Source organism: Miscanthus floridulus, chromosome 1 (assembly GCF_019320115.1).
Source record: "Miscanthus floridulus cultivar M001 chromosome 1, ASM1932011v1, whole genome shotgun sequence".
NCBI lineage: Eukaryota > Viridiplantae > Streptophyta > Magnoliopsida > Poales > Poaceae > Miscanthus > Miscanthus floridulus.
This window is the reverse complement of record NC_089580.1, coordinates 18,685,683-18,829,861: the sequence shown is the minus strand read 5'-3', so window position 1 is coordinate 18,829,861 and position 144,179 is coordinate 18,685,683. Positions and strand designations below refer to the sequence as shown.

Genomic DNA, 144,179 nt, shown 5'->3' with positions numbered 1-144,179 from the left:
AGATTTAAACCATAATGGACAAAAAATGGAGATCAAAACTTTATTCATCATAAAGTGAAGAGTACATATCTGGGGCTTTTTAAGGATAGAAACATATGAGGTGCTCAATGTGCCAAAAGTTGGGAACATCAATTCCATCTAACTCACATAGGCGATAAGACCCTGGTCGGGTGGCCTCTTTGACGATGTAAGGCCCTTCCCAAGGGGAGGAGAGCTTGTGCATCCCTTTGGTTTTTTGTTTTATGCAGAGAACAAGGTCGTCGACAGCAAATGAACGACCTTTGATGTTACAGTTGTAGTACCTCTGCAAGCCTTCTAGATATTTGGCTATGTAGACACAGGTGATTAGGCGTTCTTCCTTAGCCCCACCGATGTCCTCTGTCTGAACAGCTGCGGCCTACTCTTCATCATAATTTTCCATCCTAGGTGCTCGAAAGGCAATATCTGCTGGTAGTATGGCTTCTGAGCCGTAGACCAAGAAGTATGGAGACACACCAGTGCTGTGACTAGCTTGAGTACGTAGTCCCTAGACTACAGCTGGTAGCTCCTTGAGCCATCTGCCCGGGTGCTTTTCTTCTTTCTGATATAGTCTCTTTTTGAGGGCATCAAGGATCATGCTGTTCGCCTGTTTGACCGGGCCATTGGCTGTAGGATGGGCAACGGAGACGTATTTGATGGAGATGCAACGGTCTTTGTAGAAGTCCCAAAAGTGATGGCCAGTAAATGTAGTTCCGAGGTCGGTGATGATGCTGTTCGGGAGACCAAATCTGTGAATGATGTCTTTGAAAAGCTCGACTGCTTTCTTTGCAGTAGTCGAGATGAGCGGTTTATACTCCATCCACTTGGAGAATTTATCAATGGTGACGTATACGTACTGGAAGCCACCTAGCGCTAGCTTAAAAGGGCCAATCATGTCTAGTCCCTAGCATGCAAACGGCCAGGAAGATGGAATAGTCTGCAGTTCTTGTGCCGGCACGTGTATTTGCTTGACAAAAAATTGGCATCCTTCACAACGTCAGACGAGGTCTTCTACATCGGAGATGGCCATGGGCTAGTAAAAACTATCTCAAAAAGCTTTGCTGACCAGTGTTCTCGAAGCCGCGTGGTTGCCACAGGAACCAGAGTGAATTTCAAGAAGTAAGTTCACTCCGTCTTCTTGGATGATGCATTTTTGTAGAATCCCTTCCTTGGCACTTATCCTCATCAAGTTGACGTCCACCAGCACATAATGTTTGCTTCGACAGATTAGTCATTCGGTTTTAGTCTTATTGGTGGGTACTTCGGCGCTGGTAAGGTACTTGATGAATTGTTCCCTCCAATCGGCGGCCGGCGAAGGTACCACCAGTACCAACTGCTCGGCGGGGGGAACTTCCTGAACTTCCTTATCTTCTTTAATGGATGGCGCTAGGAGATCTTGAATGAAGACCCTTGGCAAAATTGTGGCGTGAGAAGAGCCCAACTTGGATAAATGGTCGGCGAGCTGATTCTGGTCGCGTACCACATGGTGGTACTCGATGCCGTAGAATTTTCCTTCAAGCTTCCTGATTTCGGCGCAATATGCATCCATCTTCTCGCTGGAGCAAGACCAATCTTTGTTAAGCTGGTTGATGACTAGCTTAGAGTCCCCATATACAGTGAGGCATTTGACACCGAGCTCAATGGCTATACGGAGTCCGTGGAGACATGCTTCATATTCGGCAGCATTGTTGGAGACCGAAAAGTGTAACCGAAGAACATATCGGAGCTTATCCTTGGTCGGCGTAATGAACAGAATGCCTGCACTAGCACCATTGATGTTAAGGGCACCATCGAAGTACATCACCTAGTGCTCAGGGCAGGTGGCGGTGATGGGCTCTTGGATCTTGGTCCACTCAGCGATGAAATTAGCAAGCGCTTGACACTTGATCATAGGCCTGCTTCTGAATTCAATGGAGTAAGTGCCGAGCTCGACACCCCACTTGATGATATGGCTGTTGGCCTCTTTGTTATAGAGGATGTCCCCCAGAGGGAACTCGGTGACCACGGCGATCTTGTAATACTCAAAGTAGTGACGGAGCTTACGCGACATGATCAGGACAGCGTACAACTATTTCTAGACCTGAGGATAACGAGTCTTGGGCTCATTAAGAACCTCGTTGATGAAATATACTAGACGTTGCACCTAATAGGCGTGCCCAGCCTCCTCACGTTTGACCACAATTGCTGTGCTGATGACGCAAGAAATAGCGGCGATATAGATCAGGAGAGTTTCATCTAGCCGTGGTGCCGTCATGATCGGAGGCTTTGTAAGAAACAACTTAAGCTACTCAAAAGCTATGTCTGCCTCTTTTGATCAGAAAAAGCGCTCGAAGGCCTTGAGGAGTTTGAAGAAAGGTAGCCCTTTTTCGCCGAGGCGCAATATGAAGCGGCTTAAGGCAGCCACGCAACCTATAAGCATCTGTATATCCTTGATGCATGTTGGTTGTTTCATGTTGGAGATGGCAGAGACCTTATCAGGATTGGGTTCGATGCCACGAGCGCTGATGATGTAGCCCAACAGTATACCGGATGTAACTCCAAAGATGCACTTTGAAGGGTTCAACTTCCATCGGTACTTTTTTAGGTTGGCAAACGTTTCTTCATGGTCGGCAATAAGATTATCGATGGTTCTAGACTTGATGACCACATCGTCGATGTAAGCTTCAATGTTGTGGCTGATCTGTTGATTGAGGCACATCTGGATGGCTCTTTGATAGGTCGCCTCGGTGTTCTTGAGTCCGAAGGACATGGTGGTGTAGTAGTATGCACCGAAGGGCGTGATGAATGACGTCTTGATCTAGTCTTCTTCCTTGAGGGAGATCTGGTGATTACCGGAGTAACAGTCAAGGAAGGAGAGCAGTTCGTAGCCGACGGTAGAGTCTACAACCTCGTCTATCCAAGGCAAACCAAAGGGGTCCTTAGGGCAGTGTTTGTTAAGATCTATGTAATCAATGCACATTCTCTATTCTTTATTCTTTTTTCAAATGAGAACAAGGTTTGCTAACCACTCAGGATGATACACTTCTTTTATAAATCCGGCGGCTAAGAGCCATTTTATTTCTACTCTAATAGCCTCCTTCTTGTCTAGTGCGAGTCGGCAGAGTTTCTGCTTGATCGATTTGGCGGTCATTGAGACATTCAAGGAGTGCTCGATCTTCTCCCATGGTACCTTGGCATGTCTGTAGGTTTCCAAGCAAACACATCGGCATTGGCACGTAGGAAGGAGACAAGCACGCTTTCCTATTTGGGGTCAAGGTGAGCCCTAATCTTCACGGTCATGGAGGGGTCATCGAGGCCGAGGCTAACCTCTTTTATATCCTTGGACTTGGCAGAGGCATAGGGAGGCTCCAGCTCTGGGATCTCCATGTCGTCGGCGGGCAATGTCTTGGCTTTAGTGGCCACACTGGCCATCTAGATGGAGAGGTCGGTGGCTTCGGCGAGAGCGAGACTCTCTGTCTCGTAGGCATAGGCGATGGAGAGGTTGGCCCACAAGGCCAAAACTCCTATAGGTGAAGGCATCTTCAGCACCAGATACACGTAGTGCGGTACAACCATGAACTTGGCCAGAGCTAGCCGACCAAGTATGGCGTGGTAGGTGGTGTTAAAGTCGGCGACGTAGAAGTTGATGTGTTCGACGCGGTAGTTGCTTGCCGTGCTAAACTGCACTAGTAGGGTAATTTCTCCAAGCAGTTTAGAGGCCCTACCAGGTACCACACCCCAAAAGGAGGAGTCAGAGGGTGTGAGATCTGATAACCCAAGGCCCAGCTCCCTTAGGGCTCCAGCGAAGAGGAGATTCAAAGTGCTCCCACTGTCGACGAGCACCTTTCTAAAAAGCACCTTCTGGATGGTTGCGTCGAGGTGATGGGGACCTTGGACCATGGGCGATAACTGGGGTTGGCGGTGGCGTCTTTCGTAGTGACGGAGAGCACCCACCATACGGTGAGCTTCCGTTCTCTTCTGCTTTTAGTGGAGGCAAGGCCCCCAAAGACGGTGGCGACCACCTTGTCGTGGTCCTAGAAGGCATTGTCATTGCCCCCAGGTGGTCGGCGACCTCCGGCTCCATCATTGGCGTCGTCGTCTAGCTTTTTGTCCTAGAACTCCTTAGCCAAACTGAGGCAGTTCTTCATCTTGTGCTTAGCGTTCTTATGGAGAGGGCACAGGCCGTCGACGATCTTCTTATACTATTCATCATAGTTACGCTTGGCGCGAGGTTCATTGATGGCAGTGACGATGTGGTCTGGTTGACGGCGGCAATTTTGGCCTAACTTGGGTCCTTCTGTTCGATCACAGCAGCTGTCATGATGGTAACTACGGTCGTCGAAGCGGTGGTCGCTGTGGCATCGGTCGTCGGGGCGGTCGTTGTAGCGACGAGGTGGGCGATGAGTGCCCACATCCTTGTTGAAGCGCACCTCAGCTTCCTCGGCGTCGACATACTAGTTGGCAGTAGTGATCATCTCGCCAATGCTTGTGGGCGGCTTGCGGTTGAACTTGGAGCGAAGTTCGCAATGGTGGAGTCCTCGGATGAAGGCGGTGATGACCTCAGCTTCTGTGATGTTGAGAATAGAATTCCTCATCTCAGAAAAGCGTCGAATGTAGCTATGGAGGAGCTCGGATGGCTTCTGGTTGATGCGGTTGACATCATGCTTGGTGTTCGGCCGAGTACACGTAGCCATATAATTGTCAGTGAAGACTTTTTTAGCTCTTTCTAGGATCCGATGGAGTTCGAGGCAAGGCTAGTAAACTAGCTCATGGCGTGTGGCGTGAGCATGACAGGGAGATAGTTCGCCATGACATTAGTGTCTCCTCCAGCGGCGCGGACAGTGGTGGCATAAGCCTGTAACCACTGTGTTGGATTCATCCTCCCCTCGTAGGGCTCGATCCCAGTCATTTTGAAACCATGGGGCCACTGAAGTGTTCGGAGCACCCTTGTAAATGCCGAGGGCCCCTCGGAGTTGTCGGTGCCATCATCTATAGCGTTGCCACCGGTGATTGGCTTGAGGGCTGAGTCCGAGTTGCCGTACTCTTGCTCGTACTCCTAGCGGTAGCGTACTTTGTCCTCATGGCGACCAAAATGGTGTTCGTCGATATGTTGTTGTGTATCTCAGAGATTGTTGAGGTGCACCCGGACGTCCTAGTCGTGTTGGCGGTGATGTTCGGTGTGGTTGCCCCTAGCTCTGCCCTGGAGGGGTTGCCTATCGTCACGGTGCTGGTCAGTGAAGCGACTTTGGTGGCGATCGGTTCTTGTGGTGACTGATCGGTGAATCGAAGTAGTGGAGTATGAAGGTCTCTGATCCTATCAAATCTCATTGACCTGGCAGTGCGCCGTTTTAAGCATGGCGGCGACCTTGGCGAGCTTGGGCGTCTGTGGGAGGCAAGCGAGCTCATTGGCACTTGGAGTCTTGAAGACATCGTGGCCATCAACGTGGAGAAACTCTTCATCAAGGTTGTGCTAGAGTGGCCCTCCTTGCGAGTCGAGCTGCTGCTCGGCCATCGCGAGGGCATTCTTGTTTGCTCGGTGTTCTGCATGGTTGATGTTTCAGTTCTCACGAGCAACACGTTCCTCCTCGGTCTCACCATTCTGAGGGGGGCTATCAATGCTGACGTTGAAGATCGCACTACCCCAGAAAGAAGGGAGAGGAAGTTGCTCGGTGAAGGTTTCAGCAAGGGTCTCCATAGAGCCTTTGGACTTGGAGTCTAGATTCTCCTCTAGGATGGTCTGGAGGGATGCTCTAGAGCATCGACTGATGTGGAGCATGTTGACGATCGATAGAGGCTGGTCGGCGAGAGGAAGGATGTCTCCCACCTGGTCGGTGAATTTGCCCCCCATGGCATCTTGGTAGGTGGTAGCGATGTTGGTGAGCCCAAAGGGCAGAGCCGCAACTCCTAGAGTTCTCCGAGCAACCTTCGATAGATTTGGATCGGAGGGTGATCAGCGCTGAACTAAAGTGTCCAGAGGCGATTCGATGATGGAGAGGCAATCGGCGAGCTTCAGACCAACCCAACCGATGGACTCGATCAGATCATCATTGTTGATTCGCCTCCTCTGGTAGCGAGGAAGTGGGTGGCGAGTCACCGATGAAGGCGACCTCATGGGTGGTTCCGAGATCAGATATGTAGTTGCAAGTGCGGGGATGATCGGCATAGAATTGACCTACATTGGCTCGAGGAGCTCTCTGACTCCGTTAGCGTTGATGGTCCAGGAGATCGATCCGACCGTGAATATCTGGTCAGGCTACGGTAGGAATGAAGATTCTACGGAAAAAGCCATCTTGTTCGACAATGAGATAGCACACAAACCCCTACCTAGCGCACCAACTGTCGATAGAATATCGTCGGCAGTCCTCCGAGGGGTATCCCATGAAGGTAGATTGATCGGCAGAGGAGCGTGAGATCAAGAATAAGAAGGCAATAGAGACACACAAGTTAGATAGGTTCAGGTCATCAATATGACGTAATACCCTACTCCTATGGTCTGTTGGTTTGTATTAGCTATCGTATGATATTGCCTGAGTTTGGAGGGGGTCCCTGCCCACCTTATATAGTCCGAGGAGTAGGGTTATAAATCAGTTAAATATGAGAGATAACCGGAAAGTAATAATTGATTATAGGAATCTTAGGATCATACATATCCTAACAGATCTCATAGTATCTTTAGGATATCCTCCAGATGTCTTACAGAAGGCACCAAGTAGAGTCATACCCCGCAAGGCTTCATCTTGTGGGCTAGACCGCCCCTGAGGGTGTAGCCCATGTGGTCTGCCATGGGTATCCGGGGTCATACCCCCCCACAGGCGCATTTCACTGCTCCCCTTGATGGTTCAGCCAGGATCCATGTCGCCTGCTTTCATCACAGCTCAGTGGATGTCATCATCATGCCGGTCCCGATGTCGGTTGCTGACGACGCTGCGAGTGTCCTAGTGCAGACCGGGCTACTGTGTACTAGTGGTCGGTGCAGAGCAGGCATCAGGTCAGATCGAGGCGTGGCTACTTGAAAGGTCCTAATATGGCTAGAGGGGAGTGAATAGCCTATTTAAAAATCCACAAATCAACTAGAGCAATTTGATTAGTATGACAAATAGTGAAATGCAAACTTGCTCTAGCTCTACAAGGGTTGCAAGCCACCTATCCAACAATTCTAGTTGCAATGATTACTAGGCATACAACTTGCAATGTTACCACTCACTAAGAGCTCTCAATCTTGCTACTCCAAAGAGCTCCACTAGATAAACTTAAAATAACAAAGCAAGCTCTCAATTCTAATTACACTAAAGACCTTGCCACAACTAGTTTGCAAGAATATAAATGAGTGAGTAGGGTGATTATACCGCTGTGTAGAGGAGTGAACCAATCATAAGGTGAATATTAAATCAATCACCGGGAGAATACCAAATGGCAAGAGACAACTAATTTTCTCCCGAGGTTCACGTGCTTGCCAACATGCTACGTCCTTGTTGTGTCGACCAACACTTGGTGGTTCGGCGGCTAAGAGGTGTTGCACAAACCTTGTCCACACAATTTGGACATCGCAAGAACCTACCCACAAGTGAGGTAACTCAATGATATGAGCAATCCACTAGAGTTACCTTTTGGTGCTCCGTTGGGGAAGGTACAAATCCCCTCACAATCACCGAAGATGGCCACAAACAATCACCGACTCGTGCCAATCATCCTCCGCTGCACCAAGCCATCTAGGTGGTGGCAACCACCAAGAGCAACAAGTGAATCCCACAGCAAAACATGAACACCAAGTGCCTCTAGATGCAATCACTCAAGTAATACACTTGGATTCTCTCCCAATCTCACAATGATGATGAAACAATGATGGAGATGAGTGAGAGGGCTTTGGCTAAGCTCACAAGATTGCTATGTCAATGCAAATGGCTAAGAGAGTGAGCTTGAGCCGGCCATGGGGCTTAAATAAAAGCCTCCATGAAATAGAACCGTTGTACCCCTTCACTGGGCACAACATGGGGTGACCGGACGTTCCGGTCAGTTCGACCGGATGTAGGACCCCAGCATCTGGTTGCCCAATGCTCGCCATGTGTCATCGGCTTCAAACATCGATCGCCTAATCTCAACGGTCAAGTGATGACAAGACACGTCAGTTAGAAAGTGACCAGACATAGGACCCCAGCGTCTGTTCATTTCTAGTAAGGTTCCAAACGTGAAATTTCACGACCGGACGCGTCCGGTCATGCTTGACCGGACTCACCCAGCGTCTGGTCACTCCATGTTTCCTCTGTGTGCCTCACATCAGTATACGTCAGCAATGACTAGATGCACCCTACCAGCGTCTGGTCAGTTTACAGGCCAGCGTCCGATCATAAGACCAAGACCGTGTGCTTACTGCTGTCACTGACCGGACTCTGAACCCAGCGTCCGGTCACTGCACCACCAGTGTCCGGTCACTCAGTGAACCCCTATCTTTTCTATATAGGGCGCCGGTGGCACCGTCGGACTATCCGCACTCTACGGGTGGACACTCCACCAGTGAAGTTTCTAACCCTTGCTCAAATGTGCCAACCACCAAGTGTATCACCTTGTGCACATGTGTTAGCATATTTTCACAAGCATTTTCAAGGGTGTTAGCACTCCACTAGATCCTAAATGCATATGCAATGAGTTAGAGCATCTAGTGGCACCTTGATAACCTCATTTCAATACAAGTTTCACCGCTCTTAATAGTATGGCTATCTAACCTAAATGTGATCACACTCGCTAAGTGTCTTGATCACTGAAACAAAATGGTTCCTACTATTTATACCTTTGCCTTGAGCCTTTTGTTTTTCTCTTTCTTCTTTTCAAGTTTAAGCATTTGATCATCACCATGCCATCACCATCATCATGATCTTCGCCATTTCTTCATCACTTGGAGTAGTGCTACCTATCTCATAATCACTTTGATAAACTAGGTTAGCACTTAGGGTTTCATCAATTAACCAAAACCAAACTAGAGCTTTCAATCTCCCCCTTTTTGGTAATTGATGACAACCCTTACATAAAGATATGAATTGAGATTTAATTGAATCCACGTTGCTTGCCCAAGCATATTTACCATGTGTAAAAGAATATGGACAAGTTTCATGAACTCCAAATGGTAGCAATTGCTCCCCCTACATATGTGCTAAGAGTTTGGATTGTAGCTTGCACATATGCTTAGATAGGAAATATAGGAGACACTTTCTAGGTATGATGCTAAGGTATAAGAGATGGACCTTTGAAGCATGATACCAATTAGAGTGCACCAATATACCATCCTTAGCACCATTAGTAACTATATATACATAAAAACTAGAATACCCCTATGAGATCAACATTACAAGCAAGGGTCTAGTTTCCATAAAATAAACATAAGTCTAGTTACTTTAGCCTATGCATGCTAGTTTTTCATTTCACCATTCAAGCATATAACTAGCATACACCACACAAGCATGGATATTGAAACTTAGAACTTGTGCTATGCAAGCAAATATATGAAATGCACATCAAAATGCAACATACAAGTTTATGAGCTTGCTCTCCCTGCTTGTGTGCATTTTTTATTTTCCCCTTACAATGTCATTTTATTTGTTTGCTTCTCCTATCTTACTATCTTTGTGCATTTCTCTCCTCCTTGTCAACAATTAGCACAAAACGTGAGCTCAAATTATAGATAGGTTGGGGTGAAACCATGTGAAATGAGGATCATTTTCCCAATTTTGTCCAATCTAGATTACTTGCAAAATATATTTAACTCGGTTTGATCCAAGGACAAGCTTCTTCACACCTCCAAATAAGGGTTATCTTGTACCATGTTGAGTTAAACACTTGTAGCTTATTTTCTAGATCAAACACTAGGTTTACAAGCCCACAAACATGTCATATGCTACCACTAGATCATTTCAAACATACAAGCAATAGTGGTACCATACAAGCATCAAATTCATTTGATTTTAATAAATGATCCTAGGACATGATAGGAATGACTAGATGCACTAAACAAGTCCTTTCTACTGTCACTGATCGTGTCCTCTCTCCCTTCACCTCTCTCCCCTCGCCGCAACCTGGCCTACAAATACCACCCCAACTGAGCAACCACACCATACATGCTTGCAACAAAGCTTGTGTTGTGGAACAACAGCAGCCCAGACATCACACTCGCTAAGTGTCTTGATCACCAAAACAAAATGGCTCCTACCATTTATACATTTGCCTTGAGCCTTTTGTTTTTCTCTTTCTCCTTTTCAAGTTCAAGCATTTGATCATCACCATGCCATCACCATCGTCATGATCTTTGCCATTTCTTCATCACTTGGAGTAGTGCTACCTATCTCATAATCACTTTGATAAACTAGGTTAGCACTTAGAGTTTCATTAATTAAGCAAAACCAAACTAGAGCTTTCACTGCTGCCTCTCGAGCCGCACCTGGCGGCTATAGCGGCGAGCGGATGGAGCAATCCGTTTGGCGCGTCCTTGCTCCCCTGGTGGGGAGAGAGGGCGTGTGTCAGAGTCACGATGCGGAGCTTTCCGCTTGTTGAACGGCAGCGGCTTCTACTAGAACCCGGAGGTTCCGGTAGACCGCCCGCTTCTGGGGATCTACGGGCTCGGGAACGCCGTGTAGAAGCATTGCTACAGCAATGATGTTCTGGCTACCCCAAGTGAACTGTGGGAGATCATTCCCCTCGTTTATGATGTCGTGTTGGACCTGGCGGGCGCGACCCTGAGCGCCGCCCATCAGGTTATGCGCATGGGGCGCAACGTGCTGCACCGAGCTTGCCGGCACATGCGGTGGCTGGTTATGCCGTCGTTGTCGTAGTTTCTCGGCATACCCTTGCACAAACACAAGGGCCCCTGCACATGGGTCTAGAGGGGTGTGAGTTTGTGTAGACTCTTCAACGACCGGTGGTTGTCCCAGAGCGTCCGCCATAGCGCACTCCCAGGACGAACGATTGCTAGGTGCCATGTCGCCGATGCTGGAGCCGTCGCTCTCACCCTCATCACCCGAGAGTTCGTGGAAAGTGGTAGAAGCATAGCTCACCATTCCCACGAATTTGGATGTGAGGGGGGATGGCGACAGCGTCCCTCGGAGCCCCCGAGCACACACGTCTGTGGGGGACACAAGGCTGTAGGGGAACCGATCGTACAGTGTCTATAATGCGGTAAATATGGTTCCTCTAGATAATCAGCGGGAGATAGTAAATAGAGAGTAAATTACAGTATGCATATTACTCACAGTGGGGTTTTAGCAGAGAGTTTGCTCGGAATGAAGTGCAGATGCCTCGTTGTTGAAGTCGTCGTGCATCCTAGAACCGATGGAGGGCTCCCCTCCGATGGGCGCCGGGACGAGTGCCTCATCGCAGAGGTGTAGTACACCGAGCCGGTCGGCGACGAAGTCCAGGCTTCCAAAGAGGAAGGCCTAGTACGCTCAGGGATGGATGGAACCCACATCCCGATAGGTGGGAGTGCAGGAAACTTTAGTGAGCGAAAGCGAATCGTATTGCCCGAGCCCGCCATGGCAAAGGTGGCAGAAAAGTGGGCCATCCGATGACCAAAAAATGTTGAACGTACAGCGTCTTCCCCACGGACGGCGCCAACTATCGGTGCAGAAAGTGACCAACACATAAATATTTGTAGTTTTGTTATACGTTGTGATCGGAGGTGGCCTAGCACTCAATGCCATAGGGTTTATACTAGTTCAGGCAACGTGCCCTACATCCAGTTTGAGTTGGTCGGTGACTTTATTCCTGAGCCTAGGTGCTTGAAGTTTGCAGTGGGGTTAGAAATGAGAAGGAGAAAGATGGGGGATACAAGAGGTCCGGACGGACTCTGGTCGGAAGGACCGAGAGCGACAGGAGCTCCGCTATGAGCTAAGTGTTTAAGTGTATGCTTGAGGTTCAAACCTGGTGGTTCTGTGGTTGTGAACTAGTGAACTTGATCGATCTAATGAATCTGGAATCACTTGAATATTGGGAGAGAGCGCATCCCCCTTTATAGATGAAGGGGATGGCCTTACAAGTGAGGAAGAGAGAGTATGTATGCTTCTAAGCCTTGCTGCCCACGCCGTCGGGTACAGGATGATGGTAGGCGCCCATAATACTGTCGAATGTCAGATACACGTGGGAGGTGGTGTTGTCTTCTTCGGGCATGGAAGACATCGGTGCCTGCCACACTATTGATACCTGAGGTAGGCAAGGGGTTTTTACCATGTTCATCTGGTACGGTAAAAGTCGGCGCCCACAACACTGTCGATGCCTAGAGGCATGTGGGGGCCTTACTGTATGGGAGTTAATGGCGCCCACAATACTATAGAGGAAAATATTGGCGCCTACAACACTATTCGTGTCAGGGAGGTTGTAAAATACAGTTTCTGCAGGTGTATAGGGTACGGTCCCTGGTATCGTGGTTTGACTTGTGCGCTCTGCCTTGCTTTTTCCGTTCGTTCCCCAGTCCTTTTCGAGCGGGTGTCCCCAGTCGGTTCTGATCGCGCCAGTCGAAGATGAGCAGTGAGCAGGGTTTTAGCGTCCCCCGATCGGAGACATGGGGTCAGAGTCGGAAGTAGTGTTTTGGCCAGGCCTTCCGGTCGGAGAGGCCATCCGGAGGCGGGCTAGAGACCGAAGTGAGCCCTCCGGTTGGAGAGGTGGCAAGGAGTCAGAAAACGGGCATCGCTCCTCCTCGGTCAGACCTTCCGGTCGGTGATTGGATCGCCCTTCTGGCCTGCTGTTTAGATACTTGGGCCAGCCCATGAGTTGCGTGCTGTCTGCTTGGGCCGAGTCTTTGTTTGGGAAGCCGGTCCGCGAGGGACCCCGGGTTTATGAACCCAACACATTTTATCACAAATATAGACACCAATAGTAGTTGGATGGTACATGTTTGTGAAGTATCCATCTCTTGAATTACGAAAAATACCCAAAGTACTCCCGATACATGCTTCCAAATTACCTATATCTACCATTATGAAAAAGACTTGCATAAATTACGCTAAATGCATCCTTCTAAATTACGGAGCCACCCATTCCATTATAGGAAAATGATCAGAGAATCCCAAAGAGCCACTTGTAAATTATCACATCCACCATTATGAAAAACTGTCCCAAACTATCAAATGCATCTTCTTATAAATTATCCAATATACCGTTCTAAAAATATTTAAAATATTGCTAATATATTGCATCATTGTATATATTTTTTTACCTAAGCATAGTTTTAGTCTTTCTCGCTGAATTATGTGGTGGACTTTGGATACCATACCATATATGGCCACATATAGCAACGAATACTGTGAATACAACGAATACACAAGTAAAATAACTTTTTGAGACCATGTTCAGTAGAGCTATACTCCATCCGTCCCAAAATATGTGCACATCTAGCACTTCAAGAAATTAAATATTCTTAAGTTTGACTAGATTTTTAGGAAATAATATTAACATTTATATCTTTAAATAGGTTTACTATGAAAATATATGATGTGATTCATCTAAAGATGTTTGTTTGGAGTCATAAATATTAATACTTTTTTGTATATATTTGGTCAAATTTAGAATTTGTTGACTCCATGAAATGTGAGATGTATATTTATTTTGGGACGGAGGGAGTATCGGCCTGTTCGCTTGTTGGTTTCAGCCAGCCCAAACCAGCCAGCCAACAGTGTTTTCCTCTCACAATAAACCAGCACCAGCCAGCCCAAACCAGCCCAGAAACCAACCAGCGAACATGCCGTATATTGTAAGGAAATGTGATCAATATATGTATACATTATATTGTAGGCATTTCACAAAATTCTATATTTCTTGTATTTCTAAAAAAATATTTTTACCTCATACATGCATATTAGTTTATGGACTAGTAAACACTACTAAAAAATGTCATCACCGACGGTTTGTATCGACGGTGAAAACAATTTTCACCGCCGGTTTTTCTCCCAATTATGACTAGCCCGACAGTGAAACTTATCACCGTCAGTTCTGTACAGACCGGTGGTGAAATTATCGATGGTGAAGACAGTTTATGTGGTAGTGAAACAAAGTCAAGCGCATATAAAAGTTTGATGGCTTGCTATCATGCTTGCAGCTATGATGTTCATGCTCACCTCTGTTCTTACTAAACACAATCACCACAAGCAATGCTTGCACAATCCATATGGACCATTTTATTCGTATGCTTAAGGAAAAAAGCCATTTTATCCGTATGATTGGTTAAGTATAACTATATATCTATCAATCCATGATAGCCTCAGCAACAGTATGTTATGCATCCCGACTAAACTATGACACCATGACCGGGCAAGAAATGCCAAAGCAATATTCGTCCTGTTCGCTTGACTTATAAGTCGTACTTTTTCAACCAACGAACAATATTTTTCTCTCATAACAAATCAGCCAACAGTACTTTCAGCCATGACTTATCAGAAAAACGAATAGGACAATTATTTATTAACTTGCAAAAAGGCAGACGGAAAACAGAGCATGGTGGATGCAAAGTAGTGGAAGACCATGGGGCCCTCGCCTTTGTCCCTGAACGGCCAATACCCTCTCCTCTCTCCCCTCACCGCAGCCCGGCCTACAAATACCACCCCAGCTGAGCAACCACATCATACATGCTTGCAACAAAGCTTGTGTTGTGCAACAACAGCAGCCCAGACATCTACTAGCTCCAGAGTCAGGACTACTAGCCCAAGACCACACAAGTTCCAACACAAAGTGCTTCCAAATTCCGAGCTTCTCCTTGCGGCGCAGCAGTGTGCATGCTCTGCCCGCTTCTCTGATCTTAAGGTAAGAAGCCTGACACGCTGGTTAAGTCAGTCGGTTACTCAAGACTCTTTGCAACAAGCGCGACTGCCAGTCATCTATCTGTTGCTCACGTCTCTTTACGATCGTGCCTCTTCACAGGGAGCAAGCGCGACTGCCACTTCACATCTTTCTCCAGGCGGCGAAGATGTCGGTGGCGGTGTGCCGTGGCCCAGCTGTTCCGGCCTTCGAGGCGCCCTGCTGGCTGCGCCCTGTCGAGCCGTACAAGCAGCCGGAGGTCGTCGTCGACGACCGGCCTGCGCAGGTGGACATATGGAACGCCATCCAGGCCGACGTCGACAAGGTGGCGCCCGCCGGAGCTAAGAAGGCGTCCAAGCCGTACGTGCACCCGCTCGTGCGCCGGTCGTCGAGCCTGATGAGCCAGAAGAGCCTCGAGGTCTGCACGGAGAGCCTCGGCAACGAGACCGGCTCTGGCGACTTCACGTCGTCCCTGGACATGGCCAGCCTATTCGACTCGCCGCTGCCGGCGGCGGCGGCTGCCGCAGCGCCGGAGGAGTCCTTCTGGCAGCACGACGCGGCTCGCTGCTGCGAGGAGGAGCAGTGGGAAAGCAAGGATCTCGCGGCGGTGAACTACCACTGCTCGGCCGGGACGCGGTCACCGCGCCGCTCGTTCCCGCCGCCGCTGCCGTCCATGTCGCGCAGCGACGGGCCGTGCCTGCAGATGCGCGCGCGCCGACAGGACGGGCGCCTCGTGGTCGAGGCCGTGGCGGTGAGGCCGCGCGGGTACCTCCACGCGAAGCGCCAGGGCGGACGCCTCCGCCTCTCCTTCGTCGAGTGCTCTGCTCGCGACCAGAGCGCGGCGAGCAAGATCACCGAGGCCGCAGCAGAGGCGCCGTACTTCCGCACCGTGGAGCCCAGGAGCGTGCAGGAGGAAGAGGCGGCCGTGGAAATGGAGGAGGACGACGAGGTGATGGAGGAGGAGGAGGAGGTGGAGGTGGTGGACAGGGGCACCGTCGTCGAGGTCAAGGTGAGCACGCAGCCGCAGACGCACACCGCGGCCAAGGTGCACCGCTCGACGCTCGTGATCAACAAGTTCGTCGGCAGCACGCCGGTGTCCGCTGACCAACCCCGGTGCCACACCGACGACACGACACAGCACGAGGCGGACACCTGCGACGAGACGGCGACGGCACAGTCACCACGCCCGACCCTGCGCCGGGTGCCGTCGTCCACGACGACGCTGGCGGCCGCGGTCGCCGTGGCCTGGACGGGGACCCACGTCGACGTCCCGCCGGCTCCGGAGGACGACGACGAGTGCGGCGGGCTGCACCTTTCCGGCGCCTCCGCCGCGGCCGAGACCAAGCAGCTCCTGCTGTCGTTCACGTCGCGGAGGGGGGACAAGCAGGACCTGCTGCAGAGCGTGCGGCGGTGCAGGCAGCTGCGGCAGAAGAAGCTCTTCATCCTGGAGCCCTACTGCATTGCCACCTCCTGAACAACAAAACCATCCATCACAGTCACAGCCACACTTGCAGCGATGAATGCAACAGTTCGGTCGCGCGCGTCGCCATTGCTAGCCTTAAATTAATCACTAGCAAATCAAGCACGGTCCTGATTAGCCGATTATTATAATAACCCTTGTCCGTCGTCCGTCGTCGTCACACACACAGTGGCTGCTGCATGCTGAGCGTTGTTACTTTTTTTTTTGGCGACACATCTTTCCCATGTGTTGCTTGGTGTGTTTCACTTTTTGACTGCGCGTGCATCGGCTAGCAGTCGCCGTTTGGTCCCTTGCAGTGCAGTGGCCTCGTGCGTGCTGTAGTTGTTGTTGCTCTAGTAGTTTGTCCCCCCTGTATTTGTAGTGTGATTTGAGTAAGTAATTTATCAATGATTTAACAGATTTGCTGTTGTGAATCTACAATCTACTTATTTGGATGAGGCGTCCATCAGAGAGCTTGCCATTTTCAGACTCATGGCGACGGCGCCTTCGATTTCTACTGGTTTCCACCGAATCTTTGTGGACTTGTGGTGACGATAGGTTCCTGCATTACGCCTACTCTACTACTTGTGTTATATCGTGGAGAAGATTTTGGAGAAGACGTACGTGCGTACCGAACAATTGTCGAAATGGGAAAAGGATGGGGATAAAAGGTAGTGCCAGTGCCACTATAGAGTATATAGGGTGTCTTGCTGCTTTGGGTAACCCTAGATCGATCACGGAGAGTGGATAGAAGATATACGTGACGTTAAGTTGCTCTATTCATCATACCAAAACGCACCGCGCTTCTTTGGTGAGATAATGGAAGCTGGCATGCATGTAGCAACACTAGAAGGAGCGGCCGACCAATTTCTTACACGAGCGGCAATATGTTCTCACACACATAAAAAAAATCCAAACTGAATTACGCAAACATTCCAGTTTCTTTTTAGGGCAAGACTCAACGACTAGTGTTTAAGCACGCCGAACAACTTTATTCTACAAGCAATCATCGCCCTATTCCATTCAATCAACATTCAATTATATATGGGTTGAAGTGGTTGTATTTTACCTACATTGGCCCGGTAAAGGGCCTAAGAATTTGCCCTAAAAAATTAAGGGTTGGGTAAATAAAGGGTCAAGTTGAGTTTTGTATAGCTTTGTGGGCTAAAATAAAAATTAAGGACAATAATCTAAAAAAAAATTAAGGACCAAGTTGGATATGTGAAAGGGTATTAAGGAATAATCATCATAGCCATTACCACATCTAATCCAATAGGCCGTGTACCGGTATCACGAGTACCCTCATCAACAAGGCAAAATCACTGAAGATCGCTAAGCCTTGGCTCGACTCGGATCAGCCGGGCATGGGCACGGGCTCTGGCACTACACCCACTGAGTTCACTCACGTGTGGTGCCTAAAAGGGAACCAACGCTTCAGGAAATTAGGCATATGTCAGGGCTAGAGAGAAATTTAGTTTTGCTTGATAGAGATTGTGGTGATAAAAATAGAAGGGTGCATAGCTACAAGTGGAGCCATGAAGTCTTTAGTTGCAAGGATACCCGTCTCTCTCTCTCTCTCTCTCTCTCTCTCTCTCTCTCTCTCTCTCCTCTCTCTCTCTCTCTCTCTCTCTCTCTCTCTCTCGCAATGGATCTATGATGAGACTCGGCGGGAAGCTCTCATGAGCGGCGATGGCAACAATTCAAATAAGGTGTACATGGAGGTGTTTGCGCATGGACGGCCTCAAGGTGGCATGCATATTCGCCACAAGTGGAGTTTGTTATATGAGTTGAATATGTATATGTTTTGGTTGCATTTGGACTAAGATAGAGTTGAGTCGGACTCTATATCCTAGAGATCATAAATATGAGGCGTTTCCTGTTGTAACCATGAGACAACTTGATAGTGGATTTGAGTGGCAGTGTAGTCGAACAACCGGAGCTTGTGTAGCTCTTGTTTATAAAACTACCAGGTAGCTCTTGTTTATGGGCAGGAGTGCCCATGATCATGTCCTGAGAACGTAGGTAGATGGTTGTACCTCGTTAAAAACATCATGTATCGGTATTATTCCTGTTCATGTATATATTTTTTCTATGGCGTTTATACTTCTACAGTCTTCAGTTAGTAGATCTATTAGAATCGAAATCTAATGGGCTGTAGATATTCATTACGAGCCTTCCTAGACATTAGGACGTGGAAGATTTCTAGAAATTTTGTACGTAGAGTTTTCGTTAAAGATATTTTAGAGTTTGAATAAATATATAGTATTATCAAAATATATTTTATGGAGAATTCAATAAAACTAGGTTGGTATTCTAGATGTTGATGTAACATTTTTTATATAAATTTGGTTATTGCAAAAAAAATTATAACAAAGCTAAATTGAAATACAAAAGACAAACTGTCGGGTTCATAAACCCAGGGTCCCCGATGGGACCGCTTCCCAGCAAAAACTCGGCCCAGCAGACAGCATTACAAACAATGTGTGACTCGTGGGCCGGCCCAGATACCTAACGACAAGCCGGAAGGGCGATCCAGTCTCCGACCGGAAGGCCTGGCCAAAGAGGGGACAACACCCGCTTCCGACTCCGACCCGCTTTTCCGACCGGGAATACACCGAACCTCTGCCTACAGCTCTTCTCCGACCGGTGTGGTCGGAGCCGACTGGGAACGACCGACCAGGGATGCCCGCTCAGTGAGGATCCAAAAATCAGGCGGAGCAGATAAGGCAAGACGCTCAAGTCAAACCGCAATACCGAGGACAGTACCCTACACACCTGCAGGACAGTACTGCCAGGCAATGCCGGAAGGGTGCTTTCCAACCTTTCAGATATGTCAGAACACGAAAAGTATTGTGGGCATCGACATTTGTCCTACAGTATGGTAGGCGCTGATATTTGCCATACCAGAAGAACACGATGGAGCATACCACATGCATCTGGGCGTCAACAGTATTGTGGGCGCTGATAAACTGTCTTGTACCCGACGGCGTGGGCAACAAGATTAGGAAACACACACACACTCTTTCTCCTAAACTTGTAAGAATCTATAAAAGGGGATGTGCTCTCTCCTAAAAAAGATGGTCATTCTGACTCTCAGTCTGCTAAGCTTTAGACATTTTGAGCAATCGAACAGCTCCACGGCTCTAGAACTCTAAAGCTACATAGAGCATATGTTCCAATACTTAGCGCACATAGGAGCTGTCGTCACTCTTGGCCCTTCAGTCCAGAGTCCGACCGGACCTCTAACACCCACATCTTATTCACACTCGTTTGTAACCCCACAACAAACTTCGAGCACCTGGGCTCAGGAATAAAGTCGCCGACCGACTGGACACGTTGCCTGAACCAGTATAAACCCTGTGTCATTGAGTGCTAGGTCACATCCGATCACAACGTATGACAAAACTACAAATAATTACTTGTTGGTCACTTTTCGCACCGACACAAACTGAGTATATCGTTCGTCGTATGCCATCTTGAGTTCATACCTTTTATAAAAAATTGTTGGTCATATATTAATAAAGAAGATACAACATATACAACAACCCAATCACAACAACAAAACTCCCACAGGAAGGTAAACCATGGCTAGACAACTACTCCACAACAACGCACGGCAGGCAAAACCATGACAACACCAGCAAACAAAACCCCAGCCTACACGCCACAACAATAGGAATCCTCAATCCATACTAGGCAGCAGGCTTATCAAAAGGCGCCTCAGTTTGTGCCCTTGTGATAGTTGGAAGAATAACAAGGTTGTTAAAAAAAGAAGGAATCCTTGTCGACCAGCGGAAATGGAGCTCACGTACTGATTCGAGGGGATCGGGCGAGGCCAAGGAACCAGCTCACCCTGGTTGATCAAATGACTGAAGATCTCGTCTCCACGTCACTTGTTTTGTGTACTCCCGCTTGCTGTCACGGCAACTTGCAGGGACTGTACTGCAGGGCTTCAGCTAGGCTCTGCATGCAAAAATGATTGGGCACCGGCTGGCCGCCGCCGCCGCCGCCTCCAACCGCCAGCCGTTTTGAGAGGTCAATGATGCGCCGCTGGCTAGGTGCCCTGCATGCATGGCTGTATTGGAACGCAAAATACAACGAGCAAATTGCACTGAACGATCGGATATGGTTTCACCGACACCAAGAAAATCTGATCACGTCTGTTCAAATATCCTGAGTCACCCATGAGCACTTTTTTTTTGGGAAGGGAACTGAGCACTCTTTTTTTTTTTCCCTCCCGCCTTCTGATCGGCGGGCGGTCCAGTCCTCCTAGTAGGTCTCATAGGTCGGCAACGCTACCAGCAGAGCCGCAGCACTCTTCTCGTCTTGGGAATGCGCCGCCGTGTCTGAATGCTGAACCAGCAGCCTAGCGCTCCTTTGCCATATCAAAATAGCAAGGCGAAGGGGTTTTCTCGTGATCTCTGCCTTCACATCACATCTGCGTCTTCGTCTACAAGGCTTTCATTTCATCTGAAAAATGGGGAGAAATGCATGGTTCCTGACGAAGCATGATCGTGCATTATTCCTCTTCTCCAGTTCTCCTCCAAGGTTCAATCGATCGGCACAGGGATAAAGGACGGCATGAATGAAAAAGGTATATAAAGGAATAGGAGGTACCAACAGATGGTACGCGCGGGGAGATTTTGCATAGGTGGCTATTGCAGCTCGAACTGATGCTCATCCAGCCGAGAAGATTTTGTTCGTGGTCGACGAGGACACGGACGTACTGCTGCACCTGTCGCAATGGCATGCATTTTGCCAGACCACCGCACCACTAGGCACTAGGGACACATTTTTTCTGCTGGTAGTAAACCTGCAGTTAGAAATTCAAAATGCAGAGGTTTTAATTCATAAGTGATTTTAAAATGGAACCGCCATTGGTACGGAACTTTCCAATGCCGAGATATGATAATCTATCGAAAGCGAATTCAGTCATTTGGGCTGCTCTATATACAATTGCCGACCACTTATGACACTAATGGAGCGCGCTGATGGTCCAAAGACAGGTAGCAATCATGAGCTGACCAAACGTATAGTAGGCTAAATTCCTCGTGTTAGTGCTCAATATTTAGCCCAAAAGGACGAACCCTCTCATCATCATGAGGTCAAACTTAGTTCTCCATGCATGAGTGCATGACACTATATATGATTATATATTTCTCTGTCATTCAGTGGAGGTGTTTGGTTCTTTTACCTATGCCTGTAGACACTATTAGACGGAGTAGTAATCTGTGTATAGATAACTCGCAAGATCCCCCCCCCCCCCCCACCCCCCCCCCCCCCCCCCCGACCAAGGGACTCCACTCTGTCTCCCCTTTCTTTTTTATAGGGCAAGCCTAAACATTGTGCCCATAAAAAAGTAACAGCATGCAGCAGGGGCAGCACACAAGAAGAAAAATAACGAAAGTCATGGAGAGATGTTTCTTTTTTCAAAAGTCAACTGCATAAACAAGTGACCGAAGGGATGCGTGCGTGGCCAATGGGCACAATTGCGTAGGAATTACGGTAACGCCTCTTATCGGCTCACTTAGCAAGAGAATTTCTTCCCTAATGCAGTGTAAAAACAAAGATAAACAATATGCTGGGTTCATGATGATGTTGTCATGTTGACCTACCCATATTGGAAAGTAGTATAAATGTATTATACGGGTGAATGACGTAGGATACTTCAAGGGGGACCTTGCAAGTCGATCCAACTAGTATGCACGTATTAACAAATTTTAGTAACGCATTGAAAGACTAGCCCACTGGATACATTAATTATTTGATTTCTAATATATACGTACTATTACTATTTAGGGCCTCTTTAGATCTATTAGCAACTACTCCCTCCGTACTAAAAAAACAAAGTTGTTTTAGACAGCGACACGGTCTCTAAAGTATTACTTTGACTCCTTATTTTTTATAAAAATATTTATCAAAAATTGATATATGTATATTTTTATGAAAGTATTTTTCAAGACAAATCTATTTATATGGTTTTCATATTTCTAAACTTAACAACTTAAAAGCTATTCATGATTTATATTTCCAATGTTTGACCCAAGCCTTGTCCAAAACGACTTTATTTTTTAGTACGGAGGGAGTAATAGGTAGCTAGCTAATACTATTATTAGTTGCTACTATTTGCTACTTTGATTCAACTAGTAAAATAGTTGTTAGTTGAGTATTCGGCTAACAATGAGCTAAACTATTAGCTACACATGTTTGGATCCAAGGAACTAACGGAAACGCTTAGACGTGGGCGTCCATTCGGTCAGACGTGGCATCCCACTCCGCTTCACCCGCCTCTCTCATAAAAAACATAATTCCCGACTCCGTCTCGCGTCGTCTTGGCTTCACCGCACCGTGCAGCCGTCCGCCTGCCCCACTCCACCGCGCGCCTCTATCTCAGGCCACGGTCCATTCTGGCGCGCCGCCGCCATCCCCCGCAGCACCCGCCCCTATACCCCTCGACGCCTCCCCCGCACAGAGGAGGAATCCTCCGCAAGGTACATTGTCAGCCGCCCCACCGACTACAGCTGCTGCTGGACCCTATCGCCGACGCCTCACCCTCCACCTCCAAGCTCCTTGCGCGTGCTCAGCGACTATAGCGGTGCCTCCGTCCCCGCCACGCCATGCCGTGCCCCATCCTCCGCTGTGCCCAGGCCAGGCGCAAGGAGAGGGGGCGTCGCTGGCCGGGCCCAGGCTAGGCGCAGGTGCAGCTGGCCGTTGCCAGGCCGCGCCGTCGTCCTCTGCCGCCGGTGGCTAGAACCGGCCATTCCCCGCTCTGCTCTGCTCGCACGGAAGAAAGGTGAAGAACACATGTTGCTAGCGTACATGTCAAGTGTTTCAGAGGTGTCGGGTTCATAAACCTGAGGTCCCTCATGGACCTGCTTCTCAGCAAAAGCACAACCCAGCAGATGACGTTGCGAACGACATGCAACTTCTGGACTAGCCCAAAAACCTAACGACAGGCCAGGAGGGCGATCTAGTCTCCGACCAGAAGGCTTGGCCAAAGAAGAACAACGCTTGCTTCCGACTCCGGCCCGCGTCTCCGACTGGAAGGCCTGACCAAAGAGGAACGACGCTCGCTTCCGTCGCTTTTGACTCCGGTCTGCCTCTCCGACCGGAAGGCCTGGCCAAGAAGGACTGACGCTTGCCTCAAACTCTGGCCCGCCTCTCCGACTGGAAGGCCTAGCCAAAGAGGACCGGTGCTCGCCTCCGACTCTGACCCGCCTCTCCGACCGGAAGGCCTGACCGAGAAGAGAGGACGCTCGCCTCCGACTCTGACTCGCCTCTCTGACCAGAAGGCCTAGCCGAGAAGAGAGGACGCTCGCCTCTAACTCTGACTCGCTTCTGTGATCGGGAGTACATCGAACCTCTGCTTACAGCTCTTCTCCGACCGGGAGGCCGGAGCCAACTGGGGAACGACCGACCGGGGACACCCGCTTGGTGAGACCTAGGAAACGGATAGAGCAAGTAAGGCAGGGTGCTGCAGTCAACCTCAATATCAATTGCCGTACCCTGCACACCTATAGGATAGTACTGTCAGGTCGTGTCAGGAGGATGCTCCGCAACCTTCCAGACATGTCAGAACATGAACAATATTATGGGCGCCGACATTTAGCCTACAGTATGGTAGGCGCCGACATCTGCCATACCAGAAGAAGACGATGGAACCTACCATATGCATCTGAACATCAATAGTGTTATGGGCACCGACAAACCGCCTTGTACTCGATAGCATGGGCAACAAGACTAGGCAGCACACATGCACTCTTTCTCTCACACTCTCTCTTGTAAAACAATCCCCTTTATCTATAAAAGGGGCTGTGCTCACTCCAAAAAGGGGACGATCGATTCACGAATGATTTGAATAACCTACGATTCGAACGATTCCAACAGAGCATGCGCTCAAATACTTAGCGCACGTCGGAGCTCCTGTCACTCTCGGCCCTTTGGTCTAGAGTACAATCAGACCTCTTGCACCCCCATCTTACTCCTTCTCGTTTGTAACCCCACAACAAACTTCGAGCACCTAGGCTCGGGAATAAAGTCACCGACCGACTCAAACTGGACGTAGGGCACATTGCCTGAACCAGTATAAATCCTGTGTCATTGAGTGTTAGGCCACATCCGATCACAACGTACAACAAAACTATAAATATTTATGTGTTGGTCACTTTTCGCACCAACTGTTGGTGCCGTCCGTGGGGAAGACGTCGTACGTTCACGCTTTTGGCCATCGGATGGCCCACCTTTTCGCCATCTTTGGCATGGCGGGCTCAAGTGATATGACTCGCTTCAGCTCGCTGGAGTTTCCCGCGCTCCCACCTGTTGAGATGTGGGTTCCTCCCATCTTCGAGCCATCTCAGGCCTTCCTCTTCGGAAGCCTAGACTTCATCACCGACCAACTCGGCGTGCTTCAACTTCGTGAGAAGGCACTTGTTTCGGCGCCCGTCGGAGGGGTGTCCTCCGTCGGCTCTGGGACTTCCGGCGACCACAATGTTGAGATGCCTGCGCTTTGCTCTGAGCCTACGCTGGGCTCAAACCCCACGGTGAGTAATGTACATACTGTTCTTTACTCGCTTTTTTATATCTTCCGCCGACTCTCCGAAGGGACACTGCTGTCCCTACCACGACCACCATACGACTGGTTCCCCTATGGCCTCGTGTCCCCCATGAACACGCATGCATGGGGGCTACGAAAGACGTTGGCGCCACCCCCTCTCACATCCAAATTTGTGGGGATGGCGGGCTACGCTCCCGCCTCCTTTCACGACCTCATGGATGACGATGTTGACAGCGACGGCTCCAGTATCGGTGACATCATGGCACCTAGCCACCCTCTGTCCTGGGAGTATGCTATGGCGGATGCTCCAGGACAGCCACCGGTGGTGGCGGAGTCTCTACAGACCCACACCCCTCCGGAACCTCATGCGGAGGCCCTCGCATGTGCGTAGGAGCACAGCGAGGAGCTACGACAAAGGCGGCAGAACCAGCCGCCATCTGTGCTGGCGCGCTCGGCGCAACACGCTGCGCCCCATGCGCGTAACTCGGTGAGCGACGCCTGGGGTCGCACCCGCTAGGTTCGGCGCAACATCATCGACAGGGGGAACAATCCCCCATAGTTTGCTCGGGCTGGCCAGAACATCGCCGTGGCAGCGATGCTTCTACATGACCTTCCTGAGCCTGTCGACCCACAGGAGCAGGCGGTCCACTGGAACCTCCGGGCGCTGGTGGAGACCGCCGCCATCTAGCAAGCGGAGAGCTCCGTGTCGCGACATTGACTCACGGCCTCTCTCCCCACTAGGGGAGTGGGGATGCATCAGACGAATCACTTCATTTGCTCATCGCTATAGCCACCGGGCGTGGAACAAGAGGCTGTAGCTGCGCCACGACCTTATCTGGTGTCCGCTCCACATGATCCGTCTGTGCACGAATGCATTGGGCCAAACTGAGATGCTCACAGCGTCATCAGCTGCCGACATCAGGCCCAACATGATAATGATGTCCATCAGGCAACAGTAAGAGCATCAAGCATGGGCTCTGGCCAGACCATCGAGGGGATCGATGAGACGCACCCCAGGCATGGTTGCTGACCCGACGATTGGAGTCCTAGCCCAGATGGCCCGGGACCATGGGCCTTTGGCTGATGCATCCAGAGAGCGCCGTTCCCACCGTGCTTCCGATCGCCTACCAACATCGCCAAGTATACCAGGGAGACGAACCCCGGTATATGGCTCAAAGACTTCCGACTTGCCTGCCGAGCCGAAGGAGTGGATGGTGACCGCTTCATCATTCAGTACCTCCCCATCTGCGTGGGGGAACATGTTCAAGCATGGCTCAAATTCCTCCCGCATGACAGCATCCGCGACTGGGTGGACCTCAAGAGGATCTTCGTCGGGAATTTCTAGGGGACGTATGTCTACCCTAGGAATTCCTAGGACCTCAAGAGTTGCCAACAAGAGACCAACGAGTCTCTACATGATTACATCCGTAGGTTCTCAAAACGATGCAACTCTCTTCTTGATGTCGTCAATGTGGATGTCATCAGCGCATTCCTCTCTAGGACAACTTGCGAGTCCCTAATCCGCAAGCTTGGCTGCCTGAAGCCCCGTACCACCCATGACCTGCTCGACGTCGCCACGAACCACGCCTCAGATGAGGAGACGGTCGGAGCAGTCTTCAATGAAGGTCGGGACAAGGACAAGGCCAAGCGTGAGGACCAAGACGAGGGCTCTCCCACGCAGAGGGGCAACAAGAACAAGAAGGATCGGCACCGATCGACCAACTCCGCGTTGGTCGCCGTAGCTGATCACGTAGGCAAGCAGCCCCATCAGGGCCTGCCTGACCACTTCGACAAGCTCATGGATAGTCCATGCACCAATCACGCCTACCCCATCAAGCACCTCTACAAGGACTACGAGCTCCTCAAACGCTTCCTATGATAGGCCAGCGGATCAAAAGAAGGAAAAGGCAAGGAGGCAGCAACCAAGAAAGGAGGCATAGCGGGCAAGGATGGGGACAACTTTCCTGACCCCGAGAATGCATCATGATCTTTGGGGGATCCGATGCCATCTACTCCATGCGCCAGCACAAAGTACGCTATAGGGAGGCATGCATCGCCGAAACGGCCGTCCCCTCCTTCCTTCATTGGTCGAAATCTTCAATTGCTTTTGATCAGAGGGACCATCCTTCCCACGTCGCTAGACTAGGTCGCTACCCGCTCATCGTCGACCCCATCATCCATAAGAAGCGCCTCACTAAGGTGCTGATGGATGGAGGTAGTGGCCTCAACATTCTCTATGTCAACACCCTCGACGCCATGCACATCCCCTGGTCGAAGCTCCGCTCGGCGAGCTCTCCCTTCCATGATGTAATCCCATGAGCGCAGGCATACCCGCTTAGGAAAATTGACCTGCCCATCATGTTTGGCGATCGAGCCAACTTCTGCTTGGGGGTGCTTACCTTCAAGGCGGTGGACTTCCTGGGGTCTTACCATGCCATCTTAGGGTAGCCATGCTACGCCAAGTTCATGGTGGTCCCCAACTACACCTACCTAAAGCTGAAGATACCGGGACCAAACGACATCATCACTGTGGGTAGCACCTTCTTGCATGCCTACACGTGTGATCGTGAGCATTATGAGCTCACCACTATCGTCATCAACTCATCCGAGCTCCCGCGGCTCGGGGAGTTGTCGACCCCAGCAGTCCTGAACTGCAACAAGCCAACCTCCTTGACTGCCTTCTACCCACCTGAGGAAACTAAGGCGGTAGGGATCGACCCCACTAACCCTACCAAGATGGTGCGGATCAGGACCCAGCTCCTGGCCAAATAGGAAAGCGAGCTCGCTCCCTTTCTACGCGCCAATCGCGATGTCTTCGCATGGAAACCTTTCGACATGCCAGGCATACCGTGGGAGGTCACCGAGCACGCACTACACCTCGTCCTGGGCTCAAAGCCCACCGAGCAATGCCTACGTTGCTTTGACGATGAGAGGCGTAGGGCCATAGACGAGAAGGTCGCCAAACTCTTGGCAACCAGATTCATCAAAGAGGTATACCACTCCGACTGGCTCGCCAATCCTGTTCTTGTTAAAAAGAAGATCGGAAAATGGAGAATGTGTGTTAATTATACTGGCCTCAACAAGGCATGTCCAAAGGACTATTCTCCTTTACCACGCATAGACCAGATAGTCGACTCTATCTCAGGATGTGAAATCCTCTCCTTTTTGGATGCCTACTCAGGCTATCACCAGATCATGATGAAAGAGTCCGACCAGCTTGTGACTTCGTTCATCACTCCGTATAGCTCTTACTGTTACATAACCATGCCTTTCGGTCTGAAGAACGCTGGCGCCAGCTATCAACGGTACATGCAGCAATGCTTCACTGATCAAATCGACCTGCTCGACCGGCCTGACCAAGTCGAGCGGCCAAAACCAACAATCGCCATCTATGTTGATGACATAGTGGTCAAAACGGCTCAAGCTTGCGACTTGATTGCAAACTTGGCCGTGACATTCGTGAACCTCCGAAGGTTCAACATCAAATTCAATCCCAAAAAATATGTTTTTGGGGTTCCAAAAGGGAAGATGCTTGGATACATCATGTCCGAATGCGGCATCGAGGCCAACCCCAAAAAAATCATGGCCATCTCCAATGTGGGCCCTATACGCAACGACAAGGGCGTACGAGGCTCACCGGCTGTTTGGCCGCCCTGAGTCGATTCATCTCCCGGTTCGGCGAGCGGGGGATGCCTATCTACAAGCTTCTCAAAAAACAAACGCTTTTGTCTAGACTTCGGAAGCACAATAGGCTTTGGAGAGCCTCAAAGCGTCACTAATGTCAGCCCCAATCCTCGTCGCTCCTGAACGGGGAGAACCCCTCCTCCTCTATGTCGCAGCAAGCAACCACGTGGTGAGCGCCGCCCAGTCGTCGAAAGGGAGGTGCTGAGACACCACCTTAAGGTCCAATGACCCGTATACTTTGTCGGGGAGGTACTCACTGACCCCAAGGTACGATACCCCTAGGTGCAAAAACTCCTATACACCACGCTGATGGCGACCTAGAAGCTCCTGCACTACTTCACCGACCATGAAGTCTTAGTCGCCACTTCATACCCGCTCAGAGACATCATCCGCAACCGTGACGCCGCGGGATGAATCTCCAAGTGGGCACTCGAGCTAATGGGCCATGACATCAGGTATATCCCCCCTACCGCTATCAAGTCTTAGGCTCTCATGGACTTTGTCGCTGAATGGACGGAGGTCCAGCTCTCGACCCCAGACGTCACCCACGAGTACTGGATGATGTACTTCGACAGGTCCATAATGGCGCCTGGCTCAGGGGCTAGAGTGGTTATGATCTCTCCGGATGGGAGTAGGATCTGCTACGCCATCCGCCTCCACATTTTGGCCTCAAACAACACCGTGGAATACGAGGCCCTCATCAATGGACTGCGCATCGCCATCGAGCTCGGCGCTACGTGACTCTATGTTTGCGGTGACTCGGAGCTGGTCATCGACCAGGTCATGAAGGAGTCCTCTTGCAAAAGCCCCCTCATGATAGCATATTGCTAGGAGGTGCGCAAGCTCGAGGACAAATTCCAGGGGATCGAGCTACACCATGTCGCCCGAAAGGACAACGACGCCGTCGATTTTCTCGCAAAATTGGCTGCCAGGCGGGTTCCGTCTCCGGACAGGGTCTTCATCAATGACCTTCACGAACTGTCTGCCCACATCCTAGAAGGTTCGATCCAGACACACCCCAATGCCGACCCGGCGCTCGGGGGCTCCAACCCTAGTGCCTTCGTGACGACATCACCTGCCGACGTCGCTATGTTGGCACTTGATCAAGCCGACTGGTGAGTGCCATTACTCGCCTACCTCCACGAGGAGGTTCTCCCACCTGAGACGACTGAAACATGATGGATCGCTCGACGCGCCAAGACATTCGTCACGTTCGGTAACGAACTTTACAAACGAAGTCCATTAGAAGTACTCATGAAGTGCGTCCCTACCAACCAAGGCAAGGAGCTCCTCCTCGAGGTCCATTCTAGAATCTGCAGACACCACGTGGCCCTGAGGTCGCTGGTCGGAAAAGCCTTTTGCCAAGGTTTTTATTGGCCCACCGTGCTATGAAATGTAGAGGAGGTCATCCGCAGGTGTGAGAGATGCCAGTTCTACGCTCGACAAATACACGTGATTCAAACGATATTCAAGCGTATATAGTGGCATATTTTAAGTATACAAAGGAACGTTGCGGCATAGTTCCAAATAGTTGAATAGTAGAGGTGGATGTCAGGATGTGCCAATTATAAGGGTATAGATCAAATTAACCCAAACAAATTAAAGCTAGATATATATAATTTATGGAAATTGAGAGCGTGGTGCATCACGACATGGAAAAGAACCTAATACTTTCCCTCTCCTTGGCTAAAGTCACTTTAGGTTTTACCGTTAGTATACTCAGCTCATTGCATCTTATAATCCCAAGTCGACTGAAAAACTAATCAATACCGACCAAAATATGGAAAAAAGTTCACCTATGTGTAACCTAACAATGGCAGCGTTGGCTACTCTCCGGCCTTCCGTTGAAAATAAAATTCCCACCTGATGAAACTAAAGAAATAAATCACTCATTCAGTCCGGCCGAATAATGTTCAGAAAACGAACCTGCTGTCTGCGACGAAAAGAAAATGCTGCCCCTCTCCCAAGATAGACTGAAAAAAATAGGGTTAGCATCCATTAACCACACGATCGACTGATGTCACAATGCATCGTTCGTCCTTGCAGGCAGTGGATCGGATGTTTGATCGGCACACACTCGGGGTCGGGGGCTTCGTTCTAATTCCCCTCGAGATGCGATCTTATCTCCATCCGCCGCAGCAAACATTCCCCCTTTCACCTTTCTCCAGCTTCACCCTTTCAGCGGGACATAAAACTATTGCGCCCTCACAACATCGCATATCGCATGGCTCACGTTAAGCACCGGTCGGGGGAAGCAGACATACTGGCCAACACCTCGCATCGTCGTCAAATTCCACTGCCGCCCTGTATAAGAAAAGCAGTGGGCAGTGGCCCCTCGCTCCTTCCACTTACATGCGAGCATGCCTGTACTGCATGTGAAATGGACGCTGCAGCTGCGAATGTAAGACGCGAGAGAGACAGCTAGTGGCGCCGGGGGTTCTTGGTATCGCCTAAAGCATGCATGTGCTCAGAGACAGGCCAGGAAAAGCGTCTCATCCTGCGTGCCTAATTCCTGTCCACTGTCCCGCATAGGTGCGCTGATTTTGCCCGGAGTTAATCCTATGAATCGCTGAATGGTGACGGCCTCGTTTAGTCCAGTCTGCCATGGAATTTGTGCTGAATGCGCCCGTGATTTCGACCGCGTGAAGAAGACAGTAGCCTTTGTCGCCGCACACAACGTCCTTTTCAGAATATGTGTGTTTTTCTTTCGCATCTCATCATTGGCAGTTAACCTTGAGAAGGCCACACAGTACGGATCATTGCCAAGAACAATCTACTATGTGGCCAGAACGAAACCCAGGAGATCGAGGGCCCTTTTTTATTCCCCGGCGGCCGCTGCGCCGGCCCCGTTGGCAGATAGGATCGCCAGGTTATGTGGTGATGAAGGAGCGCGAGTAAAAAAGGCGAGACCGACCTGCGAGCGGCAATTGGAGCTCGGCCATATATGCATGCATATGCGCGGTTCCCCTTCCCCATCATCCAACCATCCATGCATGCAACGTTAACCTTTTGTGCCGAGGACGAACTACATATGGGTGGCTGCAGTGTGCAAACGGGGAATAATAACCGAACAAGAACTGTTACAGGCACTGATATGATGTCCATGCGGTCCGAGCAACTGAGCACCGAAGAGCTAGGGCCTAGGGGGATTCTGACCGGCCGGTTCAGAGAAAGTTTCTCACTGGAACTGAAATGTAAGTAAGAATCTCTAGTAGCAATGTTAACGTTAACCCGCCACCGGTGTGACGGAATCTGTCTTGGCATATGACAATGACCTTTATTTGGAGTTGGAGCAAACAGATTCTAGGAGCCAGCCCGGAAAGAAAACTGTGGCATAGATAAGCCTCACTCCCTAGTCCCTAGTGACAGCGAAGTTCACTGAAGAGGTCAACATCATCGGACCATGCGGCCCAGGGGCCTAAATTAAAAAGGAAATTCGGCCTTTCGCGGACGGAACGAGATCCTCTGTAGTCGCTCCCACAGACGGCGCCATGCAGTCACCAAATCTCAACCGCTCGTTGTGGATCCAACAGCTACGGGCTCCAACCAAGCTTTCATGGCACGCTTCGTCGGTTGCGCTGGGCCTCGGCCCAACAACTGCATCACGCTGCTCGGGTTTTTGGCACTACACCAAGCGTTTTTGGGGCGAGGCTGCGGTAGCAGGCGCGCTCTCCATATTTTGGCGCGAGGCTGCGGCAGTAGGCAGGTGTGTCGCTCTTCATTCTAATTTGTTCCTGTGTGCTCAAATTGCAAAATGCACTGCTGCTTTCTCTTCTCACCAATCTTACCCAGATTGCAAGGGTTAGGTCCTAATTTGGTTGCTTTTGTTCTATACCAAAATAAAATCTGCATATTTTAGATGGAAGATTGAACGAGACATCAACTTGCCCATATTGAAATCAAATCTGCATATTTGACATGGAAGAAAAAATGTTTGTAATGCCAGGGAGCGTCGACATCTCACCAGCGAGCACGGCCTGAGCACGCCTGCGGCAGACGACGAGCAGCAGCCGCGCATGTGACGGCCTAGACTGGAGCGCACCTGATGTGCCGGCTACGAGCTGTAGCCACCGGGAGGGCCACGCCTATGTGCCGCGACGAGGGGGGAGGTGGATGGTGCAGGTCGGACCACCGTGGCGGCGAGGACGGAGGCGGAGTACATATGCGACGACGGGGATGACGGCACAAGGGAAAAGAGACGGTCGTTGCTGTTTATGAGCGCTGTGGGCTGGAATGGGCCGCTCAAACTGGCCTGCTACGCGACTTTGGTGAGGCTGCCGTTGGATTCGCAACTAGCGGTTGGGATCTGGTGACTGCATAGCGCCGTCGGTGGGAGCGATTGCAGAGGATTTCGTTCCTTCGCGGACACCATGCGCGCGCGCGCGCTTTGTTATGCTCGCGGGCCTCGCGCACGCGTTTCGCGCGGCCGAAATCGATGGCCCGCTCTGGCTCACGCGAGGGCAGATCGAAGGAACGGCCGTGTTCCACGAGAAAAAGTCACACGAAGCCCGCGTCCTGCGGGCCCAGCGAAGCAAGGCGCACCTGGCGTCGTGGCGAGACGCGGGGACGGTTTTTCAGGGAGCCCCTGTGGCCCGTCGTCAAGATCTAGCCTGCTTGCTCGGGCCACCGGTGCTCGTAAGCCGGTCACCCGCCACCGGGCCTTGCTCCGTTAATGTAAAACGAAGAGCACAGAACTGGCTTTCAGCCCAGTGTCCATTTAAGTTCATCCTCGACATTTTTTTTTAGACAACGGAAGAAAGGTCTGATTTCAGCGATCCACGGTAATTGCAAAATCGGCTCCTGATTTTCACATAGCCGTAACAAGGTGCTAAATACTGCTCCCTCCATTCTAAATTATAACTAGTTTTGGCTTTTCTAAGTACACAATTTTTACAATGCACCTACTTCCAAAGTTCTCAACTATGATACAGAAAAAAAACAATTATAAACATGACTCTTAGCACATATGAGCATAGGTTGTTTGTTATTGCAGAATAATGGATTGAATAGATATTGACAAGAGTCCAAGCACTCCTCTCAATCGGAATCCTCCGCCTAAATGAAAATAGTCACAATGGCATATGCATCAGTAATTAATTTTTGTCATGTCTAATAAAGGAATAATTTTTGCATATCAATACAACACTCAAGATTGCACTCAATATGCATTTTGATGCAAGGTATAGAATACAAGGTATTAGTATCAAAGGGTCGAAACAAAAGCATTATGTTTTCTAGTCGCTATACAAGACATCAGGAAGATCATCTATGCATGGATAAAATGAACAAATAGAAGTGATATTTGCAACTCATATGGGTTCTTTCCTTATTCGTGGATTGGACGATTTTTAGCAACGCTTCTAATTAAGTTGGTGTTATGAAATAGAACTCACTGGCCCATTGACGTCACCTATTTTTTAAAGACTTCGGATCTTTTTGTGTGGTCATGATGCTTTCTAGGTTAGTTTGCATGTAAAAATATTATGAAAAAATAACTCTAAAAACATACTGTCGTGGGTTCTTAACCATGATGAGTAATTAGTGGTCCGATCGATGGGTCGATGTATGGGACTTCGGTGGTTTAACACTCAACACAAAAGATTTATCCTGGTTCGGGCCACTAATTAAGCCCTACATCCAGCAGTGAGTTCTTCGTGTTACAATGATCAAACGAGTTCTTACAACGAAATAGGAGAGAGAGAGAGAGAGAGAGAGAGAGAGAGAGAGAGAGAGTGAGAGAGAGAGAGTAGGAGGTGCTAACTAGTTCTGATCTAGGGTTTGTTCATGGGTTGGAGCGAAGTAGATCTACTCTCCGTCCATCCTCTCCTTCTTCAGGAGCCTCTGCTCCCCTTATATCTCAGGGGGTGAGAGGAATACACGGAGCAGTGTTGTTGGTGGATTCCTTGGTGGGCCCTCTAGAATATCGTATTCCTCATCTTCAAGTCCTCGGAGGTGTCCGACGCCATCTCCTTCTTCATAGTTGTGGCCGACAATGCGAGAACCGTCTCTGATGTCGACTGCCAAAGCTTGGAGTTTGTCGTCAGAGCATACAAATGCCGATGTGTCTCTCCTGGATCCTCCCTCTCCGTGCCGTCCATTGTATGCCAGTGAGGGAGAAGCTACTCTCAAGAGAGACTAACGGGCCGGGGAGGGGGGGTCCAAATGCTCCCATCTCTCGCTTGATGTCGAGATGGAACATGTCCCCTTGTCGTGTTGCGTACCCCGCGTGTGACTCTAGACTGGGATCAGAACGGCCGACATCACCTTGTGGCGTGTGAAGGGACAGAGCTCCGGCATGGCCTAGTGTGCCGCGCTCTGCTCCGAGACCCCCACGTCGTTATGGGTGGAAGATTGGTTGGGGCGATGGAGCGCGGATCCATGGCTCCTGGCCTGCCTTGGTCGGTTGAGGCCATCAGTGCCGAGGCCTAGGTCGCTCGAGAGTTCTCAGGCTCCTGAGAGAGGGGATTGATTGTTAGCCAGCTTAAGGCGTTCTTCCTAGGCAACGTCTTGAGCCTAACAAGCCTTTAATTTTCTGTTATCCAGCATGGGCATGCAAGCGCACACGTTGGGTGTAGCCCCATCTCCTGACCAATTAAGAGAACTGATAAGGGGTTAATCATATTATTATGACACTAATATGGGGTTTAGGTAACCCTATTGTTAGATACTCAAAAGGAGCCCCTGCGGTGAAGCCCAGCTACCAGTGAAGAAGAGGCTGCTATTCTGTTGTACAATGTGACCCAAGCTGTGGTCCATCGTCCTATCCTGCTCACCACACCACTAAAGTGAGTTTGGCCCTGCGCACGTGGAGCGCCAAGTCCGTGGGGAGCATATGTTCGCAGCTCATCATGGCTTGGCTAATTGTTGGCCAACTGGACATCGCTCGAGAAGCCAAAATGCTATCGGACGATGAGATAGCACTACGCAGGGAGCTCAAGCACACCATCCTTGGCCTTGTGTCGCTGTCCAGGACGATTGAACGGCAGAGATCCTGCATCGGCTACCTATGTGAAGGGGACGCCAACACCAAATTTTTTCACCTGCAAGCGTGCCATCGGAAAAGAAAAAGCTACATCCCAACTTTTGAGATCCTGGGCACCTATTTCACACACGCAGGAACATCAATTTGGCGCAAATCGGCATGCCACAGCTTGACCTCAGTGAGCTCGCCTACAAGTTTACTGAAGATGAGGTCTGGGCCATCATCAGAGAGATCCCAAATGACTGAGCTCCGGGGCCCGATGGTTTTACCGCAAGGGTTCTACAAGGCAGTTTGGGCCATCATAAAGGCAGATGTCGTCGTAGTGTTTAACTCCTTCTGGGCGCTCGACCGAAGAAACTTTCACTTGCTCAACACATCCAACATGGTACTACTTTGCAAGACCGCCACGCCGTCGCGCTTGAAGGATTACCACCCTATTAGCTTGATGCACAGCATCGGGAAGCTTGTCGCCAAGGCACTGGCTGTTCGCCTGGCGCCGCACCTATCTACCTTGATCAAGCACAACCAAAGCGCCTTCATCTGGGGAAGATCCATTCACGACAACTTCATGGTAGTTCAGCTCGCCTATCGCTGGCTTTATAGCCGTCGCTGCCCTACCATCCTGATGAAGATCGATATCGCCAAGGCATTTGATTCTGTCTCTTGGGAATTCCACATCTAGCTCCTCACGTTCATCGACTTTCTAGCGAGGTGGACCGAATGGATCGCCATACTCCTCTCCACGGCCACTACGAGAGTTGCGGTGAACGAGAGGCCGGGCAGGAAAATTTGCCACATGCATGGTCTTCGGCAGGGCGACCCACTCTCCCCCATGCTGTTCATCATCGTCATGGAGGTGCTCAACAACACGATCTCGGCCACGGATAGGCATGGCGTGCTCTTGCCCCTACCATCGCCAAGGATCAGGGACTGTGCCTCCTTGTTTGCAGATGATCTAGTCATCTCTCTCTCACCCATGGCTAGCGACTTGAGGTGCATACAGGCCATCCTTGATCTTTTCGCTGATGCCTTAGGGCTTGTCACGAACATGGACAAGTGCTCAATCTCGCCTATCCGCTGCTCCGAGGAAGAAGTGATCGTCGTCCTGGAAGCTTTCCTAGGACAGCTTGCACCCTTTCCATGCAAGTACCTAGGAATCCCGCTTACCTTGCTGAAGCCTCGTCGAGCCGATGAGCAACCATTGATTGACAAAGTGGCAGCCAGGATCCCCACTTGGAAGGCGAGACTTCTCAACGACACGGGACGAGCAACACTGACCAAGGTCACCCTTTCTGCCATGCCCGTTCATGTGTCCATCGCCTCTAGTCTCTCCGCCTGGGCACTGAGGTAGCTCGACAAGCGGTGCCACGTGTTTCTTTGGGCTGGAATGGAGGCCGTTGCTGGGGGGGAAGTGCATGCTCACTTGGCGGACTGTGAAACTCACGGGCTTCGCCCTACGTCTGCGTTGGGAGTGGCAGCGTCGCATCTGACCTGATCCAGGATGGTGCAACCTTCCTCGAAGGAAGGAACGCGAGGTCCAGTGCATGTTCCAATCATCCGTCACGGTCGCCATTGGTGACGGGCAGTTGGCTCGATTCTAGACCGACTCATGGCTTTCGGACAGGCCGATCTGTCGCTTTGCTCCGCACCTCTTCACTGCCATCGGTAGGCGTCGCCGTCAGAAGTCAGTGCGTGATGCTATCACCAATAGATGCCGGGTCCGTGACATCCAAGGGGCACCTACCGCCGAGGTTCTCTGTGACTACGTCGTCATATGGGAGAAGGTTGCCGGGGTGGTTCTTGACGACCTTACTAGTGACAGGTTCATCTGGCATTGGACTGCTGACGGGTCGTACTCCGCCTCCTCTGCCTACAGAGCCTTCTTCATCGGCATGACATCCCTTAGAGGTGCAAAGGAGCTATGGAAGGCTTGGGCTCCGCCCAAGTGCAAGTTCTTCTTTTGGTTGCTGTTGCACGATCGTCTTTGGACAGCGGCAAGAAGGAAGCGGCGAGGGTTATAGGACGACGATGTGTGCGCTCTCTACGACCAGGAGCAGGAAACGGCGTAGCACCTTGCGGGAGGCCGTGTCTTCGCTACAGAAGTGTGGTACAGGGTGCTTGCTCCCATCGGTCTAGATCATCTCACGCCGTAGCCTGGGATATCCTTTCTTGATTGGTGGCTGCTGAGCCGTCCACAGCTAGGGTCGGCGCGTCACAAATGTTTTGACTCTCTCATCATCCTTGGATCATGGTGTCTATGGAAGGAGCGAAACCGGAGGATCTTTTATGGTGTCGTTCGGACCGCCGTCGCGGTCGCTGTTTCTGTGGTGGACGAAGCGGATCGGTGGTCTCAAGCGGGGTTTGGACACCTCGCTGAGCTTTGGGCGGCCCGCTAACCGCGGTTGATCTTCGTCACTCTTTTTGTTGTAAAATCTTGTCATGTAATATCGGTCTAGCTGCGCCGCTTCTTGTTGCTCGGTTAATTCTGTTTGGCCATAGTATGCCACTTGCGTCCTAGGCCAACCGGCGTTTACCTATGTAATAACTTCTTTTCCTACTTAATAATATACATACCAAGCATGGTCACGAAAAAAGTAGTTTCGCATGAAAGCAACAAAGGCTTTTACTCGATCGGCTCCATCAATTCTTATGCCTGCCATCATCTTGTATGTCGTCCAAACTAAGTTTTTTTTGCAAGTTTATTGCTACTCGATCAGTATTTGTCAAGGACAGCAAGAAAACATCTAAAGAATTGGAGTGGAACAAGTAAAACCATATCCCTAGGGTAACTGTGTTCTTATACTTGTAACTACTCGTATGCATGCATGCAAGCCCATGAAAACAAAGACAAAGATGCTGTGCTCTAAAGCGTTTGCTCAGATCCCCATCAGTGTCTGACCATTATTAGCAGGCGGCCAGGGCAGCGCGCACGCAGCTGGCTGCTGGCCTGGCCTGCAGCAGCAGATATTTGCCACCATGATGTGCAGCGTGCTTGCGCTTGTGGCAAGCATGGAGAGCCGCTGGCTAGGCGAGAGGCCAAGGAGAGAGAGAGAGATGAGCCCAATTTTTTACAATTTGATGATTAAAAAAAAGTTTACGTTCGGCCTTTTGGGAGACGTAAATTCATCTTTGGACTCTGGGGTCGGTGCCAGGACTTATGGCTTCGAGGTAACACGTCGCGGCGCCACAGATCTTGGCTTCGAGGTGTCTGGCCGTGCACAACAGGGCATCCTAGGTACGTTGACATGGTCGGTACCTCGGAGCCACAGATCTTGGCTCCGAGCTCGGTGTCGTGGATCTTGGCTTCGAGCTCGGTGTCATGGATCCTGACGCTGAGCATGGATTCAAAACCCACGACCAAGTTTCCCTTGCCGAGGCTGCTTTCATTTCTTTCTCCTCTCTCTCGTGTTCTTCGTCTCCCTAACCCGCCCAATCTCTTGAATTAACGAATTTGACCTTGGATACTTGGATTTGATCCATACATCTTCGCGAGTAAGGTATCCTCTCTCCCCTTATCATTTTTACGCATTTATTTAGTATATATTACGTCTATTTTGCAACCCTAGATACGTTATTACCTAATGTTTGAAGTGATTTTTTATTTTTTTTGTATTATGTAACGGTAGGATGCAAAAGCATGGTAAAGCTAGTAAGCCAATGTAATCTTCTATCATCGTGTTATATTATGTTTTCATTTATTTGCAACAAATGGAAAAACCCTAGGTTTAGGGTTTAATGCTCATTGCTTTTGGTTCTTAGAACAAATTTGGTTCAATTGTAGTTTTGGCCGGATGACCGGAAATGCCTTCGACCCATTACCTCTGCCTAGTGGTGTTCCAGTGCCCATATGCTGGTACGGTGATCCTTGCAAGGTAGCCAAGTCCGATGAAGAGGACACATATAGATAGAGGTATTAGATGTGTGCCAATTTTGCATTTGAACCCACACTTCGTCAGCGCCGCATTAATAAGATGGTGAGAAATTGATGTTGTGTAATAATTATTTTGTGTCAAATGAAGTCTTGCATGATTTATTTGTTTTGTAACAATTGCATTTGTTGCAGACACCTCCACCGCTCTATGATTTTGAGCAGTGGATCGACACTGAGATCAAGCCGGAAGACAAGGAGTGAATGCAGAAACTATTACGGTGGGAGGCAGAGGACAAGGAGATGATAGAGAAGAGACGCAGAGAGAATGCTCTAGAAAAGGAGCACAAGGAAGAGAAGGAAAGGAGGCGTGTTGCTACGTACAGGGAGAAGAGGGGGAGGAAGCTTGAGCGTGCACTCTGACCTCCGAGCGAAGACAGCGATAGAGGAGAATCCGGATGCCCAGAGGAAGAGAAATTGGCCTCGTTGCACTCAGCAATCTTTATGAGTTGCTAGTTTTATGGTTTATTCATGAACAATATTGTCTAATCTTGGACTTTGCATTATGTTGTCATGTAATGCAGTTTTAGTATGGACATACCTAGGGCATGTTCTGTGTTATTTAGTTTGTCGTCATGAACTTCAAATGTTGCTATGTTGATTAATGTGCTCTATTATTAGACCTTTTATAGTGTTGTTAGTTTCATTATTTGTTGTCATAATATTAAATTTATTATTTTATAGGTAGTAAAACGAGCTCACGTAGTGCAAATAAAACGCAACGAAGTAGTGGATTACCTAATTCAATACACACAACACATGGAATGGCATGTGATAACATGTACCAAACTTGGGTATAGAGGTCCTGGACTAAACCTAACATACCTTAGGTAATTAAAGCAAACAACAAGCACATAAAATGACATGTGAGAACATGTGCCAAATAAGGGTACATAGTTCCTTCAACTAACCCTAACATGCCTTAGGTGATTAAACAAAAAAAAACAAACACATGAATGTGCCCCGTTAAAAAGATTGGTTTGTCCTAATAGTGTGGTCACATAGCAAATTGTGTTGCACCTTCTCTATAGTATCCTCTCATTGTTGGTGGTGGTGGCGGTAGGGGTGGCGGTGCAGACCCCTTGTTCTTATGATTAGGGCAGGTGCAATATAGATCATTACAGAGTACCTCCTGTGAATCGGCACTATTATTGTTGTCGTCCTATTCGTCGTCCTTGCAACACGTCTCCTTTCCTCCCCTTCCTCGTGCTTCTTTTTTAGAGCCTCCTCTCTATGTCTCTTCTCCATCATCTCTTTGTCCTCTGCCTCTCACCGTAACAGTTCTGCGTCCACTCCTTGTCTTCTGGCTTGATCTCAGTGTCGATCCACTGCTCAAAATCATAGAGCGGTGGAGGGGTCTGCAACAAATGTAATTATTACAAAATAAATAAATCATGCAAGACTTTATTTGACATAAAATTATTATTAGACAACATCAATTTCTCACCATCTTGTTAATACGGTGCTAACGAAGTGTAGGCTCAAACGTAAAATTGACACACATCCAATACTTCTGTCTATACGTGTCCTCTTCATCGAACTTGGCTACCTTACAAGGATCACCGCACCAGCACATGGGCGCTAAAACCCCACTAGGCAGAGACAAATGGGTTGAAGGCATTTTTGGTCATCCATCCATAACTACAATTGAACCAAATTTGTTCTAAGAACCAAAAGCAATGAACATTAAACCCTAAACATAGGGTTTTTCTATTTGTTGCACATAAATGAAAATATAATATAACACGATGATAAGATATTACCTTGGCTTACCAGCTTTACCACGCTTTGGCATCCTACCTTTATATAATACAAAAAATAAAAAATCACTTCAAACATTAGGTAATAACATATCTAGGGTTGCAAAATAGACGTAATATATATCAAATCAATGCGTAAAAAATGATAAGGGGAGAGAGGATACCTTGCTCGTGAAGATGTATGGATCAAATCCAAGTATCCAAGGTTAAATTCGTCGATTCAAGAGATTGAGCAGGTTAGGAAGAGGAAGAACCCGAGAGAGAGGAGGAAAAAATGAAAGCAGCCTCGGCAAGGGAAACTTGGCCGTGGGTTTTGAATCCATGCTCGGCGCCAGGATTTATGACCCCAGCTCGGAGCCAAGATCTTGGGCTCTGAGGTACCAGCCACGTTAACGCCACATAGAATACCTTATTGTGCATAGCCAAGCACCTCGGAGCTAAGATCTGTGACACCGAGACATGTTACATCAGAACTATGAGTCCTGACGTCGATCCCTAGAGTTTAAAGATGAGTTTACGTCTCCTGAGGTGCTAAACGTAATATTTTTTTTAAAAAAACAAATTGCAAAAATTTGGGGGGGATGAGCCGTAACGTGGTTCGGTCAAACAGTAGGGCAAGTGATGAGGGCGTACAGAGGGTAGGTAGCAGCGGGGAGACCATGACAGCACCAGCGAGAAATAATTGTCGCTTCGGGGTTCCTACAGCAACACGAGTGAAGGACTGAAGGTGAGAGGAAGAGTCGTCGGAGAGGAGAGATAAGGCCAGCAGGGCCGTGGCTCGCGGGCGGTCGTGCATGCTCTGCAGTCTACTCCCTCCGCGTGTCCAGGTTCGAAGTGCGTTTTTTTTCTTGACGGAGAAAACAGCAGCAGCTACCTAGGCATAGCAGCAGTACTAGCAGGAGTAGGCTTTGTAGGTGGGCCCTGCTGCGCTCGCTGCGCACCCACCACCACTGCACCACGCCAGCGTTGTTTCTTTTTCTCTCTAAACTTTAGTCCCCTTATGTCGGATGTTTAACAAGTATATAGAATATTAAATATAGACTAAAAACAAAATTAAATGCATAGATTATAATTAATTTTGCGAGACGAATTTTTAAAGTCTAACTAGTTCATGATTTGATAATGTGGTGCTACAGTAAACACGTGTAATGATGGATTAATTAGGCTTAATAAATTGGTCTCGCGGATTACTAAAGACTTGTGTAATTTGTTTTATTATTACTATCAAACACTCTTAGAGGGTGTTTGGATCCAGCTACTAAAATTCAGGAGTTGTGTCGGGAGAATGTTGCATGTGATGTTCGGATACTAATAAAAAACAAATTACATAATCCGTCAGTACTCCACGAGACGAATTTTTTAAGCCTAATTAATCCGTCACTAGCATAGGTTTACTGTAGCAAAACATTATCAAACCATGGACTAATTAAGCTTAAAAGATTCGTCTCCCAAATTAGTCGTAAACTATATAATTAATTTTATAATTACTTTATATTTAATACTTTATGTGTCTATATATCTGACGAGACAACGACTAAAATTTAAATTTAAAAAGGGGCAAACACCCCCTTATACGACATCTTGTGATTCTCGATATAACGTCCTAAACTTTAGGGCCGAATCGTTGGCTGATAGCCATGTGCTCGTGGTACGTACTACCAAACTCAGATCAGTCGCTGCTCACCTATAGCGACAAGTGAAAGCGGAACAGGCGCACACGGGCAGGCGCAGGCGCAGCCGGGCAGGCGCGGGGAAGGCGGCTACTGTTGCCATGCGCCGTGCCAGTTGCAGTTGCAGGCTCCGTCGTCGTTGATGCTTGATGGAACTATCCATGACTATTTACCGCAGCCGCAGCGCGTGCTAGCATCATCTGGCCCAGAATCTGTTGCTGCCAGGACTGTAGGGGCTCGGTAAACTGGTAAACAGAGGCACAGATAAAGTGATACTATTATATGAGTCGACGATCCCATGAAATCATACATACTGTTTCCCCCGTCTAGCGCATGCACCTCTATCTATTCTATTCTTAGAGCTTACTGTATTTTACAGCCTCAGGACCGAATTTCACGGAAGCTTCACCTACATACTGTACATCACACAACCGATCAATTGCCGCGTGAATGAATATATATAATCAGGAAAAGATAAAGGTTTCCACGTGTTCCAATGGGCCATGCATCAAGCTTTTTACCAGCAAGCATATATGCAGCCAATGCAGGCGAGCAAGGGCATCATCGTCATGGATCAATAATTTCCATACAAATATCTGTTGGGGATGGAGTCGGACTGTGTGTCTACAGAAGTACCCTCACTGTCCTTTCATGAGAGTCGTTTTGGCAGAGATGAAATGAACGGGGACAGAGAGAGGGCGTAGGTACTCCCTCCCTCTCTAAATATATGTTATTTCCGTTTACTGAGAAACAATCTTAACTAAATATATATTAAAAATATTAATATTTATGATACATAATTAATATTATTCATAGATGTTTGAATCTAGTTTTTTAATAAATTTATTTAAAGATAAAAATATTATATATATTTTTTATAAATTAAGTTAAAGTTATCAACCCGTAAATTGTAGCGATAAATATTTAGGGTGAGAGGGAGTACACTGCACATGAACGTGGACACTGCCACAGCGACACACAAAGCGGGACAGAGTATGTGTGAGTGAGGCGGTGTCACAAGCACGGTGTCATCACTGTCAATGGCTGCTTTAAGCTACAGTTATGCCAGTGTCCGTTTCCCTCTGGCATCCCGAAACGTGTGCCCCCAATAACGGCATGCATTTGAGACCAGAGGCAAATTCCACTTTGGTGGCAAAAAGGGTCTGCCTGTGCCTGTGGCTGCTGGCCCCCTCACCTCACTCGCACTAGCATGCCGGCCGCGCGCACCACCATTCGATCACGATCACGCACGCAGTCTTTCCCAAGAAATGGATCAGACGAGACGATCGACCGGTGCGAATTGCGGCAAGCCACTTGCTTATTGAAAGAAAAACACACATTGTCCGTCCAATCAGCTCACAGGCAGAGTGTGCTGGACCAATGCAAATCGATCGAAATGCATGCCGCGCTGCCACTTGCTTGTATCCCAATATTTCCAAACTTCTGTAGTTCTTGATCACGAATCTAGGCATGATTTGTTTCATCAGGAGAAAAGCATGTTCTATCCACATTAAAAGTTGGTCTCACCGCACTTATGTCGTCAACAGCAGTCCATATATGTCGGGATCGTACACATGCAGTAGGGCATCTGCACCACTTGTGCGTATATACTCCTGTGCTGTTGGAAAATATTGTCACCATGAATACGAAAAAGGACTTGACTTAACTGTGCTGTCACCCTCCCCCATATAGGAGTACTCAATAAAGTCTATGCTATTTTTTTCTTGACGAGACAAAGCTTATTCAGCTAATCATGTAGATTTTGGGCCTCATCTCGCACTTACAACAAGTTTCTAAATGTCCACCTCAGAGTACATATAGGGAACTTATGTGACACCGTATGACAGGCACAAGCTTGAGGCCACCGGTGCACACGCCTTACTCTTTTCTTTTTTTTTTCGCCCTATGAAGCTAGTTAATTGCATGATCCTCTCTTTTTTTCTTTGTATACATTCTCTCGTATTCCCTTCAAAGTTCGTGTTGTTTAACCATAAAAAGCTCCGAACAGGTCATATTCATGTGTATCCTGAAATCCCTGTGGGATGCACACCACATATCAATGTATCATTCCATGGATTTCTCAGATTCCTTTCTAATTGAATTTATATGGTTTTTTTTTTGCCAGAGATTCTTGATCTTGATCCAAATCCATTTCTCTCACTTGGAAGCAAGGAAGAGCAAGGCCTAAGCATGATCTTGGTGGCCCAAGGGTCACCCAAATCTCATAGTTTAGTTGCCATATGATCCAAGTCCATCAAATATATTTATTTTTCTCAAAATTGATCCAATCCCTAGTCACTAGTATCATCTCTTAATTAAAGGCTCAATCACTAGCTTGCACAACACCAACACCTCACCCAAGCACTCCTAGATGATGACTACACCTGCCTAGGAAACACCCCCTACGAACACTAAGAACACGTGAACTGCATAGGTTCGGCAGATGTCCTCGCAGACTGTCCGGTAGGTCAACGGACCCACTGCGGGAACACTTAGGAAAACAACTAAGTTAGTGCACGCGCAGACTGTTCTATTGAACCTCTGACGCTCCCGCTGACCGTTTAGGGGAACACTAGAACATTCCGCGAAATCACCCGGCCCCAACTCAAAAAACACCACCCTCAGGTTTACACCCACGAACCGTCCACCAGAGCGCCGGACCGTCCAAAAATATTCATGAATATTTTATTTCTGTAAACCCTTAACCCTAGAACCCTGTAACACCCCGGGTGTTTAAATACTAAAACCTGACATATCATCATACGCATTGCAAAGCATTTGGCATTTGGTGAAAACTTTGAGATGCATACACTAAAACAAGTTTACATTTGTGTTATGAGTGTTGAATTGAATTATTTGAATCAAGTTAAAATTTGGTTTGGATTTGAATTTTCGTGAAAACCCTGATTTTCAGTATTTAAATCCTACCCTGAAAACTCATTTCAAAATCTAAGCATATTTTGGGGTTGAGCCCAAAAGCAAAAGTGTAGAGCTTGACAAGTTATACAAAGTTTGTTTTTGGAGTTTTCAAAGTTGTTATGAAAAATTTGGAGTAATTCAAAAAGGCGTAATTCGTTAAATTTCCCCTATTCGAATTCAAAAGTTCATTTCAAAATCTAGACCGAATTTGGGGTTGGTTATAAAAGAAAAGTTGTAGAACTTTTGATTTTGAACAACTTTTATTTTTGGAGATTTTTGAGTTGTTATACAAATTTGGAAATAATTTGGATTTTAAACTGGATGACAATTCTGTAATTTCGATGAACAGTGTTCACCGCTCTTGCTACATTGCCGGCGATCCTTCGGCTTGCTTCCAGTCGCGCGCGTGGCCGTCTGGGCATCGCGCTGGCGAGGGAAATGGCTTCACCGTGGCTTCCTTACGCTTCCTAGCCATCCTTTATAACCTGAGCCATCGTCGTCATTGCCATTTCCTTCTCCTCTGTTTTCCCATCGCTTGGCTCATCTCCGGTGAGCTCGCACTGTCGTGGTAGCGTCTTCACCGTCGTGGCATAGCACTAGATAACTTTGCCTACTCCTTGTGCACCTAGCCAGCTAGCTCTGGCCGATTGATTTCGCCGTGAGTTCACCGTTCGTCGCTTTCTTCCTCACGGCCGGCCACCTCACCCGAGATTATGTTTCTCCACGGCCAGCATCCTCCGGTGAGCCGTTGTCCGTGATCTGTGTGCCTACGGCTTCGTCTCGATGCTGTGGTGCTTAATCCTTTGTTGCTTGCTCGTTTTGATCACTGCAGTCACCGGTTCTCCCTCACCGACGATCTTTGCTCCGCCGTGATCACCGTGGTCGTCGTCACGTCTCTCCGTTGCTTCTCCGACCTCGCTCCTTGCTTCAACGCGTTCGGGGTGAGCTACTGGTGCTTCCTAGAACCTTTGTTTAAGCTCTACTGGTTTCACGTCGCCGGCGTAGCGCTGCCGTGCCACCGCGTCCACCATGGCCGGCGTCAGCCTTGAATCGTGCCATGATTGAGTTAGCTAGTGTCTCCAATCGATGCGCCATGTTGTTGTGAGTGTTTTGGTACCTTGGACGTCGCCGTTGGACTCACCGTCGGCGAGTTAGCGCCGGTCAGCGCCGTCGCCGTCGCGGTCAAAGCTGGAGGTTGGGGATGACAGGTGGGACCCGGGTGTCAGCGGCTATGTAGTTCAAAAATGGATTTTTCTATTTTCAGCATTGAATAAATAGTATCTATTTTTGTTATTTTTGTGTAGATTTATTTAGAGCTCCAAAAATTATAAAAATTTTTGTGTGACCTCTCTGTGATGTATATTATTTAAGAAAAATATGAAATAATGTTTTTCAGTACTTTTTGAATGTGATGAAAATTTCTCAATTTATTAATAAATGGATTTCCATGATTTTTCTAGGCTTATTTATTTGTCCAAAAATTATGAAAATTGTTTTGCCACTTAGTTATCATGTGATGAACATTTACAAAAAAATTTAGGTCAATTGGAGCAAGTTGATTTATTTCATAATTCTTTATTAATTAATTAATTCATAAAAGCAAATAGTAACCTTTAGTGATTTAGGTTTTGTTTGAATTTTTGATTGAGTAATATCCTTGGGTCATTAATTGATAATGATCCTTGGCAATTGATTTAGGAGTTGCAAAAAAGGATTAATTAGTTTGACTTACAACTGTACCGCGAAGGAAAGTTGTATTCGAATTGTTAATTTTTGCATCCATCATCGAGTATCATGTTTCGTATTCTGCATCATGTTAAACATGGTATTGCTACTACGTGTAGTGAACGAAGGTGAACATGTGATAGTTAACCAAGTTGCTGAGGAAGTTAGTCCGTCTGTTGAGGTCGGATCGAATACTTGTGGAACGTCGTTGGAACCGAACTTTTCCGTCAACGAAGGCAAGCCCCGGATGCATACAACCCTACCTTGCGTTTTACAAATTAATTTCGCTTTTGCTCTTCTATACTGCATTAAGTGATTAGGAGTCAAGTGGAAACCTAATTAGTGCATTACCAACCTTGCTTTTCCATATCTACTTTGATTACCTGTTTTATTCGTAAATGACTAGTTATGCTTAGTCATGCTTAGTCGGGTGATTATCTGTCACCTGCGAGTTTTAAATGGATCTTTGGTTACTTATGTTATCATGAAATATGAGAATATGAAGTAATAAATCAAGACCGGGCAGACTCGATGTATGGGAGCCACAAGACATGGAGGTCTTGTGAGCGGATTCTTTCCGCCTGTGTCGATTAAGACACGTCCATTGTTGAATTGCATGAGGTGAGAATTTATAGTACTAACCACATACTCCGGTAAGCCTTAACTTGGCAATTCTAGTACGAGAATGACTACTCGCGCACTGGAAGTGGAGAGATGACGGGAATAGCGTGTACCCATGTGGCCATGGGCTGGATTGGTGGAGTACTGTGTTCTCGGGTGGCGCGGACCCATTCTTGTTTAGAGGATCTGAGGGTAGGTTGGTATATGTAGGTCAGGGACCTGCATATGTCATGTGGTCTGGAATCCCCAGCTGGGTTTATAATCGGTTCGAATCGTCGTTGCTCCTCGGTTATGGAGACTCAACTCACTGTTCATCATCGTAGTATTAATAACTGGAACTTGAGAAAGGTTTGCGAAAGAGATTGATATGAAGTTCATGACCTCATTACCGATCATGGTAGATTCATATGTGGCACTTATAAAGTTTTACCTTTGAAGTAAAGAATTTTGTTAAAGAGCTTTTACGTAAAAGAACTTTGATTATTGTTAAAGCCATACCTTGAATCCCATGAGCCGGCATTCCTGAGTTCTATCAGTTTTATTTCGGTTAAGTCTTGTTGAGTACTTTTGTACTCAGGGTTCGTTGACCCCTTGTTGCAGGTGAGGCTCATGAGCAGATCTATTTTGGATCGTGCTGCATGACGATTGTTCCTTGTGATGACGATGAGAAGTAAATGTGTGGCCCTTGGGCAGGGCAGTTTCATTATGTGTTTTGTATTATATTAGAATGCCACTCCACTATTTCATTTTGTAATAATCATCAAACTTAGTTATGAGGTTTGAAACTACTGTTTTGTAAATTATGTTATTGTAAGTCTTCTGCTGTTTTTACTCTGGTGTAGATATTTGAATAAATGTTGTAATACTGCAATGACTCTATAACATGATCCTGCTCAGAAATCATGGATGATTCGGGGTTCCCCAAGGACACCCAACAGTCTTCTTAAGTTACTGGAAACATATGCACAGATGTCAAAGGTCGTTGAACAGTGACAGGTGCATGTGGGCCCTATAATTTAGGAGGTTCTGCCACAAACCTAATCACCATATCCCATGTTTAGATAAATATTAGTACACCACAAATACACCATTTGCTCCATCCAAAATGCTCTTCATCTTGAATGAAAAGTCTATATATGTCTTTTATCTCGCAAAATCCATCAACTCCTTTCGAGCAATCTCAACTCCAACTCCTCTGATGTCCTCTTGCAGGTTAACCTAGGTTGTGAGGTACGCGTATGAGTCATCATGGTCATCCTTGATCATTGGGACTTCATGACAGGCAGTCATCAATACTAATTGTCGGTGTTTTAGACCGGTGGGCCCTCAACCAACTAGTGAAAATGTACTGCGTGCCCCTAATCCTAGATGGTGATGCAAAGAGACACAAGGTTTAGACTGGTTTAGGCAATAGGTGCCCTACGTCCAGTCTGAGAGATCGATCTTGTATTCCTTGCACCAAGGTGCTTGTAGTAGGGGGTTACAAACAGGGCGAGAGAGGGAATTAGTCCCAGGTCTCTATGTGGAGCAATGTGACTTGCTTGAGATGTTGATCTCAGGCCATGGGGAAGCGTATGTGTTACAGAGTGTCGCTTGCGCGTGAGTGAGTTCCTCTTCCTACGCGTGTTCGTCTATCTCGTGAGCTCGGGTCTCTCTCCCAGAAATGGCCCTGATCCCTCCCTTTTATAGTTGAAGGGGACAGGGGTGATACATGTGTTAGCTACGTGGCATCGTGTAAACAGAGGTGGCATGTTCGAGCCCTGTAGCCTATTACTGTGGCGGCATGGTCGATGGAGTGGTCCGGCCCTTGGAGTGCTGGAGCAATGCACCGGCCACATCCGATCCTATGCGACGTGGGAGCTCCAATGATAGCTTGACGCAGGGCCTGGCGGGCGACGTGCCGGTCGCTGTGTGTTGACCGCATGAAGAGCCAAGGCTCAGTTGGTGCCGAGGCCAAGCCATCATGGGAGGCTCGGCGGGCGTGAATCTCGAGGTGGCCAAGACCCTAAAGTAGATTGCTGAGGCGTGGAGGGAGCAGTTGGTCCTATATACTGATTTCGAGGCTATAGTGACCCAGACTAGACTCCCCATGCCGCGTTGTTCCTGGAGCAGGGGTTAGGTAGCACAGTGTAGTGCGGGCGCCGGTCATGGGCACAGTATCGAGCACAGCGGCCGATAACCCCTACCCTGTCCTGTCCTGTCCTAGACGGTATGGTGCTGATGTGACTTCCCATCTTGTTGGCTGATCTGCTGTGTCGAGCCATCGTCCGTCTGATGTTGCGGAAGTGGTTGGTCACATTAATTAGACGCGACGCTCTGTTGTGGAGATCGGTTGAGGCAGAGGCGATGAGGTTATTGCTGAGCCGGCTTTGAGCGAGACGGAGAATCGACATCTCGTCCGAGGCTGTATGCGCGGGGCCTCGGGCAAGATGGAGAATCGGTTCCCCGTTCGAGGCCTTTCGTGCGAGGCCTCGAGCGAGGCGGAAAATCGGTAGACCGTCCGAGGCCCCTCGTGCGAGGCCTCAAGCGAGGCGGAGATTCAGTAGGCCGTCCGAGGCCTTTCGTGCGAGGCCTCGAGCAAGGCGGAGAGTTGGTGGCCTCGGACAAGGCCGGGGGTTAGCCAATAGTTGTCTCTTGGCTTTGATTCTGACGGGGTCTAAGTGATTTTTTGGATTTTACTTAGGGGACCCCTTCTTATGGTACCCGACACTAATAAACCCTATACTGGATACTCATATGTTGCCTATCACCAAGTGTTGTTGCATATCATTAATGTCGACCTAAGTCAACTAATCTTGCTTCACTAAAGTTAGTCCGACTCACAAGAATAGTCTTCCACTAATGATTGGCTCTTAGGACATTCAATATGCTTAGTTGGCTAGAATCGGTAGAAGTCGAGTGTGAGTGGGAACTCAATCTTGCACGTGTATATGCTTCATTGGGACTAACCAACTCTAAAACTTGAAATGGGTTAAAATTGTTTTAGCTTAATTAACTTGATTAAGGACCAACCTTCAATTGGACTAAATGGTGATCTTGATGTGAGTCTCAACTCAAGCGAGGCGTAGGGTCACCACGAGTGGCATAGCTCATAGAGTAGCTAAGGATTGTTTCTTGGGATAGTAAGCTCGAGTAACCACCCGTATAGACCACACATTGCGTATGTGAGCGGTAAGCTTAGTACTTAGTGGTGACTTGATAATCACTTAGATTTGGTTCGGGTTGCAGTGCAGGGTAGCTTGAGGAGTACCTCGGTCCATCTCCGTACTGTTCATGGATTTGAAAGATGCATTAAGGAAAGGTCGGAACCTCGAGGAACCCTTACTCGGGCATGGGTTTGGAGGTTCGTCCTTGGTCATCGTGTGGGTACAGATGTACACCTCTGCAGAGTTCTTTTTGAATGCCTGAAGTCTTGGAACAATATCTTTTGGTTGTTCTTTCTTCTAGACTCGATGTAGTGAGAGTATATGAACTTGTGAATGGGATGGAATGTTGATCACTTATTACTGGTACATCTTTAATACTTAGGAATTGATGAGTTAGATTAATCTTCATGAGCATGTCCTTTCAACATACAGCGTGCTTTTCGCAAATTACAAATACCCATTAATATCCCTTGCATCTACCAAATATGTATGTTGGAATAAGTCCTCTGAGTACAATCGTACTCACGGTACTACCTCTAGCTTGTTAGTTTGTTACAAGTACTTCAGACTTGGTGACCACCTGAGCCAAGCTTGGGTGAAGTCGAAGGTTTAGCTGGTAAAGGGATTCCAATGCTGCAGGTACTCTGATGTTGAGAGATAGAGTGTGACAACGAATTTAGAAATGGTGTTAGAAGATATTGCTAGGTTAAGTTCCATCTTGTACTTGTAATTTCTAGTTTATATAAATGTGGTGCAAAGTTATTCAATTTAATTTACTGTATGATATCGAGCTACGTGGATCTTGATAACTGGTTTGTGGAATGTAACCTACAATTTGATCATGCGAGTATCTTCGCGGACCTCTGCATGACCCAGGAGTTAGCACCACGTGAGTCGAGAGGACGACCCAGGGTGCTAGCTTGGTGAACCAGGGCAAGACCTTCTGGAAATGGAGTGAAACTGCCCCTAAAAATGATTTTCCAGCAGCAGTTGACTTAACAAAACCCTCCCTAAAAATTCATAATTTCTACAATCGTAGTAATATTATTGAAAATCAGCCTAAAAAATAATTTTGACTATCTCTAAAAATCTTTTGTGTGGTAGTGCATCGAACTCAAAACTTTGCGCAACGTCGTGGTCATCACATGTCTTGATTCCACACAACACGATAGGAGTGCATGTGTCATGTCTTTCACCTCTTGCAACAACCGTAAGCAACATGTCCACACAATTTTCACCTATTTAAGTTGGTCTATTTTTTTTCCCTTTACATTCCATGTGGAACAAACACATTTACTCATATCCTTTACTATGGGCTTTAAAATTTATATATTGATTTAATTGCAAATAAAATGGGCAAGCCCGATTCAGTCAACACAAGATGACACCCCCACCCATATGCGTACTTTGCACAGTTAGCCCCACACGTTGGAAAAAAGTTCCGCGAAAACCTATCCGAGCTGCTAGGTTAGGGGGAATTTCTCGTGTGTTATTAAAAAAGATCGCAATGCTCTGTGTGGCCTTGAAAAAGTTCAGCGGTCTTCAGCGTCACTGCTATAACTTTTTTGTGCCCGTATGCCACTGCCGTCAATTTGGGCTCTAACGCCATCAAACTGCAGGTGTGAAAAGTCGAAAATACCCTTAAGTCTAAATATGTCATTAATTTTTTTGAGCATCTTAACGACTTCAAATGAAAAAACTCAAAACTAGAAAGTTGTAGATCTTGTTGAGATCTATAATTTTCATATAAAAATATCTTCATTTAATTCCATAAAAAATGATTTTTCTAAGATATATTAATCATATCAAATCATATTTTTTTGCGGAATTAAATGAAGATAATTTTTATATAAAAATTATAGATCTCGACGAGATCTACAACTTTCTAGTTTTGAGTTTTTTCATTTGAAGTCGTTAAGATGCTCAAAAAATTAATGACATATTTAGACTTAAGGGTATCTTCGACTTTTCACACCTGCAGTTTGATGGCGTTAGAGCCAAAACTGACGGTAGTGGTATGAAGGGCACAAAAAAATTGGAGCAGTGACTCTAAAAACCACTGAACTTTTTCAGGGACACACAGAATATTGCGATATTTTTTAATGGCACACTGAGAATTCCCCACCGGGGTTATGGCCCTGCAGCGAGGAAACCGATCCAGCGGTTGACCAATTCTTTGGCAAAACCAAACGAGGCACAGGGCCTTTTGGCACATGTGGTCCATCTACAGGTGTGTATATATATATATATATATATATATATATATATATATATATATATAGGGAGAGGCTATTCACTAGCCGGCTACAAAATAAGTTATTCTGTAGCCACCTCCATTTACCATAATTTTATATACTAATTTACCATAATGTCAATACATATTTACGATAGTTGGGTTACTATAACATATGGGGATATTTACCATAACGTTATAGTAAACTACTTTGTAACGAGTTACTATAATCTCGTAAAATAACATAGTAATTATCGTAACTCAAAGTGGCTACAGAATAAGTTATTCTGTAGCCAGCTACAGGATAGTAGTTATATATATATATATATATATATATATATATATATATATATATATATATATATATATATAGCCACTTTGAGTTACGATAATTACTATGTTATTTTACGAGATTATAGTAACTCCTTACAAAGTAGTTTACTATAACGTTATGGTAAATATCCCCATGTGTTATAATAACCCAACTATCGTAAATATGTATTTATATTATGGTAAATTAGTATATAAAATTATAGTAAATGGAGGTGGCTACAGAATAACTTATTTTGTAGCCGGCTACTGAATAGCCTCTCCCTATATATATATATATATATATATATATATATATATATATATATATAGCATTATATACTGTTTGCTGCTTACTGTGTCTTGGATATATATATACAATCTGCTTACGGTGTATTGGATATATTATCTGCTCACTGTATTTTATTGGTTAACATGTGCCTAATTGCCCACAAAGTACAGGATCCTTAGTGAAGGTCAAATTTTGACCTTTCTCTGAATTGTTCTATTTTTGTCGAGTTGATCGCTAGTGGGAGCTGAGTGTAATTCACATTCCAAAACTAATAATGCAATGGAACTGTTTACATCGTTAAGTAACTATTACGGACAATGCATGTTTGCCTTTGCTGTGTTGTATGCTTGTTTCTCAGGAGAGGGACGATGTGCTCATGTGGTGAAAAAGCTACTCCCTCTGTCCCAAAAAATATGTTATTATATGAGGTTCGAGTCGATCAAATTTTTTTAGTTTTGACCATATTTATAGAAAATATTAGCAACATTTGTATCTCCAAATAAGTTTATTATAAAAATATATTTAATAATTCATCCATCGATACTAATCATGTACCTTTGTGTGACTAATTATTTTTATATGTATTTGATCAAAGTTGAAACCATTTGAATTCTCGAGAAATAAGAATGTCATTCTTTCGTAGGACGGAGGAAGTAGTTTCTTTTAAGAAACACTAAAAAAACAGTCCACTAAAAACAAGACCAAGGAATAAATAGTACCACTATACTTCTACCGGAAAGTCCAACTTAGATCACCTAAGAGAACCAAACATGGCTTGTTAGCACATCACACATTGGCGAAAGTCACACGCCGTGAGTTATTTCCATATTACTTTTAGTCGCCCAAAAACTCTGCAATTACATTATCTAGAAGTAATTTCACCAATGTAGCTAAACTTTCACATGCATTCCAAGTTATATTGTGTATTTAAAATGAAAATTATGATTAAAATACATGCAACAGTTTAGTTTTCGAATGGTTTAACTACAAATTCGGTATATATTGGCATATACCAAATTTCAATCTAAGGGAGATCAAGTGAAAGGTCCAAATATGGCTAGGGGTGGTTGAATAGCCTATTTAAAATTCTACAAATACACTAGAGCAATTTGATTAGTAAAACAAACGGCGAAATGCAAACTTGCTCTAGCTCTACAAGGGTTACAAGGCACCTACCCAATAATTTTAGTTGCTATGATCTCTAGTCACACAAGAGACTAAGTCACTACTCACTAAGAGCTCTCAACAAGGCTACACTAAAGAGCTCCACTAGATGAAACTAAGCAACAAGACAAGCTCTCAATTCTAGCTACACTAAAGAGCTTGCTACAATTAGTTTGCGTGAAAGTAATAGTGTGAGTAAGGTGATTATACAGTCGCGTCGAGGAATGAACCAATCACAATATGATGACAACCAATTCACCGGGAGAATTCCAATCACACAAGAGACATAAGATTTTCTCCTGAGGTTCACGTGCTTGCCGGCACGCTAGTCCCCGTTGTATCGACCAACACTTGGTGGTTCGATGGCAAAGAGGTGTTGCACGAACCTCGTCCAACAAATGGACACCGCAAGAACCTACCCACAAGTGAGATAACTTAATGACACGAGCAATTTACTAGAGTTACCTATCGGCTCTCCGCCGAGAAAGGTACAATACCCCTCACAATCATCGGAGCCGGCCACAAACAATCATCAACGCGTGCCGAAGCTCCTCCGTTGCTCCAAGCCGTTTAGGTGGCGGCAACCACTAAGAGAAATAAGAAATCCACAGCCATAACGATCCCCAAGTGCCACTAGATGCAATCACTCAAGCAAATACACTTGGAATCACTCCCAATCTCACTATGATAATGAATCAATTATGAAGATGAGTGAGAGGTGTTTGCTTAGGCTTACAAGTATGTCAAAGTGCCAAGAGAGTGAGTCCTAAGCTGACCAAACACTATTTATAGAGCCCCTCAAACGAATAGAGCCATTAGGGTCAAGAGAGGGGGCTCGACCTACTGACCGAACACACCGCACCAACGTCTGGTCACACATGTGCTGCCACGTAGCCTCCCCCGTGTTCAAGCATAGCCACCCAATCTCAACGGTCAAGTTCTTGTGCGTCAGCACTTAAGTTATGACCGGACTCGACGATCAAGTGACCTGACTCTCGTACACCGCGTGTCAGATCATTTCTAGAGAGGTTCCAGAGCCAATAAATATTGACCGGACATGTCCGGTCAGAGGTGACCTGACGCGCCCGGGCGTCTAGTTGTCACTTCGCTCTTTTGCGCATGCCCATGATGCTGACGCCAGCGTATGTTAGCCTTGACCTGACGCGACCCCTGTGTGTCCGGTCACAAACACTGTGCAGGGTTCGGTCATGAGGTAGCCCTGCTCCTTCTCTACGCGTGATGACCGAGTGCAACGCTGGAGACAGGTCCAGCGTCCGGTCGCTATCCACCGCCCTTGACTAGACAACGCATCCTTGCTATAATTGACCGAACTCAGGAACCTGCATCCGGTCAGAACGTGGCTAGCGTCCGGTCCTCAACCTTTGCTTCCTTTTCTTTTTCTAAGTCCTCAACCACTTTGCCCTTGCTTCCAACTTGCTAACCACAGTGTGTAGAACATGTGTTCACGTGTGTTAGCATTTTTTAAGTATTTTTAAGGGTCAATTGTTAGCACACTTGGTCCCTAAATGCATATGCAAGAATCATGTCACCTAGTGGCACTCGATAAACGCTTAGCCAAGGATTTCCCCTTTTTATAGTACGGATATCGATCCTAAACACGCTTACACCCTCTATAGTGTCTTAAGTGCCAAAACAAAAACCTATCTTATACCTTTGCCTTGATCTCCTCGGATTTTGTTTTTTATTTCTTCTTTTCCAAGTTGAGCACTTGATCATCATCATCATCATATGTCCATCTTCAACTCCATGGACCTCATCTTGCTCCACCACTTGGCATAGGACCATCCTTTCATGTCTACACACTAAGTACAAGGATTATTCCTAGGGTTTCATCAATTATCCAAAACCAAACTAGGGCTTTCATCAAGGCAGGTAGGGAGCGAGAGTCTATAGTGATGAAGAAGCTCAAGGTTGTTATCAAGGTTGTGACGCTATCAAAGGCGGCCATGAAACACAAATATCATGGAACGTGATGTTCAATCATTCACCATCTCTCCAAGAAAAAGGTGTGGTGGTTGGGTCATGGCTGGAGGCGTTGCATGTGCTGATGTGAAAGCCCTAGTTTGGTTTTGGCTAATTGATGAAACCTATTGGACTAACCCTATGCTCCAGATGTGTATTTGAGATCGGTTGGTCCAAGTCCAAGTGGTGGAGCTAAATGGTACTCATGGTGATAGAGGTGGCCAAAAGATGGTGAATCAAGTACGCCAACTTGGAAAAGAAGAAAGAGAAAAACAAAATGCGCTCAAGGCAAAGGTATAAGCAATAGGGGCATTTTGTTTTGCCGATCAAGATACTATAGAGAGTGTTACTGGGTTTAGGATAGATAGCCGTACTATGAAGAGGGAAAATCATGGTAAAGCGGTTATCAAGTGCCACTAGGTGATGTCATTCATGTATATGCACTAGAACCTAGTGTGTGCTAACTTGACCCTTGAAAATGCTTTGAAAAATGCTAACACACGTGCACAAACGGTGGAACACATTGGTGTTAGCACATGGAAGCAAGGGTGGAAGAAAAAGTTGAAAAGGAGAAGAAATAGGGTGTCGGACCCTAGTTTGGCATGGTGCTGGACCATGGATTATGGGTCTAGTTATGTACCCTAGCTGCATAGTTTTTAGCACAGGTGCCAGACCTGAATCCAGGCAGGGCGTCGGCCCATGGTCTCTGAGTCTGGTGCCTAACTCTAGTGCATAGTAAAGGTGGCACAGGGGCATCGGATCCTAGTGGATGGTCCGGATGCCCTGGCCGAACTGAGTCCAGAGCGTCCTGGAGCTCTCGGTGTAAATCTTGCACAAGCATCAAACCCTGGCGCATGGTCCGGCCAGGGGCGCCAGACTAGGTCTGGAGCAAATTTTGCTCTTTGGATGCTTACTGGAAAGCTCCGGACCGAGGTCAGCGATGGTCCGAAGGTGGTGTTGATAGTTCGATTCGATGGGTTGTCAGCACGTGGCAGAGAGATGTTGGGTGCGCCAATGGTTGAGTGGGCACATGGCGTGTGGAGATTCAAAGCGGGGAGGCATCGGACCCAGGAGGCATGGTCTGGAGCCCCCGAGCATCTGAGCATTGTTGTGATGGGTTCTTGTGCTTATTCCCTAGCGGAGCGCCAAAAGCAACTCTAGTGGAATGCTCATGACTTATGTACTCTCATCTTGTGTCAGTTCTTATGGTGCCTTTGTGTATGGCTAGGCTTGTGTATGCCTATTAGCGTGTGAACCAACAAGTGAGTGCGTCATCACAACGAGGATGTAATTTGCCGGCAAGCAACCAAACCTCAGGATAAATATTGTGTCATTTATCTCATTGGATTTCATATTGGACACTTGCCCGGTTCGATATACCCCACTACTCTTGTATTTACATTCTTTGATATACTTGTGTAGTGGTAGCATTTGTTTATCTTGCTAGTTGTGTAGCTAGTTGATTAGTTAGTTGTAGCTAGTTCTTGCTAGCTCACTGGTTAGTTTAGTAGCAACTATGCCCTCTTGTGTGTGAAATAGAGATCATAGCTATTAGCATTGGGTAGGTGGCTTGCCTTGTGAGTAGAGCTAGATCAAAAGGCATTTACACCATTTAGTTGACTAACATGTTGCTCTAGTGATTTGTAGAAAATTTTATTAGACTATTCACCCCCCTCTAGCCATTTAGGACCTTTCATGACACCAATGACCTAAAAAGACTAGCAGAGATATTGTAGATTGTCAGCATGTAGCAATTTAGGAGGCACACTATAGATCCTATCTAGTGGTGGATTCAACCAGGGGATAGGGCGGTTGGTGGGAGTGGGACTCCATCCTGAAAGCCCTATGTTTGGTTTTGGATAATTGAGACAACCAAGTGGAGTAACCTCTTTCCTAGTGTTGTGCATGAGATAGGTTATGTCCACATCCAAGGTTGAGCAAGGATGGCACACATGGTGATGGTGATGGCCACAAATGGTGATCAAGTGCTCAATTCTTGGAAAAGAATAAAGAGAAAAACAAAACCCTATGGGCTCAAGGCAAAGGTATAAGATAGTCAAGATGCAATAGAGTGTGTGGTTAGGTTTATGATAGATAGCCATACTGTTAAGAGGGGAACTCTAAGTTCAAAACGGTTATCTAAGTGCCACTAGGTGAATTGACTCCTTGCATGTGCATTAGGACCTAGTGAGTATGCTAAAAACCCTTTAAAATGTTTATGAAAATGTTGACTCACGTGCACAAGTGTTTGAGACACTTTGGAGTTGGCACATTTGCAAAAGGGTGGAAAAAATAGAGAAGAGGATGGCCACTGGGGTCATCGGACGTTGGGCAAGGCATCAGATGCACACAACAGTAGCGTCTGACGACCAAACCTTGGGCTGGCACGCACGAGCGAGCGACTGAGTCACATTGGATGCTAATGTTTTGTCCGACTGTTTCCATCCAACGCTCAACAGACGTAATGGGTGCACTGTTCACTTAGGGGCCCCACTGATTAAGCACAACCAAGGGTCATCTGACGCTGAGAACTTGTCTGATGTCTAGCGTGGGGCATGTCCAATGATGGAAAACACATTCTGGAACATCTCTATTGTGCATCGGACGCACGGCTTGATTTGTCCGACGACCATCGGATAGGGTCACGTCGAACCAGTAACTAGAGCAAAGTAAAAGAGTTGTTGGGCGCTAACGGCATCTTCAAATGGCTAGTGAACCAAGTGGCGACACATGGCACATCGAATGACACGATATTGTTCGACGACACTGACCGTCGGACTATTAGATGCCCCCAAAAATGCTGCTATGAGTGTAACGATTGGATGGCTCACTTTGGGCTATATATAATAGATGGTGGTCGGCCCTTGTCCATCCCTCTTGGGACTTTGACATATTGATACACCTTGTGAGCCTAAGAAAACACCTCCCACTCATCTCCTTGTTGATTTCTTCATCCTAAGTGAGATCGGGAATGGTCCTATTGCATTTGCATTGAGTTGAGGCATCTAGTGGAACTGGTGATCATTTGAGCTGCGGGATTCTTAGAACTCTTGGTGGTCACCGCCACCTAGATGGCTTGGAGGCAGCAAAGGATCATTGAGCTACTTTGGTGATTGTTCCCAGCTCCGATCGATTGATTGCAAGAGGCTCTTATGCTCATTCCCCGTAGAAGAATCACAAATAGAAACTCTAGTGGAATCATGTCTAGTTGGAGTGCACTTCTCGGTTGGTTCTTGTTGTGCTTGTGTAGTGGGCTTGGCATGTGAGGCCAATTAGCGCTCTAACCATTGAGTTGGGACTCACCATAATGAGGACGTGTAGGTTGCCGGCAAGCAACCAAACCTCAGGGATATATCTTGTGCTCACTTGCCCCGTGTGGTTTGCTATCTATCACTCTTGCATTTACATTCATAGCTATCTTGTTAGTGTGGTAGTTGCTTGACTAGCTGAGTAGTAGTTGTGTAGTTGTAACTAGTTTTAGTTGCTCTTGTTAGTAGCTTCAGCTAGTTCTAGCTCTCTTGCTAGTTGTAGCTAGTTTTGCTAGAACAGCTTGAGTGTTTGTGTGATTCAACCTAGAGACCAAGCTACTAGAATTATTTAGGGAGCTTGCTTGAGTGAATTAGAGCTAGAGCAAACTAGAAGCTAGTTAGGATCCTTTGCTCTAGCCAATTGTGATCTTGTAGGAAAATTTTATAGGCTATTCACCCCTCTAGTCATCTAGATCCTATCACATCCCTTGTCCCCCATCCATCGGAATAAAGGGGTGCAAGTAGAGGAGGAGAACGAGAGACAGGAGGCGGAGAAGAAGAAGAATAGTTTAACCCCTCCCACCCACCCACACAAGGTTCTAGGTCATCCGCCCTTATGCTTGCAACACTTGTGTTTGTAGACGAGTGTCAATGTCGTCAGTACAAGGACTATTGTCACCAATGGTGCAGGAACTTATCACACAAAAGCACAGGTTCGAGGTCAGAAACAAAGGTGAGCCTAGTGATCAGTGAACTACTAATATGAGAAGGAAAGATCGAGCTAAAGATAGTCCAAAGCCATCTTTAAAACCAATATAAAGAGAAATAATAACTACTTTGTTCAGTCTACTATTCTCTGGTATTTCATATTTAATTCACGTTTCCCTACCACAAGCAAACTATTGAAGTGTAGACCAAATAAATGTTGTGTTTTTCATGCAAGTGAAGTTGTTACACTACAATACATCAACGTCTGTACACCAAGCAAATAAAATGTTCAAATCATTTGTATAGCTAATAGTTCAGCTAATAATTAAGAACCTATTAGCTAGCTTTGTATAGCTTGCAACAAACAATAGCAACATAGATTCAAACATCCCCTTAATCAAATGGTTGGAAACATTCTTTCCAAAAGGGACTGACATATGGGATACAACTATAAAGGTGAAACCTCATGTCCCTTTTGATACTAAGGGTTTGTTGGCCAGACTCAATCCAACTTTGGCTTTATCACTATAGGCCACTATAGCAGAGCAGAGGGTGCCTAAAAACTCATATCCACCAGCATCATCGGTTCCTTGAGCAAAAGCTTAGGAAACTTGAGCCATTTTGCTAGTTGCTACAATTCATAACAGTGCAACACAATTGCGGAGGAATTAAAGTCATTGTGGGTAGAGCCACAGAAAAATTAAATCTTGAACATGAAATTAATTAATTTTGATTGTTTATCTATAATTTAAAATTGCTAGCCTGTGTACGAATTGATGTACTAATTTTTAACTAAAATTGACATATTAGTACTACATACTAATAAATATGGGCAATTCTCTACTCTTAATTGCAAATATGCATGTTCAATTATATTTATTTTCCATCGGGTACGACTTTGACATATTACACCTCTAGGTCCACATGGCACATGTCATAGACACACCGACAGAAAAATAAGGGATTGTGAGAAATTTAACCATCCAATATAATCATCATAAGTGATATTTTGGACATCGAACTCTCTGATTAGTACAAAACTTTGGCATTTGCGTCCTATGTTCAAGACCTACCAAAATTGTAGCATTTTATCAAAGTATTAAATTTTGAAGTCAAATCTATACCATTTTATTTTATTAATTTATTTATTTGGCTATAAATTGTATGCTAATAAATATAAAGACATTTCAGTGACCGGAACCATCACACATTTCGTATCGGAGGACATTTTTACTCGTTGATGGATCATGTTGTATGATGAGTCAACATAACTAATAATGCACTGGATCTATCTATCACAACTCATACAGCAGGTCCCATATGCCTAATAATGTTGGGAAAACCAACCCATATGACCACATCGGTCCCCACTACATGAAAAATGGTTTGTAGCAACGGGACAAATTTTTTTGTAGGGGCGGCTGGTGATGGAGCCACCCCTACAGTGGCGTGCTCGGAAGCCATGAGACCAGCCACCCCTACAAATGGAACAGCAGGGGCAGCTGGTGATACGAGCCGCCCCTATAAATGGATCGGAATTGTAGGGGCGGCTCACTCACCAGCCGCCCCCGGTATTACTATTTGTAGGGGCGGCTGGTGATTGAGCCGCCCCTACAAATGCCCACGTATAAATACCTATAATTTGTAGGGGCAGCTCAATCACTAGCCGCCCCTACAAATGACCCACATATAAAGCAAGTTGCAGCACCTTTTTTCTCCTTGGGTCACTCACTCCAACCCGTAAAAGAAAGGTGGGGAGGCCTTGGGCATCTCCTAAAAATTGCTCTACTAAGAGGGAAAGGTTTTGGTCTCAAATCCTTTGATGAAGAGGTTATAGACGGTAAGAAAATGCTATTCCACACTTTTTTTTGAAGTTTTAATGGTTGATTAATGAGTAATTAAAGTTTTGCTTTTCTCTCTCTTCTATGGTGCTTGAGCTACTTATGAAGCAAATTAGACCCAAGTTTTGAATGTACTAGGGTAAATTAGGGAGGGGAATAAGATCATACCCTTATTTGGTCCATGTTTCTTGATTTTAGTGAACAATTAGTTAGTTTTATAGATGTTTCATGTGCATGTAGATCTAGATCTAGGGTTTGGTTTTTTTATTAATTTTGGTTTTGAAATTTGTGTTTGATGAAATTAGACTAGGGTTTGCATAAAAGATATTGGGTAAAATATAATTGTTGCTAATTGTTGTCTTTGAAATTATTTATTGTAATCAACAAATATGTATTTTAATTATTTATGGATAAATGGGCCATTAATTAATTTTCTTCTACCATGGTGTGTTTGTATGCTTCATGTAATTATATTTGATTTATATTCATATATATCTGAAGTATATACAATTATTCTCAAGTAATTATTAATTTGATTCATTTTTATATATATCTAAATAAGTAGTCCTTTATGTTTGTTTTGTTGTTGTTGTTGTAAAAGATGGAGTACTGGAACTCTTGGATGTATGGTTCATTAAGGTTCAAGGCAGGTTTCCGTGAAGAGGTGGATAAATTTATTGAGGCCACAAAGAAGCATGCAACGACATTGACAGAGAATAAGGATACAATTACTTGTCCCTATAAAGATTGTAAGAACCGTATGGCATGGACAGATGTGACTATCATCAGATCACATTTGATTATGCGAGGATTTGTTGAGGACTATACAGTGTGGATTCATCAATGTGAAACGGTTATTGTTAATGACGAGGATGAGGAGGAATATGACGATGAAACCTTATAATCCCTGTCCTAATATTCAGCAGAGCTTGATGCACGAATAGATTTAGAGTTTGGCAATGAACAAGGTGGTGATGCTGGTGGTTGGGATGGTAACGACGAAGGTGGTGCCAATAATGATGATGGAGCACATGTCGAGGATGAAGATGATTTGGAGGACATGATTCGAACCCTTGGACTAGAGATTTTACTAAATAGGCCAAAAGTTCTAGAAAATTTGGAAAGGGTGACAAAAGCATCAAAGAAGACTGTGTATGATGTTGAAAAGGGCTATCTGACACATTGGACATTGCTACGTTTTGTGCTTGAGCTACTCATCCTGAAGGCTAAGTACGACTGGTCAGACTGTAGTTTCAATGATCTATTGCATCTCCTATCATGGGTGCTGCGACAACCAAACTTAGTTCCCGCCAACATATACCAAGTGAAGAAGGTCATAAGTCCATTAATAATGGGGGTTGAAAAAATCCACGCATGCCCCAACCACTGTATACTTTTTCGTGGCGAAATGTTCAAGTCACTGGATAAATGTCCCTAGTGTGAGGCCAGCCGGTACAAGAACAATGACCTTTATGGTGGGGACGAAGCCTCCATGGGAAAAAAGAGGAATAGGAAGGGTACAAAAAAGGTGGTACAAGAATCTCAGCCCCCAGAGGACACTCCATTAGGCAACGATGCAAAGCAGAGAAGAATTCCTGCCTTGGTAATGTGGTACCTGCCAGTGACTGACCGCTTGAGACGTATCTTCCTAAACCCTAAAGAAGCCGCACTCATGACATGGTGGGATGATAAGCATAAGGTGGATGATGATAAGATTGCACACTTGGCGGATTGTAGTCAGTGGCAAAGGTTCGATGAGAAGCACAAAGAATTCAGTGATGACCCAAGGAATGTATGGTTTGGCTTGAGCACCGATGGAATGAATCCCTTCAATGAGAGGATGAGCGACCACAACACTTGGCCAGTGATTTTGACCATGTACAACATCCCAACATGGTTGTGTCAGAAGAGAAAGTACCTTCTCCTCACTATTCTTATTTCTAGCCCTAAACAACCAGGCATTGATATAGACATGTTCCTCGAGCCTTTGATGCAAGAAATGGAGAGGCAATGGAGGCATGGGGAGCCGATGTACGATACGTTCTGAAAGGAGGACTTCATATATAGAGCAATAATATTTGTTACTACCAATGATTACCCCACGCTATTTGCTTTGTCTGGACAGATCAAAGGGAAGATGAGATGCTTGGTTTGCTTGGATGGTACTACATGGGTGTACCTGGATGCATCCAAGAAGATAGTTTACCTAAGGAACTGTCACTTCTTAAAGACAAGTCACAAGTACCGTAGCAAATTGTTCTTTAGATTTTATGACAATCCCCTAGAGATTGAACCCCCTCCACAGAGACGTCATAATGGAGAACACGTGTATAGAATGGTGAAAAACATACGCGTCGTCTATGGAAAGAAGAATCCAGATGGGACGAATAGAGATAGAAGCACACCTCCTGTCGAAGGCGTACCTTTCAAGAAACAATTGATCTTCTTTCAATACCTGCCTTATTAGACAGACTTGGAGGTCCCCCATGCCATTGATGCTATGCACATGGAGAAGAATGTCTTTGAGAGTCTCATTGCTACCTTGCTAGACATAGGCAGGTGAAAGCTCTAGTTTTATTTTGGTGAATTGATGAAACCCTATATTTTCATCTTTTATACCTTAGCATCATTTGGTAGACATTGTCTCCTATATTTCCTATCTAAGCATATGTGCAAGCTACAATCCAAACTCTTAGCACATATGTAGGGGAAGCAATTGCTACCATTTGGAGTTCATGAAACTTGTCCATATTCTTTTACACATGGTAAGTATGCTTGGACAAGCAACATGGATTCAATTGAATTTTAATTCATATCTTTGTGAAAGGGTTGTCATCAATTACCAAAAAGGGGCAGATTGAAAGCTCTAGTTTGGTTTTGGTGAATTGATGAAACCCTAAGTGTTAACCTAGTTTATCAAGTGATCATGAGATAGGTAGCACATTCCAAATGGTGAAGCAAATGAAGATCATGACATGATGATGGTGATGCCATGGTGATGATCAAGTGCTTCGACTTGAAAAGAAGAAAGAGAAAAACAAAAGGCTCAAGGCAAAGGTATAAATGGTAGGAGCCATTTTGTTTTGGTGATCTAGACACTTAGCGAGCGTGATCACATTTAGGTTCGATAGCCATACTATTAAGAGGGGTGAAACTCGTATCGAAATGCGGTTATCAAAGTACCACTAGATGCTCTAACTCATTGCATATGCATTTAGGATCTAGTGGAGTGCTAACACCCTTTAAAAATGTTTGTGAAAATATGGTAACACATGTGCACAAGGTGATACACTTGGTGGTTGGCACATTTGAGCAAGGGTTAGGAACTTCACCGGTGGAGTGTCCGCCCATAGAGTGCGGACAGTCTAATGGTGTCACCGGTGCCCTAGACAGAAAAGATGGAGGTCACTATAAGTGATCGGACGCTGGTCTCAGTTGGACCGGCGCATCCGGTCAGTGGCAGCAGGGGGCGCGTAGCATCGGTCTCTAACCGGACGCTGGGTCACTCAGTGATCGGACACTAACAGGGTGCGTCCGGTCCTGCTGACGTGGCAGTGGACAGAGGAGTCACCGAGTGACTGGACGCTGGGTGTGTCCGGTCGAGCATGACTGAACACGTCCGGTCATGAAAAGTCGTCTCTAGATGCTTACTGAAAACGACCGGACGCTGGGGTTCAGCGTTCTATCACTTTAAGCTGTTGCATCCGGTCATCACATGACCGTTGAGATCGAGCGCTCAGTATTTGAAGAGAGGGGACACGTGGCACGCATCGCGTGACCGGACGCTGAGGTCCAGCGTCCGGTCACCCCGTGTTGTGCCCAGTGAAGGGGTAAATGACTCTATTTCATGGGGGCTTCTATTTAAGCCCCGTGGCCAGCTCAAGCTCACTCTTGGCCATTTACATTGACATAGCAACCTTGTGAGCTTAGCCAAAGCCCTCCCACTCATCTCCATCATTGATTCATCATCTTTGTGAGATTGGGAGAGAATCCAAGTGCATTGCTTGAGTGTTTGCATCTAGAGGCACTTGGTGTTCGTGTTTCGCTGTGGGATTCGCTTGTTACTCTTGGTGGTTGCCGCCACCTAGACGGCTTGGAGCAGCGAGGATCATCGAGCGGAGGGTGGTGATTGTCTCGAGCTCCGATCGTGGTGATTGTGAGGGGTTCTTGACCTTTCTCCGGTAGAGAGCCAAAAGGTACTCTAATGGATGCTCATGGCTTGTGTGATCCTCATATTATGTTGGTTGTGCGGCACCCTATTGAGGGTTTGGCGTGTGATGCTAATTAGCGCATGAACCTCCAAGTGAGTGAATCACCACAACGAGGAGTAGCTTGCCGACAAGTAAGTGAACCTCGGTAAAAAATCATTATGTTCATCATTTGATTCTGAGGTGATTGGTCTTCATTGGTATTCATTCTTATGATTGATTGGCTCCTTCTTCGACATGGCGGTATAAATAAATTACTCACTCCCTTTACATTACCACAAACTAGTTGTCAAGCTCTTTAGTGTAGCTAGTTGTGAGAGCTTGTTAGTTTGGTTAGTGTGGCTCTTTAGTTAGCTTTTGAGAGCACACTAACTTAGTGTAGCGTCATAGCTATTGTGTGGATAGAAACTATATAAACTAGAATTGTGGTAGATAGCTTACATTTTTAGTAGGCTAGAGCAACACTTGCTTTGCCTCATAATTGTCTAACCGGTTTGTTAAGTATTGTTGTAGAAATTTTTAATAGGCTATTCACCCCCTCTAGCCATTAGGACCTTTCAGCAGGTCAAAGGATGGTCTAAAAGCACAGAAAGACATGGTGCAGCTAAACGTGATGCCATAGCTTCACCTGGTACCTAAGGCTAATGGAAAATACACTCTGCCCGCGGCATGCATCAACCTAACACCAGATGAGAAGAGAGCTATATGCACTTTCCTAAGGGGGTAAAAGTCCTGACTGGGTTTTCAGCAAATGTGAAGAAGCTAGTGTCGATGAAGGACTTGTTAATAACACACTGCAAGGCTCATGATTGTCATGTGATGCTAATAGTGTTTCTACCTATTGCAATCAGGGCTATAAAGCTAGAGTTCTTGAAAATGGCCATCACCCGCACGTGCTACTTCTTTTCAAAGATCTCACAGAAGACGATTGGCAAGCAAGAACTGAGTGACCTACATGAATTTGTGGTGGAGACAAAACCAACTAGAGATGTGTTTACCTCCTGCTTTTTTTGATATAATGCCACATCTCATGATTCACATGGTTTATCAAATACAGGCGCTGGGCCCTTGCTACTTGCATGAAATGTGGTCCTACAAGCAGTTCATGTCGATTCTAAGTCAATACATGCATAATTGAGCATACCCAGAGGGCTCCATGATAGACGGTTACAGTACTGAAGAAGTCATTGAGTGCTGTCAAGAGTACCTAAAAGTATAGAAAGGGATTGGTAAACCCGATTCTCATCACAAGGGTAGGCTAGCTAGGAAGGGCACCATTGGTAGAAAAAGTTCATCGACCATGATTACAAAGACGTGAGTCGAGCGCATTACAGTGTCTTGTAGAGTGCACAACTAATGCAACCGTACATTAATGAACACTTGGCTATCATTATGGCAGAGAGAAATAGCCGTTCGAATGATTAGGTCATAAAACAGCACAAGCAACGACTAACTACATGGTTGAAGGATCAAAACATACCACATAGAGAAACCATAGACTCTATTACCATCAGTAGGTTGGTGGAGGGGCCATTAAGATAAGTGACATCTTGGAATGCTTATAACATCAATGGGTATACGTACTATACCCACGTATACGTACTATACCCACGCAAAGGATAGTAAATATGTAAACCAAAACAGTGGCATTCGAATAGAGGCTCTCAATGGATTGGGGTGAAAGATCCAATACTTTGGCATCATTGAAGAGATATGGGAACTTGACTATGGAAGGGATATAATGGTGGCCCTGTTTCGATGCCGCTAGATTAAACAACACTAACTGAACGAGATCGGATTGAGAGTCCTGGACCTCGAGAATCTAGGCTACCAAGATGACCCTTGGGTGCTCGCTTCATGTATCGCATAAGTTTTCTATATATCTGACCCACAAAGTAACCTCTCCCTGAAGACGAAGACAAAGCACGTGGTTGCCTCCGGGAAACAACACATTATTGGAGTTGATGGTGTGGACGATGTTGAAGCTTACAATAACTACAATGAGATGCCACTATTCATATACTTTCCTAAGAAGATCAGTGTTGTGGAAAATAACCTACCCAAAGACATATTGCCATGGGAACGAAAAGGTGTTAAGGGGAAATCGTTACAGCGGGCTAGCTAGTTGTTGAACATGGAGTATTTGTGTAAGTGTGTGTTTGTAAGACTTCATTTATGCATGCGTGTGAGACTATATATTTATGTATATGTGTAAGACTACATATTTTTATATGTGTGTGAGACTATATTTATGCATGTGTGTGAGACTACCCTTTGCAACATCTAGATGAATCTATTTCAACATCCACCCTATTACTGCTAAAACTTTATGAAATCACTTAACACTTTATGAAATGAAGAAATGACCAAAATAAAAGTAGGAGATCTGGACGGGTTATACAACTTTTATATTCATCACTTTTACAGCTGAAATCATTTAGTGGTTGAAATTCAGGTTTGAAACTATCATTTTTCTGAAATTCAAAATTAGTGACAAAGATAGATGACTAGACTAAAACGATAGAACATGATTTTAGAAAATTTTAGAAAAAAACTCATCATATTTGGAGTTAGTATGAGGGAGAAAAACTAGTCACAAGTTTTAGTCACAAATTAAAAAGAGAAATCACACTTGTTCATCATTGATCATCATGAACAGTTGTGATTTTTCTTTTTAATCTCTGTGTAAAATTTATAACTAGTCTTTCTTCCTCATTTTAACTTCAAATATGATGATTTTTTCCTAAAATTTTTTAAAATCATGCCCTATCAAGTTAGTGTGTTGATTTGGTCATTCTTTTTATTTGACAAAGTTTGAGCACTTCAAATTTTCAAATTTAAAAAATGATAAGTTCGAACGAGATTTTTAACCATTAAATGATTTCAGCTGAAAAAGTGATGAATACCAAAGTTGTATAACTCATCAAGATCTACAACTTTTATTTTGATCATTTCTTCATCTGACAAAGTGATAGTAAACACTGTTCACAAATCAACATGTTTCTCGTATAGTTCATGAAACTATGAGTCATGTGAATTTATGAACAATATTTACCAATACTTTGTCACATGAAAAAGTGACCAAAATAAAAGTTGTAGATAGTGATGGGTTCAACAACTTTTATGTTCACGACTTTTATTGTTGAAATCATTTAAGGTTTCAAAATCTTGTTTGAAGTTGCCAGTTATTGAAATTCAAAATTTCAACTGTTCAACTTTGGTCAAATGAAAATATGATGAAAATAAAGTTGTACATATTGATGAGTTCTACAACTTTGGTATTCATGAGTTTTTCATCTGAAATTATTTACTCTTTCAAAATATTGTTTCAAGTTGAAATTGTTTGAATTTCAAATTTTTAATCGTTCAAACAAAGTCACATGACAAGATGGCCAAAATAAAAGTTGTAAATCTTGATCAGTTATACAACTTTTATGTTTACACATTTTCATTTTATTTCATTTAATATCATAAAATTGTAGTCGAAGTTTTAAAATTCAAATTTTTAATTTTTGTTTTTTTGTTTTCTATATTGTTTTGACTACAATTGTTTATATATATATTTCTGCATATATAGAATAATACAAAATATTATATTTGTGCATATATACAATTGTTTTTATATTACTTTGTGTTTTTTTGATATAAAAATATAGAATTAATAATTTAATAAAATAAAAAATATTTATAGGGGCGGCTGGACCAGGAACCACCCCTAGAAATCGTCCTGAGTATAAATACAAGGGCGCATGGGTGAAAATGTGTTGGGCGCTCTCTTCTTCCTCCTGACGCCATTAGGCTGCCCACTTTTTCCCTGGCGCCCCGCCGCCGTTGCCTCCCGGACCTCTCCCGACGCCCGCGCCCCCTCTCTACACCCCCGGACCTCTCCCGACGCCCGCGCCCCTTCTCCTCACCCGCGCACCCCATCTCCACAGCGCCTAGAGTTTTAGAGCCCCCGACCGGCGGCGCTAGGGTTTTAGAGCCCCCGACTGCCTCCTTCTCCCGATCTTCGTGCCATCCACATCCATGACCTGGTCCGTCGCTGCCTTGTTTCTAACCTTGAGGTGCCGTGGGCCTACTCCCCGCCCTCCCGTGGCCTAGGTGCGTTGGCGTCCGTGCTCCCTCCCATGGCGAGCGACCACGGTGCTCGAGCTCTCCGGCGTCCGCACTCCTTCCCTAGCGTCCACACCTCGAACGGTGGGCGACCCGGCTGCTCGTGCTCTTCGGCGTCCGCACACCTCCATCGGCATCCACGCTCCTCCATAGCTTCCCCTACACCTAACAGGTAATTCGGATCCACCTTGTGTTAATTTGGCTTTTGTGTTAACCAACCTTGTTGGCTTTGTGATAGTTTATTTATTTACTTAAAAGCAAATTCCAAGTATAAATAAATGGGATTAATATGCAGCAGATTTATTAAAACTTAGTGTTGTCTGTTAAGTGTTAACATACTGTGTGTGCGCCATTGCATGTGATTGGTTATATATCGTTGCTTCTATCCGATGATCGGGGCCGCACGGAGGGGTCTGCGCCTTTGAAATTTGGGCTTCGTCCGATCTCATTGGGGTTTTGGTGGGGTTTTCCATTGGGTGGTGGCCACACGTGGATGGTGCTTCCGTGCGTCAGAAGTTAATTTGTAGCCCAAACCATGAGCGGTGTGGTGTTTGGTTCCAGTGCAAGTGGAAATGCCCTTGTGATTGTTGCTTTTCTCGAGTCCTATAGATATAGATCAACTAAGACTGGTGACTTAGTTTTTGTAGGATCCTATTTTTCTGATGATTGAATGTGTCATGTGTGTGCTTCTATGTGTACTGTCGAATCTAGTTTATGTGCCAATTGGGGACAATTAGGTGGCTACCACCTTTGCATCCGATTCACTAAACAACTTGCTATCTGCTAGTTCATGGATTTTACAGCTAGACCTTTGCTTATGTGCTTTGGTTATGCTCGTGGTCTGAATTCTGGTGTCTCTAATGGAGGATCGTTCATTCTTATGGTCTAGTATATGCATCATAGTACTCTCTGTGATTTCCGTACTTTCCAGATTTGGAGTTGTACATATTATTAGTGGGCCAGAGGAAGTATGTTTTAGTGCTCTCGGATTTCCTTACTAGTCTTATGTTACTGAGTTTTGATACGTCAATATAACCTTTAAGAATATGCCTGCTTGTCCCCCCATATTTTCAAGCTAACTACAATTTCCTTTTTTTGAATTAGTGGTACTTTGATCTCGTATAGATTATGTAGCATAAGGTTATTTATTTACTTAAAAGCAAATTCCAAGTATAAATAAATGGGATTAATGTGCAGCGGATTTATTAAAACTTAGTGTTGACTGTTAAGTGTTAACATTGTGTGTGTGCACCATTGTATGTGATTGGTCATATATCGTTGCTTCCTATTCTGCTAAACATCACGGTTCCTAGAATCTAGAAGTATTGAGTTGGGTGTTGTGGCTGCAATGCCTAAAACCTAATCATGGTTGTGATTCTGCCTTCAAAACCTGAATATGAATATAAGTTTACCATTCTCATTCTTTTTGCTTGTACTTGTACATCCTTTTTAACATAATCTTGGGTGTGCGACTGTGCGTCACCTACACTACAACCTGACCTCGCAGCATTTATGTTTTTTCACTTGTGAACTTTTGGTGCATTCGATCTTATCAGGTTTGGAAATTTCGTGGCTTTTCAATTGGGTGGCGATGCGTGGGAACTAGAAAGTGACCCCTTACATTAGAAATTTGTAGCTAAATGCATGTGAACTGGGGTATTTTATTATACAGGAAGCTAAAATGCCTTGTTATCTGTGGCTTGCTTTCTAAAGTGCTAGATTCACTAGATTGGTGTAATAGTTTTGGGCCCATAAGTTGTATACTGTCTACAGTAATTGGTCATTATTTATGGAATATGAATAATCTGTAGTTAGTAGGCTCCACTTGCCATTGAAATATGAGAGTATGATCAAGAATTAATAGTGTTGCAGTAGCATGTTGTATCAGCTTCAGCAACCTTAAGGAAACAATAAATTGCATTGACTTAAATGTTTGATGTGAGAGAAGTATTTTACATATCATACTGCTAGAATATAGACGTGTTGCTTTCTGACGAGAACATTATTATTTATTTCGTTTGTGTGCCTATTATCAATTGGTACAGGGAGGCTGGCTGGGTCCTTTCTTAAAAAAAACTTTGTAATTTCGTTGTTGTTAGTAATGGAATCTGATCCTGTGTTTCTTAATTCTTACTCATACTCCTACTTCTACTACTACTACTAGTACTACTACTTCTACTACTACTACTTCTACTACTACTACTACTACTGCTCCTACTACTACTTCTACTACTGTCCTACTACTACTAATTTTTGCCTTTTGCTTATAGCAGTAAGTGATTTCCTATGTTTTCACATTGGCCGGTTTCTACTGTTAACTATATTTGTGATATTTTCTTGGACTACTCCTCTTACCACTACTCCTACTACTACTCCTACTACTACTATATTTTTTGCTTATATAATGCTGGTGTGTAGTGGCTGATTTCTTATACCTTTTCACGTACCAAAAGCACACTTTCTTGCATCTATTAGAACAAAGCGTGAAATAATGTCGTGGACACCAGACAGTATAACCTAATGCCCCGAGCATGATGAGCAGCCAATCTATAAGGAGCAAGCACTAGAGGACTAGCTTACTCAGGAGCAGTTCGATAACGAGATAGAAAAGGATCTAGAAGTGATGCTTACTCAAGAGCAGTGTGACGAGGAGTAAGGGGGAGCAGAAGGAAGAGCAGGAGAGACTGCTGAAGGCTAAGAAGTTGATGATGATGATGATGATGACTCAGAAGAGGGATATGTAAGTCCTGATGATCCTTTCCCACGTGAAGCCAGAAGGAGGCCAACAGAGGAAGATCTAGACAAGGATTTTGACCTGAACGAGGAGGTAGGAAAAAAGCCTTAGCTTGTAAATTTTGCTAAAGCTTTGGCTGTGTTACCTCTGCTAACACTTTGACCTATCGTATATATAGGTCCCTCCTGAAACTCAAAAAAGACGACGTCGACGTCCGTGGCATCTCGCTAGACAAGATGAAGTAGAGGAAAGGAGAGCAGAGGCAACAGCCACAGAGACGAATCATGATGTCTCTGCTCCACAACCTCAAGACACAACCATGACTACCAAGCCTAAGAGAAAATGAGGGGATAGAAAAGAAAATCTATATCCAGACAAGGCATGCTATGTGATAACAGAGGTCGGGCCAGCAGGGGAGATCCTTGAGCCAAAGGAATTAAGAGGATGATTCTGTAATGCGATCGGAGCCCTAGTAAGAGATAAATTGAACCTAGCAATCCCTAACTAGAAAGAGGTACCAGAGAACAAAAAGAATGAACTATGGGATAGGCAGCTGAAGCTCAATTTTAGATTTTTGGAGGGTAAGCAAGAACTGGTAAAAAATACTTTTAGGATGATGGGAGTCATTCCGACGTTGGAGGTCGGAGCTCAATACGAAGTATATCCAAAAGGGGTTAACTTCCTTCAACGAGTTTGGCAAAATAACTCCTAGTCAATGGGAGGAGCTCGTGGCTCAAAAGACTTCACCGAAGGCACTGGAGCTTAGTGCCCGTAACACCGAGCTGGTGAAGAGGAACAAACACCACCATCATCTAGGCCCCCGTGGCTACTATGCCATGGAAGAGCAGTTTAGAAAGATGGACGAAGAGGCCGTAACTGCTGGGAATATCGATGTAACGAATTTGAAGGTACGCTCAAGGAATTAGATATATGCGAGGAGTACAGAATCATCCGGCGGTAATCTTAAGTTTAATAAGACAGAGACCCAAGAGGCACTATCAAGGATACTGAAATATGCTAAAGACAAGGAGAAGGGCTCATTCAATCCTTCCATAGAGAGGGACGAGCTTAGCCTTGGCTTGAGAAACAAGGAGCACACAGACCGCACCAGGGGGCTAGGGAAAAGGATGACCTGAAAGCAATGATTCAAAGAGGATAGGCACATGTACAAGAAATATGGTAGAGACCAGGAGACTATGTACAAGAAGGTGATGCACAAGAAGATGAGAACGCGCCTGAATGGGAACTTCAAAAGAAGCATCCAATCACAATAAGGCCAGTTTATGTTCTGATGAAAGACGTCTTGTCATTGTCCAAGTGGCATTTCCATGACCAGTTCAAGCCTGAGAACCAAGTTAAAAAAGTCTCATCATGGGGTTCTGAGGAGGCCGTCACTAGCAAACTCTACCAAATTGCAAAGCAGTATCCAAATGTTGATGCCATCAAATGGTCAAAGGATTGCCCGAAAATATATAAAAGAGGCAAGCCCTTCCTACCAAATCGGGACATCCAGCGCCTACCACTTGGAATGAGAAGGTTTCATGATTGGTACTTGCGTGTTCTTTCAACGAGCATAGACCTCATACAAGCATGCTTCCCCATCGGCACATTTAGAAGCCTAGCCGAGAAAATTTTCTTTGACTTGAATGACATGCAGACATGCTTTCACCGGGGAGCAATGGAGATGAATCTAATTTACACGTGGTGCCTGTAAGTCCATGTCCTCCCGATATGATATGAATGTAATCTTTGAATTTTGTTGTAACTAACCCATGCCGTGATTTATATAATGCAAGTGCACATTGTCAAACAAATGCCAAGTGTGAAAGCCGGGTATATAGACCCTCAAGCTATAGCCTAAATAAATTTTAATTACCCTAAACAGTAAAAACTGGATGCCAAAGAGCTAGCTGCTGCAAAGACTCTTCGGGAGAAAGAGCACATCCGTACGGCGAAACTATGGGAAGAGTCCCTTAAGGTTGCAGCATACATTGCCCTAGCTTTCAAAATTCTCCAACAGCACTCTACTATATAGCTACCATACAACTTTGAGTAAGTTCAACTCTATACTTAAAGCTTTGTTTGATATATTTTATTCGATGCAAAAGAGCTTATCTAGTTCTATGATTAAATTCATGCAGCAACCAATAAATTTGTATAGCTGTCGATATCGGGAGGAGCATGGCATGGGTCTTTGATTCAATAGATAAGGACCCGGTGACATACAAAGACTTCATATCGATTCTCAAGACATATACATATCGACAATCCTCATTAGCTTATATGTTTGTATACATACTTGTAACGTTCACTTTTGATACTAACAAGTTGTATTTGCTAAAATAATTCGAACAGGGCATTTAGGTTCTATGTCACTACACATCACGGAAGGCATGATCTAGCAAGAAAGAAAAAGCTGGCTATAAAAATACTATGTGCGGTAAGTGTAACTTACTTCTTTAGTACTCTATAACATGGCTGTTAAAAGTATTACTTAACATTTTCATATGCAAAACACACAGTGCCCTAAGCAGAAGCCTGGGAGTGTATATTGTGGATACTATATATGTTCTGTGATAAGTAACACCGGTGCCTACAGGAGACACCCCTTAAGAATAAGTTTGAACATCTTCACCCGTAGTATAAAAACTTCGTACATGGTATGAAATACTAAACCGAAACTTGTTCTCTTGTAGCGGAAAGAAGAGAGAGAAATAAAAAGAGACCCATACAGCGATGACCAACCCTTAGAGCTCGTCGACGACTTTTGCAACTTTATATTGGACCAGATTGTACACGTCAAAGGCGCCTACCATGACCGAGAGTCTGACTTAGGTAGTAATCCTCAGTACCAACACCTTCGTGATACTGAAAGGCTAACTCTAGGACGTTGATAATAATCTGTATGGAATTTGACATTGGTTTTACCTTGTGAATTATATCTATTTAATGATGGATTGTATATATTCTTGTGAATTAGACCTGTAATTGTAGTTTATATAATACTCTTGTGCTTGTAGTCTAAGGAGTTCGGAACGTTGGTCGCGGAGCGTTCGGCAACGCAAACGCGGTTCGGAACGTCGGTCGCGGGGTCGGCAACGCGAACGCTGGGTGAAATACGCGGAAATAAACAGTGTTCTGGTCGAATTTGAATTATAAATTTAAATTTTTTTACAGAAAAACGTACTGTAGGGACGGTTCTAGACTAAACCGCCCCTACAAACATGTATTATAGGGAAGACTGGCAGTACAGCCGCCCCCTACAAATCGATTTATAGGGACGGCTGATACTACAGCCGTTCCTACAAATCGATTTGTAGGGACGGTCTGAGAACCGCCCCTACAAATACATGATTTATAAAGACGATTTGGTAGAAGCGGACCGCTCCTTAAAAAAAAATGTTTCTACAGTAGTGCCTCTACCATGTTTGCACACTACTACTTACGTACATCACGTACTCCTCCTTTGTTTTGATAGCCCCTCCCACAATGTTTAATCTATATACTAATAATACACCTCAAATAATTCCTATGGATGTAATAAATGTCTTGTTTGTTTGGTTGATAAGTTATGACTAAAAGTATAATTAACTAATTTATTGGGAAAGAAAAATAACATTCGTTAACCGAAAAACCATGGGAAGCTGTCAGGGCCAAAAATACACGGTCTTCGGTTTCCTGAAGAAGGATTTCAAGGAGGCACGTCCATCGTACTGCAGTCTATGCAGCTATGGCCGCCCCCATCTGGCCAATAAATGTACTAGGTCACTTGTAGCCAATAGCGTCTCAGCATGCACGCAGCTTTTCCCCCATAGTGCAGGTCCTTGTATTCTCCCTCACCTCACCTCAACCGGACATGACCTCTCTAACTGGTAGCTGCTAAACTCTTAGCAACCGGATGACTAAGTGAAGCTTAAGCTCTTAGCAATCTGATGGGATAGCATGGATATTAAAAAATCGTAGGTAATAAACAAAATGAAAGAACACGTCTCATTTCAACAATAATCTGTATTTCTGCTCTAAATCGAGAGGTTAATGTTGTGTAAAGTAGAATTGTTTTGTATTCATTATAACGCAAAGTGCATAATTAGTATATTATTAGAATAGTGGGTACTAATATATTAATATAACAGAATTAAAAGAAGCTCCCATGTTCACTTAAAGGGCCTAGAAATTACAAGGTTAACAGGGAAAAAGAGGAAAGTGTCCACAAAAAACAATAATAATAATAGTCAAATAAACAAACTAAAATATTTTAAAAATGATATTGAAATTAACAAAAATCCAAATAGTGCAATAAGCAAACTAGTTCCCCACACTATTTGCGTGGTCCAACGTGCCAGTTAGTAAGTATCATACAAGAGTTATATATCAAGGGCGTGTTTGGGACTGTTCCACGAAATCTGCTCCACAAAAAAACTGGAGTTCGTGGAGCACCCTATAGGTGCTCTTTCAACTCTATATTTTTTTACTCGAACAGAGTACGTCGAGCCGAACCTGTTTGACTAAAAAATATGGAGCATAGTTGAAAACGTGGAGCGAAGCAGTCCCCAACACCCCCTAAATTGATAGCCATTCGCACAAGGACTACACTTTGGCTCCGGCGTTCAACAAGGCTCTATTCATATAGAGCATCGGTTGCATCGAGGAAAGCCACTGGAGAAAAAAAGATGATGGAAGAATCTGGATAGAATATTATGTATTTTTTATTTCAGTTTTTTCATGTATAATTGAGAATGTACTGTACTGAGTCTTAATATAATCAGGAAAAAGTCAAGATGGGAAGCATTAGGAAAAATTTATGGTAAAAATATAATATACAAATAATACCTGTCCAGATTTTCCTCCACAGTAAAAAAGAATTTATGTTATTTTTCGGTTGGTTAGGAAAACATAGCGCTAATCATAAGCTGTTGTTTGCATTTTGCTGCACTTTTCTCCAAAAGAGGCTGCGGGCTGCAAAAATAAATAGAAAACAAAGGGAAAGGATAGGCTCTCATCCAAGGCATTGGTTGCCCCTTGAATGGCTCAGATGTACTACTGCTTAAGTTGCATGAGAAGTTACAACTGCACGGGATCTTGGTCCACCTCGTCAACACGAACAGGCAGTATTCCTCCCCAGCCCTCCTCTCTCTCTATAAGATGGCACAGCCCTGTCAGGTAGGGGCAAGTGTCTCACTTGTTAGATTGATCTCAATCCTAAACTGGGCCCAACGGTCTAGTTGGGCCTTTGATCTGCGCCTTGATTGGGGGCGCCCAACCCACTATGGTTGGAGGCCCCTGTCACACTGCGCAATAAATACAGGTGGGGGTTGGCGTTTCAAGTGACGAGGTTTGCCTGAGCCGAGCTCCCCACCGAAATCTCTAAACCCTAATCCGATCTAGAGGGGCGCAGCTAGTGACGGGAAGCCACTAGTCACGCCGCCTCTACATCTACACCGAAGGGCTGCCACCACGCCGGACTTCACTGCGCCGCCACCGGTCTTCACCGCCGATCGCCACTGCTCATCACCGTACTATTCCCCGACCGTCGTTGCCTAGCGCAGACACCGACTCCATGGCGGACGCGAGCGGCTCCTCATCTACGGTGTCAGGTTCAACACGTTCCTCTACTCCTCCCTCTAATCTCTGTCTAGAACATGTACTAGGACTTGCTACCTATTTACATGAAGTACCCGGCTAGATCTATACTCCTAGTGATCCTATATGTATAATAATGGTACCAGAGCCTCGTTTAGGGATAGATCTAGCTTAACAGTTTAGATTCGTTTGGATCTGAGAAAAGAACAGAGGTTCATCCGAACCCTAACCCGTCGGGGAACAAGAACAGTACCCTAACCCATCAGGGAAGATGAATAGTGACTCCAGTGAGTCAAACCCTAACCCTAACTCGCGACGGGAAAGGGGAACAACTAGCCAGATTCTATTGAGTAGATCTCGGTATGGGTACAAATAGAAAAGAAAAGAAATCAAATCAAATAAAAAAGATGAAACGAATCGGGAAAAGAAACCCTAACCCAAATTTTTTATCCCATCCCCAAATCGGGTTAATCCCAGAAGAAAGAAGGGGAAAGGGAGAAGAGGAAGAGCCGTTTTGGCTTACCTCGCGCGCTGCGCAGCGCTACTGCCTCACCGATGCACGGGGAAAAGAAGGCCGAGCCGGGTGCGCTACTCGTCGGGCTCTGGCCAAAAGGGCGCCGCAGCCTGGCCGCTCGACGGCGGCGCGCTCACCCATCGGGGAGCGCGCTCGTCGGTGAGGGGGCCGGCGACGATGCCGAGTCTTCTGCTCGCTCACTGCTTTGCTCGCTCGGTGCACTCGCTGCGGCTGAGAGAGTGAGAGAGAGAAGGAGAAGGCCGAATGGCCGCTAGGGTTCACAGGGCCACTGCCGTCGCCGTTTTGTTCGTCCGACGAGCGCGCGTAGCCGTCCGATGAAGATGAGCGGACGAGACGGATCGGGCCGACTCGCGGCCCAGGTGAGCGCGCATGGCCGCACGGCTTTGCCGGCCTAGGCCTAGGTTGCGGCCTAGGCGCGGGCAGCGCGTGTGGAAGAGAGGCAGTCCAGGCCGAATTCCCGGCTAGGCAGAATGAACAATGATGAATTGAATCAGTTTTTTGTTTTTTCTTTTTCCAGTAAATGTTTATTTTCTAGAAAATGGATAAATGGCTTAAAGAAAAGAGAAAAGAGAATTTTCCTATGGGTAAAATTCACAAAATTGAGATTATTTTTTGCTGCGTATTTAAAGTTGTTATTTTCATTATTAAATTCGAACCAACGGGAGAATTTAAGTTTGAAAAATGGATATGTTTTAATTGATTATAATATTGTTATTATTCTGATCAACGTTGATTAATGGCAATATTATGATGTTTTGTCTTGCATTAATTCTATTTCTATCCAACGGTGATGTAGAATTAATATAGAGGGCAATTGTTTGTTTTAATTTTGACCAACGTTGAAACTAAGACATGCAATTGTTATTGTTATTATGTTTATGTTCTCACCCTATATGAATTGTGTTTTCAGGCGGATACAACTTAATGGGTTGTATCAAAGAGATCCCTACTCTCAAAGGTGATAAATATAGAGAGTGGAAGAAAAAGATTGACCTAGCCTTCATCTTGGCTGAGGTGGACTGGGTAGTCACCTCACCGTGTCCCATAGAGCCTGTGGCACCGGTAAGGGGGACAAACGAGGCTGATGCCGCTTGGGCAACCAAAGAGAGGGATTTTGCATCCTAAAGAATGTCCTATGACCTTGAGCATAGGAAGTGGGTCACTGCCAACAAGAAATGTTTGGCTGTGATAAAGAACATGATTGAGCCTGCAATTGTGGGCTCAATCCCAGAGTGTGACACTGTCACCGAGTACCTCGAAAGAATAAAGAGTCAGTTCACTAGCTCTTCAAAGACATATGCTACCTAGCTGATAAAGCAGCTGGTGACAGAGAGGTACTCAAGTAATGGTGGCATAAGAGAGCACATACTAAGGATGAGCAATTTGGCATCCAAGCTAAAACCAATGGATCTGGCTCTCAAGGAAGAGTTCCTTATTCATCTGATTTTTGCTTCCTTGTCAAAAGAGTTTGACACTTTTGTTGTCAACTACAACATACAGCTGAAAAAATGGGACATGGAGAGACCCATGGCTATGTGTGTGCAAGAGGAGAGAATGAAAGCTACCAATGATGGCTCTATCAATTATTTGAAAGACAATAAGAAAAAGAATAATAATGCTAACTCCTCCTCAAAGTCAAAGGGAAAGGGTCCCATGCTGCATCAGCCTCAGCAAAATAAGTTTACAGTAGAGAAAGGTCAATGTCTCTATTGTAAGAAGACGGGACATTATAAGAAAGATTGTCCCGATTACTTAAAGATGATCATGGCAAAGAAAGGTGAGAACATTATTACGTTCATAAATAAATCCCTGTATGTACAATATTTGAAATCTACTTAGTGGATTGACTCAGGTGCAACTGTTCATGTTGCTAATTCTTTACAGGGATTCCGTTCGATGAGGACTACGCAAAGAAGAGAAAGACATATTAAAGTTACAAATGGAGTCCGAGCAGATATTGAAGCCGTTGGCGATCTTTCTCTAGAGCTTGCTGATGGTTTCACACTTTTACTGAGAGATGTACTTTATGTTTCCTCCCTACTTGATTAGTGTTTCAGGCTTGGACAATGATAGATATGATTGTCATTTTGGAAATGGCAAATGTAAGATAACATTTAATAATGCATGTGTTGGTCTTGCTATCTTACAAAATGAGCTTTATCTGTTATCACTACGTGATGATGTGAATGTTTTATGCGATAATGGGAACGTTGCGTACGACAATGTGAATGTATCCTCGTCTGTGGATGTAAACAAAAAACGAAAAAGAGCTCACGATGCATTGTCGAAATTATGGCACTATCGTTTAGGCCATATTTCGAGAGCGAGAATAGAAAGACTAGTTAAGAATGATATTCTTCCTCCATTAGAGCTCTTAGATTTAGAACAATGCAGAGAATGCATTAAAGGAAAGTATATAAAGAAAATTAAGAAAGATGTCAAACGAAGCGCAGGAATTTTACAGATTATTCACACAGATATCTATGGTCTGTTTCCTGTAAAGAGTGTGGATGGTTATGATTCATTCATAACATTCACAGATGATTACTCCCGTTATGGCTACATTTATCCAATCAAAGACAGAACAGAAGCATTGGATAAATTTAAGATATTTAAGGCAGAAGTTGAAAACTAATACAATTTAAAGATTAAGATAGTCAGGTCTGACCATGGGGGGGAGTACTACGGTTGGCATACCCCATATGGCCAAGTTCCTGAACCTTTTGCAAGATTCTTATAGGAGAATGGCATAGTAGCCCAGTATTCTACACCGGACGAACCTCAGCAGAATAGAGTAGCTGAAAGACGCAATCGTACCCTAATGGATATGGTGCGCAGTATGATAAGTTACTCCACCTTACCGTTGAGCCTGTGGATGGAGGCGTTAAAAACCACCATTTATATTCTCAATAGAGTACCAAGTAAGTCGGTGCCCAAAACACCGTATGAGTTGTGGACAGGAAGAGTACCCTTACTAAACCACTTACGTGTGTGGGGGAGTCCTGTTGAGGCTAAAGTATTTAACCCAAATATTGGAAAGCTAGATGCCAAAACAGTAAGTTGTCATTTCATTGGCTATCTAGAAAAGTCAAAAGGTTTTCATTTCTACTATCCAGACAGACATACAAAGTTTGTGAAAATAAGACACACTGTCTTCCTAGAGGATGAAATGATGAGGGAGAGCATGGTAGCTCAAAAAATTGACCTTGAAGAGAAGCGGGTGTATGCGCCCACTCAGATGATTCATGCGCCATTTTTCTCACTACCTACTATCGCTGCACCGACAATATAAGATATTGTGGTGCTAGCACCTGTGTTTATTCCGCCTGTGGCAACAATGAATGACGATGAGGACCCTGTTCTTCAGGATCCTATAGAACCTATTGCCACACATGAGGGAGAGCAACAACAACCTCAAACATAAGATGTGCCAAATGTGGAGGCCCCTAGAAGGTCTCAAAGAGTTAGAAAATCAGCTATTCCTGCTGACTATGAGGTATACAATACTGAGGAATTTCAAATGGAGGATGATCCCACCTCATTTGAAGAAGCCATGAGAAGTGATCATTCATCAAAGTGGCTCGAGGCCATGAAAGATGAAATAAAATCTATGAATGCCAATAAAGTTTGAGACTTGGAAATAATTCCTAAAGAAGCCAAAACAGTAGGCTGTAAATGGATCTACAAAACAAAACTTGACTTTCAAGGGAATATAGAGAGGTATAAAGCGCGACTTGTGGTAAAAGGCTTTACGCAAAGAGAAGAAATTGATTACAATGAGATCTTTTTTCTAGTCTCATATAAGGATTCCTTCAGAATTATATTGGCATTAGTGGCACATTACGATTTAGAATTACATCAGATGGATGTAAAGATGACATTTCTCAATGAAAAGGTTTTGTCGTGGAAGGAAAAGATCAAATGGGATGTCGCCTAAAGAAATCCATTTATGGATTAAAACAAGCTTCAAGACAGTGATACTTAAAGTTTGATCAGACGATAAGGAATTTTGGGTTTAAAAAGAATGTTGAGGACAATTGTGTCTATGCAAAGTTTAAGACTGAGAAGTTTATCTTCCTTGTCCTGTATGTGGACGACATCTTACTTGCTAGTAGTGATATCAGTCTACTACTGGAGACAAAGAAGTTTTTGTTCTCAAAATTTGATATGAAAGATCTTGGTGAAGCCTCGTTCGTTCTAGGGATCGAGATTCACCGAGATAGAAGTAAAGGGGTATTAGGACTGTCACAAAAGGCATACATAGAAAGAATTTTAAAGAAATTCAGTATGCATAAATATAGTCCCTCACATACTCCTATAGTCAAGGGCGACAGATATGGGGATTTTCAATTCCCCAGAAACCAATATGAGATCGATCAAATGAAAGTGGTTCTATATGCTTCAGTTGTCGGAAGCTTGCAATATGCTCAAGTATGTACGCGCCCTAACTTAGCATTTATTACCGGATTACTTGGCAGATTCCAGAGCAATCCTAAAATAGAACACTGAAAATTAGTAAAGAAAGTCTTGCGTTATTTGTAAGGAATGAAAGGCCTCATGATGACATATAAAAGATCTGATTCACTCCATATAGTGGGATATTCAGATTCTGATTATGCGGGAGACGATAGAAAATCCACGTCTGGATATGTATTCACTCTCGCAGGGGAACTATTTCATGAAAAAGCTCAAAGCAAACCGTCACTATATCGTCCATAATGTATGCCGAGTTTGTAGCGTGTTATGAGGCAACGGGGCAGGTGAACTGGCTAAAGAAGTTCATACTCGGTTTGAAGATGGTTGACGACATCTATAGACCACTTAAATTATACTACGATAATAATCCGGCAGTACAGTATGCTCACAATAATAAGTCAAGTGGTGCTGCCAAACACATTGACATAAAGTATTATGTTGTGAAAGATAAAGTCCAGGATCATATCATAAGTCTTGAGCACATAAGTACTGAAAAGATGCTCGCAGATCCGCTTACAAAAGGCTTACCACCCAACGTGTTTAGAGAACATGTAGTCGGTATGGGTTTAAGGGAAAACCCATAATTCTTGGACAAAAGAAGGCCCAAAGATAAGTATCTATTTCAGAACAGAGTGGTGTGTTGTACCTGTTAAATCTATCGGTAATGGACCGTGACGATGATACATGCTCTATGCGCTAATCTGTAATGGAATGAACAAAAGTAAATGATATAAAATTGAAAGATGGTAGGAGATCAAGGGGAAGATTGTTAGATTGATCTCAATCCCAAACTGGGCCCAACGACCCAGTTGGGTCTTTGATCCGCGCCCTGATCGGGGGCGCCCAGTCCACTATGGCTGGAGAGCCCCTGTCACACTGCGCAATAAATAGAGGTGGGGGCTGATGGCTCAAGTCACGAGGTTCGCCTGAGCCGAGCTCCCCACCGAAATCCCTAAACCCTAATCCGATCTAGAGGGGCGCAGCTAGTGACGGGAAGCCACTAGCCGCGCCGCCTTTGCATCTACACCGAAGGGCTGCCACCACGCCGGACTTCACTGCGCCGCCGCCGGTCTTCACCGCCGGTCGCCACTGCTCATCACCGTACTCTTCCCCAACCGTCGCTACCTAGCACAGACACCGACTCCATGACGAACGTGAGCGACTCCTCATCTGCGGTGTCAGGTTCGACACGTTCCTCTACTCCTCCCTCTAATCTCTGTCTAGAACATGTACTAGGACTTGCTACCCATTTACATAAAGTACCCGGCTAGATCTATGCTCCTAGTGATCCTATATGTATAACATCACTCTCACATAGTAAAAGAAAATATGCCCCGAGGTTTCTCTAGCTAGCTTGGTCTCCTACATAGGCTATGCACATGAGCCCATGCCTCCTCTCCTTGCACCTGCATAGAGAGATGGTATGATCAACTGGACAGTTCGTTTTTAACTCTCTCTCTCTCTCTCTCTCTCAAACAAGCCTAGACCTTATGCATGGCCGGGCACATTTGATCATAGGACATAGGCCACACTCCTGCCTCTCTCATAGTCTCATAGGGCGTGATTGGTTGCAGAGCGAGCCTTAAGCCAGGATGGCCAGGCTGTGCAGGACCGAAGAAGTCAGGTTAAGCTCGTGTAGGTGGTTGTGTTTGGTTGTCTTGGCTGTTGGTTCAGTACGAGACGGGGTTGTGTTTGGTTACATATAGGCATTAGTTTTTTTGGGTGTCTAACGCATGGGTCCCTGCATTCTGGGTGAATCAAGTCATCCTGCACCATGAGGAAAGGAGAAATCCGGAAGACAGAGCTGTGCGGGATGAATAAGGAAATCTGCACGGGAAGAAGCAGGAGAAAGATACGAGTACAATAACCAAACACAAACGAATGCACCAAAAGATACAGAATGAGCCAAATGATGGTCCGATTCAAGCAACCAATCATGCCCTAGAGATCAACACACACTGCTCTAGTGCCAGAACCTAGAGAGGGAGAGGGGAGAGGGCATCAGGGGCCTTGGAGTCCCATCAGCAAAGCACATGTTTCCTTTCTGTGATTCCTCAAGCCCCATGGACTTACCGCTTTACCAACAGCTGCAGTTCAGCCCGCCTTCCCCAAAGCCGGACCAATCCAGCAGCTTCTACTGCTACCCATGCTCCCCTCCCTTCGCCGCCGACGTCAGCTTTCACCTGAGCTACCAGATCGGTAGTGCCGCCGCCGGCACCCCTCCACAAGCCGTGATCAACTCACCGGACCTGCCGGTGCAGCCGCTGATGGAGCAGGCGCCGGCGCCGGCTGCAGAGCTGGGCACCTGCGCCAGTGGTGGTGCACAAGGCGCCGGCGTCAGCGCCAGCCTGGACAGGGCGGCGGCCGCGGCCGCGGCGAGGAAAGACCGGCACAGCAAGATATGCACCGCCGGCGGGATGAGGGACCGCCGGATGCGGCTCTCCCTTGACGTCGCCGGCAAGTTCTTCGCGCTCCAGGACATGCTTGGCTTCGACAAGGCCAGCAAGACGGTACAATGGCTCCTCAACACGTCCAAGGCCGCCATCCAGGAGATCATGGCCGACGACGTCGACGCGTCGTCGGAGTGCGTGGAGGACGGCTCCAGCAGCCTCTCCGTCGACGGCAAGCACAACCCGGAGGAGCAGCTGGGAGGAGGAGATCAGAAGCCCAAGGGTAATTGCCGCAGTGAGGGGAAGAAGCCGGCCAAGTCAAGGAAGGCGGCGACCACCCCGAAGCCGCCAAGAAAATTGGGGAATAATGCGCACCCGGTCCCCGACAAGGAGACGAGAGCGAAGGCGAGGGAGAGGGCGAGGGAGCGAACCAAGGAGAAGCACCGGATGCGTTGGGTAAAGCTTGCATCAGCAATTGACGTGGAGGCGGCGGCTGCCTCGGTGGCGAGCGACAGGCCGAGCTCGAACCATTTGAACCACCACCACCACTCATCGTCGTCCATGAACATGCCGCGTGCTGCGGAGGCTGAATTGGAGGAGAGGGAGAGGTGTTCATCAACTCTCAACAATAGAGAAAGGATGCAAGAAATCACAGGGCCGAGCGACGTGGTCCTAGGCTTTGGCAACGGAGGAGGATACGGCGGCGGCGGCGGCAACTACTACTGCCAAGAACAATGGGAACTTGGTGGAGTCGTCTTTCAGCAGAACTCACGCTTCTACTGAAGAACACGGTCGCACTAGGTACTACTAGAACTACTCTTTCAACTTATTCTATCCTTTTCCCTCCCATGAGCTTCTCAATAATTTGTTGTGTTAATCTATGCGTGTTTCTCTTTCTAGACTTCGTAATTGGCTGTGTGACGATGAACTTCGTTTGGTCATCGCATGATGATGTATTATAGCTAGCATGCACTGTGTTGATTCATTAATGGAACTAATCTGTGTCGATTCTGAAATTTCCAAACTGAATCTATGTGATGAACGAGACCAAATAGTATCTAGCTGGTGATGGACACAAAGCAAGTGCTTTGTAGTTCAGTTGTTCGATGAAAGAATGAAAAAAAAACTGCTGAAGGCTGAAGCTATAACATGCTGAAATTAAAGAGAGGCTTTTGCTAGGTAAAAGTCCCTCAAGGTCAATTTATTCTCTTCCTTGTTGCCGTTTGTATGCATGTTAAAATCTTCACCAAATGGCGTGGCTTTATATTCATGGGATGCTCGTAAAATAATTACACCATTCATGGATCAAACAAGTCGATCATTTAGTCGAGTTAGAACTTCCTCCTATTATTAATCATTTATCTAATTGCTTCTATTTACACTAATTTCTTGATGAGCTGCAAATCTGATTCGTACTTTTCAGACTACTTCTGTATATCTCGAATTCTCTATGGAAAAAGTGGAAAAAGTCTACTTAACCCCTCACCTATCAAACATGGTCTATTTCACCTTCCAAACTATAAAACCGTCTATTTTACCCCCTGAACTTTTCAAAACCGTCTATTTTACCCCTCCGGGCGGTTTTCGACGGTGGTTTTGGTTTGCTACGCTACCTGTGGTTTCACCTTTTTCTTTTTTTATTTATTTTCGCTGAATCTTTGAAAAATCATAAAATAGAAAATCCAATTTTGTTGGACTCCACATGAGTAGATCTATATAGTTAATATATAATGTGGTATGCTTTAGTACAAAGGTTTTGCTGTACCTTTAGATTAATTGGAAAATCTAATTTTGTCTGTAATTAATTAGAATTTATCTATAACTAAGTTATACATGGTCCAATGAGTACGAAATTTTTACTATAGTTTAAGCATACAATAATTAGCCTACCATAAAAATTTCATCATAATTGGACCACAGAAGCTGCAGCTATGAATTGTTTCAATTAATTACAGACAAAATTGGATTTTTCAATTAATCTAAAACTACAGCAAAAATTTTGTACTAAAGCATATCATATTATATGTTTATTGTGTAGATCTACTCATGTGGAGTCCAACAAAATTAGATTTTCTATTTTATAATTTTTCTGTGATTTACTATGATTTTTTAAAGATTCACCAGAAATAAATAAAAAAGAAAAAGACAAAACCACCATCACTATAGCAAAACCACTGTTATTGTACCAAAACCACCGTCGAAAACCGCCCGGGGGGGGGGGGTTTAAAATAGACGGTTTTGAAAAGTTCAGGGGGGGTAAAATAGATGATTTTATAGTTTGGGGGGTGAAGTAGACTATGGTTGATAGGGGAGTTAAGTAGACTTTTTCCAATTTTCTATCCCTAGGTTGACATCATTTCTCGTCTGCTGGAGTTCCTTGACGCCCCCCATATAGATATATTTTTCTATGTAGTAATAATAATCTTTGCTAAAAAAACTATATTCTGGTTGTTTTTTTATTACATTTTCATAAGTACAGTAGATATTTTTAAATTCTATTGGCACCTCCACACATTCCAAAGATCATGCAAGATTATTTTAGTTCGTATACAAACTATCAATTGCTACTTGCTATTTGATTGGACATCATGATTCATGCATACTTACTATCCGACTCTCCTTAGTTAATTAAATCTTTAGTATCAGAGTATATGTTGAAAGCTATGGTTATTTATTACCCCCTCCATCTCTCAAAGTAAATCAATTTATAGTTGTTCAAAGCCAAGCTATTTTAAGTTTGGCCAAATTTATAAAAAGGACACAAATATTTATGACACTAAACTAGTATCATTGTATAGAAGTTGACCATATTCGTAGTGTACTTAGTGTGATCGTTGATGATTTTCATTATAAAATCGGTAAAACTTAAGATAGTTTAACTGAAGACAACTTTAGAATGAAACTGATTTATTTTTGGGATGGAGGGAGTGCTAGGGTTTCAGAGGCACATCAAACGTCGTCCATTAGTTCAAATCTGGCCAATTGAATAATTCATGCTCTTCAAGTAATAATAGCCATTGCTTGCATGCCGACAAAAAGCCATAGGTCCATATAGAGACATCATAATCAGTTTAAAGTGAGATGGTGCATTGGCATCTTAATTTTGTCAACAAATGTAGCTACCTTGATGTTAACATTAGGGGGGCCTGCTGATTTAAACACTCAGGTGAGTGTATCAACATTAAAGTATGTTTTGTGCATCTCAAAAAGGTTTTTAAAAATCATACGTGAACATCATGTTGAAGTATACATACCTGCCATAAACATATTTCCTAGTGCATTCCGTAATGAAAGGATATATGCTTAATATCCCTTGTGTTTTTTTATTAGGCACATATGAACTTTTGTTGCACAAATGTAAAGTAAATATCTTAACATATGATGTTTATGTGTATTTAACAAATTTACTGGAAAAAATATGTGTGTTTTTAAAGAAATGTAGAACTGCATCGGGGCGTACACGTGGTAACTTGTGTGCACGCCATGCAGCTTGCAGATATGAACCCATTTTTCCATTTACAATAATACGATGGTATGCAACTTATCTGTAATTTGTCTATTAAAAACATTTTTCAGAATATATTAACTTTATCTACTAAGCATATTTTAAATTTATGTAGTTTCATTATTGCTACATTTGAGTTTGATCGATTTTGCTGACAGGGATGCTAGATTGGTCTTATTGTCCGGATAGATGCATGGTCAATGAAGCCTCCAAGGTTTAGTAGAAGGACGAGCAGCATATATATACTAGAGGGCGCACAATGACACATGCATATAATTAGAAGACTCTATGTTAAGGTAGATAAATGATACGGGCCTGTTTGTATCTTTAGCACTAAAATACCACTGTGTTTAGACGCTAATTAGAAGTATCAAACATGAACTAATTGCATAAGTGGTGACTAATTAGCGAGATAAATCTATTGATCCTAATTAGGTCATGATTAGATTATATATATATGGTGCTACAGTAAACATAGGCTACTCAAGGCCTAATTAGGATTAATAGATTCGTCTCGTCAATTAGTCACTGCTTATGCAATTAGTTTTAAAATTAATTTATGTTTAGTCTTTCTAATTAATATTTAAACATAGTGCCAATTATTAGCCGCTGGGATCGAAACAAGCCCTAAATCACATACAGAACTAGACCGACTAACGGTGGCGTAGTATCGTTTGAGAAAGCTGACGATTAAAGTTGTTAAGCACAACACCACAAGAGTACAATGGTTTGTTTATCTTTCACATGCCCCTTATTGATCTTTGAAGACCCATGCTTTTGTCTACTATACTATTTGACAAAAATATTTAGTGCAATCATGAAAACCCCTTGAACACATACATAGACTTTTTTTAATTTTTTTTGAAATGATGCACATCCATAGTGAATATGTAGATGTTACATTTTTGCAAAAGCTAACATGCAAAATCAATTTCTGAAAATTCAGATGCATATGTAATCACATAACTTTTGCCTTCCAATGCATATACACCCGAATTTTGTTATTTTCATATGATTTTTTGTACATTGAGTTTGCACCTCAACTTTTGCAACAATATAGTTATGTATTTAGATGGGCAATCGACATGCATCATTAAAAAAAAAGAGTTAGAACTTATAGTATTGTATTTCTAGGGGGTTGTCACGGTTGCATGAAATGGGTGATTTGTATCAAATATTTTGCGATACTAAATCTAATATAAAGAATATAGGATGATTGTAACTATTGACAATGAGATCACAGTGTTCATTTATATACTTTATTTTCTATTTAACACTTTCTATCCGGAAGTCTAGAACAGATCACAACTTTGGTGATATTTAAATTCAGAGAGTAAAGTTTAGGTATGTTACATCGGATGTTACATCAGGGTGTCACATGTGAGTATTCGGATAGTAATAATAAAATAAATTACAGAAGTCCTCAGTAATCCGCGAGACAAATTTAGTAAGCCCAATTAATCCATCATTAGCATATGGTTACTGTAGCAACACATTGTCAAATCATGGACTAATTAGGCTTAAAAAAATTCGCCTCGTAAATCAGTCGTAATCTATGCAATTAGTTATTTTTATAGTCTATATTTAATACTCTATGCATGTATCTAAACATCCGATGTGATAGAGAATAAACTTTAGGGGAAGAAACTGCCTTCATCTATATTTCTCAAAAACCATATGAATGTGATGATGATCGGCGTGTTCGCTGGTTGGTTTATGGGCTGGCTGATGCTGGTTTGTTGTGAGAGAGAAATACTGTTGATTGGTTGAATAAGTCAGCTGAATCCAGCAAGCGAACAGGATGTGTGTGTATATATATATATATATATATATATATATATATATATATATATATATATATATATATATATATGAGATCGACTACCAACACACATATGAATGTGTTGCAGTTTCACAAATAAAAAAAAATGGATGCGTGTGCCTAATGGGAAAGCCCACCTATTGTCTCTATGTCGTAGTCCTTCATTGGCCACCTCTCCGCTACCATAACAAGGAACTGCAGTTGATGTGTCACCGCGACGGGCCCTAGCAGTAATAGTAAATGTGTGCACGTAAATTGTACATCTCAAAGGTTACATGTTGTACTGCAAGGCTTAGGATAAACAGTGTGTGCACCTGTATCTAGTCTTGTCATTCTGAAGTAGTAGTACTTTGTGTCTTAAAATTTTTTTGAAAACGACCAAAGCAATTGTATATCTATGCAACAGGCATACGTACGTACCACACATCAGGATCAATACGTACATTGAGCAGCACACAGTACCGAAGAACTGTTCGTTCTGCAGACGGCCTATACAAGAGCGCGAAACCAGCTGCGCCTGCACGCCCCACATGCAGGATAGATACTCGGACCACCGAAGTAAACAACTCAATCTGCACAAGAACGGAGAAATAGTTTTGTGTTCCCAAACGACAACAATATATGCCATATTATTACCTATATACATGAATACAGACACAAGATATATATACGTGCATGTATATTTCTTCATTTTGTTGAGAAGCGCAAATGATTTATTAGTACTCCTTTTCAAATGTTAGTAGAAAGATCTAAAAGGAGAAAACGATATGAAATAAACCAAAACAAGTAACTACTAATACTTACTGTACTCCTTCACTAAGCGAAAATCATCAGGGCCATATGTTATATGTATAGTTTTAGCAGTACTGCAAAAAAATGACGCAGGACTGAGATGGAATGGAACACAGAAGATCAAGGTGGTTTACTGTTGTTTTATAAATATTGATCAAATGAGATCATTAGCACACCAGCATGTACTAAGAAAAACAATGATTCCGAAGGTCTACTATATATGATACAAGCAGCGCCTAGCAATTTAATTAACATAGACTAAGCTTTGTGTTGCTGTCATCTACACTTGGAAGTGTAATTTCTTCATTTGGTTCACTTTACAAAACCACTGCAGACTTCTATCTTGAGTTGGAGTCAGTTAGTTTCAGGACATGTTATAAGCCGAAAATTGTTGACTGGCTTGGCATTGGTCATGAACATTATATAAATACTCACTCAGTTTTGCAAAAGTCAGCTGACAGCTCAGATCAGGTTGAAGTTCCAAGCTGCCGTTCAAGGTACGTGAATGGGATCCGGCTTGAAAGGCATCCAACTATCCAAGAGGGTGTGTTCCGGAAATTTTTAAATAGCAGTACCATACATATCTGACCTGGTGAATGTAGCGCCAGAGTTTTTTTTTTTTTAAATAGCAGTACCATACATATCTGACCTGATGATGAATGTAGCTCCAGAGTTTTTTTTTTTTTTTAAATAGCAGTACCATACATATCTGACCTGATGAATGTAGCACCAGAGTTGAAGCTCTGCAGTATAGCTGACGTAGTTTATTATCTGTATGCCACTGCAAGTCTGCCATCCCTCTTTTCTCTCTATTCTTCTGTCTGCCCACAGCATGTCTGTCTGTTAAAAGAAAGGTTAACAAGAAAATCTCTTCTTTTCTGATATGCAGAACTACGTATCATTGGATTAAGACCTTGACCTATTACACAGCCTTAACCCTTAGCTTTGTTATATTGCATATTACTCACTCCCCCGGCCCACTTCAGTGGATAATAATGGTTTATGATAGCTTTCCCCTCATGTATATGATAACCTTAACCCTATGTTTTTTTTTTTATCGAATACGCAGGAGAGATCTGCATATCATTGCATTAATGAGAGAACATATTTACAAGACAGACAAACTCAAACCACACCTTACTTATTCAAGGAACACTCATGCCTAGAACTCAACAAACGTCCACGCATATCAACTAAAACAACCTTTAGGAGGCAGCAGTCAAAAGCTGGACCAAACCTTTTGCACTAGCCACACACCATAGGTTCCCTCTTTAAAAATTCTTCTAAGAACAACCTAGACACTTGGTGCAGCACCATTAAACAAACACACTCATTTCTGTGAATCCAAATCATTCATGGTGTATAAAATCTGTAACTACAACAATAGTAAAGCTGGATATGTACAGCTTGTGTCTATTTAATTATATATAATTATCCATGTAGCTCCTAAATATAAAATATGTCTTCTTTTGCCATCGAGTTTATGCATGAGAGAGAATTTACTTTGGAAAGTATACCAACACTTTGTGTTCTTTTTCTCATTTGAAACTTTATTTCATATCATATTTAAAAAAAATGAGGCATCCATTTCAGGGGTGATTTTACATACCCCAGTAAATATTTTGGAGAAATTCAGCATTAATTCATATTTATTCAACTTATAATGCACTATTTAAGTTTACATGTATAATTGGTAGTGACAATGTTTCTAAATTCTAGCATCAGTATGTTTCAAACTATAGACATTGGACATATGCCACTAGTCTACTAAATACTTTTAGAATAACATAAACTCCCTCCATTTCAAAAAGAATGCAATTCTCACTTCCTGAGGAGTCAAACAATTTTAAATTTGGCCAAATTTATATAAAAAGTTACTAACATTTATGATACCAAATAAGTATCATTGCATTGGTTATGGAATATATTTCCACAGTAAACCTAGAGACATAAATGTTGATATTTTTCCTATGAACTCGATCTAAATTAGAAAAGTTTGACATATCGTTAAATCTAGAATTGCATTCTTTTTTGGACGGACAGCGTACCAATTACCTTAATTACAGTAATGTTGGAGATCAATTGTATATAAAATTTGAGTATAACACCAAATAAAAGAACGGAATGATGAGCAAGCTATTAAAATTTAGAACACCACATGCTTGTGATCAAGTTAACCCTTTAATACAACACTATATATACTATGGGAAAGAGATGTGCCTTGAGCTGACCTTATTAGGGCTTCAGAGCTAATCTTAAACTGTTAGTGTGGCAGTCAATTCCAAACTGCAAATGAATTAAAAATCATCCCATAACTCATGAGTCCGAGGCGATCACCTGCAAAAAGATAGGGAAGGCAATTAATCAAAGTATTCATTGATCCAATCTTAGATCATACAAAGAACTGCACAAGTTACCTACATGCATGATGTGGACGTTGTAGGCTAAGTCGGATATATATTTAATGGTTAGGACCTCTCACATGATAAATCTGATGCATGGCTGTATATAGTGGTTAACAGTAATTAAGTCATAACTCAGCACTAAACTGCTCCATAAAAAGATGTAGCATGAAAATTTGGTATTATATAAATAGAAGTTACATATGATGAACATCTAGGGTTGATTTGGCTGGGTATTACAATTTGACAAAGATCACTTTGCATTCTGTGATGTATAGCAGGCATAGTGTTGCAGAGAACCAAACATTTTAATCTTTTAATAGATCTGTCATGTCTGTTAGCCTGTCCATACAAACACATTTATAAAATTTTGAGAATTATTGGTATTCTTATCATTTCAAATTGTCAATAGTAGGTTAACTGATCGAAGAATCAGCTCATACACATAGTAAATTGATTCGTTGTGCTCCTTCCAATTTTAATACTTCCTTTGGGAAACAAGTGCTGGATCTGCTATCCATTATTAAGAGAACAGTTAACACCACAGACAACTAAAGGCCGGGAAGAGATACCAAATGGCATGTCCAAAATTTAAAATGCTTTTCTATTCTAATACTTTCTGGCAAGATGTGGCCATGTCTTTTTTATCTCATCATTTCTATAAAATAACGCAATATAAAAGAAACCGTCCAACAATTAATCGAGTTCAACTCTCTGAGCGAACCTGATGAAAGCTAGAATATATATACTAGTTTCATCTGCTGGCTGGGATCTTCATATCATATATTATACAGGAATAGCAAAATGAGACGTACGAAATTATACTACTAGATACTAAATCCCAACTAATATGGTCCTTTTGAAGCATGGGTACACAGAGCTTACAACATGCATACTGTTTATTCAGGATTTTATACGGAATGAGAAAAACGAGAAGAGAAGTACTAATGCTGTAGGCAGTACGTCCTAATCTACTAGCTAGAGCAGAAGTATAATAATCCATCACTCTGCTTTATAAAGGAAAAAACATGGAAGCAATTGATCTCTTCCAGTTCTTATATACTAGTACAAAACTCTGGAATGGCTGGGCCGGGGGGCCTAGCTAGAACTCAAATCGAAGCATGATGCGAGTATGCGACATGGCGAGGAGGGAATTTGATGTAATCTCACCAACGACAGTGGCGTCCTTGAGCTTGAGAGGAGCGTTGCGTGATTGGCCTCGCTGGGTTGGCGGGGGAGCTAATCGCGTTTCAAGCGAGCTGCCCCCGTGCATAAGCCATCGATGGCGAGCAGGCGCACCAAGCGCAGTCGCCGCCGGTGGAGAGCTCCGCCTCCGCCTCCGCCTCCCCGTGGTCCGTACCGCAGCGCGGTCACCGTCGGCGCACCCGCCCGGTACATTAAGCATCGCCCAGATCGTCCGGCCAAGAACTCGACGCCGCTAGCTGTAGCACGCAGAGACTCCAACTGCCCGGAGGCTTGGAGAAGTTTCACATTGATCTCCTTCCCACACAGCATCTCAGCTCCTTCCCATCAGTGCACTCTCTTTCTGGAGTGGATATATCTTGCCTCCGCGTGATGGATGGACCGGTGGTTCCTCCTGCCTTCTCGAGGAAAACTTATGAGCCGCCTTATCAGCTCAGCTCAGACGACTTTAAATACGAACAGGCTCGATGCCGAGTTGCTTTAGCAAAAGGCTGCTGCAAAGTATTCCTTTCTTTTCCAGAGAAGAAAACAAAGGAGGATGAAACTAAATGCATTCCCCCTTCAACGTGCCTCGCTTGGCTTTGCATAAAAGTAGGAGGATGAGGACAACTTTTACTGTTAGCCCTAAGCAGCGCAGATAGCTGGGAAATGTCGCTTCCATGGCTTACGGACCGTCAAATCAACACAAATCGCTGAGGGCGTGTTTGGTCCAGCTGTCATGGTTGACGTATGCATAAAATATTAAATATAGATTATTTACGAATATAAATGCACAGCTTATGATTAATTTACGAGACGAATTTTTTAAACCTAATTAGTTCATGATTTGAGTAAATATGTGTTAAATGACGGATTCTGAAATTTATTTTTTTATTAGTATCTGAATACCACATACGATACCCTTATATAATATCTCCTAAACTTTAGTCACTGAATCAAACACCCCCTAATACTGACATGACGGAGGTAGAGAAGGATTCAGATAATGCTATTTACCAAAAACTTATTTTGAATTTAGATACATATATGGATACGAATATTATCGGGTGCAAATGCAAAATGCAAAACTGATATCTAGTTGATTTCGAAGATAATAAGTGTCTAATTGTTTTATCGAATGTTTTAATAGGACAAAATCGTTATGCATTATGTGTGGATGTAATTAAAATATGAGTATAGTATAACACATATTGATAAAGACAATCCATCAAAACAACATATTTATGAATAATTATCGCACTAATTGTATGTAGAAAAATAATCTCACCAATATATAAATAAACCAAAGCATTTAAAATTAATATATGATTAGCCAAATTAAAATTAATCACAAGTAACCTTGTATATCATTAGTAATATTAATATCAATATAAATTCATTAGTTATAGAGATAACTTTCAAATAGTTTACCACTTTGAACTGTAATATTAAAATTTATGTGGTTCACAATTACTGGTGGGAAGGAGATATACTACATCTAAACTATCCGATATATACCACTTTGAACTTGATTTGGGTTCCTTACTCATTAACAGTCTCAACATTACCACTAGCCATATTCAAGCAAAAAAAATATAGTTTTTTTGAAGGGTCGGTAGGGGAGGCCCCTACCGATATTTTTGTATATATAAAAAAGAATATATGTACATACAACACAAATTACAAGGCTCAAAGAGCCAAAAGAAAAAGAGGAAGACCAAAACTAAGAAAAAAATCTCTCTCCACATGGTTAGTGCTCCTCTCAGCTTCTGCTCAGTCTTGATACAAACCATGCCAAGTTCCTCTTTAAGTTTGCCTTCCATGAATGCAAAGTTGGGGGTCTTGTTATAAAAAATAACACCATTTCTGACGGTCCAAATCACCCAACAAGGCATCATCACTATTTTCCTGAAGCAACTATCAAAAGTTGTTCTTGCTTCTATATCATCAGATCCAGTGATTAGAGAGTGAGGTCCCAATGAATTGAAATAGAACTACAACAATTCAAAACACGGATGAAGACAGGTTTCCTCAACCCCACTATTACAAAGCACACAATTGTAGTCATCCAGATAGTGTTTTTTGTGTAGGATGTTCCTTGTGTTCAAACAATCCCTGAGTAGGAGCTAGAAAAAAGAATTTATGCTTACCAAGATTCCCTAAGGACCAGAGCCATCTAAAAAGGGGAGAGGCTTCAAGAGATTCTTGAAGTTGGGAGTATGCTTTCCTGGTGTTATAGGTATTTGAGCCCCAAATGTAAGACCACTAATCCTCAATTTCCAACTCCAAGTGTCTCTCTTGTATCAATCCTAGAGTTCAGCTATCTAGGCTGAAGCATGGGAGGATATATAGAGGGAGGGCAAAGATGTTGCTGATGTCTCTGTCCAAGAAGAACCTTATAGAGCATTTGGATTTCTTGTGAAGGAGAAGAGTTGGAGGAATTTGTGTTATAGGAGATTATCTAACCAATTGTCTTGCTAGAGCATAACTGAGTTTCCTCTACTAGGATTACACTTTGTCAATAACCTAAAATTTCAACATAGTTTGAGCACATATTTCCACCAAAAGGAACCAATAGGGCTTCTAGCATGAGGGGTGTTGTTGTTGGAGTAAAGCTTTGACCAGATCATGCTAGAATCCCACAAACTATATATGTGGAAAGATGTGCCCTGTTGATTTTCACATAGTTTGAGCACCCCGCAAAGGCAACGTAGGGTCAATTATACTTTCAAGTATATGGTGGACTAAAGTATGCTGGTGCTTTACCACAGATGAAGTTACGGTTGCCAATCTTAGTAATCAAAAGGTCTTTCCATCAAAAGGAATCAATAGCCCTCAAACTGAATTTGTGTTGTACGTTAGCTTTGTCGAAGAAGAACCTTACATGCATGATTTAGAACTTATCCAAAAATTTGAGCAATAAGGTTGAATTCCATGTCTTTAAATTGATGATACCTAACCCTCCTTCACTTTTGGCGCTGTGTTGGTTTATTTTAAATGTACATAGATAAATCCGCAAGCGCATGGATACCGTTGTAGCTTTCACCTGGGAGTATTCCAGAGTATCATATTTATCCACAGGGAAACAATGGTTAAAGAAGTTGATAATTCACCATCATGTATCTACTAACTAGTATAGTAACTAAACTAAAGTCATGGTAAGTGTTGTTTATGATAAGAGTTATGAATAATGACTCACACTTAAGAGAATTACATAATAAATAAGTAGTCTAACTAAGTTGAGAGGACAACGGGTGAGTTCAAGGTTCCTAAATACTTCTCTGTTACTTTGGTTCTATAGGGTATAACTAATCATGGGTAAATATAGCGATCATATACAGTAACACTTTAAAGCAACAGTACCTTTCCAACTCTCGAGGGGGATGAGAAAGCGTAGTTGGGGGAAGGGTGCCTAAAGCTCTACTAACATCAATCCTAACGCGGTGGATTACAATGGCCTGACAGAGCTGTAGCCCCTGGGGCTACCACAACTAACCATATGATTGAGCGCAATCTCAGATAACCTATAGTCTAGACACCATGTCTATACTAAGAATTACTACTCTAGTCACATATGATAACTAAAGCACTCGATGCGAGCGGAGATCTCATGCTAAGGTATGATAACTATACTAACCAAACACATGAAAGGCATAAAAGTAGATATAAAAGATAAATATATTAAAGCATAAGTCTTGCAAAGGTGAGATACAAAGATATACTTGACCTCCGAAGTTTTCTCCAGAACCTGAGCATGGCTCATCTCTCCCTAACTCTCAACTAGAGCTATTCTACTTCTACATCTTCAGAGCTGGCTCTGATTCTGACACGGAGGATATGAATTAGGGTTTCAGGGATGCCTCCAGAGAGGGGAGTAGGGGTTGCTATATATAAGCCGAGGTGGAGTAGGGGGCAAGGAATCGAGGTGGAGTAGGGGGCAAGGAATCGCCACATCATCGATCCACATCAACTCCCTCGATAACCGTTGGATGAACCAACTTAAAATTGCCTTAAAATCAAGGGTCCAGATCTTAGGAAGGCGTAAGAGGCGGCGCAGGGCGAGGGGCCTCCGTAATGGGTCGGTCGTCCTGCTATCATGGTAGGTGGGCCTCCCCTTCAGATGGTGGGTCCTAGGCTCCGTCTTGAGTCGACTTTCGTAGGTTTCACGAGTTGAATCACTTGTTGATGTCGGTTTGCCTATTTGAAGTGTATGATAGTGGTCCTAGGAGCTATTTTTTAGATAAATCCTCCTGTATTCACATGTTCACGAAAGTACACAGGCGTTCAATCAAGAACTGTCCTCTAGATTAGAATAAACTGATCTGACTTTTAAACTTACCCATATTACCTTCAACCATGGGGCTCCTTAGCCTTCACTTGGGTCTTGAGCAATTGAAAGACAGAACGATCAAGTCAAGCACTATGTCTCTAGTTCTTTGTTCCACCATTGTTTTGGAGTTTTTATAAGTTTTCAAATAAAACTCAGAGATTCTATTGTATGACACTCTCAAGTCTCTCAATATATATGGTATTTGTGGATCCTCACCAAGGCAATAAAGATATTATGCCTTTTTCTCTTCCTACCACTAAAGCTTATGTAGAGAGAAAACTAGAGCATACTTGCAATGCATATATTGTAAAGTCAAACAATGGATCCAAAGAGAGTTGAGTCATATAATCAAATCAAGATATGCATGTGTGTGGATATATGGTAGATATATATATGGTGGCTAACATAATTCTACTTTGCTCCTTGAAAACTTATCTCTCTTTGGAAACTTGGAAACATTTGCTAGAGAGCAGGGGCTATCTTACTCATCTCCTCTTTTTTAGGCGGGCATCTAAGTACCCATTGTTTTAGATATCTTGAACACTTTTGTGTCCATTTTTTATTTTCTCTTTCTTTTTTTATGAATAACTTTTGCATAGCCCCATGCCTCTTTTCTTCAACAAAACTTTTGAGAGATAGCAACAAGAACTTGAAGCATTTATTTGGTGGATGGGAAACTTAACAAGCATATTTTTATGTTCTCTTCCAGTGTAGGAGCAAAAACATTTTTGGGTGGATCTAGATGGAAGACATGTTTTTGCGTACTCCCAGTAGGTGTATATGTGGGTGGTGTGTACATGATCTTGATTTTAAGAGCATGACAAACCTCTCATAAGGGTCAACAAAGCTTAACAAAACTCAATGCAAAAGCATGCAGCATATATGTGGAAGGTTTCCTAGCCTAAATAACAAGCATGGCTCTGGTGGGAATTTAAGCTTTGCCATACAGGAACTCATTATGTAACATTTTTATGTTTTTCAAAAGATAAATCTCGATAACTTTAGTGTTACTTAGAACAAGATAAACAGCAGCTCCGATCTTCTCAAATCATATTCATTAATTACCTAGACTTAGATCAAGCATATGCTACCCACGAGTTTCAAGTTCAGAATAAATACTTATATCAAAACAATTTTATCCAAAACTCGGGAGAATTCAAGGTTGAAAACTAGATACTTGAAAGGAATTACAATAGAGCAACTATTCATTAATTCCATTTAAGAGATTATTCTGAGACCCCTTTATTTTATTCAGCTCTTAAAAATAAATTAAAGCAAACTAGACACATCTTTTTATTTCGTTTCCATCTTTGGATCACACATTATTACTATAAATGATGAATGCAAAGATAAATTTTTATTTTGTTTTTATTCACCATTTTTTAGCTATTAAAAAGAGTCTGAAAACTAAAATAAAGGTAAAGAATACTTACCTAGATACATAGGACTACTCCTACCCCAAACTAGCTCTTTCGGTGAGGGTTCGGTGTCTTAAGTCCTTTGAATCGGACTTCTCCTTGTGAAGTTCATCGATCAAGTACCTCGGTTTGCTCTTAAGTTGAGGATTCTTGTGATGTCACCTCTAATGGTGATGTCACTTTTTTCCGCCAAACCCATCTTGCTTTCTGTAACACCTCTGGTGTTATGAACTTGCTTAGCGCCTAGGTTAAGGCCTCAGAGAAATCAAGCCGAATGAGTTTTTGATCTTTAACAATTTAAAACACACATGAAATAATTTCTACAAACAAGAACAAGATAAAACTTGTGTATAGTGTTTATGTAAAAATGGTGAGTAAATAGTGTAGATAAGAATACAACTTTAATTTTTGGGAAGTGAGTATTGTTAACTAGGGATTTTGGGAGCTCAAAAATCGAATCCAAAATTCAAACTAGAGCTTTCGTTGAATCGATGAGAAATTGAACTTATGTTTCAAATACCATCTTTGGTGATTTATATTGAGCAAAATAGTAAAAGGGTGCTTAAATGTTTTGATCCTATGGTTTAGTATAAAGTATGGACTATTGCATGAAATGTTTATTTGATGAAATTAATAAGGTTTATACATATTAAAAATTGTGATGAAAGCGCAAATGGTTGTTAGTTGTAACCGGGCCTTGCCCTTTTCTAAATCTGAAAATGATAGTACACAATGCCGTTTTGATATTCAAATTCTAACAAAATTGTTTAAACATCGACTTCATGTTCTTGTACTATTACTTGCCTCTAGGCGAGGACTTGAGCATGTCTTAAGCGGTAGTGCAGTTTTGTTTTTATTTGGTAATAATTGTCCAATTGTTGACTAATTAGGCTCAAAACGTTCGTCTCGCAAAGTACAACCAAACTGTGCAATTAGTTTTTGATTTCGTCAATATTTAGTACTCCATACATATACCATAAGTTTGATATGATAGGAAATCTTCTTTTTACATAGTGCCAAATTCTAAAATTTGGAGCAACTAAACATGGCTTAGGAAAACTTATGAGCCGCCTTGTCAGCTCAGCACATCAAAACAGCTTCAACCCGCTTACGTACGAACAGGCCCGATGCCGAGTTGCTTTAGCAAAAGGCTGCTGCAAAGTATTCCTTTCTTTTCCAGAGAAGAAAACAAAGGAAGATGACTAAATGCATTCCCCCTTCAACGTGCCTCGCTTGGCTTTGGATAAAAGTAGGAGGACGAGGACAACTTTTACTGTTAGCCTTAAAGCAGCGCAGATAGCTAGGAAATGTCGCTTCCATGGCGTACGGACCGTCAAATCAACACAAATCACTGAGGGCGTGTTTACTCCAGCTGTCGTTGTTTACGAATATGGATTATTTACTAAACTAAATGCACAGCTTAGGATTAATTTACGAGACGAAGCTTTTAAACCTAATTAGTCTATGATTTAATAATATTGTGCTACAGTGAACATGTGTTAATGACGAATTCTGTAATTTATTTTTTTATTAGTATCCGAACACCACATACGATACTCCTATATGACATCTCCTAAATTTTAGTCACTGAATCAAACACCCCCTAGTACTAACATGACGGAGGTAGGGAAGGATTCAGATAATGCTATTTACCAAAAACTTATTTTGAATTTAGATACATATATGGATACGAATATTATCGGGTGCAAATGCAAAATGGAAAACTGATATCTACTTGATTCCGAAGATAATAGTGTCTAATTGTTTTATCGAATGTTTTAATAGAACAAAATCATTATGCATTATTTGGGGATGCAAAATATGAGTATAGTATAACACATATTGATAAAGACAATCCATCAAAACAACATATTTATTAATAATTATCGCACTAATTCTATGTAGAAAAATAATCTCACCAATATATAAATAAACCAAAGCATTTAAAATTAATAAATGATTAGCCAAATTAAAATTAATCACAAGTAACCTTGTATTTAGTAATATTAATATCAATATAAATTCATTAGTTATAGAGATAACTTTCAAATAGTTTACCACTTTGAACTGTAATATTAAAATTTATGTGGTTCGCAATTACTGTTAGGAAGGAGATATACTACATCTAAACTGTCCTTGAACTTGATTTTGGGTTCCTTACTCATTAACAGTCTCAACATTACCACTAGCCACATTCAAGCAAAAAAAATATAGTTTTTTTGAAGGGTCAGTAGGGAGGCCCCTACCGATATTTTTGTATATATAAAAAAGAATATATGTACATACAACACAAATTATAAGGCTCAAAGAGCCAAAAGAAAAAGAGGAAGATCAAAACTAAGAAAAAAAATCTCTCTCCACAGGGTTAGTGCTCCTCTCAGCTTCTGCTCGGTCTTGATACAAACCATGCCAAGTTCCTCTTTAAGTTTGCCTTCCATGAATGCAAAGTTGGGGGTCTTGTTATAAAAAATAACACCATTTCCGACGGTCCAAATCACCCAATAAGGCATCATCACTATTTTCCTGAAGCAACTTCCAAAAGTTGTTCTTGCTTCTATATCATCAGATCCAGTGATTAGAGAGTGAGGTCCCAATGAATTGAAATAGAACTACAACAATTCAAAACACGGATGAAGACAGGTTTCCTCAACCCCACTATTACAAAGCACACAATTGTAGTCATCCCGATAGTGTTTTTTTTTGTGTAGGATGTTCCTTGTGTTCAAACAATCCCTGAGTAGGAGCTAGAAAAAGAATTTATGCTTACCAAGATTCCCTAAGGACCAGAGCCATCTAAAAAGGGGAGAGGCTTCAAGAGATTCTTGAAGTTGGGAGTATGCTTTCCTGGTGTTATAGGTATTTGAGCCCCAAATGTAAGACCACTAATCTTCAATTTCCAACTCCAAGTGTCTCTCTTGTATCAATCCTAGAGTTCAGCTATCTAGGCTGAAGCTTGGGAGGATATATAGAGGGAGTGCAAAGATGTTGCTGATGTCTCTGTCCAAGAAGAACCTTATAGAGCATTTGGATTTCTTGTGAAGGAGAAGAGTTGGAGGAATTTGTGTTATAGGAGATTATCTAACCAATTGTCTTGTCAGAGCATAACTGTGTTTCCTCTACTAGGATTACACTTTGTCAATAACCTAAAATTTTAACATAGTTTGAGCACAAATTTCCACCAAAAGGAACCAATAGGGCTTCTAGCATGAGGGGTGCTGTTGTTGGAGTAAAGCTTTGACCAGGTCATGCTAGAAGCCCACAAACTATATATGTGGAAAGATGTGCCCTGTTGATTTTCACATAGTTTGAGCACCCCACAAAGGCAACGTAGGCTCAATTATACTTTCAAGTATATGGTGGACTAAAGTAAGTTGATACTTTACCACTCATGAAGTTAAGGTTGCCGATCTTAATAATCAAAAGGTCTTTCCATCAAAAGGAACCAACAACCCTCAAACTGAATTTGTGTTGTAGGTTAGCTTTGTCGAAGAAGAACCTTACATGCATGATTTAGAACTTATCCAAAAAATTGAGCAATAAGGTTGAATTCCATGTCTTTAAATTGATGATACCTAACCCTCCTTCACTTTTGGCGTTGTGTTGGTATATTTTAAATGCACATAGATAAATCCGCAAGCGCACGGATACCGTTGTAGCTTTCACCTAGGAGCATTCCAGAGTATCGTATTTATCCACAGAGAAACAATGGTTAAAGAAGTTGTTAATTCACCATCATGTATCTACTAACTAGTATACTAACTAAACTAAAGTTGTGGTAAGTGTTGTTTATGATAAGTGTTATGAATAATGACTCACACAAGAGAATTACATAATAAATGAGTAGTCTAGCTAAGTTGAGAGGACAACAAGTGAGTTCAAGGTTCCTAAATACTTCTCTATTACTTTGGTTCTATACGGTATAACTAATCATTGGTAAATATAGCGATCATACATAATAACACTTTAAAGCAACAATACCTTTCCAACTCTCGAGGGGGATGAGAAAGCATAGTTAGGGGAAGGCTACCTAAAGCTCTACTAACATCAATTCTAACATGGTGGATTACAATGGCCTAACAGAGCTGTAACCCCTAAGGCTACCACAACTAACCGTAGGATTGAGTGCAATCTCAGGTAACCTATAGTCTAGACACCATGTCTATACTATGGATTACTACTCTAGTCACATATGATAACTAAAGCACTCGATGCGAGCGGAGATCCCATGCTAAGGTATGATAACTATACTAACCATACACATGAAAGGCATAAAAGTAGATAGAGAAGATAAATATATTAAAGCATAAGTCTTGCAAAGATGAGATACAAAGATATACCTAACCTTCGAAGATTTTTCTAGAACCTGAGCATGGCTCATCTCTCCCTAACTCTCAACTAGAGCTATTCTACTTCTACATCTTGAGAGTTGGCTCTGATCTTGACGAGGAGGATACGAATTAGGGTTTCAAGGATGCCTCCAAGGAGGGGGATAGGGGTTGCTATATACAAGCCAAGGTGGAGTAGAGGGCAAGGAATCACCACATCATCGATCCACGTCAACTCCCTCAATCACCATTGGATGAACCAACTTAAAACCACCTTAAAATCAAGGGTCCAGATCTTAGGAAGGCATATGAGGCAGCGGAGGGTGAGGGGCCTTCGTAATGGGCTGGCCGGCCGTCCTGCTACTGTGGCAGGTGGGCCTCCCCTTCGGATGGTGGGTCCTGGGCTCCGTCTTGAGTCGACTTTCATAGGTTTCGTGAATTGAATCACTTGTTGATGTCGGTTTGCCTATTTGGAGTGTATGACAGTGGTCCCGAGAGCTATTTTTTGGATAAATCCTTCTGCATTCATATGTTCACCAAAGCTCATGGAATTCATTAGTTTAAACCCCTAGACCTATATTTGGTGATGGAATTTAGCATATATGTAGGTTATATTGATGGTTTATGATTGACATTAACAATCATCAACAAGTTCCCCACACTTACCCTTTGCTAGTCCTTGAGCAAAGCTAAACTCAGCAATGGATCAGGAGTTGCTACAATGCTTTCATGCCTTAAAAGTACACAAGAATTCAATCAAGAACTCTCCTACGAATTAGAATAAACTGATCTGACTTTTAAACTTACCCATATTACCTTCAACCATGGGGCTCCTTAGCCTTCACTTGGGTCTTGAGCAATTGAAAGATAGAACGGTTAAGTCAAGCACTATGTCTTAAGTTTTTTATTTCACCATTGTTCCAGAGTTTTTATAAGTTTTCAAATAAAACTCAGAGATTCCATTGTATAACACTGTCAAGTCTCTCAATATATGTGGTATTTGTGGATCCTCACCAAGGCAATAAAGATGTTATGCCTTTTTCTCTTCCTACCACTAAAGCTTATGTAGAGTTTGTATGTAGAGAGAAAGCTAGAGCATACTTGCAATACATATATTGTAAAGTCAAACAACGGATCCAAAGAGAGTTGAGTCATACAATCAAATCAAGATGTGCTTGTGTGTGGATATATGGTAGATATATATATGGTGGCTAACCTAATTCTACTTTGCTCCTTGAAAACTTATCTTTCTTTGGAAACTTGGAAATATTTGCTAGAGAGCAGAGGCTATCTTATTCATCTCCTCTCTTTTTTAGGTGGACATCTAAGTACCCATTGTTTTAGATATCTCGAACACTTTTGTGTTCATTTTTTCTCTTCTCTTTCTTTTTTTATGAATAACTTTTGCATAGCTCCATGCCTCTTTTTTGCAACAAAACTTTTAAGAGATAGCAACAAGAACTTGAAGCATTTATTTGGTGGATGGGAAACCTAACAAGCATGTTTTTATGCTCTCTCCCAGTGTAGGAGCAGCAGGTGTATATGTGGGTGGTGTGTACGTGATCTTGATTTTAAGAGCCTAACAAACCTCTCATAAGGGTCAACAAAGCTTGACAAAACTCAATGCAAAAGCAAACAACATATTTGTGGAAGGTTTTCTAGCCTAAATAACAAGTATGGCTCTGGTGGGAATTCAAGCTTTGCCATACAGGAACTCATTATGTAACATTTTTGTGTTTTTTAAAACATAAATCTCTAGAACTTTAGTGTTACTTGGAACAAGATAAACAACAGCTCTGACCTTCTCAAATCATATTTGTCAATTACCTAGATTTAGATCAAGCATATGCTACCCACGAGTTTCAAGTTTAGTGTAAATTCTTATATCAAAATAATCTTATCCAAAACTCAGAAGAATTCAAGGTTAAAAACTAGGTACTTGAAAGAAATTACAACAGAGCAATTATTCATCAATTCTATTTAAGAGATTATTCTGAGTCTTCTTTATTTTATTTAGCTCTTAAAAATAAATTAAAGCAAACTAGACACATCCTTTTATTTTGTTTCTATTTTTAGATCACACATTATTACTATAATTCTATAAATGACGAATGCAAAGATAAATTTTTATTTTGTTTTTATTCACCATTTTTTGGCTATTAAAAAGAGACTGAAAACTAAAATAAAAGTAAAGAATACTTACTTGGATACACGAGAGTACTTGTCCCCCAAACTAGCTCTTTCGGTGAGGGTTCGGTGTCTTAAGTCCTTCGAATCGGGCTTCTCCTTGTGAAGTTCATTGATCAAGTACCTCGGTTTGCTCTTAAGTTGAGGATTCTTGTGATGTCACCTCTAATGGTGATGTCACCTTTTTTCCGCCAAAACCATCTTGCTTTCTGTACGATTTGTTCGGAGAGCGACACACTGATCCGGCTTCAGATCACAAAGACCCCAACCCTACAACCTTAGTATCACGTCTCCTCTGGTTATCAACCATGTCACAATCCGGTTGACCTCGCCAAGAAGGCTAATCCCTACTGCGAATCAAAGAACACAAGCAAGAACAAGATAAAAAGCAACTCAATTAAAGTGACAATTGTAGATGAATGATTAAGCACTCGAAGTTGGGGTCTTGCAAACCGATAACGGCGACTGTTCAATGACAGATTGATCTAAAACAAAACCCAAAACCTAATGTAGGTGGTGGCTACTGATTATATAGCCTAAGGGACATCCAAGGATCCCTCTTCACGTCCTAAAGGTGTCCCAACACGTTACAAGGCCCAACGGCCCAAAAGACGACGACGCAACACCATGATAGATTCTAGACGTCAACTTGTTTCGACAATTCCCATTGATTCTGATGGAATTTTGATGTGGGACCACTTCCATTGGTTTCCTTATGAAATTATCTTTCCATCCATATATAGATCATCAAAAATGGAGTTCGGATGCGTCCTAGGCATCCGTTTTATTACAGACTGGTCCTGACAGCCGAGACAGACTTGAACTCGAATTGGACTGGGCCTCTGGCTTGGCTTGGACGTCCTTGCTGGCCTCCTAAGGTGGTGGCCAAGGAGGAGGATGTCCAAGGCCATCTCTTAGGCGTTCTCCATCTTCTTGGGGCATGCTCCAACTTGGGCCTGGGTCCCAAGGATGTCTAACAAGCCCATGACGACAGTGTAGCTCTCGCCAAAAATAGCGATAGAATATATTAGTGATTTGGAGGCCTTGCCGATGTGATATTGAGATGGAACCAAATCTATTTGAAAGCTTATCAAACAAGCTTTCCATCAAGTGCTCATTAACCTCGATCGCACTCCGGATGGATGAGTTATGGCCTTCCCAATGAGGCAGTGTTGGGCTGCCGACGAACCGAAAGTTTAACTTTGATGAACTTCCATTATGAAACACATTTGAACCTACAATCAAATAGTGACATGTACATGTGGAACCAAGTAAATTATAACCAAAGGTACTATGCAAATGTAGGAACGAGCGCACCTTATAATCATTGTTTGTATCCGAAGGTGCCATGTCCTCATTAATTTATGTAAAAATGGTGAGCAAATAGTGTAGATAAGAATACAACTTTAATTTTTGGGGAAAGAGTATTTGAAAGGTCCTAATGGCTAGAGGGGGTGAATAGCCTATTTAAAAATTTCTACAACAACACTTAACAAACCGATTAGACAATTATGAGGTGAAGCAAGTGTTGTGCTAGCCTACTAAAAATGTAAGCCACCTACCACAATTCTAGTTTATGTAGTTTCTATCCACACAATAACTATGTCACTACACTAAGTTAGCGTGCTCTCAAAGGCTAACTAAAGAGTCACACTAACTAAACTAACAAGTTCTCACAACTAGCTACACTAAAGAGCTTGACAACTAGTCTGCGGTAATGTAAAGAGAGTGAGCAATTTGTTTATACCGCCGTGTCAAGGAGGGAGCCAACCAATCACAAGAATGAATACCAATAAAGACCAATCACCTCGGAATCAAATGATGAACACAATGATTTTTTACCAAGGTTCACTTGCTAGCCAGTAAGCTACTCCTCATTGTGGCGATTCACTCACTTGGAGGTTCACAGGCCAAACCCTCAATAGGGTGCCGCACAATCAACACAAGATGAGGATCACACAAGCCACGAGCAATCCACTAGAGTACCTTTTGGCTCTCCGCCGGGGAAAGGTCAAGATCCCCTCATAATCACCACGATCGGAGCCGGAGACAATCACCACCCTCCGCTCGATGATCCTCGCTGCTCCAAGCCATCTAGGTGGCGGCAACCACCAAGAGTACCAAGTGAACCCCGCAACAAAACGCGAACACCAAGTGCCTCTAGATGCATATACTCAAGCAATGCACTTGGATTCTCTCCCAATCTCACAATGATGATGAATCAATGATGGAGATGAGTAGGAGGGCTTTGGCTAAGCTCACAAGGTTGCTATGTCAATGCAAATAGCCAAGAAAGTGAGCTTGAGTCAGCCATGGGGCTTAAATAGAAGCCCTCATGAAATAGAGCCATTGTACCCCTTCACTGAGCACAACACGGGGTGACCAAACGCTCCGGTCATATCGACCGGATGCTAGACCTTAGCGTCCGGTCATGTGATGCGTGCCACGTGTCCCCTCTCTTCAAATGTTGATCGCCCGATCTCAATGGTCAAGTGATGACCGGACGCTGCAGCTCAAAGTGACAGGATGCTAAACCCCAGCGTCCGATCGTTTCCAGTAAGCATCCAGAGATGACTTTTCACGACCGGACGCACCCTGTCATCGTTCGGTCGCTGAGTGACCCAGCGTCTGGTCAGAGACCGACGCTACACGCCCTCTGCTGCCACTCACCGGATGCGCCGGTCCAACCGAGACCAGCGTCCGGTCACTTACAGTGACCTTTGTCTTTTCTGTCTAGAGCACTGGTGGCACCGTCAGACTGTCCGCTCTCTACGGGCGGACACTCCGCCAGTGAAGTTCCTAACCCTTGCTCAAATGTACCAACCACCAAGTGTATCACCTTGTGCATATGTGTTAGCATATTTTTACAAACATTTTCAAGTGTGTTAGCACTCCACTAGATCCTAAATGCATATGCAATGAGTTAGAGCATCTAATGGCACTTTGATAACCGCATTCCGATACGAGTTTCACCCCTCTTAATAGTATGGCTATCGAACCTAAATGTAATCACACTCTCTAAGTGTCTTGATCACCAAAACAAAATAGCTCCTACTATTTATACCTTTGCCTTGAGCCTTTTGTTTTTCTCCTTCTTTTCAAGTCCAAGCACTTAATCATCACCATGGCATCACCATCATTATGTCATGATCTTCATTTGCTTCACCACTTGGAATGTGCTACCTATCTCATGATCACTTGATAAACTAGGTTAGCACTTAGGGCTTCATCAATTCACCAAAACCAAACTAGAGCTTTCAGTATTGTTAATTAGGGTTTTTGGGAGCTCAAAAATCGAATCCAAAATTCAAACTAGAATGTTTTGTGAACAAGTTTCATGAACCTCAAATGGTAGCAATTGCTCCCCCTACATATGTGCTAAGAGTTTGGATTGAAGCTTGCACATATGGTTAGATAGAAAATATAGGAAACATTATCTACCAAATGATGCTAAGGTATAAAAGATGGACCTTTGAAGCATGATACCAATCGGAGTGCATCATTATACCATCCTTAGCACTATGGTTAGCTTGATACCACTTGGAAACACTTGGAAATGACATCACTAGATAACCTATGCATGCTAGATTTTCATTTCATCATTCAAACCAACAACTAGCATACACCACACAAGCATGGATATTGAAATTTAAAACTTGTGCCATGCAAGCAAACATATGAAATGCACATTCAAATGCACTATACAAGTTCATAAGCTTGCTCCTCCTACTTGTGTGCTCAAAATTTTAATTATTAATTGATCCCTTTCTTTTGTCATATATCTCCCCTTATGTCAAATTCTCCCCCTATCACTTGTATCTTTATTTCTCTCCCCTTTGTGTTGTCTTTTCACTATCTTTGTGCACTATTTCTCCCCCTTTGTCATCAATGATCACAAAGGCTTAACTTATAGATAGGTTGAGATTATCAATGTCAATCAATGGGGTGAAAATTATTTTCCCAAATTTAGTCCAATCTAGATCATTTACCAAAGATATTTAACTCAGTTTGATCCAAGAACAAGCTTCTTCACACCTTCAAATAAGGGTTATCTTGTACCATGTTGAGTTAAACACTTAGAGCTCATTTTCTAGATCAAACACTAGGTTTACAAGCCCACAAACATGTCATATGCTACCACTAGATCAAAATAAGCATAGAAGCAATAGTGGTACCATACAATCACCAAATTTATTTGATATTCATGAATGAGCCTATTAAATATGAAAAGATGCCTAGATGCACTAAACATGTCCTTAGCAAGGATGTATGCCATGCCAATCAACTTTTACCTTGGATTGTTCGAAGGAGAGGCATGTCATATAAGTGGAGGGTGCATCAACACATATTTGAGAAAATCCAATATGTTCAACTCATTCCTTAACTTGCAAAACCTTTTCTCATTCAATGGCTTGGTGAATATATCGGCAAGTTGATCTTCGGTGCCTACACTCTCAATACAAATGTCCTCTTTTTGTTGGTGATCTCTTATAAAATGGTGGTGGACATCAATGTGCTTTGTTCTTGCATGTTGAACCGGATTGTTGGTCAACTTGATTGTACTCTCATTGTCACATAGCAATGGCACCTTTTTTTAACTTGATTCCAAAGTCATTCAAAGTGGCCTTCATCCAAAGTACTTGTGCACAACAACTACCGGCGGATATGTATTCGACTTCAGTGGTTGATAATGCAACACTATTTTGCTTCTTTGATGACCATGAAACAAGTGATCTTCCCAACAATTGACATGTACCCGAGGTGCTCTTCCTTTCAACCTTGCATCCTGCATAATCCGAGTCGAAGTAACCAACTAGCTCAAACTTTGCTCCTTTGGGATACCATAAACCAACATTTGATGTATGCTTCAAGTACCTCAATATTCTCTTTGTAGCCTTCAAATGACTTTCTCTTGGTAAGGCTTAAAATCTTGCACGCATGCATACACTAAACATGACATCCAGTCTTGATGCGGTCACATAGAGTAGGCTTCCAATCATAGATCGATATAATTTTTTATCCACCATATTTCCACTTGTATCACTATCCAAGTTGCCATTTATTCCCATTGGTGTACTAATGACTTTGCTATCACTCATGCCAAACTTCTTGATCATGTCTTTGATATACTTGCCTTGACTCACAAATGTACTATTCTTCAATTGCTTGATTTGAAGACCAAGGAAGTAACTCAACTCTCCAATCATGGACATCTCAAACTCATTAGCCATCATCTTTCCAAACTCATCATAAAAGTCTTAATTGGTTGATCCAAATATGATGTCATTAATATAGATTTGCAACACAAACAAGTCTTTGCTAATCTTCTTGATGAAAAGAGTGGTGTCAACCTTGCCCATCATGAACCCTTTAGAGAGTAGGAAGTCCCTCAATCTCTCATACCATGCTCTAGGTGCTTGTTTCAAGCCATACAATGCATTCTTCAACTTGTATACATGGTCGGGCTTCTTGTCATCTTCAAAACCGGGAGGTTGCTCAACATATACTTCTTCATTGATGTAACCATTTAGAAATGCACTCTTAACATCCATTTGATAGAGCTTGATATTTTGGGCACAAGCATAGGCTAGCAAGATTCTTATTGCTTCCAATCTAGCAACCAGGGCATATGTTTCTCCAAAGTCAAGACCTTCAACTTGTGTATGGCCTTTTGCTACCAATCTTGCTTTGTTCCTTACTACTATCCCATCTTGATCTTGCTTGTTTCTAAAGACCCATTTGGTTCCAATCATATTGTGTCCTTTTTGTCTCTCTACTAATTCCCATACTTAATTTCTTGTGAAGTTATTCAATTCTTCATGCATAGCATTTACCCAATCAATATCTTTCAATACTTCATCTATCTTCTTTGGTTCAATGGATGACACAAATGAGAAATGCTCACAAAATAAAGCCAATCTTGATCTAGTTTGCACACCTCTAGAAATATCACCAATGATAGTGTTCAATGGATGATCCCTTGCAATATTAGTTGGTTGAAGGATTGGAACTTGATTGCTTGCACTTGCGTGATCATTGGGTTGAGATGATGTACTAGCCACTTGATCTTGTTCATTATCATGAGAGTCACTTGTACTAACTTGATCTGTATCATCTTGCACATTTGAGTTGGAGAGCACTTGCACTTGATCATCTTCATTATCATTCACTTTCCTAGGCCTCAATTCACCAATATCCATGTTCTTCATGGCATTTGAAAGTTGAATGCCTCTAACATCTTTCAAGTTCTCATTCTCTACTTGTGAACCCTTGGTTTCATCAAATTCAACATCATGAACTTTCTTAAGAGTACCACTATCCAAATTCCAAACTCTATATGCTTTGCTTATAGTGGAATAACCAAGTAGGAATCCTTTATCACATTTCTTGTCAAACTTACCCAATCTAGTGCCTTTCTTCAAGATATAGCATTTGCAACTAAAGACCCGAAAATATGCAATGTTGGGCTTTCTACCATTCAAGAGCTCATATGGTGTCTTCTCTTTCAATGGGTGACAATAGAGGCGGTTGCTACAATAGCAAGCCGTGTTGATAGCTTCGGCCCAAAAAGATTGACTCACATTGTACTCACTAAGCATAGACCTTGCCATATCAATGAGTGTTCTATTATTTTTCTCAACAAGGCCATTTGATTATAAAGTGTACTTGGTCGAGAATTGATGTCTAATTCTAAATTCATCACACAACTCATCAATTCCAGTGTTCTTGAACTTACTACCATTGTCACTTCTAACTCTCTTGATGGTTGTTTCAAACTCATTGTGAATGCCCTTGACAAATGATTTGAATGTTACAAACACATCACTTTTGTCCACTAGAAAGAATACCCATGTGTGTCTAGTGTAATCATCTACTATCACAAAGCCATATTTATTTCCACCAATACTAGTGTATTGTGTTGGCCTAAACAAGTCCATATGCAATAACTCAAATGCTTTACTAGTGCTCATCATGCTCTTCTTAGGATGAGTGTTTTCAACTTATTTACTGGCTTGACAAGAGCTACAAAGTTTATCCTTCTCAAACACAATATCTTTGAAGCCTCTAACCAAGTCATGCTTAACCAATCTATTCAATTGTTTCATTCCAACATGACCAAGCCTTCTATACCATAACCAACCTATGCTAGACTTAGTGAACAAACATGTAGATAATTTAGCTTTACTAGCATTAAAATCAACCAAGTATAGATTCTCATATCTAAAGCCTTTGAAGATCAAATTAGAGTCATCTACACTTATGATCTCTATATCATCTACCCCAAATATACATTTGAATCCAAGATCATATAATTGAGCCATGGATAGCAAATTAAAGTTCAAGCTCTCTACTAGCAACACATTGGAAATGCTCATATCATTGGATATTGCAATCTTACCAAGCCCTTTGACCTTGCCTTTGCCATTGTCACCAAATGTGATACTATCATAACCATCATTGCCATTGGTGTTAATTGAGTTGAATATTCTTGCATCACCGGTCATGTGTTGAGTGCACCCACTATCAAGAACCCAATGCCTTCCTCTAGCTTTGTAATTGATCTACCAAAGAAGATCAATTCTTTTTAGGTATCCAAACTTGCTTGGGTCCTTGAAGGTTAGTTATCAAGCTCTTTGGTACCCAAATAGCTTTCTTCTTTGAGCCCAACCATGGTTTACCAATGAACTTAGCCTTCATACCATTTGTACCCTTAGTAAGCACATAGAAAGAATTAATCTTAATTGAGGATACATTAGCATTTTTGCTCTTGTTTTTGCATTCATGCTCTTTATGACCAACTTGCTTGCAACCAGTGCAAAACCGACTATTATTCTTCACAAAACTAGTCTTGTGAGGGGCAAAGGCCGCCTTGCCTTTTTTGGGGGTATAGCCCAATCCCTCTTTATAGAGAGAAGCTCTTTAACTACCCAAGCACATAAGCAAGGGTCCTCACCACTATAGGCTTTAGCTAAGGTGTGAGTGAGCTTATTGACCTTCTTCTTAAGGTTCTCATTCTCAACCATTAGTGAGGCATCACAAGTGAAACCGTCACTACTAGATGAGGTGGAAGTAGAAATACTACAAGAAGCATTAGTGGGAGCAACAATGATAGACATAGATAATGTTTCATCAATTATATCACAAGTTAAGCCTACATTGCAAGTTTCAACATGCTTCTTTTTATCCTGCTCATTAAGCAAAGAGGAATGAGCCTTTTCAAGCCTTTTGTGAGCCTTACCAAGCTTCTCATGGGCTTCCTCTAGCCTCTCATGAGTTGCTTTGAGCTCATCAATGGCTTGCTTAAGGGCTTTTACCTCCATATTCAAGCTATTGCATTTCCTTTTCTTAATGTCAAAGCGTTCTTTGGCATCTTCTAGCATGTCAAATAATTCATCTTTAGTAAGTTCATTATCATCACTATCACTATCATTTTCATTATCATGTTCCTCATCACTTCCATCATCATAATTTTGTACCTTAGTAGCCTTAGCCATGAAGCATGATGGAGTGTCGAAGAGAGAAGGCTTCTCATTGATTGCAATGCTTGCAAGTGCATTCTTCTTGGTGGTCTTGTCATCATCGCTATCATCATCATCATCACTTGAGGAAGCATCACTATCCCAAGTGACCACATATGAACCACCCTTCTTCTTCTTGAAGGTCATCTTGTCCTTCTTCTCTTTCTTTTCCTTCTTGTCCTTCTTTTTGTTCTTCTTGTTATCATCATCATTGTCGCTATTGTATGGACATTGAGCAACAAGATGATCTTTGCTTCCACATTTGAAGCACATTCTTGACTCTTCCTTGTTCTTGGATAAAGATTTCTTTCTTCTAGCACGGTAGCCCTTCTTCATCATGAACTTGCCAAATTTCTTGACAAAGAGAGCCATCTTCTTATCATCATCATCATCCCATGAGCCATCATCTTCACTTGATGTATCTTGCTTTGTCTTGCCCTTGGATGATGTGGCCTTGAATGCAATGCTCTTCTTCTTCTCATCCTTCTTCTCATCTTTCTTCTCCTTCTTTTCTTCCCTCTCATCATCATCTCTATATGTATCATTGATCATTATATCTCCCAACACTTGGTTTGGTGTCATGGTGTTCAAACCACTCCTCACTAGAATAGTGACCAATGTGCCAAATCTTGAAGGCAAACATCTCAAGAACTTGTGGGAGAAGTCCTTGTCCTTCACCTCTTCTCCAAGTGCTTTGAGATCATTAACAAGCACTTAAAGCCTATGGAACATCTCCGGCACACTCTCATCCTCCTTTATCTTGAAGCTTGCAAACTTCTCTTTGAGAATATATTCCTTTGCACCCTTCACGGCTTGAGTACCTTCAAATGATTCTTTCAACATCTTCCATGCCTCATGAGCTTTCTCAATGTTCTTGATTTGCTCAAATGTTCTCTCATCTAAAGCATCATGGATGGCACTAAGAGCAATGTCATTATTTTGAAGTAGTATTTCTTCGGCGGCGGTGGGAGCCTCTTCATCTTCAATCTCAATCTTTGTCTCTACCACCTTCCAAACCTTCCTATTGATTGACTTGATATAAGTTATCATCTTAGCTTTCCAATAGGGATAATTTGAGCCATCAAATTGGGGTGGCTTTTTGGTGTTGTTGATTTGAGCTATTTTTACATCAAAGGTTGTTAAGCCTCAAATCACGGTGACCTCGGCTCCGATACCACTTGAAAGGTCCTAATGGCAAGGGGGGGTGAATAGCCTATTTAAAAATTTCTACAACAACACTTAACAAACCGGTTAGACAATTATGAGGCGAAGCAAGTGTTGCGCTAGCCTACTAAAAATACAAACCACCTACCACAATTCTAGTTTATGTAGTTTCTATCCACATAATAACTATGTCACTACACTAAGTTAGCATGCTCTCAAAGGCTAACTAAAGAGTCACACTAACCAAACTAACAAGCTCTCACAACTAGCTACACTAAAGAGCTTGACAACTAGTTTGCGGTAATATAAAGAGACTGAGCAATTTGTTTATATCGTCATGTCGAGGAGGGAGCCAATCAATCACAAGAATGAATACCCATGAAGACCAATCACCTTAGAATGAAATGATGAACACAATGATTTTTTACCGAGGTTCACTTGCTAGCCGGCAAGCTACTCCTTGTTGTGGCGATTCACTCACTTGGAGGTTCATACGCCAAACCCTCAATAGGGTGCTGCACAGCCAACACAAGATGAGGATCACACAAGTCACGAGCAATCCACTAGAGTTCATTTTCGCTCTCCGCCAGGAAAAGATCAAGAACCCCTCACAATCACCACGATCGGAGCCGAAGACAATCACCACCCTCCGCTAAACGATCCTCGCTACTCCAAGTCATCTAGGTGGCGGCAACCACCAAGAGTAACAAGCGAATCCCACAGCGAAACACGAACACCAAGTGCCTCTAGATGCAAACACTCAAGCAATGCACTTGGATTCTCTTCCAATCTCACAAAGATGATGAATCAATGATGGAGATGAGTGAGAGGGCTTTGGCTAAGCTCACAAGGTTGCTATGTCAATGCAAATAGCCAAGAGAGTGAGCTTGAGTCAGCTATAGGGCTTAAATAGAAGCCCCTATGAAATAGAGCCATTGAACCCCTTCACTGGGCACAACACGGGGTGACCGGACGCTCCGGTCATATCGATCGGACGCTAGACCTCAGCGTCCAGTCACGCGATGCGTGTCACGTGTCCCCTCTCTTTAAATGTTGATTGCCCGATCTCAACGGTCAAGTGATGACCGGACACTGTAGCTCAAAGTGACCGGACGCTGAACCCCAGCGTTCGGTCATTTCCACTAAGCATCCAGAGACGACTTTTCATGACCGAACGTGTCCAGTCATGCTTGATCGGACACAGGCAGCATTCGATCAGTCGGCGACTCCTCTGTCCACTGCCATGTCAGTAGGACTGGACGCACCCTGTCAGTGTTTGGTCGCTGAGTGACCTAGCGTCTAGTCAGAGACCAACGCTGCGCGTCCTCTACTGCCACTGACCAGACGCGTCGGTCCAACCGAGACCAGCGTCCGGTCACTTACAGTGACCTCCGTCTTTTCTGTCTAGGGCACCGGTGAAGTTCCTAACCCTTGCTCAAATGTGCCAACCACCAAGTGTATCACCTTGTGCACATGTGTTAGCATATTTTCACAAACATTTTCAAGTGTGTTAGCACTCCACTAGATCCTAAATGCATATGCAATGAGTTAGAGCATCTAGTGGCACTTTGATAACCGCATTCCGATATGAGTTTCACCCTTCTTAATAGTATGGCTATCGAACCTAAATGTGATCACGCTCTCTAAGTGTCTTGATTACCAAAACAAAATAGCTCCTACTATTTATACCTTTGCCTTGAGCCTTTTGTTTTTCTCCTTCTTTTCAAGTCCAAGCACTTGATCATCACCATGGCATCACCATCATCATGTCATGATCTCCATTTGCTTCACCACTTGGATGTGCTACCTATCTCATGATCACTTGATAAACTAGGTTAGCACTTATGGCTTCATCAATTCACCAAAACCAAACTAGCGCTTTCATTATTGTTAACTAGGGTTTTTGGGAGCTCAAAAATCGAATCCGAAATTCAAACTAGAATGCTTCGTTGAATCGACGAGAAAATGAACTTATGTTTCAAATGCCATCTTTGGTGATTTATATTGAGCAAAATAGTAAAATGGTGCTTAAATGTTTTGATCCTATGATTTAGTATAAAGTATGGACTATTGCATAAAATGTTTATTGGATGAAATTAATAAGGTTTAGACATATTAAAAATTATGACGAAAGCGCAAATGGTTGTCCTAACCGGGTGTTGCCCTTTTCTAAATCTGATAATGATAGTAGACAATGCCGTTTTGACATTCAAATTCTAACAAAATTGTTTAAACATCGGCTTCATGTTCTTGTACTGTTAGTTGCCTCTAGGCGAGTACTTGAGCATGGCTTAAGTGGTAGTGGTGTTGGGTGTCACGATACCTTCGTAAATTTTTCCAAACTTCGTTAAAATGTGTCAAAGTCATGTCGTTGGTGCTCTGTTCGTGAACTGACGTTCAGCGCGACAAGCTCATGTTAGCATTCCTCTCACTCCCTCTCTAGATGCTCCCTGGTCATGACGATTGCTTTGCTAACTAGCTGGTAGTGTTGACCTTAGGTTCATGGAATTGGTTGAGCCTTCGTCGAATCAGTGAGCAGTTTTTGGCCCGCTTTAAAAAGTGTGTGTGGCATCGTTCCTAGTTTTTTGACCTGAGGCCATGGTCACCACATGCGCGAGTGTGCTGCCGGTGATGAGCTCGGGGTTGTGGCCAGGTGGCCGCCGCTGGTCAGTCCGTATGACGTTGTCGCATGTCGCTTGGTGCCGCGCAACGCCTTAGCCTCGCCGTGGCCGAGTCCCGCGAGCCAGCCTTGGTGGTCCACCGGCTGCGCGCCAGGCTAGGCTTGGCCGCCACCGCCCTGCGCCGTGCGCATGTACTGCCAAGTCATGCACAGGGCTGCACTCTGCCTTCTCTATCACCTTGCCTCGCCATGTAGCGTGCGTTCACAGCCGCTCACCTCACCTGTCACCTGCAACGGGGGGACTAAAACCGTGAGTACTCAGTTGTACTCAGCAAGACTTACTCGACATGAGAAAATCAAAGACTCTAAGGATATGCAAGGCTTTTTAGCTTCATGGTTTATTGCCTTTGTAGGAAGCATTACTAATAATATATCATTTTGTTCTAAGTTTTCAGCAATTGTTTTTAGTTAATTAGCTAATCATTCTAGGTAAGCAGCGACGCTACTTTTGAGCATGTGAGTAAGCAGGAACCTGTTTGCTGTTGCACCCAAAAATATGCATCGCGCTGTTTCCATGGAGAGAGCTAGGGAATCTTCGTCGGCATTTGGCAAGATCCCCATGTCGACTACATCAGAAAGAAATTAAAGGTCATCTATCGGTCTCCTTCTCCCCTTGTGCTCGGGGATCGTTAGACGTTAGGGCTTAGCTACCTCGGTCCCGGTGCATGGACCTTTCCTTGAATTTTGCAAACGGGACCACAGCTTTAGAATAGATCACGGTGGATTTGATTACGTTCGACGCTGGGGCACGCACCGCACCCCATAGGCCGAATCGCGTCCAATAGACACTGCAGGGTTGGCAAAGCCACGCTTTCGCCAGAGGCTTTTGCAATCGCCATGGCTCTGGCTGCATCAGCCGGGAGCCATCCGATCCGCGTCCGACGACCCAACCAGAATACCTGCGGCTCTGCGGGCTATAGTGCCGTACAACATGTCTCTGGACCGGACCGCACCGGAATTTTGTGTCCTGGCCCAAAGCGAGTACGAGTAGACATGGGAAAGGCGCAAAAGACATACAGATTGCGTAGCACGCAGGCTGCATCTCCATGGCAATAATTCGCGCCGGGAATATCTTACCCGCGTGCGCCGCCGGGTGGCCGGTGCCAGTGCCGGTGCGCCCCGACGCGAGCGCCTTAGCCGGTAAGCCAGCCTCGAGATGAGATGTCATCGGAATGGCCGGCCAGGGCGCCAGCCGCCCAGGCCATGCCTGCCAGCCGGCCGGACGGCGTGGCGGCCCCCCTTCCGTGGCCGCCGGGGGCGCGCGAACCCAGCTTGATGCAACGAGATCGGGCTGGAGATCGCGTTCCTGACACACGCCGGTGCCCGGTGACGCGTCGTCGTACGTAACGTTCTCGCTGCTATGGAAAAAAGCTGCGTGCGGTCGGCCGGGGCCCCGCCTCTTCCTAATTTTCGCGGAATGGAGGCCATCCGGACATTGCACTGGTCGTGTGTTGTTACTCGAGCCGGACCACGAATGGACAGCGCGGTTGGTGGTGGCCTCGCGCCTTTGGTGAAAATTTTGTTTGGTGCAAAATTTTGTTTGGTGCCATGGCGATGGTGCGTTCTCTTCGAGCTTGTCTCGTGGGGAAAGGCGAGAGGCTCTGCCCGTTTGGACGCCTTTCATTCAGAGCTGTTGAGACGCCATTGGTCGCAGGGAAATGCTAGGAGATATGCATGTTTGCCTATTTTTGGGCAATGCTACTATGCAAGTATGTGCCATGGTGAATTATAATTTGATAAAAGTTTTTTCACACTGCTTCTGTCTTTTTTTTTTGCGACTCACACTGCTTCTGTCTTGCTAAGTTGCTAGACGTTTTCAGTTAGAAGGATGAGATGAGAAAACCCACTTGTACCATTTTTTTTTATCCGAGCAATGACTCTTGAGGGGTCAACGAGAAGAGAGAGGTTCCTTCCCTTGATCATTAATACAGTGTTTGGTTCATGGGATAGAATGGATCCAGGTAGGTATCCCACCTTAGATCGCTGTTTGGTTCAGAGTCATTTGGAGATGGAATCGTCCCACTATTGAGATTTGGGTCCATCTCGCCCCCGGAAAACAAACGGGCGTCCTATGTGGGACGAGCGCTGAGTCCGCGCCTGAAGCAGAGCACGAGCGCGACCACCGTCGGAGGGGGAAGGAGCTGGGCGCATGACCGCCGACGAAGGGGGTAAGGAGCAGCGCAGATCCACCTAGGGCCCGGCGCACGACAAGGAGAGCATGCGGCCATAGGAGCACGAGCTCCACCTTTGACTTCGGTGTGCGGCCAAGGGGCGAGCTCCGCCCCTAGTGTCACCGTGCCCGGCCCCAGAGAGCCACGCGGAGGTCCTTGGCACGAGCTCTTGGCCGGCCCTGCCACCGCCGTAAAGGAGGTGCTGGGCAACGCACGACTAGGCTCGGCGACGGGGTAGCACGTGGCCGAGCTCAGTGGCAGGGGGTTGCACGCGCGCGAAGGCGGGGAGCGGCCACTCTTGCTGATAGAGCCGCCGCGGTGTACGACCGGGCACGGTTGGGGACGAGAGATATAAGGGGAGGAGGAAGAGAGAAAAATGACAAATTGGCCCCACTTATCTGTGGCAGTTCTCACTTTTTACGTCCTTACACCAAACATAAAACGGATTGCACGTTTAACTAGTCCTACTCTATTCTCTTCGAACCCATAAATTTTACAGAAATTAATTCGATTTTACAAAAGAGACCTAACATTTGGAAAAAAAAATCCCACGTTTAAAATAAGACCTTATTTCTCGGTTCTGATGCTTCGATGCAATGCAAGAAATGGGCATCTGATGATAAAAGAAAATGCAAAAGCATGGCGGTTCCTTTCATTTCCTTTTCGAGCAACAATCATACGGAAAGAAGCATGGACACCGTCATGTGCCTGTGAAAAAAAAGGGAGCACACCTTGTCTCATTTGAGAACAGAAATCTAAACTACGTCAAATCAAGCCCCAAGATAAACAACATTACTCACTCATTACGTGCGGTGTCTTATCCATCTTCAACAACAACGGGAACAGGAACAACTACGCTCGCGCACGGGCATCTCTGCGGGTTCGAACAATTTCCGTTTCGGACGCGAACAAACGCCAGTGCGCGAGCCAAAGCCCCCTGCCGGCCGCCGCGCGCCCGAAACGCATCGCCGCCGGGCGCGGCCGGCCGCAGAAACGGGGGACTGCCCGAAATTCTCCCCCTTCTTTTCCGCTCGCCCAGCTGCGTTCGCTAGTGCCGATCGATCCCACTCACTGGACCAAACCGAGCGATTCTGCGACGCCTTCTGGTTCGTGGGACAGCGAGCGCGTACCGTGGAGAGCGGCCAGATCCACCTCGGCGGCCCATCGGACGGCTGTGCCGGCGTGGAGGCGCGGGCCGCGCTCTGTTTGCCCCGCGCGGCTTCACCTCGTTCGCCCAGGTGTCTCGCCGGTGAAAATTCGCGGGGACGCGCGGCCGACGGGTCTTTTCACGCGAAAGGCGCCACTGCATCCACGGGGAGGCCCAGCTGCTGGGCTCGGCGAATGGGCGGTGCTCCACTGCTCGTCTGCTCCCCTTGTAGCGTGTGTTTTTTTTTTGTTTTCTCTCCTGAATCGTCCGCTGGGTTTAGTGGGTTATACGAGTAGTAATGGCGCATCTACGACTTGTCGACTTTGCCCAGTTGAAGAAACGGTGTACTCGTACTCCTCCTGGAATAAATTGGTGAAAGCTTACGACTGCACATATACGGTTTCCCTTTTTGAAAGAAAACGGGAGTAGTTTATGTACATTGTACAGTGGTGTGTTAACAATGTTTTGGAATAATATTGGTAAACTCAAAACAATACAAAAGGTCAATGAAGGATTTGGACTCGGTTAGATGCCTAAGTATTGAGTCTGTGTGGATCGTGGAAAAGTCTTGAGTGCGCTTAACCTTTCCAGGCTGGTTTAGGGCTGCCCCGCACTCCATAGAAGTTTTTTTATATTTTTAATAACATTTTTGTACTGAAGGCATAAACACGCATCATTTCTGCACAATTTTAAAAATTATATATTGTTGTCCCCCGGTAAAGCAACTTTCGAAAAAAAAAATCGTTGTACCATAGGTAGGACGATTTTTTTGAGTAAAATCGTACTTGGTAAAATGAAATTAAGATTTTTATGGAAAAATAATTTTATTTTTGCAAACACAGAACATGATTTCTCTTTAAAATCATTTTAAAGGAACAACATTCAAACTAAGTTCCGACTGTCTGTTCCCTCCCATTCTCGTTGCTTCTATAGATATGATCTTGTCAATCCGCAATGAAGGATCTAGGAACTTCCAAAAATCATGTGATTTTTTAAGTAGATGCCAAACATCAAGCACGACGGGTTTTGCTTAGATTTGGCATCATAGTTTTTGTAGTTTTGGATTTAAAGAATTATTTCAAAACTACAAAAGCTATAATATCATATTGAAGCAAAATGCACCATATTTAACTTTTAGCATTTACTTAAAAATTTACATGATTTTTTTGAGATCCCTAGATCATTCCTTTTGGATTGACAAGAGAAGATGAAGAGAAGCAACGTGGAACAGAGGGAAGTTTAAATGTCCATTACAAAAATTAAATTGTTCCCATAATATGAAACTCATTAATTTTGTTTTACTAGAGTACGAGTATTACTTTACACAAAATAATTTTACAATAGAATGATTTTCAAAAGTTGAAAAATTAGAGAGCTACTATATATAATTCTAGTATATATAATACTGCTGTGAGTAAAAAAATGAGGGAGGTAGATGTGTTGAAAAATAATAGAGGCAGGTGTGTCGTTTTTTTTTTGCAATTTTGTTCGAACAGACTATTTTGCTACTAAAATTGCCCGAGTTTACAAACATGACTTTCTACCAAAAGCACGCAAGTTGTCTTAGGCCTCTGCCGCATGAATACGTTTACTAACATGTTGTTTGAATGTCTTTTATCTGCTCTTTTCAAAACTCACACTTCCAGTTTAACTCAAGTGTACTTCTGTGTAGTACACAAAGCAGAGTACTAACAAAACAGCCAATGTAAGTTTGAGCTTGATTCTCGATTCCAAAATAAAAGAATTATATAGCTACTAAATAATAAGACATGACAACACATTCTCCATCCGACAAAAAATGTGCTAAAGCCTAGAGATGGTATCTCTATTCACTTAAAGAGGACAACGAGTAGGGTAAGAAATTAAAAGGCTATACCTATAAACATATAAATATTTGCTTGTGGTGACGGAAAGTAAGTGTGACGAGAAACAAAAAGCATAGGGAGTTCTGTTTCATGCTTTCTCACTTGTGCAAGGTGTGAATAGGGCAAAGGTCATTTCAAGCACCAGACAATGACGAAAGATAATTCTTTTTCTTGTATGGAGACGCAAACAAAACTCAAAGCAACCAAAATAGAATCTTTCTATGAAGCAGCGCTTAGCTAAACTGATATGTAATTGAGGGCAAAGTGAGTAACTTGATAAGAGAGCACAATGGGGGGGTCGATGGTGCTTCAGCTGTGAACTGGTAGTGAACCAAGATACTTTTGTCCTTGGACATTTCAACCCCAACTCGCATGTCCCTCTGCGCAAGCCCACATCAAGGTTTATCAATATGCCATCTACCGTTAAAGATGCATGCTCTGATAACTCAGTTAATCCTAAAAGGAAGATCGGTATGTCTAAGAGAGAAATTACTTCCTCTATCGCAAAAAATATATTATTTAAGATTTGTTCTAAGTCAAAATATTAAATCTGACCAAATTTGTATAAAAAGTAAATATTTATGACACCAAATAAGTAAATTACAAAATTATGCTTCACGATGGATCATAAATATTGAGCTTTTATAAACTCAAGATATTTCACTTAGAATAAAACTTTAAAACATACTTTTGACAGGAGTCGGGCGCTCCCTCTATCTAAAGGACCTCTATAATGTGTTGAATATCCGACAAAACTAATATGAAAGCACCTATGCATTATCTTCTTTGTTCTCCTGGGCTACTCGCATCCCTGGGCTAAAGAACCCCACTTGACCTAACGGCTTGAAATCTTGAATCCACACAGTACCATAGAAAAATGATAACATTATCAATTCTCAATAGAGGAAAAAGGATACATATAACCTATTTTTGCTAATAATTATAACCATGTAAATTACTCATGGGCAAATAATCACGTGGATAATTTGTTCAGTTTATGCGGTAACATCCTTATCCTTTTTCCCTACTTGCATTGCACTGCTCATTTAGGTGTGATTATAGAAAATGAAACATGACATATAATATCATTTCATTTTTGCATAGTACAAACATTATTAGCAGAAAATTGAAACAACATATATACCCCAATATTGCCACTAGGAGAAAATACCAAGAATACTCATAACAAGAGAAACATTTGATCATAAATATTGACACCAATAGTAGTTGGATGGTACATGTTTCTGAAGTATCCATCTCTTGAATTACGAAAAATACCCAAAGTACTCCTGATACATGCTTCCAAATTACCTATATCAACCATTATGAAAAAGATTTGCATAAATTACGCTAAATGCATCCTTCTAAAATACGGAGCCACCCATTCCATTATAGGAAAATGATCAAAGAATCCGAAAGAGCCACTTGTAAATTATCACATCCACCATTATGAAAAACTATCCCAAACTACCAAATGCCTCTTCTTATAAATTATCCAATATACCATTCTAAAAATGTTTAAAATGTTGCTAATATATTGCATCATTGTATATATTTTTTACCTAAGCATAGTTTTGGTCTTTCTCGCTCAATTATGTGGTGGACTTTGGATACCATACCATATATGGCCACATATAACAACGAATACACAAGTAAAATAACTTTTTGAGACCATGTTCAGTAGAGGTATACTCCCACCCAAAATATGTGCACATCTGGCACTTCGAGAAATTAAATATTCTTAAGTTTGACTAGATTTTTAGAAAATAATATTAATATTTATATCTTTAAATAGGTTTACTATGAAAATATATGATGTTATTCATCTAAAGATGTTTGTTTGGAGTCATAAATATTAATACTTTTTGTATATATTTGGTCAAATTTAGAATTTGTTGACTCCACGAAATGTGAGATGTATATTTATTTTGGGACGAATGGAGTATATTGTAAGGAAATGTGATCAATATATGTATACATTATATTGTAGGCATTTCACAAAATTCTATATTTCTTGTATTTCTAAAAAAATATTTTTACCTCATACATGCATATTAGTTTATGGACTAGTAAACACTACTAAAAAATGTCATCACCGACGGTTTGTATCGACGGTGAAAACAATTTTAAACGCCGATTTTTCTCCCTATTATGACTATCCAGTCTTTCGACCGACAGTGAAACTTATCACCGCCAGTTCCGTACAAACCGGTGGTGAAATTGCCGACAGTGAAGACAGTTTATGTGGTAGTGAAACAAAGTCAAGCGCATATAAAAGTTTGATGGCTTGCTATCATGCTTGCAGCTATGATGTCATGCTCACCTCTGTTCTTACTAAACACAATCACCACAAGCAATGCTTGCACGATCCATGGGGACCATTTTATTCGTATGCTTAAGAAAAAAAAGCCATTTTATCCGTATGATTGGTTAAGTAGAACTATATATCTATCAATCCATGATAGCCTCAGCAACAGTATGTTATGCATCCCGACTAAACCATGACACCATGACCGGGCAAGAAATGCCAAAGCATTATTATTTATTAACTTGCAAAAAGGCAGAGGGAAAACAGAGCATGGTGGATGCAAAGTAGTGGAAGAGCATGGGGCCCTCGCCTTTGTCCCTGAACGGCCAATACCTCCTCTCTCCCCTCACCGCAGCCCGGCCTACAAATACCACCCCAGCTGAGCAACCACACCATACATGCTTGCAACAAAGCTTGTGTTGTGCAACAACAGCAGCCCAGACATCTACTAGCTCCAGAGTCAGGACTACTAGCCCAAGACCACACAAGTTCCAACACCAAGTGCTTACAAATTCCGAGCTTCTCCTTGCGGCGCAGCAGTGTGCATCCTCTGCCCGCTTCTCTGATCTAAGGTAAGAAGCCTGACACGCTGGTTAAGTCAGTCGGTTACTCAAGACTCTTTGCAACAAGCGCGACTGCCAGCAATCTATCTGTTGCTCACGTCTCTTTACGATCGTGCCTCTTCACAGGGAGCAAGCGCGACTCCCACTTCACATCTTTCTCCAGGCGGCGAAGATGTCGGTGGCGGTGTGCCGTGGCCCAGCTGTTCCGGCCTTCGAGGCGCCCTGCTGGCTGCGCCCTGCCGAGCCGTACAAGCAGCCGGAGGTCGTCGTCGACGACCGGCCTGCGCAGGTGGACATATGGAACGCCATCCAGGCCGACGTCGACAAGGTGGCGCCCGCCGGCGCTAAGAAGGCGTCCAAGCCGTACGTGCACCCGCTCGTGCGCCGGTCGTCGAGCCTGATGAGCCAGAAGAGCCTCGAGGTCTGCACGGAGAGCCTCGGCAACGAGACCGGCTCCGGCGACTTCACGTCGTCCCTGGACATGGCCAGCCTATTCGACTCGCCGCTGCCGGCGGCGGCGGCTGCCGCAGCACCGGAGGAGTCCTTCTGGCAGCACGACGCGGCTCGCTGCTGCGAGGAGGAGCAGTGGGAAAGCAAGGATCTCGCGGCGGTGAACTACCACTGCTCGGCCGGGACGCGGTCACCGCGCCGCTCGTTCCCGCCGCCGCTGCCGTCCATGTCGCGCAGCGACGGGCCGTGCCTGCAGATGTGCGCGCGCCGCCAGGACGGGCGCCTCGTGGTCGAGGCCGTGGTGGTGAGGCCGCGCGGGTACCTCCACGCGAAGCGTCAGGGCGGACGCCTCCGCCTCTCCTTCGTCGAGTGCTCTGCTCGCGACCAGAGCGCGGCGAGCAAGATCACCGAGGCCGCAGCAGAGGCGCCGTACTTCCGCACCGTGGAGCCCAGAAGCGTGCAGGAGGAAGAGGCGGCCGTGGAAATGGAGGAGGACGACGAGGTGATGGAGGAGGACGAGGATGTGGAGGTGGTGGACAGGGGCACCGTCGTCGAGGTCAAGGTGAGCATGCAGCCGCAGACGCACACCGCGGCCAAGGTGCACCGCTCGACGCTCGTGATCAACAAGTTCGTCGGCAGCACGCCGGTGTCCGCTGACCAACCCCGGTGCCACACCGACGACACGACACAGCACGAGGCGGACACCTGCGACGAGACGGCGACGGCAGTCACCACGCCCGACCCTGCGCCGGGTGCCGTCGTCCACGACGACGCTGGCGGCCGCGGTCGCCGTGGCCTCGACGGGGACCGACGTCGACGTCCCGCCGGCTCCGGAGGACGACGACGAGTGCGGCGGGCTGCACCTTTCCGGCGCCTCCGCCGCGGCCGAGACCAAGCAGCTCCTGCTGTCGTTCACGTCGCGGAGGGGGGACAAGCAGGACCTGCTGCAGAGCGTGCGGCGGTGCAGGCAGCTGCGGCAGAAGAAGCTCTTCATCCTGGAGCCCTGCTGCATTGCCACCTCCTGAACAAAAAAACCATCCATCACAGTCAGAGCCACACTTGCAGCGATGAATGCGACAGTTCGGTCGCGCGCGTCGCCATTGCTAGCTTTAAATTAACAAAAATGCTACAGGACACATGTGTTTCTTGGTTTGGTGGCGCATAAATTTTCTGGCTGCAGGATGAAGAATAGAACGTCTGATCTGTGCTGCTTGCTTTGTGTCTGTCATGTGGGGTCTGGATATTGGCGTCACTGTTTATTTTTTTGGAGTCGCGCCTGTCCCCTCCGACACTCTCCTGGTAGGAGAGGCGACCTCGCCGCTCCGCTCCTCCCCGTCTCTGTGTGTCTCCCCGTCCTCACCAATCGGCTGCTCGTTCGTCGTCTGCCATTGCTAGAGCTCTGAGGTACCTGCTTTCGTCATATGATCCCCTGTTTTTGCGCTTGTTTGATTTTGTTGTCGGCTTTGAAAGTTCCGCTGCTCGTCGGGAGTAGGACTGGCACCAGGCAGCTTGCCTCCCTGCTAGGATAACGGTGGTTTGCTCTTCCTGCTCAGTGCTGTTTTTTGGTGCTCTGAAGTTTGCCTCATCTGTTTCCTGATGGATGGAGATTTGGGTGGGGAATTTTTGGACGTAGATGGGGGATTTCCGTTGGATTTGAGGGATTTTGAGTTGTGCCTGTCGATTTGGTTGCAGTAGGGCCAGTTGCTAGGGTGCATGGCGCATCGACTCTGTTCGCAGGCAGAGTTCGTTTGCGGCCGTGGTTCCTTGCTCGGACGGCAGGCACGACGAGTGCGTGGGCCAAGTGGGGCTTGCCGTCGGGGCGCACGTTTGGCAAGCAGTGGCATGGGGGCGCTGGGTTAATCCTTGTTCAATGTCTGCAGCGGGTGCATCAGGCATGGTGCTTGCCATGGCTACTATGTGATGGATGAGTAGCAGCAACTCTGATTCTATTCATTTGAATGTTGGATGTTGTGCTGTGTGACCAGGAATCTGTTATGGCTGTGGCCGTGTGGGGTTATTGCTTATTGATGTGATCTGTAGAGACTTTGTGATAGAACTTTGAAGTGTCTCCTAGGTTTAGATGTGGTTCGTGAATGAAGCTGGTCTGTAGGTTTGTCTAGTTCAGCATCGAGCATCCATTTCTTTGTGCAGTGCCCCGAATAATCATGGATTTTTCAGTGTTCATTGTCGAATTAAACATGTATGTTTTGTTTTATCAAACCAAACCTGATGTCTGCAATGGTCTGAAGCCTCTTGAATGCAAGGTGATATTGATAGTTTGGAATCTCGCCACCGCAAGCAAGCATTCTTGTAGAACTGATTGAATGCAAGGCGATGGCAATAATTTGGATTGTGCAGAGTTCATTTCAGAATGAATCGGTCAGACTTCATGTTCAGGCTTGCGTGTTCTCTATATGTGGTTTATTGGTTTGTCATCGTCAAACACTAGTAGCAGACATGAGTTTAGGTAGATGTGATCATTTCTTTCCTCAACTCAAGCTGGCAACTCCGCCTTTTATCAACAGTACAATCATTCAGCGCAAACCCAATTTGAGTTTCTGTTTCTTTGTGTTTGGGTAACCAGTAGAACCTGGTGTCTGAAGTTCCTCGATCTGCTTGGTCTGCTCTGAATCTTTCCTGTAATCGTGTTTATAAACATTTAATTAAATAGGTTTACAAAGGTGGCTCATGATTACTTGACAAAAATTTTCCTTAGAAACTTGTGTCCTTGTAGCAGTGTACCCACCTGTTCATGAAAGATAGGTTAAGTTTTAGTGATCAGACCTCCTTCTCTAGGGTTTCACATCGTTTAAGTATGGCTTGCATGTCAGATGGTATTACTGGTGTGGAACTTCTTTCCTTTGCTTCTGCCATTCTGAACCATAAGAATGTAATGGAACATCTCAAACTGTAGGATAATTATAACTCATTGTTCAAGACCATTTTGTTGAAAGAAGAGAACCATCACATACTTGCGTGAGCGCTCAACCCTGCGCTTCTTTATAGGATCTTCATTATCAGCTGCAGAGTTAACTAATTAGATTGTTTGGTGATTAAGAAAAAACTGCACAGTAGTATATGATATTTTAAGCTACTATGCTCATTTGACACAAGTACATATGTACATGACAATTTCATATATTTCAAGTTTCCCCGAATATCTTATGAACATGTGTTTAGGGTGAGTGATTATTTTAAGAAATGACCATATGCCAATTATTTGGTGCCCAAAAATAAGTTATCTTTTGGATATACCTGCTTGTTCTGATGAAATGGATCCCATTCGAGTAAGGGCTGCTTTCTGCAAATGAGAAAAATGATCCTTATTGAAATAATTCAACAGAACAAACTTTTGATGCTCCAGAAGTATGAGTTGAACTTACCTTTCTCTCATCTATCAAAGTATCCTTTTGTACCCTCTCTTTGTATTCTGTACATTTTTGAACAAATATAAACACAATTTTATTCTCCCATGGCTTGATAATAATGACACCGTTATAGGAGAAAAGATCAAACATTCTCACATTCATGTTGCGACTCAAGTTTTCATTCTCTATAACAGTTTAATGGTCTAGTTCTTTCTTTGGTATTCTATATGAAGCATTGTCTGTCTTACTTGATGTGGTCGAACAAATTTTCAGTTGCACATATGTGAGCTTGAGCATAGTTGCTATGCTGAATCTAAGCCATGGCATTCGGTAGTCGACGGAGAATCTTAGTTGCTCACTGAACCCCACATCTTCTGTTGTTGTTTGTTTTTTCTGAAAAATTAAATGTTGATTTCAGTACTGAACTAAAGTAAAAGAGCTCACTCATGTGAGTTACTGAATGGTAGGTATGCATAATTTTTAAGAAAACTGTAGCTGATTAAACATTATTATTTTTTGTTATATAGCCATGGATGATGATGAGTTGGGTTCTGATGCTCAATCTATAAATGGTGAGAGTGATGATGACTTTGATATGAACTCTGAAGAAGACAACAACTCTGATTCATTGAATATTGATGAGGTAATAAGTTTACTTGATTTTGTTTGTTTATGCACCTGTGTATATAACATGATACTTGTTTGTGACTTAAAGGCTTTGTTATTGTTGTTGTTGCTACTGCCTTTTTAGGGGATCCAAACTCCTCAGATGATGATATTGATCCTGCTGTAGCAGTCTAGGCTTTCAAGCATCTGAAAGGAGTGTTTTCTGGAGTATGTTCTAAAACTTTTATTACTGAACAATGCATATTTCTGTATCTCTTTTGGACTATTACCTTCACTATGTCATAGTCATAGGAGTAGGACATCAGTCTATGTCTCATTTGCACATATCAACCTTTTCTGTTCTTATTATCTAGCAGTTAAGTTACTCGAATCAGTCTATGTCACTATGTTTTTTTGAACTAACTATTGATATTGTTTTTTTCAGTTTTCTAAGTCTATTCAGAAGAAAGGGAAACCACGATGTTCTGGAGTTCAGAAGCGTGCTGCAAAGGTAAATTTAGTAGCATGTGATTTTTTGACACCATGTTTAGTGAACTGATGATTAGTTTCATAACTGAAAACTTATTTTTTTCATTGGTTTTTTAGAATACTAGAGATGTTAAAGGCACCGTTAAAGGAAAATCAACTGCCGATGAGAGTTCATCTGGTAAAGCAGGAAGCAGGTGCAATAATAAGTATTTTGGACATAAAATAAGAGAATTGGATGAGCGTAAGAAAAAGATCATCAGGGATCATGGATTTGGGATCTTGCTTGGGTATGTTGGATGTTCAGTGCCTAGAAACTTTGTCCAATAGATTACGGATCAAGTCGATGTCAACTGTTGTGATATACTTATTGGAGGCAAAGTAGTCCCTTTTTCTGCAAAATTAGTTCACCTTTTCTTAGGGATTTCAATTAGTGGTGAAGACATCAGGCAACAGAAAGATGAGTCTGCAAAGGCTAATTTTCTTAAAGAAATCAATGAGACTTCTTTGCCCCTCATCAAGACCTTTGGCAAGAAGTTGGTAAGCAACACTTTGTCTGATGATGACATCTTCTAATACTTCATGGTTGTTGCATTGTCAACTTTTCTGTGACTAAACTCAAGTACTCTTCTCAGCCCCAAGTATCTAGGTGCTTTGATTGATGTTTCGACTGTGAAATATTGGGACTGGTCCAAGTTTGTATTTGAATGGTTGTTTGCTTCAATATCATTATACAAAAAAAAGCAAAGAAGGACAATCGGTGGCTACATATACTTCTTTGTGGTATGTCTTTTTTCCGTTGCTTGTTTTTCTATCAATTACTTTTTGTCATCTATATGTAATGTATTTACTGACAACTTTGTAATTTCTTGTAGGCTTACTATCTAGACTTCCTAAACTTTGGATCTCGTCACTAGCTTCCCCCAAATTTGCTAAGAATTCTATGTTGGAAAGGTTCTATGATAAAAAAAATATGCTTCATATGATTGTGTCTCTGTTGATAAGTTTGGAAAGCATCCGATAAGTCTTGGTTTGAGATTTTATGAGTGTTGTCATGTTTGTTTTGTTCTTGTTTAGATTACTGACTGACTAACTGTAATATATTTTGTGTAGGTCAAATCTATTGAGGAAACTTGTTATGCTGAATCTTTGTTACCGGATGATACTTGTGCTTCTTTTAGGGATTCTCTGTATACTGATTGTAGATTATTTGATGAACAAGTAGGTGTCTTGTTCAGTATGTTCATGAGTATTTCATTTAGTTTAATATTTGTGTGGTTTAGTTCATTGCTATTTTAATATGCAGAATCCACAATTGTTGCTATTTTAAATTACTATTAATTTGACATGACAGGACAATGAAGCTTTGTGTGGCATTTTCCAAGAACATCACATAACACATGGTTTCAGGAGCCCTAACAAACTTGTTATCTCAATATTCTAGTACATGAAAAACTATCATGGCATGTAGTTGATGATGATCCACTGCCTGAGAATTCTATTGCCGGAATCCCTTCTCTAGCCAATGTTAGCCACAAAGATGATGATGCAATGGCTCATGAATTTGAAGCCCCAACGCCTGCTGCTTCAACTCATACCATTGTGGAAGATGTTTTGGATACCACATTGCCTACTGCTGCTGTATTTAATGTGGAAGTTGTTGATCCCACAATGGCTGCTGCTACTAAAATTAATGATGAAGAAGTTTCTATGATTGAAAAAGTTGATTCAGATAGTGCATACAATGTTTTTGGTAGTGACAATTGTGGTGTTTCTCAGGCAACTGTAATTATTTCTTCCAATAACTCATCAGCTCAAGGTACATAAAGTATTTTTTGTAGCATTTTTTCAGCATTGAGTTAACTTTGTATCTCTTGTTCATACTCTTATGAATATTTTTGAGGTGCAGATTCAGGTAGAAGGAAGAAGAAGAGGAAAAACTATGCATCACAAACTTCCACTCCTGATAGTGTAGCTTCTAGGACTCGACATGGACTATCTCAACATCTTGGAAAATCCCCTCTCAGTTGCAGAAAAGATGATGATGCTGAGGTCAATGTTTTGAATATGTTCTTGTGTTTTGAATAGAGATTTAGTTACAAATTATTTCCCTGAATAATATGTATTTGTAAATTTTAGGCAAGTGTACTGGATTATGCTAGAAATGGAGGTACAAAGGATAATCCTATACTTTTTGAAGAAGCCCTAATGTTAGCTTCTAAAGCTGCAACCAAACGTCAGAAGCTTGTTCTAAAAGTGAGTTTCCATGTTTTGCTATTTTTTTTGTTTTCTGTGTGTGCTCCTCACTGCTATATATAGATAGCCTGAATAATGTGTCTAGTTGTTGTGCACTAGTCTCACCTGTTAGTCCATCATTTAGCATAAGTTGCATCTTTTTCCTTCCATTTTATTAGCTATGTCATTGATCAACCTTGTTTAAGGCAGCAGCATACTGCTCTGCATAGCTACATTATTGTGTCTGTCATGATCACCGATTCCTAAGGAAGATATACATAGCTGAAGTAACACTTTTGATAATTTGAGCAACTTTTTCTTATTGGAGAGAATATTCCTATAACTGAAATATGATGATGTCCCATGATCTTCACTTCTAGTTTAGATTTATTACAAAATTCTTAAATCTTTTTTTCTACCAAAAATGTAGTGTTTATTTTATCTTCCAATGGTTGAACAACTAAGTCTAAATGGCATTGGTGCAGTATGTAAAAAGGGCAATCAAGTCCATAAGAAGCTGGTGCAACATTGCCTAGTCTTGGGGAACAGAATTATATATAGGACAGGGTCATCAAAGGTTTTAACCAAGGCCCTTAATGTTGACAAGTGTTCCACTTCCACATATCTCTTCTCCTCCATTTACCTTCTCTCTGCTTCGCATCAAGTCACACAATTCCTGTAGTGCTCTAGATTTAGAATACTATGCAGCAGTGACCAAGCCATTGTGTAGGTGTGGGCATGGTCCATTGGGTAGGTGTGGGCATGGTCCATTGGCAGCATGCCCGTTGTGGTCATCCACTGAACTGGGAAGCAAGTCTTCATCTCATGCTAATTGTGGCTATGTATCCATGTTTGGCAGTGGTCCAGTTTTTCTACTTTTTGGATTTTGCTTCTCTTAGGTTGAAATATGCTAGCTTCTTATTGGATGGCACTCCAAACTGTTTTGTGGGAGAAGCCCAGTAGGTTGGTGGGTGGGCAACAGAGGGAAAGCTAGACAAAAGCTAGGAAGGAAAAACTCTTGGCTTCTTTCTTGATGGCAGCCTCAGGTTCTCTAAGAACCAATAGTAGAAGGCAGTTGTTTGGTCTCTGTTTTGGTTTTAGCAAGAGAAACTGAGGCTAGAAGTGGGGCGTAAAACATAGTCCATAGCACTTAGAAGCTAATTTATTCCATGTACCTTTTAAAACATGCTGCTGAGCCTTATCAAAGAAATGAGCATATTCTTTTGTATGATATACTTGGACACAGAAAGTATTGATCTTGTACAATCTAGTAGTGTTGCATCGTGCATTACCTGGTGCCCTAGAATAAGATAATTAATTTCAATTAATAGAGCCAAGTTAAGGTTATCCTCATCGCATGCTCATTTCCCTTCCATCATTGGGTAATATTTTTACCTTAACAGTGTCATGGAAAATAAATCCTTGCAATTGATCACTAAGGCTTTATTACTTTACTAGTGTCATGGATAATAAATCCCTATGATAGATCACTGATGCACTACAGATATGACTTATATATTGCCTGAATAATGTATTTGTCAATTTTAGGTAATTATGCTGGATCATACTGGAAATGGAGGTACAAAGGATAATCCTGTACTTGTTGAAGAAGGCCCATTGTTTGCTGCAACCAAACGTAAGAAGATTGAACTAAAACTGAATTGTGTTCATGTCCAAACTATCTTGTTCTGATCATGTGATAGTTGACATCCATTTTTCTTATTTGTTTTTCAGTCCAAGGACAATGTGAAATTAGATGCATTGAAGAATGTCCAAACTGCTTCTAGTGCACAGACAATGTTTTTAGACCCAAAAGCTATTCCCTGCCATTTAAAAGAAACTCAACTGGCTAAAAATGCAGCTCATGCTTTGGATCGTACTGGTTAATACTTTTTCTAGATTGCACCTTTATTAGTAGTAAATTGCACTTTTAAAATACTGCAATTATGGTATTTGACATGTGCAATATTTGTTCTTTATCACCTGTAAGTTTGAACCTTCTTTACCAATTTAGTATTTGATAAAGATGGGAAAGCACCTGTTCAGAAACCTTGTATGAAGAATAAGGCTCCCTACTTTAATAGTCCTAGCATGCCATCTTTTAGAATGTTTGATGATGAGGATGATTTAGGAAATTATGTTGAAGATCCTAAACTGAGGCATCCTATCAGTCCAGTATCTAGTAAGCTTGTACTTTAGAGTATAATCTTCAGAGAGAAGCCTAAGTGTTACCTTCTAAAGCTGCAGCTACACATAAGAATGTCCAACTAAATGTGAGTTTTGTATTTTCTAGTTTTTTTTGTTTGAAGTCAAGGTGCTTTGTCATTGATTATCTCATAGAACAAAAAAAGAGTTTCTTGTAACTTGTCTTATTGTACTAACACTTGATTTACTTTCACTCTTTGATAGGTTCAATCCGAGAGCAGCTTCTACTTCCAATTTTGCCCTGCATCAGAGGGTTAGATGTTTGTTGACCGGATGGTGTCTAATCCATTTGGTGGAGGCGGTAATGTGAGCAATCAGGAAACTATTTAGACCAAAAGAAATGACAATGTTGAAACTGTAAGCTTGTTTATTAGATTAGATCAATATAATATTGTGACATATCTTGTGTTCTCTTTTGTCTCTTTTCTGTAACTAATATGGTAGTATTTTTTGATTAGGACCTTGTCCATATGGAGTCTTTACCTTTTACTTATTATTCTATGACTGCTGAAGATCCAACTGTTGTTGTTCCTCTAGCTGCAATCAGCCCTTCTGGAGAACACTATGACATTGTAAATTGACATCTTTAGTTTTATCAATTTAGAACAATTGTCTTGTGAGATGACCTGCTGATTTTGCTTTTGGTGCAGCCATGGTAGTGGAAGGATAATTGTTAGTAGTTGGGGCTGCTCTCAGTCATGTAATAGCTAGTACATGTAGTTGTAGTAGTATCCATACTCTAGTGTACCTTAGCGGTACTAGTGCTGTATATATTGAGAATAAAGGCAATAGAAGCATTTATGTTGTCCCTTTCTTTATACCTCTCAGCCATGTTTGTTTGTGTGATTGTTTGTTAGGTATTTGGAGAATAGAATGAAATAGTATGAACCCTATTATGTCAATTTTTACTTTATGATTTTTGAACAACTTTATGTTTTTTCCTAATTTTGTAGGCACCTACACCTCTTGAATCCCATCGAGGTGGGGCTTCTATTTCTGCAAAAAGTATGGGAAACAATGGTTTATCAGACGACTCTGAGTCCTTTTCAAACCAAGGTCCTTGGTACTCTTCTAGTGCAAAGTTGGTTGTTCATTGTCCTAGGAGGATAGTGATCCCAAGTAAATACAAGTTGATCCCTTATATGATGCCTCATTCATAGATGATAGTGTCGAGGCTTGAAGCTGATGTGTATACTATTGTTTTGAAGATGGTAGAAACTGAACATTCCGAGTAAGTTTTAAATGTTTACAACCTCCTTAGCATTTTCACCACTCATGAGTACACTTGAATCTAGTAATTATGAATTGTTTTCATTTGTCTTAGTCTTACAGTAATCGATTATGAGCAAGTGGTTGTGAAATTAAGTGCACTTGCAAGTTCTCTTAAGCCTCAAGGAAAGCTCCATTACTTTGTAGTGAATGCTTTGTGCAGATTGTTATTTCATAGGAAACACTCTAAGAATTCTTACAAGCATTATTTCTTCTCTAAAGTTGGTGTAAGTGTCATTTATTTCTTTTTTTTTCTCAATTCCATGTGGTAACTATATCAAATAAAATAATATTGACCAATCTATTTTTGTAGGACTATTTTATTAGAAATTATGGTCCTAATGATAGCAAGGAGAAGGAGCTATATGATAATGCAGTGAAATGTTTTAAGGGTGATGGTCGTGCAAGGTCATTAGCATACAGGCAATATATAAGTAACACATCCTTTTAATTTTTTTAAGCTTTAGCACATATGTTGTGTGCATTGCAGTTGTGCTAATAATCCTTTTTTCATTTTATGTTATTTTGTCAGCTTTATTTTCCAATTATTTTCCTTGATCGGTGGTATGTGGTTGTTGTGTATATCACTCAAAAATTGATTGTAATCTTGGATTCCTCTACTCTACATTTTGGAGTAGACTCACATTTCCATAAAGTTGTCTGTGATGAATTTGTAAGTAGTAGCAGCACGTGGATTCACATCATTTTGTTTGAATGCAATGTGAAATTTTGTTCAAATAAGAAAAAATATATATCTACACTCTAATTATTTTCTCTACCTGCTTTTAGATACTAAACTTGACCATAATCTAGAGTGAAGTTGTTCAAATTGACTTTGGGTTCCATGGATATGAAGTTATCTATGCAGATGTACCTCAGCAGACTGAGAAGTAGGTAATGTACAATCTTTTTTTAATTTTTTTAGATCATATCATTTTGTGTGGTGCTTATAATATTCTGTCTTGTCTTTCTCATATCTTATTTCAGCTTAAGCAATGATAGTGGTATCTTCATGATGAAGAATCTAGAGCTTTGGGAGCTAAATGTCTATTTGATGGACAAGTTTTCTAAAGCTGATATTAGGCATCTTCATATCAAGTACGTCAATGACATAATTTCTAATGAATACAATAGTTCTGATGATGGTCGATCTAAAGTGATGAAGTATGATACTGAGGTAGTACTAGTTGCAATGTCACTTTGTGTATTTGTCAGTGCAGAAAGTGACCAACACGTAAATATTTATAGTTTTGCCATATGTTGTGATCGGATGTGGCCTAGCACTCAATGACACAGGGTTTATACTGATTTAGGCAACGTGCCCTAAGTCTAGTTTGAGTTATCGGTGACTTTATTCCTGAGCCCAGGTGCTCAAAGTTTGTTGTGGGGTTATAAACAAGAGGGAGAAAGATGGGGGTGCAAGAGGTCTGGTCGGACTTTGGATTGAAGGGCCGAGAGTGACGGGAGCTCCTACGTGCGCTAAGTATTCGAGCATGTGCTCTGTATAGCTTTAGAGTGTCTAAAGCTAGCAGAGGGTGAATCGATCGTTGGTTGTTCGAATCGTTTGAGTCCTCCTCCTTTTTGAGGGAGCGCATCCCCTTTTATAGATGAAGGGGATGGTCTTACAAGTGATAGAGAGAGGGAGAGAGAGCGTACATATGCTACTAAGTCTTGTTGCCTATGCCATCGGGTACAAGATGATTGTAGGCGCCCATAAAACTGTTGATGTTAGACGCATGTGGGAGGTTCTGTCGTCTTCTTCTGGTATGGTAGATGTCAGCGCCTACCATACAGTTGATGCCCAGAGGCATGTGGAGGGGGGTTACCATGTTTGCCTGGTATGGGAATTGATGGCGCCCACAACACTGTAGGGCAAATGTCGGTGCCCACAACACTGCTTGGGTTCTGACTTGCCTGGAAGGTGGCAGGGCACCCTTTTGACGTGCCCTGTTGGTACTATCCTATAGGTGCATAGGGTACGGTCGTTGGTATTGTAGTTGACTATGCATCTTGCCTTACTTGCTCTGCTCGTTTCTAAGGTCGTCACCGAAAGGGCATCCCTGGTCGGTTAGTCCTAGTTGGCTCCGACTGTGTTAGTCGGAGAAGAGATGTAAGTAGAGGTTCGGTGCATCCCTGGTCATAGACATGGGTCGGAGTTGGAAGCGGTGTTTGGCTAGGCCTTTCGATCAGAGAGGCGGTCCAGGTCAGAAGCAAGCGTCATTCCTCCTTAGCCAGGCCTTTCGGTTGGAGAGGCGGGTTAGAGTTGGAAGCGAGCGCCGTTCCTCCTTGGCTAGGCCTTCTAGTTAGAGAGGTGGGCCGAGGTCAAAAGTGAGCGTCGTTCCTCCTTGGCTAGGCCTTTTGGTCGGAGAGGTGGGCTAGAGTCAAAAAGCGAGCATTGTTCCTTCTTGGCTAGGCCTTCCGGTCGGAGATTGGATCGCCTTTCTGGCCTATCGTTAGTTTTTTGGGTCGGCCTAGGAGTTGCGCGTTGTTCGCAATGTCGTCTGCTGGGCCGAGCTTTTGTTGGGAAGTAGGTCTATGAGGGACCTTGGGTTTATGAACCTGACAGGAGCCCCTAAGCCCCTGGGCGATTTGGGTAGAATCGTCTGGGGGATCTTTGTCTTGACAGCGCCTACATGTGAGCGCATCCGTGGGTGTAGCCCCCGAGCCCCTGGGTGAGTCGGGTAGAATCGTTCGGGGAGTTTTTGTGTTGCCAATGGGGGATTTTTTTTTGTTTCGACAGAGGGTGTGCGTGAGCGCACCCGCGGGTGTAGCCCCCAAGCCCCTCGGTGATTCGGGCAGAATCGCCTCGGGGGTTTTGTCAGTGGGAGTGTGTGTGTGCACCTTGGTGGGTGTAGCCTCCTCTTTCTAGTTTCTAACCCATCGTTTCCAGGAGCACGGTCCTAGGCATTTGGTCATGTCCAATGAGGGATCGGGCGAGATAGAGTCATCAACCAGGGCATAAGGCATTGGGCGCAACAAGGGATCGGGCGAGTCGAAGTCGCAGATCTAGGCGTCGGACATGTCGAGGGATCAGGCGAGCCAGAGTCACGGATCTAGGTGTTGGGCATAGCCAAGGTCATGCCGAGGTGTCTGGGCGTCTGGAGCCCCTGAGCCCTGTTGGGCTCAGTAGGGGTCGGTTGAGTTTCGTGCGTTACCCCATCCGTGGTTTCTGCAACTGGAGGGGCTAAGCTAACTTCGCTTGCATCAATGGCTCGAGTGACGTGCTCGGTGAGCTCCCTAATGGGCATGTTCGAGTGAAATCTGGGTCCATCATTCATGATGAGGTCCACATAGCCCTCATGTGGCATTCCACTACTCCTTAACCCACATCCCAGTAGATGCCCGGGTCATTCCGAAGACCGACCCAGGTGGCCCGCTGGCCTCCGCTTGATGGAGATTCTTTGGGCATGGCTCAAGATTAGGATCGAACGAGAAGGTTGAGATGACCCTGTATGCTTTGAACTAGACTAGGTGAGGGCCACTAGGGCCCATCTATGTTTTCTCCCCTAGCTCTATTTGATGCGAGGCGGCCTTGATCCCTTCGTGGGTTGGCCTTCGAACGCTGGTCGGTCGTTGCTCATGTTGAATGAGGCAACTACCGCTTCGTGACGCAATACGGAGCATTGTGATGCATTTAACTGCATATGCGATGCTTCAGATGTATGGGATGAATGAATGATTTGTATGAATGAATGTGTGAATGCGTGTATGAATGTATGAATAACAGCATATGAATGAATGATCATATAAAGAAATAGTGGGGGTTGGTAATATTACCTTGATAACTTGAGTGATGGGGTTTGAGGAGCTCCTATCAGATATGTCCGACCAGGATCCACACTCGTTGTTCGTGACAGAGTCAGCATGGCCTACATGGGGCATCCCTCTACTCCTTACCTATCTCTCGGCATTCACCTGAGCCATCCGATTGACTCAGGAAGCCCATTGGTCTCTCCTAAACAGAGATCCCATCGTGGGGCCCTTCCAAGTCTTGCCTAGGAAGGCGAAGGGCCACCTGCGTGTGGTTGTGCCTTGTTTCCTGCGCCTAGCGTGTGGTAGTGGTGGGCCATGCCCAGGCCACATCTCGTCTGACTAGGTGCCGTCTCATTGGGTGGGGTGCATCCCATCAGTCAGGGCATGTCCTGCCACATCCCA

At 43.7% G+C, this 144,179-nt stretch overlaps 3 protein-coding genes, 2 long non-coding RNA genes and 1 pseudogene across 7 annotated transcripts; 5 read left to right on the top strand and 1 right to left on the bottom strand.

Annotated features, from left to right (window-relative positions):
- Nucleotides 1–14,609: 14,609 nt before the first annotated feature.
- On the top strand, nt 14,610–16,656 carry LOC136474935 (protein FAF-like, chloroplastic). Its single transcript, XM_066472504.1, has 2 exons — nt 14,610–14,769; nt 14,887–16,656. The coding sequence occupies exon 2, from the start codon at nt 14,933–14,935 to the stop codon at nt 16,235–16,237; it is 1,305 nt and encodes a 434-aa protein (XP_066328601.1). The 5' UTR covers nt 14,610–14,769; nt 14,887–14,932; the 3' UTR covers nt 16,238–16,656.
- Nucleotides 16,657–33,164: 16,508 nt separating this feature from the next.
- Nucleotides 33,165–39,910, top strand: LOC136474928 (uncharacterized). The gene is made up of 3 exons (XR_010763046.1): nt 33,165–33,285; nt 39,224–39,416; nt 39,506–39,910. It is a non-coding gene; the product is annotated as an uncharacterized lncRNA (long non-coding RNA).
- Nucleotides 39,911–86,650: 46,740 nt separating this feature from the next.
- Nucleotides 86,651–88,002, top strand: LOC136474910 (transcription factor TEOSINTE BRANCHED 1-like). Its single transcript, XM_066472483.1, has one exon. The coding sequence runs from the start codon at nt 86,669–86,671 to the stop codon at nt 87,806–87,808; it is 1,140 nt and encodes a 379-aa protein (XP_066328580.1). The 5' UTR covers nt 86,651–86,668; the 3' UTR covers nt 87,809–88,002.
- A 4,476-nt stretch (nt 88,003–92,478) lies between these two features.
- Nucleotides 92,479–97,261, bottom strand: LOC136474922 (uncharacterized). The gene is made up of 4 exons (XR_010763044.1): nt 96,717–97,261; nt 95,376–95,481; nt 93,859–93,984; nt 92,479–93,218 (listed from the first exon to the last, which is right to left on the bottom strand). It is a non-coding gene; the product is annotated as an uncharacterized lncRNA (long non-coding RNA).
- Nucleotides 97,262–129,286: 32,025 nt separating this feature from the next.
- LOC136474883 (protein FAF-like, chloroplastic) lies at nt 129,287–131,067 on the top strand (annotated as a pseudogene).
- LOC136474894 (uncharacterized) lies at nt 131,031–140,445 on the top strand. 3 transcript variants are annotated; one of them, XR_010763040.1, is made up of 15 exons: nt 131,031–131,259; nt 133,751–133,866; nt 133,975–134,057; nt 134,275–134,340; nt 134,436–134,855; nt 134,951–135,098; nt 135,191–135,269; nt 135,429–135,536; nt 135,670–136,134; nt 136,225–136,367; nt 136,455–136,571; nt 138,099–138,186; nt 138,960–139,061; nt 139,709–139,986; nt 140,338–140,445. XR_010763040.1 is itself a non-coding variant. In XM_066472469.1 (13 exons), exons 9-13 carry the CDS (start codon nt 135,867–135,869, stop codon nt 139,022–139,024), a joined length of 681 nt encoding a protein of 226 aa, XP_066328566.1. In that variant the 5' UTR covers nt 131,031–131,259; nt 133,751–133,866; nt 133,975–134,057; nt 134,275–134,340; nt 134,436–134,855; nt 134,951–135,098; nt 135,191–135,269; nt 135,429–135,536; nt 135,670–135,866; the 3' UTR covers nt 139,025–139,577. The 3 variants fall into 3 exon arrangements, 1 of the variants encoding a protein (XP_066328566.1); XR_010763041.1 differs by lacking the exons at nt 139,709–139,986; nt 140,338–140,445 and adding exons at nt 138,285–138,432; nt 139,214–139,577 and having other exon boundaries at nt 138,960–139,112; XM_066472469.1 differs by lacking the exons at nt 139,709–139,986; nt 140,338–140,445 and having other exon boundaries at nt 138,960–139,577.
- The last annotated feature ends 3,734 nt before the right edge of the window (nt 140,446–144,179 follow it).

What these genes read in the sequence shown, in the direction of transcription:
- LOC136474935 (XM_066472504.1), top strand. Translation starts at nt 14,933, where the DNA reads ATGTCGGTGGCGGTGTGCCGTGGCCCAGCTGTTCCGGCCTTCGAGGCG.
- LOC136474910 (XM_066472483.1), top strand. Translation starts at nt 86,669, where the DNA reads ATGTTTCCTTTCTGTGATTCCTCAAGCCCCATGGACTTACCGCTTTAC.
- LOC136474894 (XM_066472469.1), top strand. Translation starts at nt 135,867, where the DNA reads ATGGCTCATGAATTTGAAGCCCCAACGCCTGCTGCTTCAACTCATACC. An exon ending in GTCAGAAGCTTGTTCTAAAA is followed by an intron (nt 136,572 to 138,098) that starts GTGAGTTTCCAT and finishes TGTCAATTTTAG; the next exon opens with GTAATTATGCTGGATCATAC. An exon ending in ATTGTTTGCTGCAACCAAAC is followed by an intron (nt 138,187 to 138,959) that starts GTAAGAAGATTG and finishes ACTCTTTGATAG; the next exon opens with GTTCAATCCGAGAGCAGCTT.